This window comes from Dermacentor variabilis, chromosome 2 (genome assembly GCF_050947875.1).
Source record: "Dermacentor variabilis isolate Ectoservices chromosome 2, ASM5094787v1, whole genome shotgun sequence".
Classification (NCBI taxonomy): domain Eukaryota; kingdom Metazoa; phylum Arthropoda; class Arachnida; order Ixodida; family Ixodidae; genus Dermacentor; species Dermacentor variabilis.
This window is the reverse complement of record NC_134569.1, coordinates 45,927,734-46,046,973: the sequence shown is the minus strand read 5'-3', so window position 1 is coordinate 46,046,973 and position 119,240 is coordinate 45,927,734. Positions and strand designations below refer to the sequence as shown.

At 47.3% G+C, this 119,240-nt stretch overlaps 1 protein-coding gene across 2 annotated transcripts; it reads right to left on the bottom strand.

Annotated features, from left to right (window-relative positions):
• Positions 1 to 24,678: 24,678 nt before the first annotated feature.
• LOC142571756 (choline/ethanolamine transporter flvcr2b-like) lies at positions 24,679 to 115,009 on the bottom strand. 2 transcript variants are annotated; one of them, XM_075680334.1, is made up of 10 exons: positions 114,795 to 115,009; positions 58,991 to 59,056; positions 51,654 to 51,859; positions 47,743 to 47,907; positions 46,828 to 46,992; positions 45,871 to 46,024; positions 42,687 to 42,821; positions 33,757 to 34,039; positions 29,035 to 29,252; positions 24,679 to 25,969 (listed from the first exon to the last, which is right to left on the bottom strand). In XM_075680334.1, exons 2-10 carry the CDS (start codon positions 59,019 to 59,021, stop codon positions 25,896 to 25,898), a joined length of 1,431 nt encoding a protein of 476 aa, XP_075536449.1. In that variant the 5' UTR covers positions 59,022 to 59,056; positions 114,795 to 115,009; the 3' UTR covers positions 24,679 to 25,895. The 2 variants fall into 2 exon arrangements, with proteins under 2 accessions (XP_075536449.1, XP_075536448.1); XM_075680333.1 differs by lacking the exon at positions 114,795 to 115,009 and adding an exon at positions 67,651 to 67,997.
• Positions 115,010 to 119,240: the final 4,231 nt, after the last annotated feature.

Genomic DNA, 119,240 nt, shown 5'->3' with positions numbered 1-119,240 from the left:
GGTAGAGGTGGCCGTTTGTTTACGCGATGTTAAATCGTAGCCGATGATAGAGAGTCCCGTTAGATACGGACCTTTTTCCTGACATCACTCGAGTTAACCAGACCACATCCAATCGCCGTCGCTCCCAATTAAGGTGCGCAGAAGCGCGTCTAGCACGTTCCCGAGGCGCAGCGCGTCCAGGCAAGTTGGCGACACCCTCCTCGTGCGCCGCACGTGGAGCTATTGTCCCATGTTGGGAACTCAGCGCTGACGCCCGTTGTTGCACCTGGGTCGCAAGCCCCAAGGGTAGCGTTGGCCTGGCGGCCTGGGGCACAACTGGAAGCATCCGAAGGTCCCGGCAAAGCATGAGTCGACTGGTAACAGAACAACTTGTTTATTCAAGCATAGCATAAGAGCGGGTGGTCAGGTCGACCGAAGTAGAGAGACGGGAGAGCACGTTACTCAACAGAAGAAATCGGAGCCTCTTTTGGCGTCCGGGGGCAGCTGCTTTTATACTCTCGCAGTTGAGGGCAAGAAGGAAGCGCAGCCGTCGGGCCGGCGCCGCTCGGGAACGTTGGGATGAGAAGGTGGCGCAGCCGTCGGGCCGGCGCCGCTCGGGCACGTTGGGATGAGTAGGTGACGCATCCGCCGGGCCGGCGCCGGTCAGACCTCCTCGCTTCACAGTTGGGGGAGCTCCTCTCCCCGGCTGCCGCGCTTCGACAAGCGTGGGCACCAACATGCACATACACACACACACGCACACGAAGACACGTGGCATTGGAACATGCCTGGACGCGCTTGGCGGGGAGGCGTAGCGGCGGCGCCGAACGGGCCAAAATGTTTGCCGCTTTGAACGAAGCCCCAGCGTCCGTTGCATCCGCGCCGGCTATACCGCGCGTCGTAGGCGAAACGTAACAGACCGCCCCGCCGGGGGAAGGAGATCCCGATGGTCAGGGGACTGCATCCGCTGTCCGGAGGGATGTCGCTCGATGATGCTCATAACCGAAGTCGGGCGTCTCTCGACGTTTCTTGAGCGCAGCGCACAGAGAAGGCCTCGTTCTCTCGTTCAGGTTCGCACAGGACACTGCAAAGTGACTTCGGGAGAGTTCACATTTTTGTTCTCGTTCCCGGCAAGCGTTAGAACTACGCTGAAACTCAACCGCTCAGTCAGCAAGCACGGCACAACCCTCACTAAGCCCTGCCAGGCTCTTTCCCCTTTTATACCACTGCCTAGTTCCTTACAGTAGTCTAGCAGCACTCAGAACGCGTCCACAAATTGGAAAATTGCACTAGAAAGCACATCATCACTTTGAAACACTACACAAAAGCAATATGTTAAAAATCCTGCCTCAGGAAGAAAAACATCAGTAACAAACAATTTTGAGGCTGATTCCTACGTTAGGGGCTTCGACTTAAGCCATCGGCGTTACCGTTGAGACTCCCCTTTTTGTAACGCACCTCAAAGGAATATTGTTGCAAAGCGAGGCTCCAGCGCAGGAGGCGGCCATTTTTGGGAGAGATGGTCTGCAGCCATTGGAGAGGGCAGTGATCCGTCTCAATGATAAACCTCGAGCCGGCTAGATAGCATGACAATTTCTGAACGGCCCACACGAGACACGCACACTCTTTCTCGGTGGCGCTGTACGCCTGCTCACGACTGGTCAGCTTACGACCAGCATACAGGACGGGGTGTTCTACTTCTCCATTTTCCCGTTGGCACAGCACAACGCCCATGCCTCGCTCACTAGCATCGCACTGAACAACGAACACTTTTGTATAGTCTGGCGATCGTAGCACAGGCTGGCCTGTTAGGGCACTCTTTAGGGCGCTAAAAGCTCTTTCCTTTGTCTCGTCCCAGACGACTGTTTGCGGCTCGGTCTTTCTTAGAGCATCCGTCAGGGGAGCCGCGATATCGGAGTACCTGGGGATGTACCTCTGATAGTAGCCGGCGACACCTAAGAACGACCGAATATCGGTCTTCGTGCGCGGTTGCGGGAAGTCTCGCACAGCGGCCACCTTTATTTCAGAGGGGCGGCGACGACCCTGACCAATCACGTGACCGAGGTAGACAACCTCGGCCTGTGCTAACTGGCACTTGGGAGCCTTTACTGTCAAGCCCGCATCGCGCAGGCGGGTTAGCACTGCCCGCAAGTGGGCCATATGCTCAGACCAGGATGCGGAGAATATCGCTACGTCGTCTAGATACGGTAAAGCGAATTCTTGCTGTCCCCGCAACACTTTATCCATGAGGCTTGAAAAGCAGTATGGCGCGTTCTTCAAACCAAAACTCAACACTTTAGGACGGAATGTTCCCATTGGTGAAATGAACGCCGCATACCTACTAGCCTCTTCTGTAAGTGGAACCTGCCAATAACCCCTGACAAGATCTAGGGTGGAAATAAACTGAGCGCTACTAACTTTCTCAAGGCGCTCCTCGATGTTAGGGATCGGATAAACTTGATCCTTAGTGATGGAATTAAGCCTGCGGTAGTCGACGCAAGGACGAGGTTCCTTGCCCGGTACCTCAACTAAAATCAAAGGGGAGGTATAATCACTCTCACCTGCCTCAATAACACCGAGCTGTAGCATTTTCTTTACCTCAGCCTCCATAATATCGCCCTGGCGGGGTGACACCCGATATGCCTTGGATCGTACTGGCTCTGGGGAGGTAAGTTCTATATCATGAGTAAGGACAGAAGTCCTACCAGGCCTCTCAGAGAACAGACCTTGAAACTCTTGTAAGAGCTGGTGTAGTTCGGTTTTCTGCTCACGCGACAGCGGTGCTTTACTGATAAGGTCACTAATGACTTGACCGGTGTCTTCCCTGTTCGTCACTGAGCCTAGTCCCGGAAGCTCGACCGGAAGCTCTTCAGGAGCGTTTACCATCATGCACACCACTGCTTCCCGTTGTTTATAGGGTTTGAGCAGATTACAGTGGTAAACTTGCTGTGCTTTCCGCTTTCCTGGCAGACTCACCACGTAGTTGACGTCCGACAGTTTTTGAACAATTCGTGCTGGGCCCTCCCACTGCACGTCGAGTTTGTTTTTTAGCGATGTGCGCAATATCATGACCTCATCGCCCACCTCAAAACGACGGGCCCTGGCTGTCCGATCATAATAAACCTTGGCCCTCTGCTGGGCCTTTGCCATTGCTTCACCTGACCACTCCTGTGCCCTTCTTAAGCGTTCCAGGAGCTTAAGCACGTACTCCACCACGACTGGGTCGTCGCCCCTGCCTTCCCACGATTCTCGAAGCATGCGAAGCGGAGATCGCAGCGAGCGACCGTACACCAGCTCAGCTGGCGAAAACCCCGTAGCCGCATGCGGCGCGGTCCGTAATGCAAACATCACCCCAGGCAGACACAGCTCCCAGTCAGTTTGATGTTCAAAGCACAATGCTCTCAACACGCGCTTCATGACGGAGTGGAGCTTCTCAACGGAATTCGATTGTGGGTGGTACACTGAGCTGTGTAACAGCTTTACCCCACACCTTTCGAGAAAAGTCGTCGTCAAAGCGCTAGTAAACACTGTGCCCTGATCTGATTGGATTTCCGCAGGAAAACCAACTCGCGCAAATATGGACAGTAGTGCATTGACTATCTCAACTGAGCTGAGTTCTTTAAGCGGTACTGCTTCAGGGAACTTTGCCGTTGGGCAGATCACAGTCAAAATGTGTCTGTACCCCGTGGCTGTTACCGGCAGAGGTCCCACTGTATCAATAACGAGCCGTCTAAAAGGCTCCGTAATGATAGGTACCAACTTCAACGGCGCCCTCGATTTGTCCCCTGGTTTGCCCACCCGCTGACAGGTGTCACATGACCTCACGAAGTGGTCTGCGTCCCGAAAACACCCTGGCCAATAGTACTCTTGCAAGAGACGGTCCTTAGTTTTCTTAACTCCTAGGTGTCCGGACCACGAACCCCCGTGCGACAAGCGCAACAGATCCTGACGATAGCATTGAGGCACGATCAGCTGATCGAACTCCACTCCCCTGCGGTCTAGATACTTCCGGTACAGGACCCCACCTCTTTCCACAAAGCGAGCATTTTTCTTGGCGATACCTTCCTTGACAATGCAGCGTATGTTTTCTAGGCTGCCATCCTTCTTTTGCTCGGCTATCAAAGCCGACCGGCTGACTTTTAGCAACCTATTAAGTCCGTCTGACGTAGGCGCGATGAGCAAATCTGCAGATAGCTCTTCTAACTTTCCCGCATCGGGAATTTCCTCTCCAGTATCTGGTGCCTTTAACGTTACAGACTCAATTTTATTCAGTTCGGGCGTGCTCTGAATATCAGCTTGCTGCGCCTCTGACCCTTTTTCATTGTTTGACAACGTCGGCCCCGCAACTACCGCCTTTGCAGCGAGCTCCCGAACCTTCGATCTGGTTAAGGCCTGAACGCTAGCCTCACCAAACAAAAGCCCCTTCTCGCGCAGGAGGTGATCGGACCTGTTCGAAAATAGGTACGGGTACTGGGGGGGGCAGCATAGATGACACTGCGGCCTCCGTCTCAAGCGCTCCGAAAGGTCCTTCAATAAGCACTTTTGCTACGGGCAGACACACGCTATGAGCTTCCACGGCTTGCTTGATCCGTGCGCACTCGCCCGTGAACATATGGGGTTCTACGTAAGACGGGTGAACTACATCCATCGTAGCTGCGGAATCGCGAAGCACTCGGCACTCTTTCCCGTTCACGAGGAGGTCTCGCATGTAAGGCTCGAGAAGCTTCATGTTCTCGTCAGTGCTGCATAATGACAAAAACACAACTTTTGGTTTTGTTTCCGGACACTGCGCCGAAAAGTGACCCGGCTTCTGGCACGTATAACAAACGCGCGCTTGCCTCGTCTCGAACCGCTTTCTGCGTTCGGCTTCGGCTGCCGCCGTCTCCTTAGGTTCGGTCGCACTGCTTTCACTCGCATCCGCACTACGTGTGTTCCCCTTTGATCTCATGGGTGTGAACTTCGGCCTCTCAAACTTCGAGCCAAATTCACCCTTTTGACCGTCCTTAGCTCCGCGAGCCCGACGCGTCACAAACTCCTCGGCTAGCTCAGCGGCTTTAGCCACCGTACAAACGTCTGGCCTATCCAAGACCCAGTACCGCACGTTCTCAGGTAACCGACTATAAAACTGTTCCAGCCCGAAGCACTGCAGAACTTTATCGTGGTCACCAAACGCTTTCTCTTCTTTGAGCCACTCCTGCATGTTTGACATAAGCCTGTACGCAAACTCTGTGTATGACTCACTTCTGCCTTTCTCATTTTCCCGAAACTTCCGACGGAACGCCTCCGCTGACAGCCTGTACTTTTTTAGCAGACTCGATTTCACTTTGTCGAAATCCTCTGCCTCCTCTCTATTCAAGCGAGCGACTACGTCGGCCGCCTCGCCGGGTAACAAAGTGAGCAAGCGTTGTGGCCACGTTTCCCGAGAGAACCCCTGCTTCTCGCACGTTCGCTCAAAGTTAACCAGGAACAAACCAATGTCCTCTCCAAGCTTAAACGGCCGCATCAGGTCAGTCATTTTGAACAATACGCGTTCTCCTGCACCGTGTGCCTGACTTCCATTACGAGCGCGTTCCATCTCTAACTCGAGACGCTTCATTTCCAAAGCGTGTTGACGGTCACGCTCTTGTTGCTCTCGCTCTATCTGTTCTTTACGTTCACGCTCTTCTTTTTCTTTCTGTTCTTTAATTTCGCGCTCCTGTCTTTTTGCCGTCTCCCTCTCCTCAATGGTCTCAAGGCATTCCGACAGCTCGTCATCCTCAGCTTCTAACTCAAGAATAGCCCTTAGCAGTTCTGGTTTTCTGAGTTTGTCCGAGACATCCAGACCCAACTCTCTTGCAAGCTCCAGCAATTTCGGTTTGCGCAACGACTTCAAATCCATGGCTGCTCTGAATGCTGCTTTCTCTACTGCCTATTATTGTCTTGCCGCAAACTAACCCGGCAGCAACGACAACCACAATTACCAGCTCTGTTTCTGACACTAACAAAAGCCTGGCAAAACTCAGAAGAAGAAAGTCCCGCACTCACCAAACCTCGCAGCCAAGAATTCAGCGCAGTCGTTCCGCTGCAGGCAACCAGTCATCACACAGGGCTCGTTGCACTGCTCCCGGATGGTCGTTGAGCTGCTCAGCATACAGTCAACTGCATATCTTCGCTGCTGGCCTCCGTTGTCGCGATCTCACCGCTGGCAGACAGTTGTTGGGAACTCAGCGCTGACGCCCGTTGTTGCACCTGGGTCGCAAGCCCCAAGGGTAGCGTTGGCCTGGCGGCCTGGGGCACAACTGGAAGCATCCGAAGGTCCCGGCAAAGCATGAGTCGACTGGTAACAGAACAACTTGTTTATTCAAGCATAGAATAAGAGCGGGTGGTCAGGTCGACCGAAGTAGAGAGACGGGAGAGCACGTTACTCAACAGAAGAAATCGGAGCCTCTTTTGGCGTCCGGGGGCAGCTGCTTTTATACTCTCGCAGTTGAGGGCAAGAAGGAAGCGCAGCCGTCGGGCCGGCGCCGCTCGGGCACGTTGGGATGAGAAGGTGGCGCAGCCGTCGGGCCGGCGCCGCTCGGGCACGTTGGGATGAGTAGGTGACGCATCCGCCGGGCCGGCGCCGGTCAGACCTCCTCGCTTCACAGTTGGGGGAGCTCCTCTCCCCGGCTGCCGCGCTTCGACAAGCGTGGGCACCAACATGCACATACACACACACACGCACACGAAGACACGTGGCATTGGAACATGCCTGGACGCGCTTGGCGGGGAGGCGTAGCGGCGGCGCCGAACGGGCCAAAATGTCTGCCGCTTTGAACGAAGCCCCAGCGTCCGTTGCATCCGCGCCGGCTATACCGCGCGTCTTAGGCGAAAGGAAACACCCACTGCTTGACTCTTCCCGAAAGGGCAACGGGAGCCTGTCACTGTTCTTTGCCAAGGAAACGTGGTGATAAACTTGACAAACGTATAATGACGAATCCCGAGACAAACGCCAAGAACGTATGCACGTCATACATGCCCCCTTAACAGCTATCACTGTAACGACACACCGGCTTACTCAACAGAGCAGATTGACAATTCCTCATGACCTCACAAATGCGTGGGCGCTATAGGTGTGGCTGGCACCTTCTAAAGAGCACTGATCGATCACTTGAACGTGGCAGACTCGCGGATTTGAACGCCTCTCTTGGAAGTCCGCATCTCAGCTTTTCTCCCTAAACAATAAAATTATCTCTTTCCTTCCTGCAAGCGCTGTTAAGCGGCCTTCATAGGCGGCAAGAGCTGATGCTCAGTTCTTCGTTTAGTGTATGGTCTATAACTACACATACGTGACCCACATACACCCATTTCGGCAAGTGTAACATATGAACTGCATTTTTATGGCTGAATAATACGCAGCTGAACTGTAAATTGCCGTTACATATTCGGCCATCTTTTCGAAGGACGTAAATCAAAACGGCGCTTCTATGGCTCCGACACCGATGGCCAATTCGGACGCTGATGCCAGGGAATCACCTATGTGCGTTTTTATAATTATTTATTTTTGCGCTGGCCTAATCGGGAGCGTATTCCCCTAGTCCCCGCAACAATGAAGCGCTGCGCTTCATAAGACCCAGACGCAAGCATCGCGGCATTGAGTAACCAGAATCTTGTGTGTAATGTGTTCATTGTTCACAACACTGCCCTTCCCTCCAGCGCGCAAGTCGAGCAGCCGAGCGAGTTTCCATTGTCGCTTCCCTAATGTCTTCACAAGAAATAACGACGGTAGACGACAGACGAAAATTCTGAAAAGCAATTGTTAGCGAAGGTAGACAACAGGGTGCTTTAGATGCGCTGAAAACAGCCAGGCCATTTTGTTCTGTTAACTGAATTTGTGCAATGTTAATAAAAGTTGGGAGGAAATTAAAGTAACAGTAACCGATTACTTTTCAGTAACTGCTCAATTACTTTCGTGGGCAATAATTGGTCAATGCAATCGATGACAATTTTGAATGAATTGTAATTGGTTACATTTTTTCTTAATGTGTGCAGGTCTTGTGTAGATGTATATAGCACAGTTATCCGCTTTGTTACTTCGTTTTATTATTGTACTCAGGGTGTAACCGCAATAACTGCACATTTGCCTCTGGTCTGGCTGTCCTTTACTGTTGGTTCATCACGAGAGATGTTCTTCTCTTCAGCAACCGCAGAACTTCCCGCCGATCACGGTGCCTGTAACCTTCGGGCACCGACAGCGATGACGCAGTAACCGGCTCTCTAGATATCTGTTTTGCACAGGCGGCTGAGCTTAATTTCGTATGCATACCGCGCGCGGCTTAGTCTCGCGATGCAAGGCTCTTCTCACAAGCAACAACAGCAGCAGCAGCAGCAACAGCAGCAGCAGCGCTAGTGGAAAGGAACACTCCCCGTTACCAACCTACAAACTGCAAAATTATCATTCCTCAACATCATGGCGCGTTCGTGAAAGTGTTCAAACAATGCTCGTCTCTTTTTCCTGTGTGCTAGGATTATACACCTTTCTGAGGTTCTCGGTTCCTATAGAGCAGATATTCCGCATATTTTCCGCCCTCCTGACAAAAACCTCCACCTCGGCGCTTTTGCAATGGAAGCCCTTGACGCATGGTCATAAGTCGACGGTTAGCAGAGACACGTGCATGCGTGCGGGCAAATTTGACCTTCCGGAATTTACATCGCCCAGGCGCTGCCTTTCGAGAGCTGTGCATTCAATTAGTTTTCTTTCATATGTTTGCGGAAGCGTTTTCTAGAAGCATAGTGGGAATTTTTGTTGTTTTTCGGCATATTTACTCGTTTGTGACTGTTATGTAGCTGAAAATGTGATAGAACCCTTTAGGATATTCACGTGCGTGTAGATTCATTAATGTATACAAAGAAGACTCCCTGAACTCATGTGCCTAACATCTTTTGCTAGATGAAAAAGGAACTGACGATTGCTTCGAGGAGTTTGGCCTAGAATATCAAGAACACAGCGCGAACTGCGACTTAGAACAGGAGGTCTCAGCCCCCGTGATAAGTTTTATTTGGTACAGTTATATCTTTTGTTTGAACATTACAAGAGCCAACATAAGGTTCGACGGAAATAAAATCAAACTTTTTCAGCACCTGCAATATAACGTATAATATATTAATGAATCTGTACGTTTTTCAAAGAATACGCCACATGTTTATTCACAACCTGCGAGCTCTGGTGGCGTCATTTGACACCATATCCGTAACATTGCTAAAGATTGCTAAAGATCATGCTGAGAGCTTTTTCGTACTAAATATGTCAAGCAAAAAAAAATCTACGCTAAAGGAAAAAATTCAGGGCCGATCGAAAGGGTTAGATTAGGATAGCGTTGCATATCTCTAGCTGTTCTGGCTCATAACGTAGAAGCAGCACTCACCTTCTTTGGTCGAGGCATGAGTCGAGGCATGTTTGCAGTCCGAGAGCAGGAGCAGCGGTGGAGAGTGGCGAGCGTCGCCCGGTGTCCCATCATTGCACCGATGAGCGCGCGCCTCCGTGCCATGCAGGCGCGCGCCATTTGCGCGGTGGGCTGCGACTCTCGCGCGTAACGTGGGCCGAGCTCCCAGCTTTGTTGCAGGTGATGTGGCCTTCGTGCCCATAGAGCCCAGGAGCACCCCCCCCCCTCGAATTATCGTGTGGTCACGTGACTTACCTTTATTGGACCCTTACTGCGCAGATAATAGAGATTGCCTATTTTCAAACTCCCGCGTTACCTTACCACTTCCCGCTCCTCACAAAACCAAGAAAGAGATTTTTACATTAAATTTAATTAATGAAACACTGCACATATCCTCATGTGTTTTGAATATTGTAGACATTTTTAGGTCTACTTCAAGAGTGAAGCATAATTTTGTCGAATGTATAAGCGGAAAATTGATTTTTTTAAAGATGAAACCAAAAATTAAAAATGACTCGTATGACCCAATCGCTTATGCTTCGCATTAAAATGTATTTGACTATAGCAGGACAAGACCTCTCTTTTGGAATATTGTCATGTTGGATGGAAATGAATAAGCAATTATTATGGAGCGCAACTATATGTGGCACGTGTGAGTCAGAACAGCACCACTACATGCCCGTTCCCTCGAGAAACTTGAGCTGCTATCGAGTCAAATAGATTCTCGGCTCTCACGCGCGCATTCATGGAATTTCGTCTTGCAGGTTTTGGTTGAGAGCTTCGCGATGAATGCAGCGCGAAGTCTCGCCAATTCCAAACCACACCCTACCATCTCCGTGCTGTGCAGCGAAGGGTTCGTGTCAGCCAATCAGCAACAAGAGCCGGCTGTGTGTTTCAGATAAGGAAAGGAAAATCGCCCACGTGAATGAGTGAGCGAATGAGTGAGTGCGTCTCCATAAACAGTAAAATTGTTAAGCTATCAAAGGATGATAACACGAGGTGGCAGGAAAAACGTTCCGGCAATAAAGGCCATTTCATTCCTCGTGTGCTATGAACCCTCCCGTGAAGCTTAAGTCATTGAGTCGGAGTCGCGAGGACGGCGATCAACGGTTAGCAGTGAGTGAGTGAGTGAGTGAGTGAGAAAACTTTATTTCAAACAGAACGATTCGCATCCGGCGAATGAATGGGCTGGGGCACCCGCCGAGTTTACGGCCAAGAGGTCTTGCCTTCCGGCGGCTTCCTTGGCCCTCTGGACTGCCCCTAGAGTTGGTCTTCCAGGTTCGAGCTGAGTACGCGGCATGCCATCGCGCGCGGAGGCTGTCGGTGGGGGTCTTGCTCTCATTGTCGTGTATTAGTCCCTGGCATTCCCATACATAGCATGTGTTCTGGCGTGGCTCTGGTGCCACACACTTTGCATCTATCTTCTGTGTATATTTCTGGATAAATAGCGTGCATTAGTGTCGGACTCTTGTATGGCTTCGTTTGTAGTTGTCGCCACTGGACAGCTTGCGATCTATATAGTTGTGGATGGCGTGGTGAATAAGGGCATCTTTGCAACTTGTAATGGTTGGTGGTGTCGTTGAACCTGGTCATTCGGTCTTCCCATTCCGATACATCGGAGGGTCCTGTCGAGGGGTCTGCGTTCGTCGCAGCTCGGAAAGCGTGACATCGAGCTACGTTGTATGGTTGTCCTCTCCCGTTGAGCCTGGTGTGCTGGTATCCATAAGATTTGGACGCATATCTTTCTTCCCTTGTTATTTTGCCTTTTCTGAGTGTGTTTAGCACCTCAGGTGAGATCCGGCCGTTCGCGAAGTTGCGTATACTGCCGTTTGCGATCGCTGATTATGTAGCATGCGTTGATTTGTGCTATGGCTATAACGCTATATAGCCGCTTCCACCGCAGTTTCTATGCGTGTCGTGTTTATAGTCAAGCTTGTGTAGAATTGCCTATTGTGGTTAAAGGGACACTAAAGGTTACCAGAAAGTCAAGTTAAAGTGGTAGAGCAATATTCTAGAACGTCTAAGGCGTCAATATAATCGCGAACAGAATTTTAGTTACCGAGAAATTGAGGCAAATTCATGACACGATTTGAGACCCTCCAGCGACATTCCGGTACTAGCCCGATGACGAAAGCACTCCTCATAATTTGTGTTACTAATACTCAACTACTCGTATTAAAAATATAATTTCATTCGATTATAAGACGGAAGAAAATGCTACTTGACTACGTCTATTTGATTCTAAGAAAAAGTAACATTTTGACATTACCCTTCAGTAGTGTGGGTGGTCGAAAGGTTTCGTTTTCGCTCGACTCTGCGCCGCGCACGCTTTGGAGTTTCAGTAGTTTCGTTATTGCGTCGTGCTGTGCGGGTTCTGCTGGCTCGCGAAACTTTCATTTGGAACAAGCAGCGAGAATGCGACGTCCACGTGATGTCGTGGGAAGCCCTCGTTGCTTTCCCGCTCCGGAGAGCCGGTGTAGAGGCCGCCATCGTAGTACGCTACGACGCCGGCAGCGCGAGCCCTCAGCAGCAGGTCGCGCTCGTCAGTGCGCAAATCGCTGGATTTGAGCCCAGCATCGCGAGCCAATCTGTCGTTGTCAGGGTCCACTGCGACGAGCGTCGAAGTTTGCGTCATAGAATGAAGTAGGCATTCTAGCCACCCTAATGAAGTACCAGCTTATGGTCGCGCGATTCTCCTTCCGCTAACCACCATACTCCCGCTTTCGCTCTGCTGTCGGCTCTGGCTTGGCTCTGTCTCTGGCCGCGCGTTGTCGTTTTGCGCAGAAAAGCCGTAGCGCCGTCTGTGGACGCCGTTTTACTCACCGACGGCGCAACGTCACTATGAGACCATGATGTCAGTACTCCTCGATCGGAGGGCGGGCGATTTGAACTGAATGAATGAAGTAACTTTATTTTGGTCCAGAGAAGACGCAGGGGAGATCCCGCGCCACCCGGCTAGTCCCACGTAGGGACCGCCAAGCCGAGCTTGACGGCCCGATCGCGGGCACTCTGGACTGCCAGGGTTTGGTCGTTGAGTTCGGGGCTGCCCAAGAGCGCAGCCCACCTATCCTCGCTGAAGGAGGAGCCGATGGCTTCACACTCCCACAACACATGGTCCAATGTTGCCCTTAGTCCACAGGCAGGGCAGTCCGCACTGGGATATCTTTCGGGGTATATGGCATGAAAAACCGCGAGGTTAGGGTACGCACGGGCTTGTAAAAGTCGAAGGGTAACCGCCCGCGCCCTACATAAGGCGGGGTGCGGGAGGGGGAAGACCCGTCTTGACAGGTAGTAGTGCGTAGTGATCTCATTAAACGTAAGCAAGGGTTCCCCGCGGGGCTGAGGGACTGCTGAGGCGGCGCGGTCAGTGAGTCCTCGCGCGGCCTCGTGTGCGCCCTCGTTAGGGTTAGAGGGAGAACCCTCAATCGACCCCAAGTGAGCGGGAAACCAAAATAAAGAATGCGGAGAGATACTCTTGGCGCTTTGGAGAATGCGGAGGGCCTGGGGGGAGACCATGCCGGTTTGGTAGGCCTTAATGGCTGCCTTGGAATCACTATATATTGCCTCTCTGCGACCATCGAGCACAGCCAGCGCGATTGCAACCTGTTCGGCTACCACGGGCCTTGAAGTGCGTACCGTAGCGCAGCAAGTGAGCCTTGAATTGGAGTCTACGATGGAGACGGCGAATGCCTCTTGTTGGACATATGCCGCGGCATCCACGAAGCTTGCCTCAATGTGGTTATTGCGGACATGCTCGAGTAGAGCTCTACCCCTGGCCCGACGTCTGCCGACGTTGTTTGCGGGGTGCATATTGCGGGGCAGGGGCGCGATGTGCAGTTGAGACCTGATGTCGCTGGGAATCCGCATGGCGTCAGGGCACTGGTCGACAGGATTGAGGCCCATCTCGTCGAGTATCTTGCGGCCCGTCGGGGTGCCGGATAGCCTGAGCAGCTGTGAGTGCTCTTGTGCCTCGATAATCTCTTCGAGCGTGTTGTGGACTCCGAGCTTCAACAGGTTTTCGGTTTGGGTGCTTGCAGGCAAGCCGAGGGCAAGCTTAAAAACCTTTCTGATGAGTGAATTGAGCTTGTTCCTCTCAGCCACATGCCAATTATGCATGGCCGCCGAGTATGAAAGGTGGCAGAGAACAAAAGCATGTATAATGCGGATGAGATTTTCTTCCTTGATTCCCCGGTGCCTGTTGGCGATCCTCCGAATGAGGCCGAGAGCACTCTCCGTCTTGGCGGTGATCTTTCTGAGTGCGGTTCCATTGGAACCGTTAGACTCGATATACATCCCCAATATTCGGGGTGAGTCCACTCTAGGCACCGGAGACCCGTCACCAGTGAAAAGCCGTATTTCGCTTTCGGACGCCGGTTTCCAATCACGATGGCCGCCACCTCTGGGTCTTTTCTTGTAGAGAAGTAGCTCAGATTTTGATGGAGAACATCTGAGCCCAGTGGGGCGGAGGAAGCGCTCGGTCGCATCGATGGCGCTCTGCATGGCGGCTTCAACTTGGCCGTCGCTCCCGCCGACGCACCAGATGGTGATGTCATCTGCGTAGATAGTATGGTTGATTCCTTGAATCTTCGCGAGCTCCTTAGAAAGCCCGACCATTGCGATGTTAAATAATGTTGGCGAGATGACTGAGCCCTGAGGCGTGCCGCGTGAACCGAGGGTGATCTCTTGCGAAAGGTATCCTTCGATCTTGAGCTTGGCAGTTCTCTGGCTAAGGAAGGATCGGACGAAGTCGTAGACCCTCTTCCCGAGCCCGAGGCCGGCAATAGACTGGAGAATGAACTCGTGTGAAATATTGTCGAATGCCTTCTGCAGGTCTAGTCCAAGGATGGCTCTGGTATCTCCCGTGCTCCGGTCGATGATCTGATGCTTTATCAGCTTCATGGCGTCCTGTGTCGAGAGGCCGGCTCTGAAACCAATCATATTGTGGGTGTACATGTCATTGGCCTCGATGTGCACCTTGAGCCGGTTGAGCAGGGCATGCTCTGCAACCTTACCAACGCAGGACGTCAGGGAAATTGGTCTTAGATTCTCTATTCCTGGTGCTTTACCGGGTTTGGGGATGAGTACCGTGCAGGCCGCCTTCCACTGTGTGGGGACCTGTCCACTGCGCCAGACTTCATTAATTCTTTCAGTGAGGAAGTCGATCGACTCATCATCGAGATTCCTCAGCATCCTGTTAGTGACGCCATCTGGACCAGGGGCAGATTTGACGTTGAGTGAGAAGAGGACATCTCGGATCTCGGCCGCGGTAAAGTCCCGGTCCAACTCCGGCACCGCACACCCCGCGTAGTCCGGGAACTGGGTAGGTGCAGAGCTATCCGCGACCGGCAGGTACTTGTCTATGAGCCTGTCGACAATCGACACGTCCGGGGTAGAGTCCGTAGCGAGGTGGATGGCTCGCGCGAGGGATCGTCTCTGGCTGGATCTGGTGCTGCCCTCATCGAGAAGGTGTTTGAGCAGACCCCAGCTCTTGCCTGATCTGAGCTGACCCTCGACGGATTCGCAGAGCTCATCCCATTGTTGCTTACACAGGTTCTTGCAGTGATGTTCGATCTGCCTGTTAACTTCCGAAACCTTCTTGCGGAGCCGCCTGTTATGCTTCTGCCCCTTCCATCTCGTGAGGAGGGCTTGCTTGGCTTCCAGCAGGTGCGCCAATCTGCTATCCATCTTGTCAACGTCGAGCTCAGTGACGACCTCCTTGGTTGCCGCCGCGGCGTCATCCCTGATCCCTTTGCACCAACCTTCAAAATCTGTCTCCGCCATCGGCGCGCGCTCGGCTCTGATCTTGCGGAAAACGTCCCAGTCGATCAGCTTGAATTTCCTCGTCTTATAGCGGGCTATCGGGAGGGAGACTTCGATGACGTAGTGGTCACTTCCGAGGTCTAGAGCCGTGTTGACCCACTTGACCTCCCCTACGTTCTTGACAAAAGAGAGGTCTGGGGTAGTGTCCCGGCATGCGGAGTTGCCTCTCCTAGTGGGGAAGTCCTTATCGGTGATAAGGGTCAAGTCCAGTTCCATCGCAGTCTGCCACAGTTCGCGTCCCTTGGGCGTGTCATGGGTGTACCCCCACACCCTATGTGGAGCGTTGAAATCCCCGACGATGACAAGGGGGTGCCCACCGGCCAGGCTGACGGCCCTCTTGAGGAGAGAGTTCGCCCTCGCCCTGCGGTAGCTGGGGCTGCAGTATACGTTGAGGATATAAAGGCTGTTTCTTCTGAGGCCCTTTCTGGGTGGGTTCATGAGGATTTCAGTCATGACGTACTCGATGCCATCACCAACTGGGCCGAGGTCGCGAGAGAGGCAATTGTACCTTTTGCTGACAAGGGTAGCAACTCCCCTACCTTCTGAATGTGAGGATACTACCAGATAACCTGCGAGTTTGATAGGAGTACTAGTTGCAACTTCCTGAATAGCGATGATTTGGGGCTTAACCGTGAGAGTTCTTAAATATTGCTGCAGAAGCGGCTTCTTGTTGGGAAACCCTCCGCAGTTCCATTGCCAAATACTAAAGTTCTCGTCCGCACTATCCATGGCTAGGCTGAGAGGAGGCTTGAACGGCCCTGAGAATCGCGCCCTCCGTCGGTGGTGCTAGTACATGACGTCGTGCTGCGACTTGCGAAGGAGCGGGGCTGGGTTCTCTCCTGGCATCGACCTCCTCTAATTTGCTTATCCGTTCACTGAGTGCACCTAAGCCCATTTTTGGGTGCGATATAGCTTCCTGGACCTTTGCTAAGCTAGCCTGCATGCTGGCGAAAGCATTCTTGAGTTCTGAGAGCAATTTTGTAGTCTCGTCTTCCTCTCTGTTCTCTACCGCTCGACGCTTGGGCGCGCGCGCCGCGTGGGATGTTTCGGATGTATCCATGGCGACCGGGGCCAAAGGGGGTTGCGGCGAGGAGGGTGAAAGCGCGAGTTTCCTAATCTCCGCCATCTCCGCAGCTAGCCTGCACATTTCTTGTCTAACCTGCGCGTTTTCTTTCCTCAACTGCTCGTTAACTCGTCGCAACTCCTCGAGCTCGTGTGCGTGGTGCGAATCGCGAGGCGGGTCGTCACCTCTTGGACCCTCACGTCCCCCTCGAACCTTGTCGGCCCAGGAGAGCGTGAACTTGCTTCACGCTCTCCTGGGCCGACGAGACGTCGAGACGTGACGAGACGTCGAGACGAGACGTCGGGCGGGACCTGGTCCGCCTCGACGTCTCGCGCCCCGGCCTGGAGCTGGAGCGAGTCCGCTGCTACGTGGCGAGCCCGGCGATTTGAACTGCGCTAGAGGTACGCGGACGCTTCAGAACGCATTTTAATCTTAAAATAAGTCTCTCCTTGGCACGAAACAAGCGTTTCGAGGTTTCTGGGATGGTATTTCAACAGTCCACGTTGACTTAATAGTGACCTTTAGTGTCTCTTTAAGTACTGCTGCGACAAAGCTGCGTTTGCGTTTGTAACGTGCAGCGCCCACATAAATCGCGTCATTGTCTCTTCCGTAGTCCTTCGCCATGTTCTTTGCCCTGCTTCTTCCTGCCCTCGTGATGTACAGGATGCATAATCTTGGGTAATAGGGGTGCCGTCAGTTTGGCCCTTATTTTTTGGGGTATGTCCCGTTTGTCTCCGTGTTGTGTGAGGTAGCGGATGCCTAGTTTATCTAGGATGTCTGCCCGCCGTCGCCTAGGGGAGGCGTTCGTATTGTACGATACGTTGCGCTTCTATTAGCTCCTCTAGCATGTTGTGCAGCCAGAGCTCTAGGAGCTTCTCCGTTCTCGTGCTTAGCGTGAGTACAATCCCTTGTTTATGTACCTTCCTAATTAGGCCATCTAGCTTACTCCTTTCTTCGGCGTACCATCTGTGGTATGACGCCACATACGTGATATGGTTTATGACGAATTCCTGGATGATTCTCATAACGCTTGCTTCTTTCATGCCCACGTGCCTGTTGGTGATTGCTCAATCGCATCGTCTGAAAAACTTTGGCTTCGATTTTGCGAATTGTTTCTGTTGGTGCCCTTGGCTTCTGTGATCATTCCCAACACCTTTATCTTCTCGACTTTTGGTATGGGTTGTCCATCTTGGGTCTTGAGTTGTATGTCTGTGTAGGTTTATATGTTGTGGTTCTTGGGAGGTCTCCCCTTTAGCTTTAGTCTGTATAGCAACAGCTCAGATTTTTTGGCCGAGCATGTTAATAATAATAATATTTGGGGTTTTACGTGCCAAAACCACTTTCTGATTATGAGGCACGCCGTAGTGGAGGACTTCGGAAATTTTGACCACCTGGGGTTCTTTAACGTGCACCTAAATCTAAGCACACGGGTGTTTTCGCATTTCGCCCCCATTGAAATGCGGCCGCCGTGGCCGGGATTCGATCCCGCGACCTCGTGCTCAGCAGCCCAACACCATAGCCACTGAGCAACCACGGCGGGTGGCCGAGCATGTTAGACCTGTGCCTTCTAGATATTTCTCGACGGTTTCGACTGCTTCTTGTAGTCTCTGTTCAATCGATTCATCACTGCCATTGTTCATCCATAGCGCGATGTCGTCTGCATACACTGTGCGGTTGCGTCCTTAAATGATTTGCAATTTGCTAGGAAGACCAATCAGAGCCAGGTAAAAGAGCACAGGCGATATCACCGATCCCTGTGGTGTGCTTGCACTGCCAATAAGCACATTCTCGGACGTGAGGTCTCCTACCGTGACTTTGGTTCTCTCTCCGTTAAGAAGTTTGGGATATAATTGTACGTCCGCTCGCCCAAGCCAAGGTTGCTGAGTTGGTTCAGTATGGCTTGATGTGCGACATTGTCGAATGCCTTTTTGAGATCTAGCCCGACGATGGATCGAGTCGATCTGCCTGTTCGTCTATTACTTGGCACTTCAGTTGCAGCATGGCATCTTGCGTAGACCGGTTTCTTCGGAATCCTATCATCGTGTTAGGGAGTAAGTCACTGTCTTCTATGTAGTTGGTGAGTCTGGCGAGTAAGGCATGCTCCAATAGTTTGCCCATGCAGGAAGTTAACGATATGGCTCTTAGATTCCAGAGTTGTAGTTGTTTGCCAGGTTTTGGTATCAGGATGACTTGTGCCGTATTCCACTGATGCGGTATATTTCCTTGTTTCCAGCACTCGTTGATATATTCTGTTAGTTTGCCAATGGACGCGTCATCCCGGTTTCTGAGTGTCTTGTTTGTAATGGCGTTTGGGCCCGGTGCCGATTTGGTGTTGAGTTTGTGCAGGACTGCTGTTATTTCTGGTTCACTAAACTCTTCATGGAGGTCGGAGTTCTGTACTCCCTCGTATTCGAGATGAATACACGGCGATGCCCGTGATATGTATTTGAGTTCGACCTCGTTCAAGAATTCTTGCTCTGTTCCTTTATATGCGTATATGATCTTGTGCACGTTTTGCCAGTGCACCGTTTTTGTTTCCTCTGGGTTAAGGACACATTTGAGCAACCTTCACGTCTTGCTCGTGCTCAGTTGCTCATCCATCTCCGTACATAATACATGCGGCTTCTCGCATGTGCGAGAGCCTGCTGTCTATCGCTTCTAGGTGAACCTCTTGCGGGATCATCTGAGTTGACTTGGAGATGTCTTCCTTTAGGTTGGCTGTCCACTGATCAATGCCTGCAATGGTTCCTATGTTCCTCTTTCTCTTATTTTCCTGAATTTCACCCTATCAACTCATTTGAGTTGATTACCCCTGCGTTTGTCGGGGCCTCCATTGAGGTGGATTTCGATTATGGAGTGGTCTTCCCAGGTCTTCTGCGTATTTAGCCGTCTTATCTACTGTATATTCTTAGCGGAGGTGAGCTCAGGTGTGGAGTGGTCACAGACGCTGTTGCCTTGTCTTGTGGACGTTGCTGGGTCTGGGACGACGGTTAGACCTTCCTGTTGGGAGTCGAGCCAAAGATCTTTGCCTTTGGTGTAGACGTACTTGTACCCCCCCTCCCCCTTGGTGTGGGCGGCGTTAAAGTCTCTTCCTATTATCACCTTCCGGCCACCCGCTATGTTGAGTGTGCGCTTGAATAGTGTTAAGAATCTGTCTCTCTTGAACGTTGTACTGTTGTATACGTTTAGAATGAATATACTATTTGTCTTCCTTAGTTTCAATTAGTATGTTGTCTGTGTCCGTGACTCGTGTATCATGTTGTACAACCGTATGAATTCTCCTCACTAGGGTGGTAGGGGTTTTGGTTTCTCCTACGGCATTGCCTATGGGTTGGTACCCTGATATTCTGGTAAGGCCATTCGTTTCTTGTAAATTATTACGTCCGACTTGTCTTTCGGTTTTAGGTATTGATAGAGATTCGCCTTTTTTTATTTCCGAAACTTCTGCAATTCCATTGCCATACGGTATGTTTATTTTTCCTTTGCTTGGCCATGGCTTGCCGTGAGGCTGTCGGGTCTATAGTATCGACCGCTTGAGCAGTAAGGGAGACTTGGGAGTCGCCTGGACTGTTTCTATTTCCTTTGCAGGGGCTACAGCGTCCATTCTTTCTCCTAACCTCGTTACTCTTGCGTTTATATTTTCAAGCTTTTGCTGTACGGGTTGTAGCTGTTGTACAACTATCCTGACCATGACCGCCTTACTCAATTCTTCTATCTGGTTCATGCGCTCTTCTTTTACTCAAGTCTGGGTTCAAATTCTTCTAGACGTTCCTCTCTTATGCTAGCAGTTATAGTTTTCTTGGCTTTGACCCCGTCATCCTCAATAATCTCTACGGTCTTGCGTTTAAGTTGAGGAGTCAACTCACTCACTCAATACTACCATTTGTTGTTTCATTGCTGCCACGACTTGTTTTATCTGTGCCAGCTCTTCTAATTTGTGATTAGCTACAGCCTCCGCCTCCGCGCGCTTGCCCGTGACCGCACTTTGCGCTTGCCCAGCTCACCGTTGGTGTTGCCACGGTGTCTCCAAAACTCCGGGGTTCCTTGACATTGGACCTGGCTCTGCTCCTCGATCTGCTCGACCTGGCACTGCTCCTGGACCTGGATCTGCTACGCTCTTCTTTCGAAGGTTTCGAAGGGAGTTCCGGCCGATTCTTCAAGATGCTGAGGCATTGCGGCTCATCTTGCGTCGTGTAGTTTTCTTCTTTCTTTCTTGTTTAATTCTTTCCCAGCGATGTTTCTTCACCAGGAAGGGGATCTTGTATGTTGTCTTGCATTCTCAATCTTCCGTAGGGTGATCCGTATAACATAGATGATACTTAGCCTTGCATTCATGGTTTTCGGGAGGGTCCGCCCAACCCGCATCTTCAGCAAATCTTGCCATCAAGATTAGGACACACGTCCGCTGTGTTCTAATCGCCCACATTGGTAGCACATGCCCATCCAGTTGTTTCTTGTATAGCGTACACCGTGGAAAGCCCGCACCGTATCTCACGTACGTAGCTTCGAACCTTGTATACGTCGAACAGTAGAATCACGCTTGTTGTGCTGCCCATTCGCTTGGGGGCGATTGCTGCAGGATTTCTTGGAGTTATTACTTTTCTCACGATGTCTTGTGCGCTGTCTTCCAGTCCTATTTCTCGGATCACTCCTTTGGATGTATACTGACCGGGGCCGCTTCGTAAGCGCTGGCTTCGTATTCCTGTGTATACGTCCTGATGTAGACGACCTTCTTGTATTTGTCGGCGTGTTCTTCTGTGGGAGTACTAATCACTACTATGTTCTGTTGATAGTTGATACATATCGTGTGTTGCTCTTGTGCCTCTTCGGGTAGGCTGGCCGCTTTGACGATGCTTTGGACAATGTGAGTGCTCGTGTAGTCGGAGACTCGAAAATTCCATCTTGGTCTTACTATTATCTTGTATTCCTCCTTGGGTAGATGCGGCATTCTGGTCGCATTGGTAATCTCACGCATGCGCCGCTCTATTTCTTTCTTGCCTTCTCCCGTCGACTGGGGTGGCACGTGTTGTCACTGTGGCGTTGATTCCTTGGCTTTGCGTCGTGTAATCGGATGCCAGCCTGCACTATCCTCGTAGTCTTCCTGCGTAACGTTTTCTCCCTCCACCGATACTTCCATCTTGCTAAAATTCCTGCCCGCTAAGCGCGCGGCAAGCCACATCGCCGCAGGTGCGGCGAAGCCGCCCACGGCATCTGTGCAGGCATAATGTGGTCAAAAATCGGTCCTTCCACCTTAATTTGGTGTCAGGACGATCGTGGTGACTTGCTGCGTCGATCCGTGGTGTTTCTTTTTTGACGAATTTGGTGATTTTCCGCCAAGAATCACTCGATAAACACGGAGCCGACGTGGGGTGCTGATGATGAACCTCTGTCGTGGCTCGCACCCACTAAGGGGGATAGGCCAAGAATCGGGCGGCAGGAAATAGCTAAGGAAATTATTATTTGAGGACGATAAACGCAAAGTAAAAGAAATAAAAAAAAGGACATGATGCAATAACTAAACTAGTATGCGTCCACTCACCGTTATTGTCTTCTTCTGCTTCCTCTTTATTCCATGTACGATGCTCCTTGACAAACTTAACTGCCTATACGTCGCGACTCAAATACTTTTCGCTGCCGTTGCCGAGCGGAAAGTGTAGGCCTCGTTGTTTGCACTTGACGAATGTTCTATCCATGTAGTCCTGGGCTGGTGTTGCCGTAGCTGTTCTCCGTCTGAAGGAGCAAGCAAGCCTTGCAGCGGTGAGGGCAGTGTTCCTTCTCAGCCTTCCGAAAATCTAGACCGCAAGGCCGAAGCCACGAACTGGGGAGACAGGGTACGGATCGCGCAGTGCGACCTTCCATTCTTCCCTTTGTCTAGCTTATTAAACGCTCATCGTCGGTATAGATCGCCCAGTTCTTCGTCGAGACACGGCACACTATCACTAGGCTCACAGCACGGGCTGGAACTAACTTGAGCGCCATGCCAGGACGTGCGAACGACGCTGCTGTGCAAGGACTAGCCGTTTAGCGTTACGACACGTACATATTTCAGGGACGAGATATTCGCTCCACGCGAGCCAAACATCCAGAGGCCTTATTCACTACTCGAGAGCGCTGACGAGCATACCAGAAAAGCAGTGTTAAGCGAAGAAACGGGGTTTCTAGGACCGATGAAGAGTTGTCGAACGGGTTTAGGCGAAGCGCTTAACGAGTTTGACCGCATGACCCTGCCGCATATGCGGCCATTATATTGTATTCGTATTATAGCCATTCACCGACATGCAGTCGGGCTCTGTGCTTCGTCTAACAGCTCACGTATAGTTCACTTCTCTAACGCACTACAAGAAAGACCGCCTGATTTCTCTCGCCCTCACTTGGGCGATATTCGAGGCTGAAAGGAAGAGCAACAACCCACATTGGAACTGTCCGTTATCCATCTATCCATACAGTAGAAGTCGTCGAGGTCGGGAAAATTTTTCGCGATATCAGTGTCTTCGCGATAGCCGTAGTTCATTATAATGCCTTTCTGCAACAAAAACAAATTTTTCATATGCGCAGTTAATTGGTTGATTCACATTCAAAAGTGCGCATATCTGTTCTATATACCCCTTTCAGGAGCCAAATAATTATGTTGATTTAAAACTTAATTTCACCGCATTTCTTACTTCTCCAGAATCGTAAAAAGCACACAGTTGCAGAATAGAATAAGAATTCTCATTTCTTTCGAGTTTTGTCAAGTTTACAGAATGCAAACTCAATGTAAGAACTCACCACAGGAACATCAGATACGAGAACATTAACTATTTCATGTCTAGCAGGCTTAAAAAGCACCTATTCATTTTGTAGCTGCAAATAAAACTACAAAAACCAACAATTTAATTGAGACGAAATGAATTCACCTAGTGGCATTACAATTGCATATTAAAATAACACTTCTGGACGCATACTCCCTAAGCGAGTCATGCAAGTATCATAATGTAGTTACCATAATATAAAGTGTATGGCTTGATATGATATTAGTGCATGCTTCCGAATATTTTTTCTACTACTGAGTGATGCTCACACCACCTCGTTCATGTTTTGTCATATCACAGATTGAGGAGTGTTAAACACATTGTGACAAGTAACTAAAACGTGGCAGGTCTGTCTTCATGTCACTGCTGCCACTTCATTTGTTTGAATGAGAAAAATGCTTTTTTGTGATGTGCTCGAAACACAAAGTGATAATAAAATTGCCATGAGTGCGGTGAGCGGAGTGAAAATCGCACATCGGCGCTCGACATGAGCAGCCACTGATCTTACTGCTCTGCAACGACGACAGCAAAAGGCTAAATGCTAGTGCACATTCTCAAAAACTGCAGATTAGCATTTAAGACTGCTACAAATATGGAAGAAGCGTTTTTTCAAGATATTCACAACACATACATGCACATCTAAACACACAGCACCTTCAGATGATGCACCGTGCAATCCACACTGTTTGTGGTTGAGCCAGTGCCCGACAGGGAGTGACTCTGCTCGATCTCGCGGCCAATTGTAACGCAAACTTGAAGGTATTTCCAAAAGTGATGATCCAAGAATACGGCACACCTTTCTTTGGCCACTTGTAGTTAATGATGTCACTTATTTTTTGGTTAATCCGCTATTTGAGCGCCTCTGTCGAGTCCGAATTACCAGTTGGCAATCGTGCTGCAGCACCCTGCGCTTCATGAACTGTACCTGCGACATAACGTTGCTGTCCCATCGAGCACATCTTTTGAGCACCTTTTCAGTATAGGGAGTCATAAGATCAGAGGCAAGCTCTCCAACGAATTCGTCATCGTAATTAATCTTATATCTTAATAATATATTAGTTAATAGTCGGTGCCATGTCATCGTTTTTACCTTCCTTTTGTCCGTGTTTTGCGTTTCACTGTTATGAACCTTACAATGAATCCTAGCCAACTGGCCCAACTTGCAGTCTTGATGCAGTAAAAAAATGCTTTTTATGGGTATTTAGCATTATACTCGAACACTTTTCTGATTAAGTATACTGTACTATACTCAAATACAATTTTGTGCAATACTCAGTAACTTATCCTAAATACATTTTTGAAGAATCTTGTACAAGTCTGATATGACCTTTAATAGGAGTGCCAAAATTGCTTGCTAAAGGCATAAAGTAAGGTTGCATTAAGATTATAAGGAGCACATATAAATTTGCTCAGAATTATTTGATACGAGTCATAGCTGGGGCACATGACAGAACATACCATGATGATCAAAAAAAAATGTACCGTCTCCTACACTGGGTCAATCACACAAATTTAGTGTAGCAGTGATGTTCTACACCATCTTTTTGTACTGGTACTGAGTCGTACCAAGGAGCATGTAATGGATGCATTAACACAGTTCAATTAAAGACACACAGAGAGGACACAGATTAAGCCAATCATTTATATAAAGCCATCAGTACAATGCATCAAATCCTGCTGCAGCATAAACGGAAGCACTTCAAATAGCAGCTATTACCTGAAAGCACATGGTTGTGGAAGCACCTGAAGATTTTTGTTCATTCTTTGTTACCCGAAGTAATGACACCAGAGATCGTGCAGAACGTAATCTGTGAACACAGTTTGCTGTAAATATGAAAGACAAGTACAGCTCTGCAATACCCTGAATGTGTCTTTTGGCTGCTCACAAGCTTACAGGGTGGTCTCTAGACTAGAACGCTTGAAGTAGCGGAACGCGGTTGCACCCTGCTATGGTCACGTTTAAAGTTTTAACAACATTAATGACACATACTGGTTCTATACATGCTACAGGAAAATGGAAGATATCAACGATGTCTTAATTACATCTTCAGCTACAGCTAATATGTAAGCAACTTTCATGCTAGCATAGTGAGCAACATACTCAAAAATATAGCTGTGCACATAGAATCTCTCATTTTTCCATGTCCTGCTCCACACGCTTTTAAACATTAACACTAGTATGCCACCTTTAAACTGTTCTAACATGCTGAAGGAAGGTAGATCACATAAATATGTCTTGTCCAGGGTTACACTGCTGTACCCTAAACATGAAATTTCAAATATTTGTTGCCACAGGGAAGACATCACGATAGCTTTCGAACAAATCACGAGTTTGTTTGCAATCAAGGCATTTCTTTCAGAGCTTCCATTCTGTATAGCTAGCCTAAAAGAGTCACAATATTTTAAAAACTAATGTAACAATAACAGAACAAACATACATGCCTAGCCGCACAGTTTTCAATGCTCACAAATAAGTCAAAGGTCTCTTGAGTAAATGATAGCACAGCGGGAGAGTCAGCAGGCGAAAGGCAATTGTCGTCATGCTTGACCTGTAACTGCATCTCAACTCCAATTTTGTAAGGTAATTTCTCTTTCGCTGTGATGTTGTTTACTGAAGCAGTGTGCCCACCAGCGGAGCACCATTCCTCATGACACAAGTCAATGCAGTCTCTGGCTGCGCACTCCTGGTGTGCCTGAGAGGAGATGGTAGTAGCAGTTGCAGCACAGGTATGGAAAGTTTGTGATGCCCACACTGCTGCTAGTGCTCCAGCTGTTGGTATAAGTGATGGGGCTGCTGGCCTACAAAAGGTCGATGCTGTCGAGGTCATCAAGTCGCAACAGTCATGTGGACACGATGGCTGATGGTTCAGACTGCAGTTGAGCATGACGTCTCCTCAAGTCTGAGCGAATCAGAGCTGTAAATGAGAAACAGTGTGTTTCAGAGCCATATTTAAATATATACAGTAGAACCTCGTTGATACATTCCCGTTACGTACGTTTTCCCAGCGCCAACGTTCGCAATCGAGAAAAAAAAAAAATGACCCAATAGAGATGCTCATTTTTTTGCTGGTTCATACGTTCCCCCAAAACACAATTTTCCGGTACCAGCGTTCAGCACGTCGCCAAACTGCGATCGTATGATACGTTTTCCGGCCACTAGATCCCATGTGAACAAGAAAATACGCGAGGCGCGCACGATCGAGAACAGTATATAGCTGCCCGCCGCGACAGCTTCACCGCAATACTCGCCTGCCCATCCCACGCGAAAACGCAGGCGCGCACTCAGTTTCTTATTTCGTTACCAGCTGCAAATCTTCTCCGGGGTCGTCGCATTCAGCTACCACCGCCAATCCTATTGCGATAAGCAGCTTTGCCTATCTGTTTGACAGCGTGTGATGCCGTCGGAAGCGTAACGCACGCTTTTAATAATAGGCGATAACCGAAACGCGCCGTCGTTCCCGGCTGCAGACTGCGACTGCATACGCTACGCAGCCGCTAGATCCCTCGTGAACAAAAGGCGCGAGGCGCGCGCGATCGAGAACAGTCCCGACTCACGTGAAAACGACTGCGCGCAGTTTCTTATTCCGGTACCAGCGAATCTCCGCCCGGGTCGTCGCACGCCGCATTCACAGCTATCGCCGCCAAACCTATTGCAATATGTATTTTCATCTATCTGTTTTACAGTGCGTAGTGCGTACTGCGTGCTTTTATTAGGCGATAATCCAAACGCGCCACCGTTCCCTGCTGCAGGCGACGCGATGTGGGCATCACGTTTCGCTTCGGCGGCATCCGGCGTCGCCCACCAGCCCGATTTCGTTTCGGTTTCCCGTCGCTCTCTTGAAACATCGTGCAATGGGAAAACAAAACGTCCCTCGGGCCGCTGGAGCACCACCAGCTCGACGCGCGCCGGAGTCGTGCCGCAGCGATCAGCGCGACGCTTCGCATTACGTAGACGTCAACAATAGTTAAGTCCGTCAAATTTTTTTAGTTAATTCGGATTGTAAGTTTTCGCGGTTAGTGCGTTTTTTCTCGCGGTTTCTTCCAAAACGTATGAACGAGGTTCTACTGTATAGAACACGAAGATGCACCTATGTAATACGTTCGCTAAAGGTATATTAGCATGTGCACTAAATTCCCACTTGTATGATTCGCCAGGTGTGTGTGTGTGTGCATGTACACTTAACTGTAAAAGCTTTAATACCGTGTCAAAGGATGAATAGGCTTTTACCTCATATTGAGAGCCTCTTTTTGAAGTGATCTAAGTTATGCAACTTATGTTGAAACTTTTTTTTTGCTGCATTTAGAATTGATTTTATCCCATGTTTTTGTGTTCACAATCCATTTGCCAAAAGTGTAAGCATGCCAGAGTGAATTTTCTGAAACTGCCGTCATTCGTGCAACAAAGGATTATATTGCTTAAATGATATTGCACGACAAAAAAAACGACATGGACGTGAGAGAAGATGACACACCAAGCGCAAACTTTCAACTAAGTTTATTGTGCCACTGCGTCAATTTTATACATGGCAGGCAGCATAGACCGTGCATGCGCTTAAAAGAAAGTGAAGTGCGAATTCATGTAACATAGTTACGAGTCATGTGATGCCGCATCCAAGAAACTTCATTCTTTTTCTGTGCGAGCCAGAGACGGGAAGCTAACACACGTATCACCCAATTTCGTGATCATCTGCGCTTCAGATATTTCACGAATGAGCTGCGTGCTGCCACGGGAAACAATCATGCATTGATACTCAAGAGGTTTGCGTCCATGATCGCGACAGTGGATCGCCAAAAAACCACCAGAGCCGTTTTTTACATTGTTCCTGTGTTCGCGGAGCCGATCATTGAGGCAACACCCAGTTTGTCCAATATATTTCTTTCCACATGAAAGCGGGAGGTTGTACACCACCCGGTGGACACACTCGACAAACTTTTTGCGGTGATGCTTTCTGCACTTATCGGAAGGGACGGCATTTGGATCCGTCAACCTGCAAAGCCTGCCAAGCTTGTTGGGAGCAGAAAACTATGTTACATGAATTCGCACTTCACTTTCTTGTAAGCGCATGCGCGGTCTATGCTGCCTGCCATGTATAGAATCAATGTAGTGGCACAATAAACTTAGTTGAAAGTTTGCGCTTGGTGTGTTGTCTTCTCTCACGTCCGTGTCATTTTTTTGTAGCGCAATACCATTTAAGCAATGGATTACCAACTTGCCCGGAATGGTGCTCTCATAAAGGATTACAGTGCGCAGAGATCAATGGTGCTCAGGATTGGACAAAACCTCAACATTTAGAAGAATGACTAAACAGAATGGTTCGTGCTTAAATGAGCACCACAAATAGTTAATGGGAAGGCGCCGTTACCTGTCGCACATTACAGAAATTTTTTTCTTGTGTCAGGAGAAAGTGCCAGATGTATCAAGAGAATTAGGGGTTGCCCCCACTGCCTCTGTGGCTGGCCCCCAGGTTTATGTGCAAAAGCAGGAAGAATTCTTAGCATGCAAACGTTTTGAAATACGATTAAAATTTACATCTGGAACAGAAACTTGTTCTTCCAGAGCACTGGCATGTATCCCGGGACATGGCCAAACAATTTTTTGTTGATATTCACCTATATAGTCAAATAAAGTATTCTTGGGCAGCAACCTGACATGCCAACCAAGGAATGCTGAATGCCATTACAATGCTTAACACACTACAATCAATTAAAGATAATAATATGTTATAACACGTCAAAGTCTAAAAGAGAAATGTGCTTATTTCACAGATAATGTACTTTATGACAAAGCACTACACAATAGGTGGCCCTGGCTATACACAGGCTCCTTCTCATGATCCTGCACTTGGAACGAAATGAACAAGCAGTTAACGAATATGAATAACAGGCGAGTTATTGAATATGAATAACAGGTGAGGAGCAAGTTAGTTTACCTGAAGGATGGCTTGAGCATGCATGCTGTACAGCGCCCAAATGCACTTACCTGTGAGTACAGAACCAACAAGCAGAGCACCCGATAGTGCAAGGTTTGTTGTGCGATCCCCGTATACGACAAGCATTTGGCCAGCAGCCATGGTAAAGAGGATGCCGAAAACCTGTGCTGAGGCATTAAGGAGGCCCGATGACGTTCCCTCGGGCTCTGGAAAGGTTACCTCAGCTGCAAACTCAAATCCCAGTGGAAGATAGCCTGTCATGAAGAACCTGCAACATGCAATACACAGGTGCAAACATGGGTTGTTTTATTTGCACTTGCAAACTATGATTAGTCGTCAGTCATTGAGAAAAAAGGAACAACTTCCAACTGCACTGCAAGTTCCCAGTGCAAGCCCGACCCCTGCACATAGGTCAGCAGCTGTGGGGAGTGGCAAAATGGGTAGAGACAGGTTCAGGGGGTGGAGGGTAAAGTTTGCAGAACAAAAGAAAAATTGCAGATTATATGCAAATGCGAGCAACTCCTAACAAAGCTGTACAACCAAGTTTCTCACACCCTTTGGAATCCTATGGGTACAGACTGCCACTGCCCAAAACATACCCAAGCCTTTGCAGATGCTTCATTATATCTGGTGCATTTCATTCTAAAAACCTGAGTAAGCCTTTTAAAAGATTTCACTAATCCAAGCTTTGTACTTCTATACTCTGTGCTATACCCAACGCTTGTTTCCACTTTCTCAATGGCACAGACACGCGAGAGATACGTCACGTTTCTCTCGCATGCATGCACATGCATGAGTTGCGAGAGAAAAACGTGCAGTCTGCACCTTGGTACTGTGGACAAGGACATGTTTTTGCCTGTTTGTCCGTAGCTGAGCTGCACTCAGAGACCATGGGTAAATACTCCGGAATAAGCTCTTCCTCCATTTGTCTTTTGTGGCATAGAAGTCGCAACACCATGCTCGTGATTAAGAGGTCCATAGTTAGAATGTGTGTTTTTTCTTCCTTTCTTTCTTTTTCAACCTGCATTATATCATTTCCTCCTTTCACTTCTGCAGTAGTTGTTTTTTACCTATATTTCACCACCAGCACTGACACGAGGGGTTCCTGCTAAGGGGAGCGTAATGGGCAATGTTGTCGTATGCAGCCTGGCAGCTCTGCGGATGCCAGCATCCAGTTACACGTTCTGATGGCCTAGTCATATGGCTGCTATAGCACTGCGATGCAGGCCATGTTGCTGGCTACTCATAGAGATAATTCATCACCGATGCCAGCATTTAGCTGTGCAATCTCACCAACATCCCGGTCATACAGCCACTTTGAAGCAACAACACAGGCTTTGTTGATGACTGTTTTCTGGCTGACATTTGATACTGACTGTGCCACCACTACCACTTCTAGAAAACTGCTTAAGAGGAAGCTTTAGCTTGCATCTGTGTATTTAGCATCTAAATACACGTAAAAGGAGAATTCGTTTATCTCGGCAACTACTGCACCAAATTTGGCGAGGTTTGTTGCATTTAAAACAAAAACGCAAAATCTAGCGATTGCTGGTTTCGAATTTTTTTATTTAGGTCGTCAATTTGTTTATTAAAAATTGGAAAGCGAGAATTTTCAGGAAATGAAACTATCGAGTTTACAACTCTGAAACTCAGCAAGAAAGAAACGATATCACAATTCTGTGAATCTAAATCACACAGAATTGATATGTTACACATGAATCTCAATACAGCTTTTGCAGAACCCTTGTACACAATGTAACAAATTCATGCAAGATATAGAATGACAAATCGAATTTGTCTGCTTTGAATGATCTAATGGATGCCGCTTACAGAACCGCGATACTTGTTCTTGATGCAGAGCTATTAACTTGTAAACTTCATGTGTCTATTTTTTTTAGCCTTTTGAATTTTTGAAGGTCTTTTTAACAAAATTCAGGTTCTAAATCGAAATTCTGCTTCCAACAGTTACTAGAATTTAACTTTCTCTTTCATATGCAACAAATTTCATTAAAGGTCCAGGGGATATCTTAGAAAAAAGTTTTTGCGTTTTACATGTATTTGAATAGGCCGTGTCGGAGTTGGGCCCGGGCTAAAGCTTCCTTTTAACTCTTTCCCTTAACAGTTTCGCTGTAAAAACACAGCGAAAGTGTCAGCAGAATGGGCTGTGTGTGGTTGTGAAATTGTGATCACACAATGTTTGTGAAAGGAAGAAGTTCTATGAAGGTATAAGTAAGAGAAGACTGTGCAGAGCTGCTGGCTGATGAAGGCCATCTGCAAAGTGCAGCTTGTGTTCTATCTGAGAAGTGAGGCAACGTGGTGGCAGATCAGCAATCTCCACCTTATGAAGTGATGACAACCATTCAGGAGACATCAGTAACTGCAGTTGATAAGCATTCACACTTGACATTTAAAGTGAATGTAAGTGGTAGTTAAGGTATAATTAACTGTATCTGCCATCTGAACACAGAAAAATAAATGCTAGCACAAGAGATACAGGGCTTGAAAAATTTTCAGAATAAAGAGCTGAGATTTGCCTCTGTCTTGATCATCCTAACTTATATGCACTGCAGACTAAAGGCCTCTCCAAGTGATCTCTATTTACCTCTGTCTTGCATCAGTCACCTCTGCCCTATACCTGTGCATTTCCTAGTCTCCTTACATCACCTAATTGTCTGCCATCCTAAATTGCGCTTCTCTTGTCTTGGCACTGATTCTCTTGCGCCATAACTGCCACACTGACATTTTTCCACAAAGGGGTAGTTATAAATGCAATGTAGAGCAAATATCAACTTTCCATATTCATTTCCTTGGTGCAGCTTGCATGCGAAACGCTCAGTAAGTTTTTGAACGCTTAGACAACTTTTCCATGTCACTGATAAGCAGACGCTCATACTCCACTTTGTGCGCAATACAATTATAACAGTGAACCAACAGCACTATGTAAAAATGGCTAGTGCCTGGCGCATGGTGGTAGAATAGGAAAGGTGGTTAAATGGCACCACTTTGATAATGCTCCAAGCGCTTCGTAACTGCTCTCAAGTTGCCGCCACTTTGCACAAGGTGGCAGCATAGTCCGGGCCCATTTCGCCACATGTGAAAGCATGTAAACGTGGTTGTCATGTGCAGTCAAACTGTATTTTTCCATCTCAGCAATATATGAAAGAGCTGCACATCATCGTGCAACAGAATAGAGACATGTTAAATGACGCTGAATAGTTTCTCTCGCTTATAGTAGACTGCTATCACGTGTTAGCACATGCTGAATTACCAACGCATTGTTTGCTCCTTGCTAATTTGCTTATTTATTTTGCTGAACATAGGTTGGTTCTGAGGGCTAAACTGCGCCATTGTTAAAGGGCCGACGGTTGAAACAAATAACTTTTTATATGTTCACTATCAAGTACATCCTTGATGTTAATGACAACAATCACTTTGTTAAGCTTACATGTGAAAACAAATTTAACTGGTTTTGGAAAACTTACTGTTCATGTGTTAATTGCATTATTAATATTATTATTATTACAATGATTAATGTTGTTTTTGAAGTGGCTTCTTGTGTTCCTTAGAGCGCAAGAAGAATATAAAGCCTGTCATTTGCAATGCTGGGTGCAAGTGAGCACGGCGACATCCATCCACAGTTCATTTTCGTGCCAGCATAGCGCTTCCAACTTGCAAGAAAGAATGGCAGGACTATGTGCTAAATTTCGGCCACAAAATTCAAGACCTCCATCTTCAATGCTGTCGTTTATATGGGGCAACCAGTAATGCCAATTCTACTTTACTTCTGCTGTGGGAACCATATGTATAAATGATGTCTAGAAAATACAAGGAAACAACCATGGCTAACCTGCTACACTATTACGTGTCAATGAAAATGCGCCAGAATGCAAAAGGAAAGAAAAACAAAACCACAAAGAACTAAACTAAAAAAACTTAGGAAGCTGTAAAAACTGCTGTAAACTAGTGCTCCACATCAATAGGCGTAGGAGAGCTTGTGCTAACATACTTTTCTACACTGAATCGCAGTGTCGCTATTTCGGTGGCACTTGTTCTCATTGTGCAATGCAACCTTAAATAGTTATTCACTTCCTAGCGCATTCTAAGTGTAGTCACAAGTGAAGTACCCCGTCGCCAATAAAGTTGTTTGGTTTCTATTTTTTCAGCTGATTTTTCTTCTGTTGTTTAGAAAGCTCAACAATAATTAAACAATTGCTGACCGTGCAACCGAGCAATTCACTTGCAGCTCTTACATTCTTGCTGCACACAGTGATGTGTAAGCGAAATTTTTTTTACACTGTACACAAACAGTAGGAATTTTCACACTTCCAGAAAAATAAAATAGACATGCATCGCTCATGATTGGCGACCTGTGTCAGGCCTGTAAAGATCGCCTGTGCTTACATATTTGTAATTTTTTTAAGCTCCATATCAGCTGGTACACTAATTCTTGTGGGCAAGGCTGGCCAAAAGCCTCCGCCTGCTATAAGGCAATTAAACAAACTCTTTACACAAGAAAAATTTAGAGGATCAACCTTTTACAGTGCAGCAAAAGCTTGCGAATCGCATCTTTAGGCCCATAATACTACATTGCCATCTGGCGATTTCCAAAGAAACTCGAAGAGGTGCCGACACATGCTCGCGGCACTCGTTTTGCCACTTCTATCCTACCACTCAGGTGCTAATACGTAATTAAAAGACTGCAATACTCTGGTAGTTGCCTTTTAATCAATTGAAGATTAAGTAGATAGTGCATTACAACAGCTGGTTCTTACCCAAGTAAGCACGTGACGAAGAACACAGGCCACAGGGTGCCCGTATCCAGCACGAATGTGTAGGCCACCATGCCTGCCAAGGAGAACACGTAGACAAGAAGTGTGGTCTCCTTGTAGCGGTGCGTCTTGTCGAGTACAATGCCACAGAGGACCGACCCAACCATGCCAGATATAACAAGGGACAATCCCAGCCAGCCAGCGGTTGTCTCTTGGTTCTCGAAATAAGACAGAAAAACCTGGTTGAGCAGCGTTGAGATGGCGTAGAAGGTGCCTACATTGATGCCTGCACAACAGAAAAATGAAAGGACGAAGTTATGCTCTGATAGACGAACACAATGAGAAACAACATCTTTTGTTATGCGCCCATGACAACAATGTGTCTCTGATATCTGAGGTAATGGATCCTTTCAATAATTTATTAGAGAGCTTTAGCATAGCAGAGACATATTAGCTTGATGTATAAGAGGATACAAAAAGGCACAGACCTTAGGAACAGTGCTGTTGGTGACATAAAGTGACACATTGTATAACGAAGTGTGCAGAACTTTCACTGAAATTAGTCACTGCATTCCACTTATCTTCTGGCATAAGCATGTTGGCAGCAACATGATCGTCATGAAAGTATTTTGGTGCACTTAAAGGGACACTAAAGGCACTGAGTCGACATGGACTGTTTGGATACCATTCCAGAAACCTCGCAACGCTTGTTTTGTGCCAAGAAATGACTAAGTTTACGAGAAAGTTGCATCTGAAGGCCACAAATGCCTTTTTCAAAATTCAAATCTCCCGCTACCCAACCGGGGGAGTGGTGAACGTTGCACACGCCATCACCACCCTTTGTTGCCATCGGTGAGTAAAACCGCGCCCAACAGACAGCGCTACTGAGCCAAGACAGGGTGCTGGATTCGCCGCTGCGGCTCCTTTTTGGTCAAGTGGCGCAGACCGCTCGGGCATACCACATCATCACATGGCAGTTGAATTCTCTGCTACATGCAGTTTGCACATTTCACGAGCCAGCAAAACCAGCGCAGCACTATGTGAAATGAAAATAGTGAAACACGATAGCATGGGCGGCACGAAGTCGAATGAATATGTGGCGCCGAGCGACCACGTAGACCGTTAAAGTCTCGGGTTCTCGCAGGAGAGGAAGAACCGACAGTCCGTCTCTTAGCGTAGCATTCTTTTTAATCTTCTCCTTCGGAACGCTAGCCCGTGCCGGAGCGCCAGCCGCTCGAGCCTCGTGTAGACGCGAGCGTCTACGTCATCCCTCGTGCGACGCCGATGCTGCTGCCGCTACAGAGGGCTCCCCCCCTAGAGAGGAGGAAAGTTCGACGAACGATGGAAAGTCCACGTGACGCGGCGTGTCTTGGCGTTGGTCTTGGGTGTCACGTGCACTGGCGGCGGCGAAGGATGCAGCAGGGTCGCGTCGCATACTGGTGGAGCTGATGGCATGGGTGCTTCTATGTAGGCGGGTTTGAGACGTTCCAGGGCAATTGTGTCTGATCGGCCGTTGACATTCACAACAAACGTCGTCGGACGACGCTCTAGAACACAATATGGCCCGGAGTAGTGTGGTTGCAAAGGCTTCCGCACAGCACAGTTACGCACGAAAACGTGGGTAGCAGAGCTGAGTGCGGGAGAAACGTACGGGGACCTTGCTTCTTGTGAACGTGTAGGCACGGGGCGCATCTGGCTGAAGAAAGCTTGCAGTTCGGCAACGTAGTCGGCAGGTGATGGCATAGGCGTTTGGGGGGTGGCGACAAAGAAATCGCACGGAAGGCGTAAGTGGGTGCCGTAGACTAGCTGAGCACAGGAGCAACCTAGGTCACTCTTGAGTGCGGCTCTGATGCCAAGTAAGACAAGGGGCAAATGTAGGACCCACTTCTCCGGCGATTCATGTGCCATAAGGGAGGCCTTGAGATGCCGGTGAAAACGTTCAACTAGTCCATTGGACTGAGGGTGGTAAGCAGTTGTGCGAAAACGTGTCGTTCCGAGTAGTTTGAGTAGCTCGTTGAAAAGTGCTGAGTCAAACTGCCGACCCCGATCTGTGATTATTGTGGATGGGCAGCCGAACCTTGCGATCCATGTAGACATGAAAGCTGCTGCAACAGTGGGCGCTGAGATGTCAGATATAGGTGTAGCTTCTGGCCACCGTGTATAACGGTCGATGCATGTCAGTATGTAGCAGTAGCCTTTCGAGGGTGGGAGAGGGCCGACGAGGTCCAGGTGTATGGTGTCAAAACGAGCATCCGGTGGAAGAAAAGACTTGGCAGGCGGAATGGGGTGACGCTGGATCTTCGAACGTTGACACGACAAACAGCAGCGAACCCAGTCGCGAACGTGGGCGTTTAGCCGAGGCCAAACGAAACGACTGGAAAGGAGCTTCTGTGTCGCGCGTATGCCAGGGTGCGACAGGTTGTGCACGGTTTCGAATAGGCGTCTGCGAAGGGATGCCGGAATGTATGGTCTAGGTGTGTCGTTAGAAGTGTCGCAGACAACGGATATACCATCTGGGGTCACAACGACGTCTTCCAATTTCAGGGACGTTGAAGAATTCCGGAGTGTACGAAGTTCAGTGTCGTCACGCTGTTGACTGGCGAGTAAGTCGGCCTCGATGATGGACGGTTCCGATGTCAACGTGGAAACGACATTGACACGACTGAGGACGTCGGCTGGAACGTTGTCGGTGCCCTTGATGTGGCGGAACGTTGTTGTAAACTCGGAAATGTAGGAAAGGTGTCGAACCTCGCGGGGCGAGTAACAGGACGCCGAACGATTCATTGCGTGCACAAGGGGCTTGTGGTCCGTCAAGACAGTGAATGCACGGCCTTCGAGAAAATGGCGAAAATGCTTGATAGCCAGGTAAACAGCGAGTAATTCACGGCCGAACACGCTGTAGCGGGACTGCGCAGGCTTCAGTTTCTTGGAGAAAAAAGCGAGTGGATGCCACGCATTGTCGATGAATTGCTGCAGAACGGCACCAACGGCGTTGTTTGAAGCGTCGGTCATGATGGCAGTGGGTGCGTCTGGCTTTGGGTGTCTAAGCAGCGTGGCGTCGGCGAGGGCAGACTTGACTCTTGTGAAAGCGTCGGTGGCCTCTTCAGTCCACTGAAGCACTTGTTTGCGTTTGTTTACCAGGAGGGCGTCTAGCGGAGCCATAAGTCGTGCGCACTCGGGAATGAATCGGCGGTAGAAATTGACGAAACCGAGAAATTGGCGAAGCTTGGTGAGTGTGGTCGGTCGGGGAAGGTTTTCGATGACGCGAATCTTGGAAGGCAGTGGTCGAATGCCGTTAGCATCGACGATATGACCGAGGAACTTGAGTTCAGGTTGACCGAATTCACTCTTGGCGGCGTTGATGACAATTCCTTTACTGGCAAGGCGTGAAAACAACAACCGCAAGTGGTGAAGATGTTCTTCTGCCGAAGAGCTTGCGACGAGAAGGTCGTCAATGTATGCAAAAACGAAAGGCAAACCTCGGGTGACGGAATCGATGAAACGCTGAAAGGATTGGCCCGCGTTCCGTAAACCGAAAGGCATGCGGAGAAATTCGAAAAGACCGAAGGGTGTGGTGATGGCGGTCTTGGGAATGTCTTCTTCAGCGACCGGTAGTTGATGGTAGGTGCGAACGAGATCGATCTTAGAAAAGATCGTCGCACCGTGCAACGCTACCGTGAAGTCCTGAATGTTCGGTAGAGGGTAGCGATCAGGAACGGTGACGTTGTTTAGTGCCCGGTAATCACCGCATGGGCGCCAGTCTCCCGTCTTCTTAGGCACCATGTGAAGTGGTGATGCCCAGTTACTGGAGAAAGGGCGGATGATGCCAAGTTGCAGCATGTGTTCGAACTCCGCGCGAGCGATCTTGAGTTTCTCCGGGGACAATCGCCGGGGTCGGAAGTAGACCGGTGGGCCGGAGGTGACGATGTGGTGGCACACGTCATGTTGTACCGGTTGCGTCCAGTCCGGCAGGCGCGTCAAAGTGGGAAACTCGCGTAGGAGCGCGGCGAAAGGTTCGTCCAACATGGCAGAAATAGGCGCTATGGGCGATGTGCCTGATGATGGGACGCCGGGAACGGATAGCTGGGTCACGGAGTCGATGAGACGGCGTCGTTGGATGTCCACAAGGAGTCCGTAGTTATGCAAGAAGTCTGCTCCAATGACTGCATGACGGACGTCTGCAACCAGGAAGATCCAGCGGAATGCTCGTCGAAGGCCAAGGTTTAGCATGATGGAGCGTGACGAGAAAACTGGAATCCTGGTGCCGTTGACGGCTTGCAAAAACGACACAGGAGTCGCTTTTCGGTCGAAGCGCTGGGCGGGGAGAATGCTGACGTCAGCACCTGTGTCGACTAAGAATCGTTGTCCCGTAACTCTGTCCGTCACGTAGAAAAGGCGACTTGTGTGCTGGGCCGGACCACTCGTCGCCGTTAGAGGTCGGCCGGCCTGTTTCCCTGCCAAGCGCAGGGACGCCGACAGTGACGAGCGTCGTTTTCAAAACGGCGGTGGTAGTAGCAAACGCCAGGCGCTGTAGTTGAGGTTTCATTTTGGGTGCCCGTGCGTCTTGATCTGCTGGAACTATGGCTGCGTGGGCGACGAGATGCGCGGCGATGTTCCGCTCCACAGATGATGCGTTCCAAGCGCTCACACAAGGAGTCGAGCGGAGATTGCACTGCGGAAGAGCAGGGAAGAGTTTGCAGAGCGGTTGTATTGTCACCCGGAGACGGTGCCGTGGCTGCGATGGTTGGGGTGGCTACTTCCATGACTTTGTCGGCCCAAGCGGCAAGTCCGGTAAGGTCCATGGTAGAGGCTGTCGCCAGGACCATCTGCACATTAGCCGGGAGTCGTTGCAAAAACAGTTCGCGCAACAGCGTGTCGTCGATGGATCTCGCGTTGTTTCCGAGCAGCTGGCTCATTCGGCGAAGAAGTTGACTAGGGCGTCGGTCGCCGAGTTCTTCAGCGGACAGAAGCTGCTGGATGCGAGAACGTTGTGAGGCTGCTGTGCGCTGTAGCAGTGCTGCCTTGAGATCGTCATAGGCGGCGGCAGACAATGGGGAGTTCAGCAAATCTGCCACCTCGTCAATGGCGGCGGGCGAGAGCGCTGCGACGGCGTAATGGAACTTCGAGGCTTGAGAGCGGATACCAGCGACTTGAAATTGCGCTTCGGCCTGAAGAAACCACGCCGAAGGATGCTGGTCCCAGTACTGCGGGAGGCGGACAGCGATGGCGGAACAGGAGGGCTCACCGCGTTCTTCGGAAGGGTTCTGGCCTTGAGCTCTCGTAGCGTCGGTCTGGTCCATGGTCGTCTCTACCACAGGAGCGTATGGCAGTATCACGTCCGGAGTCACCAAACTGTGGCGACGAGCGACCACGTAGACCGTTAAAGTCTCGGGTTCTCGCAGGAGAGGAAGAACCGACAGTCCGTCTCTTAGCGTAGCATTCTTTTTAATCTTCTCCTTCGGAACGCTAGCCCGTGCCGGAGCGCCAGCCGCTCGAGCCTCGTGTAGACGCGAGCGTCTACGTCAACCCTCGTGCGACGCCGATGCTGCTGCCGCTACAAATATGAAACCTTTCGACCGCTTGCACTGTTGTCAAGGGTAATTTTACTGAGTTCCTTTTTCCAATACATGATAGAAAACTGGACAAGTAGCATTTTATTTCGTCCTATCATACAATACACAGATATTTTTTGCAATGAATGGCTCAGTACTAGTGACAGAATTTAACTGAGGAGTGCTTTCGTCATTGGGCAAGTGCTTGAATGACCCGGGGGAGTCTCTAACCATGTCCTGCATTTACCTCAATTTCTCGATTATTAAGGCTTTGTTCACTATAATACTGACGCCTTAGAAATTCTCGAGCACTAATCTATCACTTTAGCTTGATTTAATATTTGCCTTTAGTGTCCCTTTAAATAAAACAGTTGAGCAGCCTCAGCATCAAGTGAAAATGAAACCTTTCGACTGCCATTGTCTTTGTCAGGGGTAATGTCAATTAGTTCTTTTTTTCTAAAAATGAAATAGAACTAGACAAGGAACATTTTCTTTCATCTTACAATTTAATGCAATAAACCAGAAGAAAAAGAGTTAACCGAGTTGTCTGATTTTTATTAGTCATATTGTAAGAAGCCAACAAACACCGACACCAAGGACTACATAAGGGGAATTACTTGCGCTTAATAAATGAAATAATGAACCGATAAAGTAATGGAAATGAAAGTGGATGAAAGTTGTTCTTGTTAGTTGTTTTTCATCCACTTTCATTTTCATTAATTTATCATTTCTTTATTTCATTTATTAAGCACAAGTAATTCCCCCTACGTTGTCCTTGGTGTCAGTGTTTGTTGGTTTCTTACGATATGACTAATAAATATTTGGCCCGTCGGTTAACCCCCTTTCTTCTCGTTCATTACTAAAGGAGGGTCTCGAATCTGGCAACATTGATGTCTTCAGGTAGCATGTGTGGGTTTATTGATCAGTTGCCTTCATTCAAAACCTCAAGCTCTCGTGACGCATGCGGCAGAAAGGATGTTCCACGTCTGCCGCCAAGGTTTGTGAGTGGTGGCGCTGGCTAACGCTCCCAGGCTTCTACAAGGAAACATAAATACCCAAGAAAGCGGATGGGGAAACGGCGCTGCAGTAGCTCGATTGGTAGAGCATCGCACACGTAATACAAAGGTTGTGGAACCTTTCCCCGCCTGCGGCAAGTTGTTTTCTCATCCACTTTAATCTCATTAATGTAGTGTTTCTTTATTTCATTTATTAAGCACAAGTAATTTCTCCTATGTTTTCCTTGGTGTCAGTGTTTGTTGGCTTCTTAGAATAATGTAATACAGTGATGTTTTTATAATGAATGGTTGAATACCAGTGACAGAATTTAAATGAGGTATGCCTTCGTCATTGGGCAAGTACTTGAATGTCTCAGGGGAGTCTCTTATCATGTCCTGCATTTACCTCAATTTCTTGATTACTCAAGCTCTTTTCGTGAGCTTATATAATATTGATGCCTTAGAGATTCTCAAGCACTAATCTATCACTTTAGCTTGACTTAATATTTGCCTTTAGTGTCTCTTTAAGCTTCCATCCAAATAGGATCATAGCAGACAACAGAGAGTCTATAATGGTGAATTGTCAGCTTCTTGCCGTCAATGGTTGGCGCAATGTCAGGCGCATATAACGTAAGGTTTGCAGCTTTGCAGTCTGCCTTTCACACTCTGCCAGTGCCAGGGCCGTCGATTACGGGAGGAGTACATGTCATACAGCTACGCTCTGCGTATGCGTCGCATATAACCGGCAAATTATTATTTTATAATAAATCGAATTCGTAGCCACGCACCAGTGTTCATTGGTCTGCAGCCACTAAAGCAGCATCTACCTACGAATTCTGGGGAAAAAAAACCTCACTTTATATTTGAATAAGTAGAGTACATATGCTAGTAAGCAAGCTCAGGCAGAGATGAAGATGCATGACTACATTTGATGTACAGAGCTGCACAGCAAAAATGGATGTAAAGCCAAATGTCCTGTGAGATCTGCATTAATATGAACACTCTAGGCTTATAGAACATGTTGCCACATGGGTTAGATACTTCCTTGGGTAAGCAAAGCTATCAAAGCCAAAACTAATACAGAGGATTGGGCACAAGTATGTGTTATCAGTTGCATGTTGCAAACTTGCAAGCTTTCACTCCCACACACGTCTGCTAAATTTGAGAAAGCAAGGTTCAGTAAAGTGACACTATGGACTCTCAAAACAAAATTACAGTCAAATCCCGTTACAACAAAGTTGCATTCAATACAAATAATAATTAAATATACCCAATATTCAATATTAGCGTACATGTCAATATCGATGAAAAGAAGAAAACGCGGTTGGGTCCATGCAAAAGAAACGCAAGCGTCATGCCTGTGGCAGGCCCACATTCAAGGTTCTCCTATCGATTTTGATTACCCATTGGTAGCTTGCCATGTGGTTACATGGTATATGAACAATGCTAAAATACAAATGCATTCTGCACCATCGTTAATATGCAACCGTTCGATAGGTGTGGTCCCACATGATTGGCATGTTGGCTTCCTTGCTGTTAGCTAGCCAAGTCAAGCCATTGCCCAAATGCATGTGCGTCCAGAATTTGCCATATAGTTCCTCTTGCTAACAAATTATACATGCTACAGCTGCAAGTGAAGAAACATTTGCAAAAGTGCAGCCAATATTGCTTCGAATCTGTCATTTTCTGTTTTGTTATAACAGTAGGATACTCATTGAAGAAAAGCACGACGAACCAAATTTTAGACTTGATTCGTCATATGCAATAACTCATTATATGAGTTTGTTATGTAGAAGTTTTCTCATATTAACCTACAGCCTAGCACCGTACTTGACTATGGTGTTGGCTACATTTCTACACAAAGAAAATAAAGCCAAGCTTTTGCAATGTGAATGATGAAGAAACAAAATGTGACGTTAAAAACATCTTGAAGCTACACAGTGGGCTATGATGGATACTGTAATAGAGGGCTCCGGATTAATTTTAACACCTAGAGTTTATTAAGGGGCACTGAAAGCACGGTAAATGAATGTTTTTGCATTCCAGCTCCATCGGAATGTGTCTGCAGCGAATGGAAAATGAACCTGTGAACTCGTACTCACAGCGCAACACCATAGCCACTGGGCCATTGCAGGAGGTGTGATTGGCAAAATATCGTAATGTGTCGCAACAAAACGACATACTAATGGTCCATGAATGCTGACTGCCTCTAAGTGCACCGTCATACACAAGCAAAGCATGAAGCATATTATGCACTTGCTGCATTTGGGCACAACTCAGAATGCGCAAAACATTCTTTTTAAGTGTAAGACTTTATTCGCCCCATTTTAATATGTAAGTATTACAGCCCTCCTAAATGATTTATAAAGTAACTTGGCATACTGACCATACGTGACCAGCAACAGCATGTAGTTGAAATTACGTAGCAGGTTCTGCATGGAGTGCCAGTACCCTGTTGGATCAGCCTGTTCTCTGGATACTTGTGCCCTGCTTGGTGGACGAGGTGGTTTATCACGGAAACCTGAAGAAAAAAGAAAAAAGGGGGATTGGCACACATCAGGATTGGCACCCACAGTCACTGAACCCCTGCATAAAGAAGCAAGTGAAGAAAATGGTTTTTTAAAAGGACTCTAAGAGGTTATGGCAATAATGCAAACCTGTTCTGCAATAGCTAGCACAGTATAGACCCTTTTCATAAGCTAACTTTCCTGCAAGGCAGTTTGCTGAATTAATGGCAGCGTAGTCCTTTTTTTGCAAACAGCGAGCACATGCATAGTTTGCTCATATTAAGACATAAGAGGCATAGACGTGACTCTCATGATGAAACCATGCACAAGAGACAAACCACAGCACGCGCAGCTAGTACTTGTTTCGCCAGTTGTACACGCTTCGGTTGAATGTCGATTGGCGCCGCCATTAGTCTGGCAAATGTGCAGTGCAGAAAAGTAGACTTGCAAATCAGGAAAATGTCTATTATGCATAGCAAGTCTTTCAGTTTCATGCAGTATCAAGTGGAGTAAACATGTGGAGATATTCGGAAGCAATTTCCTTTCAAGAAGACGAAAACTTCATTCAGTGACGAATCTAGCTCAATGATGATGATTTATTGACATCACCTTTGAAACAGGGTGGTGACAAATAATCACCTAGCCTGCTTGATCTAATCAGGTATGGTATACATCCGTTTCATTCTATCATTTTTGTAACCATCTCTATAATATATTATTTTTTCTTCCTCTAAGCTTCTCTATTTGCCTTGTACCGCTACCTATGCTATAACAGATCTGGTCATATCAATCTCTTCCCTGCTTGTTTTTCCACCAATACCCCATGTGTGTCTTGCTTATCTCGACTGCTGATCGGCTGATGTTTCTGTCCACTTTAAATCCAAGCACTTCTGGAAAGTGTACATTGCATACGGGTCTCACAGGACAATGGCGAAAGGCTTTGTTTTTCAAGCACAGCTCTTGGGCACCCGCTCTTGTAGCAAGCATCGGTGTCGTGCCTTGGCGTCCTCATAAACGAGTTAACGAGCACAGCAAAGGATGAAAGAGCGAGCGCGTATGAAAGACGGCAACAACGAATAGAGCGTGAGGAGGAAAGCAGAGGAGGAGGGTGCAGCAAAACTACGAGGTGGAAAGCGGAGGAGGAAGGTATGGTGAAAGTGTGGGAAGAAAAGTGTAGTGCCGTGCAAGATGGACTTTGTGGCAATGATGGCTACGAGATGGCACCAGAGTAGCCCACGCTGTCTGTTCACCTATGATGCCACCGATACTATATATGAAAACAAAGCACTGCATGAGTGGTGGTCTGTCTGCAGTGGCTGCTGTGAATCACGCCTATGCGTTACCCACCTGCTGCCTCTCATGATCTCCCAATTAGCAAGGCAGTTGTGCCACACTTCACTCCATTTGCAGCATGCCGCACAAGACAGACTGTCGTCCATGCCAGTTATTATATATCACAAAATGAAAACACATATACAGCTGTGCTCAAATTTTGCATTAGGAAGTATCATAATCATCAGAGAATTTGGTTAGAAAGTCACAGGCCTGCGCAGCACACGCAGCACAATCACAGCGTAAGCTGGAGGAGCGGCTGCATAGGAGCTCCATTTTCAGCACACCACACAGGGTACTCGCGGCGAAGTATCTCAGCGTCATTTTCAGGAGAATGATCTGAAGTCTTCATCCGGCATCGACGGCGAGCTGCAGCTTCTGCTGGGGCTTGTCTTGCCCTCTGCACAGCGGTCTGCTGAGTCCGATGTTGCGTGGCTTCAGCCATGTGCGTAGCTCTACGATTCGCATCTTCATCAGTGGTTCATACCTTGCGAAGAGGATCCATAATGTGTACTGAACAGTAAACACAGGTATCCGACCATATTGCACACATGTCATATCCCCTCACTCATGCACAATACATTGCTGTTGATTATGATAATGATGATGACAGTTTATTGGCATCCCTTCAAAATGGGATGTTGACAAATAGTCACCTGGCCTGCTTGAGTTAACCAGGACCAGCTACATGCAGCATGCAAATGCTACATGTCAGGACACCTGGTGGAATAGAATGAAACTGCAATGCAATGTTTGTACGTATCAACGCTACGTGGTGCGCATGTCAAACAGCACGATATGATGGTAATGATGATTTGATGGCATTCTCTTTGAAACGGGATGGAGAAACACAGTGCCCTATCCTGCTTGAATTAATCAGGTGTGCCATACATGTTTCATTACAGAAATATTTATACATCTCCATAATCTTTTCCTTCCTCAAGACTTCTCTAGCTACCTTGTACCGCTACCTATGCAACTGCTACATGGTGTGCCACCTGGTGTAATAATATGCAACTACAATGCAAAGGGCACATGACGGACGCTACACGGCGCGCATCTCCCCTCGCAAGGCAAATGGCATGATACAATGTTAATGATGATGATGATGATGATTTATTGGCATCCCCTTTGAATTGTGGCAGTGACATAGTCACCTAGCCAGCTTGATTTAATCAGGTACACAATGCATATTTTTTCAACCATTCTTGTACACATCTCCTTAAGCTTCTTTCTCTACCTCAAACATTATTTAACTGCCTTGTACCGCTACCCTGTGCATCTGCTACATAGCATTCTACTTGGTGTAATAATATGCAACTGCAAGCAAAACGTGTACTTATTGACGCTATGCGCTGCACATGTCACATCACATTTCTGCTCGCACACTAGGGCAAACTTATAGAGCATTCTTCTGCGGCATGCTAGCAAGCACTGGCGTGGCTCAGTGATAGAGTAGCTGACTCCCATGCAGCGGGCCCGGGTGTGATCCCTGCAGGAACTGGGCATTCCTTATTTCTCATTCCCGGCAACAGCTATTGCGGACACTGCACACAAGCAGCAGTGTCGGCGGCGGACACCATCGCCACCCAGAGTGGCTGTTCGAATGAACCCATAACAGCTTACGCTGTAAAACTTGGTGCATGACAGTTGGAGCACCCTGTGGGCGTGGGAATATGTAATATCTATGCAGCAGCAACAAGTGCTGCTTTACAACAAAGCTTGACTTACCAACCAGGATGCCAACAAGCACTATGCTGCTGAAGATGGCCACCCCGTAGCATAGGATGCTCAAGCCATGGCCAATCTCCTCCAAGCCTTCAGCAGTTTTTGGAGACCCAGTTACCACTTGGGGAGGAATTAAAAATCCCAAGGCAATCCCCAACTGTAATGAGCAAACAGCAAAAGGCAACAAATTGGAACTATTGCATTCACACACTTTCATATATGAACTGCCAGTAAGTCAGTGCCTATTATAAGTTTCTCACAGCTTTTAAAGTAATGCTATTTATTTCATCAAAACAAGCTACAGTGTGGAAGAAATGTCTAAAATGAGCGTCAAGTATGTCCTGCATGTGGACTATGTACTAGCATGTTAAAGGGACACCAAAGAGAAACACTAAACTTTATACTGACGAAGTATTCTTTAAAAACTCTTATTGTTGTTAATTTCACAGTACTAGGCTGACTACTGCAGAAGAAAATTTAAAATCAAATGTCTTTATTATATGAACACTCCAGGTGCACTCCTGCAATCATTGTCACTGTGATGTTCAGTATAAAGTATAAGGGCATTAACATCACTGTCGCACGCCATATGCTGTATGGGCAAGTTCTCAATCTCACATGCGCAAGTGAGGAAAGCGGGGAGGAAGCGGGCCACCTTCCGTTGCATGCAAGGCACCGGGGAGAGGGGTGGGGGTACGTACTACTCCGGTGGTTGCTGCATATGGCACGGCCATGCAGGTCCTATCTTGAAAGCGATCTTCGGCCACACGCAAGGTGCCGGGGGGAGGTAGGGGGGTTCTACTCCAATTCTCTATGTACGGACTGAGCATAGATACCGCGACAGCACAACGGTAGCATGAACGTACCTCGAGCATAAGTATAACTGCTATCACAAATAAAACCATCCTAATGATGTTCAACGTTCTTGTCCAGCGCCCTGAGACATGAGCTACGACATACCTGGTTGCCGAAGACCCCAAAGGAGCATGCCCGAGACACCTCCTGTGCACTGAACCAGACGGCCGCAAGGCGCGGTGGTATGCTCAGGATGAAGATTTGTGACACGGCCACCACCGTCTGGCCCACCAGGCACACCGCAAACCGGTCACGCTCCACACTCAGCACCTGCAGGCATGTTGGTCACTGGTCAAGTGAAGTGTGACCAAAGGCAAGCCGAGTGAATTCTGTATGGTGCAACTCAAGCAGGATTGCAAGCTTAGAAATGTGGTGGACGTTCATCTTCAAAGCAAAGATACAGTGACTGCGCAACTTGGAAAGGAGGAGCTGAATTCATTTTCTTTCAATGTTTCATCCTCTTCTGTCTTTTTCACCCTTCGAAGGTGCACAACTAGAGTTTTCACAAGATGACCTTAGCGTCTATTGTGCCATAAAATGTTAATTACACACAACTGAAGACCAGGAATGTGAGCAACATGCCATTTGTTGAGTGGCAAATGTGGGTGTGCAAGCTGTTGAAACATAGAGCTATGATGCTAAATTGTGCCCTCCAATAATGGCAATGTGCATGGTATATTACCTTTTTTAAGTGAGATCATAATCACTAAGAAGACATTCAGTGCTTTTCCCTAACATTGTGAGTGTTTTGGAAAAGTAACCAATTAATCAACATGTTTCCGGCTCTTCTAACAGAGAGTTAAACTGGATGCTGGCCAACTAATGACAAACACTCCAAAAAATTTAATGAATTCACTTGTTTCCTTGTCTTCACCCTTTCTTCCTCAGGTGGCAGTTGTCGGTTAATAGAGGTATCAGTGGAGTGAATTATTAATTCAAAGCTCATCTAAAAGAAAACATGTATTCCAAACCAAAAACAATATGATATAGTAAACATGTGAAGCCATGCTGAAACCAGACCTTGATCCATGAGCCAGCACAAGTCCCAAGTGCTCCTAGGATAACAACAAATCGAAGCCCTCGTCGCTCAAGCAGCCAGGAAGCTGGGAAGATGAGTGGTACATAGGTCACCATGTACACCACAGCAGTCCAGTTCACCGAGATTTCATCTATGCCATAGTAGTCCTGCATACAACACACATTAATCTAGGTAAAACCACTTCTCCGAAGTGACAATGTAACATCAGTAACTGTAATAGATGAAAATAAATAAAAGTAAAGAGCCCATGATTGCGGCAGCTAGTATAAGCAAAATGCCACCGGTGTAATTCGTCAGACGTTTTGAATTTTAATCAATGTTACTGAGCGTCTTAAGCAAGAGATAGAAAACGAGACCTGCTGTCCGAGTGCTGGTTAAAAGTTGCAGCAATGTTACTTCATGCATTCTTGCATTTTAAAGGAAACATTTATTTACTGTACACAATGCTTCATAATACAAATCACATTAAATAAAGCAAGATGACAAAAATAGTCAGCTCTACCTATTAAGAATGCAACTCGAAACAAGTTAACTTGAAAATGAGCACTAATCTCTCAAGCCCAGAATCTATGTTTTAACAATACATTACTTACTACCCTTTGCACTGTACAAGTGTTCAAGTCATGAATAGGGTTGCCAACTCTTGACTGAACCAAGTCGCATCGGTGAAGGGAAAGACGGTGAGGGGCTGTGTCAACAGTCGACCTTGTTATTGCCAGAGGCCACCAGTTGGAGTCTGTATGGGCAACAAAGTTGCACATGTTTTCTTTTCTTTTTTCTTTTTTTTTTTTTTTTTTAGTTCTACGATACTGCAATTTACAACATGAAAGGTGCAGTAGATGCCTGGCCAGCATAGCCACTGATATACAGATAGAGGTACTGTGAACAGTTAGGGCTAGGGCCTACAACAGAACTAGAATCGTGACAAAAACAAAAATGCCTTTATGTTTTAAAAAAAATTATGCGATTTAACATGCCGAAATCACGATCTGATTATGAGGCACGCCATAGTAGAGCACTCCATATTGATATTGACCTACTGAGGTTCCTTAATGTGCACCCAACGCACGGCACCACGGGCGTTCTTGCATTTTGCCTCTATCAATATGCGGCTGCAGCGGCCAGGATTTGATACTGCACCTTTGGGCTTAGCAGCGCAACTCCAAAGCCCAAATGCCACAATGGCAGGTCTTTATGTTTATGACAATGAAACAGGAGACAAAAAAGAAGACAGTGCAAGTGAGCTATCAGGCGTTTTAAAAAGAACATCTTGTTTTTGATTGTAATTCCACGAAAAAATATGCTAAGGTCAGGACACTTAGCGATCCAGACAGGGTCAAATCGGGACTTGGGACCTTCACTCAAAAGCCGGGATGGTCCCGCAAAATTCAGGACAGCTGGCAACCCTTGTCATTGATGACCCCTTTTTACTAGCAGTAGACAACGACTATAACAGGGCAAATAGAATGAAATAAAACACTAATTAAATTAGAAGAGGGCGTCTGATATGATTGCAATCAGAAAAAGCATAAAAAATAACAGAATTTCAATATTTCTTTCTCTTTTTTTTCCTGCAGTGTCCCAACTATGACAGATTTTGCATGAATATTAAGTGACCAAACTTTCTTTGATCCTTGAGGCTCTTGCAGAGTTGAAATGAAACGCAAAAGGAGAATCCTTCATTTTTCAAATGCAACTGCAACAAATGAAAGTGTTCTTTATTATGCCAACACAGACATTGCATTCTCGTCATGCGCAGCATAACTTTGGCCCATGGCTGGCAGTTTTTTTTACATGAAACATCTTTCATATTGTTCAGCATAGGGGACGCTTGCTAAAGCCATATGTAACAAAATGTAGCGAAAAGACGTAACACTAATCACTTACATCTTTGTAACTGTATACCCACATGCCTTGCTTTGGTATCTTTGTGTAAAGGAAAAAAGTCATTACTCAATCATGCACATGTTTCATGCACAGATTGCACCATTGTCACGTGGTGCATGACATAATCAAAGCTAAATTTAGCCTCCCACTCAGCTATATGAGGCGTAGCTCGGCAGTACATTTGTCAATTCGAGCAGGAGTGGTTGCGTATCAGAGAGCTTAGTCTGCCATGGTAGACATATTCCACCAAAGTCAAGCTCGTGCTCATTGGAAGTTATAAGGCTTACAAGTGTGCAATCTGTTGAAAAAATTTGACGGTTGTTCAGGTATGGCACCCCTGCATTCGACACACGATTCCAAAGACGGCGTGAAGAGACTCGGCCAGCAAGACAGAGAGATGTCAATCTGCGCCCATCTACTTTGGTTACAAGGGGCCCACTACATATACGGAGCAAGCACAACTGCAAGATTAGACCATTGGACCCCCGCTAAATGTGTCACACGTTAAGCATGTAAGCTTTGAAATACGTGAATAAATATCACTTGGGTATTTGTTAACAATTTCTGTATGCTAATGCCCATACAACCTCAGCAGCATGCACAAGACGTTTCCATACTCCACTGCGGCTGTGTGTCTGATACAGCTCACCCGAATTTAAACTTTTTTTCTCTCCACCTCCCTCTGTAATGGCATCGCAAAAAAAAAGTGCTGCTTATGTTATTACCAATGGCAAATACCTTTCAGTGTAGATGACCTCTTACAATGCATTCACCATGACTATATTGACCATGAAAGAAAGTTGGTACAAAATGTACCTCAGAAGAAGCATTGTTAAACTGCACACTAGTAGCCGAAAGTAAGGGTGAATGGTTTATATCATACCGGGTGTTCAAAATTAAGCTTTATGGTTTTCTTAAAATTTCTGTAATTGTCGTTCGCATGATTATGCATGCAAGAGAGTGAGGATCAGCACAAAGCTCGTCCCTGATGAGACGTGACTGCGGCGTGCGGCGTTTAGTCTGACAACAGGGCAGAGACATAGGCAAAGACGATAACTGTTCCCTTTTTTTTCTTGGCTGGCGAAATCAAGATATGACAGCATGGTGTGCTGTGCAATTGTTGCTCTTGATTTAAAAAAACTCACAATACTTGGAAATCAGAAGTCACTTTATTTGCGTAGCCCAGGCAAGGACGATGCCCGCTCGTCTAGTCACCATTACACACGAGCACTGCCCTCTGGCTTCTCCGCTCGTGCCATTATCTCGGCATGGCAGCTGTCACCATCATTACAGGCTGCGTGGTCACGTGTTACGACAGCAGTTCCCTGGTTCTTCGATTTTAATTTTGCCAGCTGAGAGGGGAAGGGGAACAGTTATCATCTTTGCGAATACCTTCACCCTGTTGTCATATTAAATGCCGCACGCAACAGCGGCGTCACGTCAGGGACGAGCTTTGCACCGATTCTAACTCTCCTGCATGCGTAGTCATGCGAGCTACAATTAAGATTTGGAGTCGGATATCTCGGAGCACAGACATGCTAGAAGAATTCTTCTAACTGATACTGCGTAGAAACACGACTGCCTCTAACTTTTCAATACAAACATACCGACTTACTGCAGTCAACAAAAATTATTCAATTTTAGTTAATTGGGCTGCTGACAGCGATAATTATCATCTCACTTTATGTCCCCCTGGACACATAACTTACAGGTGGTCTTCGCGTGCGTCCCAGTGCCTAATCTTATGAAAACCACGAAGCTTAATTTTGAACACCTTGTATACGATACTCCTAACCAGCTGTTTATCAGAGCAACTGCTAGAATGGCTGTCAAGGAAAGGGAAACATAGTTGAGGGTGGCACAGGATTGGAGTGACTATTAAAAGAATTCACAGTGAACAGGCAAGTTTGCTGATGCAACATAGAAGTAATTGGAGATTCTTGGTTCCAGTAAACCGAACATATGATGATGATGATGATGATGATGATGAAAGGAGTTCACACACCTTGACGAGGTTGGTGATGATGGAGTACTCGATCCACTGGAAGGCGTTCGTCATGGAGTAGAGTATGAACAGGGTCAGCTGTACGAACCGCCAGGCGTAGACGCGCGTCATCATGTCACCCATGTCCGTCGACGAGGCGGCGCCGCTGCTACCGGCCGCCACCGGAGACAGAGGCGAGGACGCCGCCGAACCGTCGTTGCCGCCACCTGCCACGCGAGGCAATAAGAGGCGTCGTTAACACCACCGGAAACGGTACAGTACTTCACACAAGCCGGTTCCGGCGAGATGCAAACGGAGACCGCGCGGTCATTCTCGAGAGACCGTGGATCGACTCACAGGAGGGTGAAGTCGCATCAATGGGACACACATCAACGGGACGCTTCTAGGCAATGTGCCGCCGCCGATTCGTTGCCCTGTACACGACAGTGGAAGACGATGCCTTCAAAAATTCCGCTGCGCGTAGCCAGCCGACAGCACTGACGGCTACAGAGGCATGCCCAGGTGAGAGACAAGCACCTCGTCGAACTTAAGTGACGCATACAGCGGGGCTGGGACAACGGGAGCAGCCGAAGAACTATCTTCTCCGATTTACGGCTGAGCGTGCGTAATTAAACTCCAGAAATTTTCCACAGCGGCGCTCTGGATCTTTTGAAACTACTGTCACTCGCGGCCGCCCTCTATCTCCTGACGGCCAGGCATGCGCACGGCCGGTTCCGTCGTTCAGAGCGCGTCCCCGCAGCCCACGCCGAGGCCTGCCGCCGGCTGGGCGATAATCAACGGCGCCAAGCGAATCCCGCATCGCCGAAAGCCGCGCGTTCACTGGCCCTTTCCGTAAAGTGTGCACAGTGTCCACATAACCGGCGACGGAGCCACTGCGGCCCGGCGTCGCACGGATAGACGCGGCGCGGGGGTGGACGGAGTCCCGACGACCATCGGGCGAGCACGACGCGTGCGTTCGCCGAGTGGCTCGCGGCGCCTGCCACGCGCGTACCACTTCCGCGTTGCCTTGGAAGCGTATCGCACGCTCAGATACCGCGCGCCTCCGACAGCTTGCGCATCGCTGGATGGCAGCATGGGTGGCCGTTTGCCTCCTACGATTAGTGAAATCAGCTACAGACGCCAAGATGGTCGAATGATGTTCGCTCCGCAAGTAATACAATAATTGTTCCCCTGGAAAACAATTTAAATTACATTCTGGGCCATGAGGCACGCCGTGGTAGCGGAGGACTGGATCATTATTCTTGGCCTCAGTTCACTTCGGCAAGAACAAAGTAAAGCTTGGCTTACGAAACTTTTTGTGAATATTCTTTCTGTGTCTGAGTGCGTTGCTTTACAAAAACAAAAATTAAGTTAGCAGGCCACAGTGACATGTCCACGATCCACGTTGTGACTGGTTTCCCGTCCTTGCCGCATGTGCGTTTTCGCGGAGAAGTTCAGCATTGCGAACATCGAAAAATCGCGCGCACGAAGGGTCCGACCGCCCATTTTCCGCGACTGAGAATTCGCAAGTGCGAAAACGCAGTCGAGTTCGCACCATGTGAAAAAGACTCTGCACTATCTCCGGGACCGACCCACTTTGCCCAGTGATCGCCAAAGTTAATCAGGTTTTAACATTTATTATTGCGATAGCAATTACATGAATAGTCCAGGCGCATTTCTGCCGTCGCCGTCGCCGTGATGTTCCGTGTGAGTGAAAACGTGCGAGGGTGAGCCGGCGAACGCGGTTCAATCTTATTTTGTATACCATGTTTTGCGATGTTATTGCCATGTTGTTGCCTTCCTTATTTTTCCTCGTTCTTTTTAATTATTGACGTCCACGTATTTAGCTTTGACGCTTTCTTCGAAAGTTTTTGCTTCTTTGTACTTATAATTCTTCTATATTTTTTTCTGTAATCAACCATTGTGTGATTTGCCTCTGTATTTACCTTGCTCCTCCCCTCTTTAATGTACAACCGTACCTTGAGGGTACAATAAATAAATAAATAAATAAACCTCGTGTGCGCGAGCGGGGAACGCCGCCCAGATACGTGGCCTCTCCTGTGGCGCGCGAGGCAGAAGGTTCAGGCGAGGGAGAAAGGGCGTTTTAACGCGATAGCGTTAAGGAGCTCGTGTCGCAGAAAAGCCGGTGTCGTCGGTGTCGGCGTCCGCGGCGTTGGCCGTGAGCGATAAATCACGGCAGGCACTTCATAAATAAAAAGCAACTTCCAAGATGGGCTGGGTGGGAATCGAACCAGGGTCTCCGGAGTGTGAGACGGAGACGCTACCACTCAGCCACGAGTTCTTTTTTTTTCATTATTGCCCGATTTTCAGTACACAACTATTTACAAGGGGAAAAAATCACCGAAACAAAAAACAAAATACAACATACATTTGCTGTTGGGCACGTATTCAACCAGTATCGTACTGGCTGAGTCTAATCAAAATTCGCGCAAATTAACCAACGGCTATACTCTTGGGAGCCACTCAGGTGGTTCCTCTGTCGCCTTATGGAGAGCGACAAACCAGTGCATCTGTTCCCTGAAATACATTCGTGCAGGCCGCGCATCTCTATTTCCACTAGACGCGTATGGCATTCGTTACTTAAGCATAGATAACGAGGACGGGGTGCTTTTTGACCTAATTATGCTCTTGGGCCTCCACTGTATTTGGCGCGCGAGAATGGCGTGCACAGCCACGAGTTCGACGCTTGAAAGCGGTACAAACGCGCTTCTAGTGAACGCGGTGTTGCCTTAAAAACGTGCCGTAGAAAGTTATACTGCGGTGTATATCGGTAATTATGAGCATGTAACTTACAGAAGTCGCATTTACACGAGTAGCGAAGTAAGTTTCCGCTACATTTCTTCTGCGCTTACCGCACACGCTGAGCCATCTTGCGGCAAACACAGAAGACCCCCTCCTCTCAATGTACGGCGCTGCCCCGACAGGTGGCGCGCCATGCGCGCATTGGGGCTGTGCGCGGACCGGTGCCAGGCGCGTCGCGGCTCCGACTCCCTCTCCCCTGACGACGCTTCGCCGTGCGCCCACGCGGGTTGCAGAATCAAGCGCCGTTCCTTTCTTTAGATCACTATCTATCTATCTCTCTGCCCGTGCCGATCACGACATTTGGCTGGCGTAGATCGTTTCCCCCTCCGAGACACCGAGTTCTTTGGTTCGTTCCGTTTGCTCAGGCACACGTTTCGTTGCCGCGCCGAACGCTGCGTTGCTCGACGCTCTCCGTGTGATAGGTGGCCGCAAAGTCCGATGCGGGGCGCGTCGTAAGTGATCCCTGCGCCGTAGCGCATTGTCTTACACCCCTTGGCGGGTCGATGGGAACGCTGTCGCGTTCCACTCTCGAAGGCGAAGCTTAAGCGTCCTCCAATTTTTTCTCCGGCGGCTGCTACGGTGCCTCGCCAAAGCCACCTAGGCCTCGCCCGCCGCTCCGTACAGAGTGGACACAACCGCGGCGTCCACTATGGCGTTGGTCACGCGAATCGCGGATGCCGTAGTAGACGCCGTAGGGACGCATTGCCGGCGCTCGTGTGTCTTGAAAGCGATCTGCGACGCGGCCAAAGTGCGCGCCCGCGATGTCCTCATCTTCAAAGCGATCTGCGATGTTCGCAGAGCGCACGTAGTGCCAGTAGCTTCGTATGCGCTGTGCTTTCGACGTTTCATTCGCGTTGAAGCGACAGATACACGGAGGTCAATTGGCTCACGGCGGCTGCCGCGATTCCTAACTCCAGCGTTTTCACAGACAGTTTCCGCTGTCATCGAGCGAGATGTGTTCATGTTTACCGGTGCGCGCATGACGCCGTGCTGGTTAATTTAGTTAAAACACGATGACGGGGTAGTTGCTTTGAATCCATGGTATAATGTGTAAGCGTAACTGAACAAGGACGTAGAAAGAAGCAGACAAACAGAGACAGTGCTGTCTCTGTGTGTCTGTTTTTTATTCGAAGCATATTAACGTAGGTTTCGGGCCTTCGCGCGACGCCCGGCGGTGGCCACCATTGACCCTGAAGTGGGGTCACGTGACATGACGTCACGTGATGACGTCACACAGGCTGCAGATGGGGCCTCATATCGCGCCGTCGGTCGCCTCCCGGCGGTGGCCACCATTGACCTTCAAGTGACCTTCAAGTAGGTCACGTGACATGACGTCACGTGATGACGTCACACCGGCTGCAGATGGGGCCTCATATCGCGCCGTCGGTCGCCTCCCGGCGGTAGCCACCATTGACCCTGAAGTGAGATCACATGATGTGACGTCACGTGATGACGTCACACCGGCTGCAGATGGGGCCTCATATCGCGCCGTCGGACGTCGCCCGGCGGAGGCCTCCACGCTTCGGTTCGCGCCTAAAGCTTCTGGAATGTGGGTATTCCCTACAGGTCTTGATGGGTGAATATCTATGCATTCCATTAGATGTGCCTGGTCGTTTCCGGACTTTCTTCTTCCTTGTAATTCTTTTTGCAGCACAGACATGCCTCATCCTGTGGCACATATTTGCTCCGGTATGTTCTTGTCTTCAGACAGCCGGCTCGAATCTCAAATAGCAAGACACCTCCCCCACCCCACCCCTTGCGTTATCAACAGGAACTTACAGGGACACATTGGTCCACCTGGTATCGTTCTGCGGAAGCCGAAACAATGCTGGATAGCCAGGTGCGTGTGAAATGCTTCGCATAACACAGATTCCCACAGTGCGTGAAAGCTGCTCTCTCTCTCTCTCTCTCTCTCTCTCTCTCTCCATTTCGCTCCCCATCGAAATGCGGCCGCTGCGACCGGGATTGAACAGCCGCTAAGCTATGTCGCGGCGGGTTCCCGGGAAAACGGAGCGTAATTCACGGGGCCACGCTGAGGGCACAAATGCTGTATCCCGCGTACTCACCTACAAAAGAAACGTAAACATTTTTCGTCAAACGTAAGCGGTACAGGTGTCGCGTGGCTCGGTGAAGACGTACGGCATCGAGGTGGGACACCTCGCGACGCCAGCATATATACCTACGTACAGGACGAAGTGGACAGCCCCTCCCTGGCATAGATATCCCTCTCTGTACGCAGCCAGGCGCGACAAGGGGTAGCAAATAAGATAAGCCCGAGATAAACCACAAGATTTGCACGTGTGTGCAGGTCCACATAGTCAGTCATAAGTTGCGCCGTCTGCTCTCGCTGCAAACGTGAGGTACGAAGGCAAGGGTATACCGTCATGTTTTTTTCTGCTTTTAATTCGGCGTCTTTTTTGTTATCTTTTAATGCTGTTCTGTCCGTCTCGGCTGCTTTAGACTCGGCGTGGATTTCGTGCGGCACCCACACTTCGCCATTGTGAGCGACATGCGTGGGAAACAATTAAGCGAATAAAGATGAGAATGAAAGAGATGTAAGGATAATGAAAGAAAGTGAGGAAATTATATTGGAGGAAGCCAACACTAACTGAAACTTTTCCTGAAGGCCAATGCAAGAAAGATAAGCGAACACTAAGAGATACACGGGTTGCCAAGAATTCGCAGTTTATTGACTATGTGCCCAAAAGACGCTAAACAGCTCTTGTTAAAGTTAAATTGTGGGGCTTTACGTGCCAAAACCACACTCTAATTATCAGGCACGCCGTAGTGGGGGACTCCGGAAATTTCGACCATCTGGGGTCCTTTAACGTGCACCTAAATCTAAGTAACACGGGTGTTTTCGCATTTCGCCCCCATCAAAATGCGGCCGCCGTGGCCGGGATTCGATCCCGCGACCTCGTGCTCAGCAGCCTAGCACCATAGCCACTGAGCAACCACGGCGGGTAAACAGCTCTTGTTGATGAGGCGTCAATTTCAGACCGGCAACTCACTGCTGCGCTGTGATTACCAACAGGAGTTCAAATTTACCGACTGTTTGGAGTAGATATTTATTTAGGCCATCACTTTTCTTTCTTTCTTTCTTTTCTCCTTTACTGAAATCGTTCAAAATCGCAAAATGTAATTGCTTGAATCAAGCTTACTATTATGCAATCAGAAGATTAAAAAAATTCGGCGGAGATACTTAAGACTGCTTACGTGTGGGAATGCGAAATTATTGTAGTCGCTTTAGCGAAATGTTTTCGCTTAGGTAGTCATCCGCATGTCGTCGTGCACGTTGCAAACTTGCACGGCGTTCATTTTGAGACATGTGCACACCTCATTTTATACACTTATCGTCTGACATCGAGTGTGTTGTGCCCTGTCACGTGTGTGGCTCCTACCCGTTGCGGGGTATTGGCCAAGAAATGGACACGCGGAGCGCAGCGGTGACATTTTGTATTGAAGGATCGTTAGCACGTAATAGAAGACGACGACGATGACCCGCCCACCATCCACAGTGTTGCGTGAGCTTTTGCGTGCAGGGAAGACACGATGCCGGGTTGTGTAAGACACCGAGAAATTTGACTTCAATCCGAGCATTTGTTGACGTGCTTTTGCTCGCGGCACCGTCGGCCATTTTTGGCTCCTTGTTCTGGTCACGCCGCCACCGGATGTTCGCGAAATGGGGCATAACATGCTTTCGAATTAAAAAAAAACGATATCACAGTTCTGTAAACTGAACTACACACGTTGCGACATCTAAAGCGGAAAACCTGACTGTACACCACTCCGAAATATGCCACTAATTCGTGACTAGGACTTCTGCAAAACCCTCCTAAACACCGTAACAATTTCACGTAACCTATTAATTCAAATATCACATTTGTCCACTTCAGATACTCTAACAGATGCACTTTACAGAACTGGACATCTGTTTTTGGTGCAGAGTTAGGGGCATGTAAACCCTGTGCTTCAAGTTCCCTTAAACAACAATTTTAGGCAACCTTTACGTACAAAAATTTGAGATCCTAACTAGAACTTCTACTCTCAACGGTCGACGGAATTCAGCTTTCTCACTCAAATGCAAAATTTAATTCAAATCGATTTAGCGGTTGGCTATAACGCAAACGTATCTGCATTCCTTATGCATTTGAATGTGCAAATTGGATTTCGCACAGAGCTAAAGCCTCCTCTTAAAGATATACACCCCCCCCCCCCATCCCAACGCTCGCCTCACTATAACAAGTCTCTCAAATAAAAACTCACGCAGAGCTAAAAATTTTTCGGACAACCATCCCACGCTAAGTTTTAAAGCAGTTCCAATTTTCCTTTTCTTGCCAGCTTCCTTTTCTTGCCACAATGGGCCGGCCCTCCTCCTTTGTCTGCTTGACAAGAACACTACATAACCTTCGCTGCACAGCACGGAACTTGGCGAGTACTTCAGAAGCTGCTGCGGTAACGCTCTTTAGCGAAGCAGCCTCTCAACAACGAAGACGGTGAAACCGCGCTGTTGGCGAAATGCTCCGGAAACTCACCGTGTGCTTTCAGCTGGCCGTTCTTCTCCATGTCGCTGCGAGGCACCGCCTTGGCTCCGGTGGCACCTGCGGCACAGCAAGCGTGAGACGCGCGCGCCACCGCTTAGTACGTATGTAAATAACGAACACGCGGCGCACGCGCGCCGTGTCACGTGCTGTATGCTGAATGGAGCGTGTCGACAGCCCCGCGCGCGGAACGGCGAAAGAAGCCTCGCAGCAGTCTCTCGCAGTCGCGATTTAATAGAGAGTTTTTAGTTTAGGGGGCCGCAAGCGGCTTGCGTACGCAAGAACTATGGGCCACAGCACTGCGCATGCGCAGTAACGTCGCCCCTAGTTCTTGCGTACGCAAGCTGCTTGCGTCCCCCTAAACTAAAAACTCTCTAACGTCGCTCTTGTCTACACTCGCGCGTACCCGTTGAGAAAACGGGCGCTGCCGGGGTGTGCCGGAACCTCTCCGCTAAACGACGCTGTGTAGCTGCGCATGCAGACGCTACAAGTTGAACTGCTTAACGGCGGGTATAGTATGACGTGTGGCGTTTTCACAATTACAAGGACACAACGCAATTATAGCTTTGCTGCGGAGCTGGCGTCCATTTTGTCTCCGTTTATTCCAACTTCGTCCTCCTTATTTTTCTCTCCTAGTCTCTAGACTCTTTCGCTTCACCATAAAACAAGGAACACGAAGGCTGAACACCACAACGCACAACGTATCTCTTTCTTTTTTCGGCGGATTCGATAACTCGAAATTCCGGTTTAAGCGATGCGAACTTCACGAAAGCGCATATGCGGGATAACGTCTTGGCACACTGGAGTAGTTTCCAGTTGTAGATAGCACAGAAACGCTAGAGCTAAGTAATTAATTACAAATTAATTAATTAATGCTCACTATTACTTTCCTTGGTTATGTATGAATGTACTCTCCATGGCCAGAAATACTACTAACAGGTTCTGTGAATTTTATTTAATGAGGAATGGTCTTTGGGCTTTGTGGGATTAACATAAAGAAACGTAAACATACGCGCATTTTAAGAACACCGTGTTTCCCCGATTTACAACGTCAGCAACACATATTTAAGAAACCACGTGTTTTCATACACATTCACGTTACATCTAACCTCTCTTGGGTGGGCCACATTTAGTATATAATCAGCAATGCTAATCGAATCTCGGGATACCTCCTCCATCGTGATTTCGCGCAACGACGTTCACAATTAAAATTACCGATTTTCAATCTACAACGTGGGTCCAATCAGTGATAGTTCAATGCACCCTATAGAAATAGTTCAGAATAACTCTGTTCGTTTTATTCTTACGACAGAACTGCGAGTACATCTGCCATGAAATCAAGCATAACCTATCGTCCTTAGCATACCGCCGTAAGTTATTTTGTTTGAGCACTTTTCGCACAACGTGTCATCGGCATATTAACCTCCGCACTAAGTTTACATCGCCTCCGCAACATGCCTCATCTCGCTTTGGTTCATGAAAATAAAGTTAGCATTTATTTATGCAAAACTTATGTTTTATTCTTTCTTCCTTATTTTTCTGCCATTCTTACCACGGAAACCAGAATAGCGGAATCACTGCCCTACAGAAATAACCATCAATGACTAATCACCTGTGCACGGACGTCAAGGCTAAAAAAAATGTTTAAATGGAATGTTTAGTGTTCATGTTTGCTGCTTTAGATTTTTCTCGATAGCTTTTCTCTCTTTTTTTTTCGATTGGCTTTGCTCTCTATAGCGCGTACTGGTTCTAAGGGCACGTCAAAGCAATAGTGCGTGTGTGTGCGTGTGTGTGTGTTTCCTTTATTTCTGTAATTTCCCTCTCTTTCTGTGTGTGTGCATTTTTCTTTATCTTTCTGTCTCCCCTTCTCCCTTTCCCAGTGCAAGGTAGAAAACTGGATATCTATGTCTCGGTTAACCTCCCTGCCTTTCGTATTTCATTTATCTCTCTCTCTTTAAATCAATAAAAATTAATCTCATTTAAATGTAAGCGCGTACGGTGCAGGTGGCTTCTCTAATTTTCATTATCGTGAGCTTACTTTAATGACGAAGAAGACACGTCAGAGTCTGAAATAACTATGCACATGTCGCTGAAGTAGGAACTTTTTTTTTTTAAAGAAAAGCAAAAGCTTGCACAATTTGCGAAATGCAGACGGTCAGAAGGCTCGGTGCGGGAAATGTTAGTCGTTAAAATGAGGACAGTCAATGAGTTGTGTAAATCCTCTCAGAAGACGAAGTCACCTGTTCTATTGCGAAACATGCATTAGGAACCGGATTAAGTACACCCTGAGCAAAAGATTCAAATACGAACACGCCAGACGGTTTTCAACAGTTTGGCTTTCAAAACTTTGGCGCAGAAGCGGATTCAGCTATAATGCGCCATGAGCAAGTTTACAGGCGAAGGAAATTCGCCGAATGTGAGATATGCTAAGGATTTTATGTTACAGTTCCGGTAAAACATCTGCAGATTGCATGTAATGAACGAGAATAAAGGATACAGGGGGGGGGGAGGGGGGAGGAGGCAATTTTTGTTAGTCGCCACCATATGAAGCCAACAAACAATGAAGCCAAGGAAAGCATAAGGGAAGTCACTTGTTGACTTCAACTGAAGTGCATAAGTGATAAAGGAAACGAAAACGAAAGTGGACGAAAAAAAAAAAGTACGACTTGCCGCCGGCGGGAGCCGAAACCACAACCTCGGTATATTAGAAGAACAGAGGCTCCGTATTACGCGCGCGATGCTCTTACCAAATGAGCTACGGCGACGACTGTTACTACGTTTATGCACGTGTCGAAAATCCGACCCTGAAGGTGTTAGTCAGCGCCAATCATGGTCATTTAGGTGCTTGCATTTTTTTTTTATAAATGCAGCAAATTGTTAAACGTTTCCTGTATGATAGCATGTACCGAGGAGCTTGAGTTGCTTGTGCAAAAGCTAACAGCCGAGTACTGAGAAGTACTAGGCTGTATGTATGTATGTTTCGCAATTGAACAGGTGACTTACTCTTCTGAGAGGATTTACATGACTCACTGACTGTCCCCATTCTAACGACGAAAAGTTTCCGCACCGCAAGCTCCGTACTAAGAAGTATTCGGCATTTGTAAAATGCGACAAAGAGTTTCGACTTTTAGTTTTCGTATTTTGGGTAGGAAACCAAAACTGCTAAATCTGTAAGCGTTCTCGATCTGAAAATGAAACTTGCTAATTGTCTGCTTGTCCCTATTTTTAACATAAACAATCGTTTATAAGATCATGACCGGTGGAATCACGAATGATTTGCTTTCCGCATTTCATGCTTCATTCGCAATGCCTGATACGCTTTTCTTTTTTTTTCAGCGAATGAAATAATATACTATAATCTAAAATATAATCACCAGCCGGTGTCGATGACATTGCTTCATAGCTCCTAAAAGATACAAATCACGTTCCTGCTGCACATTTAACGTTGCTATTACCGCACTCTTTACCCTCAGGAAGCATGCCACAGACACAAAAACTGGGGAAGGTCTTCTCAGCCTAAAAGTCAGGTAACAAAGATGCACCATTGAACTCCGGCCCAATAGCGCCCCTTGTAAAACCATGGATCATGTCATTTTCTCACAGATCATGAACGTTGCACAGCAACTACTTCTTCCATTCATCCCAGCACGAATTTTGAAAGGCACTTTCTAGTGAAAACCTAACAGTCATGCTTCTTCATGACATCGATTTAAAGTTCGATAAGAACATACATACAGATCGAGGTGCTCTTCTTTCATGGCGCAAGGTTGATAAAGTTGCCAATAAACACTTAATTCTCAAACTTTACCAGTTGAGCTGGCGCCTTGACGTCATAACATGGATAAGAGAATTGCTCACTAATCGCTCGCAGCGTGCGTATTTTAGTTCCAACCCGCTTCTTGTAACCTCAGGTTTCTCACAATGTGGCATACTATGCCCTCTTGCTTTCTCAATACATATTAATGACCTACCTCTGCATGCGTCCTGTAAAATTCATACGTTTGCCGACGACTACGTTATCACTATCGGCCAGTTGCTCACGTTAATGACCAGATCTCGTTACAGGACGACGTAGACAATATTTAGAACTGGTGTAGCCGTTGACTAACGGTTCTAGCCCCAACAAATGCAAAGCGGTGTCAACTTCACGCCGTCATAAGCCCCTCGTCTTTTCCAACATAGTCGCTGGCATGCCTATGGGAGCCATTAACAGCCACAAGTACCAGACGCGACAGTTTCTTCGGACCTTGACTATTTTCCCCATGTGACTAACACCATCTCATCCACAAACGGAGCTTTAGTGTTTTCGAAACGTCAGTTGCGTAACGTCCCTCGTCACGAGAAGTTCTCGACTTAGAAGTCATTACCGCGCCCAAAGTCGAGTACTCAGCAGCCATCTGGAACCGTTGATACACGTACTTCATAAACGCTATTGAATCGGTACAAAATCGAGCCGCTAGGTTTATCCCCTCATCGCGCTGATACGATGTCTACGAGTCGTCACTAAAGGTAAAATCAAACTTGCGAACTGTTTCACGTTGCCGTCGTATTGCAAGCCTGTCGTTAATTTCATGTTTTTCTCGTGCATTTCCCGTTGCCGTCAGTAGCCGCCGTTCGCGCCGCTTAAATTCAAGCCCGAAAGGCTTCGCAGCTGCTGACGGACCGCAAGGAGTAAAAGCATGGGACGACTCTCGTACACTGGCCTGTCGCGAAAAAAACTGCGGCCCCCTCCGATCGCTCCCACTTGCGTCGTGGACACAGGCGGGCGCATACGTGCGCCTCTGTTTTGCTGTTGCGTCTAGGCCGCGTAAGCCGTCGCATACGGTGGACATCAAAATTTCACGACAGCGGCTGCGTCGGTGGAGTAACGAACGTCTCGTTAGCCGAACGGCCGGTTCACGGCAGTGTAGCTTTTGCGGACGCACGCAATTACGTGGAGTAGTGCAGGGCGCTGACCACTTGGCCATTACGTGCAACTCATATGGCTATAACACAAATGCGTCTACTCTTCTGCGTGTACGGAGCCTGCTTGGTGAGCGGGCGCATGCATTACAGCTCGCGCTGAGGCAGTTGGGTGCGCACCTTCCGTCGTCATTATTTATTTATTTATTTATTTATTTATTTATTTATTTATTTATTTATTTATTGATGATTCCCGCCACGTGGAAGCAATTATACAAGAAAGCAAAATTACTGAAAGAAAGAAACAAAGCTTAAAGGTCACGAATAGAGAAAAATCAACGGCGATTAGAAGCTAAACGGATCGAAAGAAAAAGCCAGAAGCCAACAAAAAGCGTGACCGCATTTTCCACATATATGTCACCCGCGGTGAAATTATTTGCCCTTGAAACAGATATAGGATGTCTACCGTTCGACACACATACCTCAGCCGCTGCTCGCTTTGCAGATGCTGCAAGCTAGTGCATCAGAGCAAAAAGAAATAACAATTAAAATAACACACACACACAAAGACTCATGACGCATGCTATCGTACTCGGCAACCTAAATTTTTAGCATAAAACGCACGCGTTAACGACACTGTCCATTCCTTTAATAGGCGTTGTTACACCGATCAACGCCGAAGGCATCACTATACAAAGTGGCGCGATTAAGCATGCGGAACAACCGTGAAATATACGTGACAAGTTATCTTTAATTATATAAAGGCGCAGTGCAGGCGATTAGACGCCATAAAACGGCGGAATCAAGAGCAAGGATGCCGGCTCAAAGAGCTTCAGGAGCCTGTCGAGTCGTGCCTTATTGCGCGCCTTGAAAGTTGTGAGCCCGCGCGAACAGGTGCAGAACAATGGACACTTTGGAGCGCCTTCCTCCTGTTCCTTCACGCTTACTACACTCCAAGAAGCACGTGTGCCAACGTACAAATGCAAACTACGCTAATGCGTTTAGTTATTACAAGAGTCGTATATATATATATATATATATATATATATATATATATATATATATATATATATATATATATATGCGCCAATGTTAGGCAAATTACATGCCAGAATGATGTTATATACGACGAAGGCAAGTTCACCTTGTCGAGCGTTGGGGATTCGCGTGTCCGGAAAGTGTTGATTACTCCGCGATTCCATTTTCCCGTGACCCGTTTATGTAATTTGGTCCTAACAGAGGCAGCTTCAGTCACTAAGATCGTTCCTCGCAAATGCGAACCACGTGGTGTTCGCGTTTCGCAAGCACCACGTGGTTTCGAAAGAGCAGACGTGTCAACAATGTTGCATCGCTTTCTCTTTCACAGAACACCGTCAGCGGTGTCACGCGTTCGAACAGCAAAAGTGAGTTGCTTTGTTAGCCCCCCCCTCTCTCTCTCTCTCTCTCTCTGATTCTCCCCTCTCTCTTCTGCAGTGATGCCCGTACGTCACGCATCCGAGGGGAAAAAACGTTTTTCTGAGGTAAACCCTGGACCGATTTTAAAGAAATTTGTTGCATTTAAGATAGAAAGTTAAATTGTAGTGACTGTTGGAAGCGGAATTTCGATTTAGGGCCTGAATTTTGTTAAAAAGATTTTCAAAAATTCGAAAGTTTGAAAAATGTAGAAGCACGAAGTTTACAAATTAATAGCTCTGCATCAAGAACAGACATCGCGTCGCGGTTCTGTAAACGGCATCCATTAGATTATTGAAAGCGGACAAAATTGACATGCCATTTTATTTCTTACGTGAATTTTTCACGTTGGGTACGAGGGCGCCGCAATATTAAAAGCTGTATTTCCATGTTACTAAATTTTCTTTAGATTCATGTGTAACATGTCAATTTTTCCGCTTTAGATATGTACTGTTAGACGGAATTCACATAATTGTGATGTCATTTTTCATTGCCGAGTTAGAGTTGTAAACTTGATAGTTTTGTTTTCTGAAAATTTTCAGTTTTCGCCACTTTCTAATAAAAAAACTGACAACCTAAACCGAAAATTCGAAACTAACAGTCACCAGAGCAAGAAACCCCGCCAAATTTGGTGCAGTGGTTGCCGTGAAAAACGAGTTCTCATTTTACATGTATTCAGATAGGAGCACCCGTTTCGCAGAAAATCCGGCGTCGGCGTCCCGCGTCGACCGTCTTCACGCGAAAACTCATTCCGCACCACTCATATTCTATACGGTACGAAAGTTGTTCTTCTGTCACTAATGTTGCTCAAACATTGTCTTACGTTCTTTACAATGTTATTCCTTGGAATTTCGAGAATGGCAGCCTACAAACAAATGTCGTGAAGCAAAACACCGACAGCGCATCCCTTTTATGTTAAATCTCTCAGACTTAAATATCAATAGGGCGAAACAGTAACAGAAGATCGCCCACGTGAGAGGCCGCGTTTCTACCAGAAATTGCGCCTTTGTGCATAAATTTCGCCGCTAGCGTTTCGCAGTAAAACATTACGGTTACTTAAGCTGCTATTCCCCGGAAGCGTGAGAAGCAGTCAATGATCTTTGAATGCTATCGCGTTCCGCTCTTAAAGGCGAAGCTTAAGCGTCCTCCAAATTTTGTGACGTGTCCATATAATGCTTGGACTGGCAACGTCGCGTCGTATATCGTTTCTGGTCAGGAAACGCTATCAGAGCAACAGGTGGCTCACGGACATTGCGATGAAACAGCGATCGCTGTCCTAAGCTGACGCACAACAAATGGTTTCCAGCTGGTCTCTTCCAGCGCCTCTCGATTACTGTTTTTGATTCCTTCGTTTCTTTTTGTTCGTTTAGTTTTTAATGAAGACGCTTGATCACTCGTTCCTTCCGTGATCGGACAAAAAAAAGAGAGCGTAAATTTTACAGCGATCGTCAGAACGCGCCTCCGCCGGCACCAGCTGTAGGACATGTGCGCGGCAACCATGAACTGAATGCACTGTCACCACGCAGAAATGTCGAGAACACACCACAAAAGCAGCACGTCGTACAAGGTTAGTTGGTCGATACGCGCTTATACAGAAATATACGGAGACAAGAAACGCACACTATAGACAAAATTCACGACACGTGAATTACTTACTCTGCTAGGGAAAGGCCACTTCAAAGGAAGAGTATATATAACGAAGTTCCGGCAAAAATTCACAATCGTATGACGCGTAGTCGAGGGCACTCCTCCATGCATACTCGCATGCGTTCGTGAATGTCAGCTAACGGACTTAGCTAACCCAAGTTTGAGCGCGACCAGCAACAGTAGCTGATTAGCGAGCGCCAATCCGAACCGCGAAACACTGGACAAAATGAATCCGAAGTCTCTCACAGTCGAACTCTCTATACGACGTCTCTCGCAGACCGCGCGTTTCTTTCGGACTTTGTTAAATCCCACAATCTGGCTTGGTTTGATTCATCTTCAGCTACGTAAGTGCATACATGCATATATCCAGAGGAACGCGACGAATCACGGTATAGCATAAAAATGGGAAACAGCTTCGAAAGAAAACCCTGCTCCCCGTGTGCACAGGTGTACGTATCAGATAAGATAAGCTCGGTGCCCCGCTGGTATTTGTCTGCTGTTTGTTCTCAATCAACACGCCTTCGGCGAACACCTTATGGAGGGAGGTTAGCCGTTCCTGAGCGGCAAATGTATATGCACATGTGACCGCTTTTGTAGAGGCGCAGCAGCGCCTCTCGGGTATACGCGAAAAGAATTTCCAACCATGTGTTCACCTGTTCCGAAGGCGAGACAGAGCAGCGGCCACAGGAAGTCCCAGACGACGGCGCGCAGCGAGCTGGGCAGACGGAGCGGCGGAAGCGCAGCGCCGCCAGTACTGGACACCAGCTGACCACTGCCTGCGCCATTACTACCCGCGCCTCCGCCACCTGCAGCAACTCCACTACCACCGCCACTGCCACTACAGAGGGCCGAACGCCAGTTCTTTCCGGGAAACATCTCAGCTACTTGCCACGTTCAGCAGAACTACATTTTAAGCAGCGCTCGATGGACCACGTCTGAAGTGGGCGCCGCGAGAGGAACGGCCAACGACCAACTGCCGCTTGCTGTAAACCGAATCGCGAGACGTACAAACAAGGCTTCACCGCGACGTCGCAGCGTTTCGGACGACCGGCGGCTCCGCAACGCGTCGGAGACCCTGCGGCCGACGTGGCACATTCCGCGGTCTCGTATCCGGTACTCACGGAAAGGCTGCACAGCTATCGCGCCGGCAGAGCGCGAGGAGTGGATGCCTGGCCGTATTCCAGAGGCTCGTGCTCGCGACCGCACTCTTTTACGACGCTTAATGTTTGTGCACAGGCGCAATACGAGACAATGTGCCTCCCATAAAGCATCGGTGCAGTCAAGTTTCCAAGTGGGTGAATAGCGCCGCGGGAGGGGGGGGGGGGAGGGGGGGCGCGTCCGCAGTGGCACACCGTCGACGCGCATGCGCGCGACACAGTAATGTGTTTGCCGTTCGAAACCCACGGATACGGGTGCACTCGGATAAAAGTGCTAAAAAATATATTTCTGGGGTTTTACGTGCCACAACCACGACGTGATCACGAGGCATGCACGCCGTAGTGGGAGGCCCCGGATTAATTTAGACCAGCTGGCGTTCTTTAACGTGCACCCAATGCACGGTACACAGGCGTTCTTTGCATTTCGCCCCAATCGTCATGCATCCGCCACGGCAGGAACTCGATACCGCGACCTCGTACTTAGCTGCGCAACGCCAAAGCCACTAAGGAACCACGGCGGGTAAGAAACTAGCGCAGTGTCATCGAGGTGCTGTAAAAGCTTGCAGTATCGCGAGCCCTGTTAATTAAAGCGGGCGGTTAGAAATGGCATAGCCAACATTTTGAAAGATTGCGCAGAGGGGATAACGATGTCTTAACCCTCGGCAACGCATCACTGTGTCTTTACACAAATACTTTACAAAGTATTTTTTTTTTTCGGTTTATTACTTCACATCGCTTGTTACAACTGGAAATTAAAGCCGGTCAGGGCTTGAGGACCGGATCCACTCGGGAATTTTGAAACCACATGTAGCGCTAGTTTCGAGATATATCCGCCCTCTAAAGCTTGACTCGCCTTAGCTGAAATACTCCCTAAAGGGGAATTAAATATCCATTAGAGTACGGAGCTCCTCGCGGATTCGCGGTCCACGATCCCAAGATTATTAGCCGTTAATTCGAGGCATAGGTTTGCTGTAATTGAACAAATAAGACGAGCCATCTCGCGCCGAATCGACCAAGCAAACGAAAGCGCGTGCTCGCGTATACGGAGCAAACATGAAAACGAAATTCTCCTTGGGTCTCGCATGCAAGTCGGCAGCCTTCAGTTCAGCAAGCCCGAACCGTGGCGTAGCCTGTTCTCGAAACGGACGCGAAACGAATTCAATTTCAGGAGGCTTTGTAAAGTCCACCCTTGTATGCAGCAACGATTCCACTTCAGCCCGGCTTTAGAACAAAAACGGCCATTGCGGGCTCTGAGATGAATCGTTCCAACCGCTGTCACAGCTGTTGTGTAAAGGCCGAATTTCATTCAATGGTTTGATCCTGTTGTTCAATGGTTTGATCAATGGCCATCCTGTTCCTCCCTACTCCCCGCCTTCCGAAGAGAAAACTAAATGTGTGTATCAGATGCGTCTCTCTGGCATCTATCGCTGAGAAAAACACGCTTTTGGAGGAAAGATCCCACGCTCTTTCAGTGGCAACCCAAAGAAAGGGAGAGAGAAGGATAAATAAAAGCAAAGGAGTCAATGCGCAGGAACCACTGCCACGCGGAATCTGGAAATGTATATTGCATTGGGACACCAGTGAGGATGACCGTTTTACAAATGATTATCATGATGCACTGCTTGCGAATGTTGACACACAGCTTTTTATGTGCTACACAAGCACGTACCCCTGGGGAGGCCCGGGGGGAGGGGGGCAAATTAAGCGGCATACCCCCCTCCCCGTCCACGCCACCACTCCTCACACACATTCTCAAATCGCCGACAAATCAATCTATTCGGCGGTCAACATTTTGCTGCCTTTTACAGCGAAAGCTGTATATGAATAACCGTTCGTAGTTTTTTCGGCGTCCATCAACAGAAAAAAATCATCATTTGGGCCGATCCTGGCGATAGTGCAGAAAGGGTCCATGCTCAATGGCACATACCCCTGTGGGCTCGGGAACCTGTAACGCGCGCTTCGAAATCTTCGGGATGGGCCCACGTATGGGGAGTGCTTAACGCCTGCTTCACCTCCGCTGCGGGTCGGCCCGGCATTGCACTAGCTTCGGGATGGACCCACGTATGGGGAGTGCCTAACGCATGCTTCACCTTTGCCGCGGGTCGGCTCGGCATTGTATACCGTCGGGCCGATCCGTGGCGGGGGTGAAGCACTTTGCTTTTCGTGTGAGAGCTTTGACTGTCGTCAGCTCTCGCTGCAATTCCATCTTCACAGAGTGGAATGGTAGTCAATTTTCTCACTCTTTTTGGATGGCGGTAGTTATCGGCATCTCCTGGGTTTTGAAGGCCACTTTTCTCATCGATTCGGTGCCCGCGCGATTAACTCCAGATGAGTTCAATTGTCACCATCTATTGCAACGGTCACGCGCATCGCTGTTGCTTCGTTAGTCCAACCTTCTTTGTTTAGACTGATCCAGGGACCAGGAAAGGGATTCGGTTCGTAGTCAGCTGGTCTGTATGCTCGTGGGACGAGTTGCGGCCGGAGAAAACGCCAGTTGCGCTTAACTTTTTTTTTTTTTTGCTTCATTATATTTCCTCGAGTGACGGCTCGCCGCGACGCTGGCAGATCCTCGGAACCATATACCCGCGATATGGGTTAGATAAGGTGGAAAATAAAGTAATGCGAAACAGCGTCCATCATCAGACACTGCAATAACCCTTAAGCCCAGAAGCAATATGACTGTCACCCGTTACCTCGTCTGGCTTTTCCCCAACTGTGCAGCACTTTTCACGCAAAATTGACAACTGGAAACAAGAGTCGCAAGGAATTGAGAAATTAAGCGGTCTACTAAGAGAAACAGCCAAGGCAACAGCCAAACAGGAAGGAAAAGCGAAAATTAACAAATTTAACCGTTGTTTGTGAAAATATTTATCGATCAACATCTTCTTTTTTAAAAAAAAGATAGAGAAAACGCGGCCGGAAGTGGAGAATAATTCCATGTGTTTTGAATGACGCTTCTACAGTTATCAGTCGAGCCGCCTGACGTAACCACTTCTCTGCTGTGTTAACGTGGGTGTCTTTCTAACCTTCCGCGGTGGGCACAGCATGTCTACATATGCAGCGTCCTGTGCTCTACGCAGATGTACCACGCATGGTTACGCAACTTCCCGATTAACAACACGAGTCGGTTTTGACTACGACCGGCTTTATTACTAATAAAGTAATATTAGTAATAAAGCCGGTCGTGGTTTTGACACTTGGTACAGCAGTAAACGAGGGATCCGAAAGAACTGTGGTTGTTCCGCATATATATATATATATATATATATATATATATATATATATATATATATAATTCTTCCAGAGCTAATTAAAAATACGCTACTAGAAATCTTTATTCTACACTTTCGCTTGTTTACTTGTTCTTGTTTACTTGCCATGCGCGAGTACGTTTGATGCGGGTCCCTTTTTTATTTCTTGAAATGAATATTAGGAGAGGTTGGCGCCTTTATGGTGGCACCGGCTACTCCTTGTCACTGGGCAAAGGAAACAAATTTGCGTAAAAAAGGAGAATAGTGACACAAAATATGACACTGGGTAGAGCACCGAATGAATAAAAAATGTACAGTCCAACAGTGCATGAATCGCAAAGTGTTGTGCGTGAGTTCAGTACACATACACATATATAAAGTCAGATATTTTGAACAAAAATTAAATTATGGGGTTTTACGTGCCCGAACCACTTTGTAATTGTGAGGCCCGCTGTAGTGGGGGACTCCGGAAATTTCGACCACCTGGGGTTCTTTAACTTGCACCTAAATCTAAGTACACGGGTGTTTTCGCATTTCGCCGCCATCGAAATGCGGCATCCATGGCCGGGATTCGATCCCGCGACCTCGTGCTCAGTAGCCTAACACCATAGCCACTGAGCAACCACGGCGGGTATATTTTGAACCGGCAAAACACACAACACATGTAATACACTGCAAGTGCAGAACATAATTAGAGATAATGCGTAAAAATTGCAATCACCACATAAATCAATTATGAACCCAGAACATTTATGTTACTCATTTAGCGTATTAGGATCATCTGAAACAATATTTTCCCAAAATGTTGGTGTCCTCTAAAAACTTTTTCATAGGAAGAAGTGCTCTTTTCTGAAGATCCACAGTTGGCCATGGGCCATGTATCTTTTTTAGAGTGAATGATCTTCTGTCTAATAGCAACAAGTCTGTTTGCAGTTCCCTTCTTTGTGGATCGCATTTCGTGCACTAGAGGAGGAGATGATGCACATCTTCGTCCGGATGGCCACCAGAACACTGCGGACTAGAGACACGTTTTATCTTGTACAAGAAGTGCCTCGTAAATGCAGTACCAAGACGCAGCCGGTGCACCAATGTTTCAAATTTTCTGTTGTACGTCTCTTAGATTTTCCGGCATTGATAGATTTATACATGGGTCTATAAAGTATAACTTCGAGTTCTTAGTTTGCTGATCAAACCAGGTAGTTTTGCTGAGACGACCGGAAATGTGCCACGGGATCAGAAAGACTTCACTACGCAATAGGGGAAGATTGGTTGTCTGCGTTATTGTGCGCCCGATTCGTAGCTGCGTGCGCTGCAATATTACCAGGAATATTGCAGTGCCCGCTGTTAGGATCGGCCTGCACGGGTAATGCTCTGCAAAACTATCTCAGCCCGCTGCAGGTGCTTCGATCGACCCGCGGTGGTGGCGCCCTTCAGAGAACCAGCGAGGACGACCGCGCTAACTGACCATGAGCTTCCTTCGGAGAACTGGAGACTACGGCAGCAGGGCTGGCCACGTTTGGCCGACTTGCATGCGAGACCCAAGGAGAATTTCGTTTTCACGTTTGCTCCGTATACGTGAGCACGCGCTTTCGTTTGCTTGGTCGATTCGGCGCGAGATGGCTCGTCTTTTTGTTCAATTACAGCAAACGTATGCCTCGAATTAACGGCTAATAATCTTGGGATCGTGGACCGCGAATCCGCGAGAAGCTCCGTACTCTAATGGATATTTAATTCCCTTTTAGAGAGTATTTCAGCTAAGGCGAGTCAAGCTTTAGAGGACGGATATATCTCGAAACTAGCGCTATATGTGGTTTCAAAATTCCCGAGTGGATCCGGGCCTCAAGCCCTGACCGGCTTCAATTTCCAGTTGTAACAAGCGATGTGAAGTAATAAACCGAAAAAATACTTTGTAAATTATTTGTGTAAAGACACAGTGATGCGTTGCCGAGGGTTAAAGGGACCCTGAAACGCCTTTGACGATTTTCTACAAACGTACTGAGTCGTTAGAGTAGGTCCTTCTGAACATTAATTGACACATCTAAGTGCTCTGCGTAAAGCGTGTAATTTGTTATAAGGTTTTGAAAATGCACATCGCTGCCGATCGCAGCGCACTGCTCGGCGGAATTTTAAGCCGCCCCTACCCATATGACCGAAATCACCCATATGACGTCAGTGGGGCGAGCTATCCGATTGGCTGACCAGGGCGCGTGATCGATAATTTTTCCAACTTTATGGTAAACAAATGATCTTCGTAATAGTTGGAATGTTAGTTAATTTGTTTTTATAGAAAGAAAGTAGCATAAAGAGAATGCACAAGAACAATTTTTTAGTACACTTAAGCACTTCCGGCACACAGCAAGTGTCGTCTGCTTGTGTTACAACGTACTCCATTTTGACGAGAGCTCCGCGGTCAGAGTTGGTCTGTCTTTTCGCGAGCACTATGATTCGACTTTGTTGCCTTGTGGACTGCAAACGTAGCGACTGGCAATATGTCAAGCTGCGAATCGTGTCCCTCTGCAAGGCAGCGTACGAGCGAACTGGCTGCTGCGCATCGGACTGCCGCTATACGATCGGCGCCAGGATTTGCGCGTTTGTGGCCGTCACTTTACACCGGAAGATTACTAACGCAATAGCGTTTCGCGAGTCCCGTATTAGGGCAAACATAAGCGCAAGGGGACAGGGTACACATACGCATATATAAAGTCAGATATTTTGAACAAAAATTAAATTATGGGGTTTTACGTGCCCGAACCACTTTCTAATTGTGAGGCACGCCGTAGTGGGGGACTCCGGAAATTTCGACCACCTGGGGTTCTTTAACTTGCACCTAAATCTAAGTACACGGGTGTTTTCGCATTTCGCCGCCATCGAAATGCGGCATCCATGGCCGGGATTCGATCCCGCGACCTCGTGCTCAGTAGCCTAACACCATAGCCACTGAGCAACCACGGCGGGTATATTTTGAACAGGCAAAACACACAACACATGTAATACACTGCAAGTACAGAACATAAGTAGAGATAATGCGTAAAAATTGCAATCACCACATAAATCAATTATGAACCCAGAACATTTATGTTACTCATTTAGCGTATTAGGATCATCTGAAACAATATTTTCCCAAAATGTTGGTGTCCTCTAAAAACTTTTTCATAGGAAGAAGTGCTCTTTTCTGAAGATGCGCAGTTGGCCATGGGCCATGTATCTTTTTTAGAGTGAATGATCTTCTGTCTAATAGCAACAAGTTTGTTTGCAGTTCCCTTCTTTGTGGATCGCATTTCGTGCACTAGAGGAGGAGATGATTCACATCTTCGTCCGGATGGCCACCAGAACACTGCGGACTAGAGACACGTTTTATCCTGTACAAGAAGTGCCTCGTAAATGCAGTACCAAGACGCAGCCGGTGTACCAATGTTTCAAATTTTCTGTTGTACGTCTCTTAGATTTTCCGGCATTGATAGATTTATACATGGGTCTATAAAGTATAACTTCGAGTTCTTAGTTTGCTGATCAAACCAGGTAGTTTTGCTGAGACCACCGGAAATGTGCCACAGGATCAGACAGACTTCACTACGCAATAGGGGAAGATTGGTTGTCTGCGTTATTGTGCGCCCGATTCATAGCTGCGTGCGCTGCAGTATTACCAGGAATATTGCAGTGCCCACTGTTAGGATTGGCCTGCAGGGGTAATGCTCTGCAAAACTATCTCAGCCCGCTGCAGGTGCTTCGATCTACCCGCGGTGGTGGCGCCCTTCAGAGAACCAGCGAGGACGACCGCGCTCACCGACCATGAACTTCCTTCCGAGAACTGGAGACTACGGCAGCAGGGCTGGCCACGTTTGGCGCCCTGTGTATTGTTGATTGATTTGCCGGGTCTTCATGGTCTCTCTGCAGCAAGAAAAGCTTCCCTAACAAAAAGGTGCTTTGCGGTACGTGGGCCCCCGGATTCATCACAGTCTGCTGACACTCGTGGCGACTACAGGAGAAAGGCAGCTCTGGAATTTAGAGGCGCAAGACAATGGAGAACCGGCGGCCACGTTGCGGGGGTCAGCTCGGGGAATAAGAGGCGCCTTTCAAGACGTAAGCACCGAGTTCTGCGAAGCACGTCTCACCTCGGAGGAGGCAGTGAAACCTGTGCGGAATGTGCGTGTAAACCCCCTCCCCCCTTCCCTCAAAGGCGGGCCAGCTACGATGACTCGAACGTATCTCTCACCTAGGGATCTAGGGAACACGGAGTGTTTATAAGCAGCTGTTTGTCGCTGCTAGTGTGTGCTCTGTGATCGTGCTCGTGAGCTGTGTGCTCGCATGCTGTATGCTTCGTCTTGCGGGCTCCATTTGGGAGCCACGCCAGACTGTCGAATGTATTTCTTGTTCTAATGTAAATATCTGTAAATAAACCCTGTACGCCTAGTTCCTCCCAAGTTCCTCTCTACGATCTCCAACCCTTACAAATGGTGGGAACGGCGAGATCGTCCGACAACTCCGACACCACGTATCCACTGAAATGCAATTACGTGGTTCATTGCGCTTGTTTTTGTAAGTTATTTGAGCGTCTCATACAATAGCAAAGTGTTCAAAGAATTTTTCTTATTGCTCTGTAGTAATGTGAGAGCGGCTTGCGAATCGCTAATGATAACCCATTTTTGCGAATGCTTTTCTGGTGTTATGAAACGCAAAGCACACAGGATTGCAAACACTTCCGCCACGGTGGAAGATGTCTCTCGGGTTAATTTAAATGTTTGCTCTAGCGCTAAATGCGGAATGACGAATGCTGAAGTCGAGGAATGTTTATGACACAAACCATCTGTGTACACGTGGACGTACTGGGAATATGATGAGTAAATTTGGAAGAGTGCCAGTTGCTGGTGCGGCTACCGTGAACATGTCTCTCTTAGATATAATCCCGTCGGCCGATAATTTTATTTTATGACATGTTAACGTCCAGAGAGGGTAACTGACATCCACTTTGCATTATTCAAATCTTGGTAATAATGCTTTATGTTCTCGAACAACATCGTGAATTTTGCTTTTGTTTCTTTCGGTAAGCGAGAGGTCTAATGGATGCTTCTCGCGTTGGGTTAAGATGCGATAAATATGGTGGCATGTTTCAACCGTTTGTATGACTGGAAATGGTGGATGACGAGCTTCAGCAATTACTAAAGAACTCGAGGTAGCCTGCGGAACCAAAAGACACACTCGCAGCCCCCTTGCCAGTAAACGTTGAATACGTTCCTCAGAAGTTTGCGATAAACCACGGAGAATAGGTGCCGAGTAAGCAATTTTTTGTTTTATGAGTGCGCTATGAACTTGTAATAGTAAAGTGACTGATACCCCCCCCCCCCCCACGTTGTGCCAGCGAATCGCCAAAGTACGTTTTTACAACATTGGTTTGCTTTTCAATTGCGCGGATGTGTGATGCTCACGTCAGCCGGCGGTAAAGAATAACTCCAAGAAATGTATGCTCTTTCACGAACATCAAAGTTTGCCCATTAAGCGTAAGTTGGAAATTATTCAGCTGCCGTCTAGTGAAAGGAAGTACGGCTGTCTTTGCGTACGAAAGACTCATGCCTCTTTCTTTTAAAAAGGTGTTGATACTATCAAGACCCTGTTGCAGCGTTGTTTGAATATCTTGTATACGAGATCCAGATGCCCATATGCAGATGTCATCTGCGTACAGAGAATACTGTAGACAAGACGGGAGTTTTTGTGGTAAGGCTGCCATGACACAGTTGAATAAAAACGGACTGAGAACACTGCCCTGCGGAACGCACTGCGTGATGCTGTGATAATTCACTCCTTCGATTGTTGCCATAAATATTTTTTCTTTCAAGAAATTTGATACCCATCACAGTGTTATCATGTAGGCCAAGCTCTAACATACCAGGAAGGGCGTGTATGTGACTTACAGTGTCGAACGCTCTTTGAATGTCTAAGAACACTGCTACTGTCACATTTCCTCAGATTCGTTCATGTTCGACGCATGTGGCAATGTCTAATACTGCATCCATTGTTCACCGATTTTGTCGAAAACCGGTCATGCAGTTGGAAAACACATTTGTGTGTTCACACCCCCATTGCAGTCGACTGTCTACCATCTTCTCCATTAGTTTGGAAATAAAGCTTGTGAGACTGACGGGTCGGTAGGAGTCTAGACAAAGGGGAGTCTTTCCTGGTTTCAGAACTGGAATTACCCGAGCTCATTTCCATTAATCTGGAAGAGTCTCTCTTATCCAGATTCATGGAAATGAGCTCTTATCCAGATATCATTAAATATCTCCAAAAGAGCCATTCTTCCTGCTGGACCAAGGTTCTTTAACATCACGTAAGTAACACCAACTGGGCCTGCGGTTGTCCCTGTACGGCATGACGAAAGAGCACATTTCAATTCATTTAAACTAAACTCACAGTCAAGTTGAGGATGGTGCGACATAAAGCAAGCACGAACCTTCTGTTCTGCTAGTGTCGTCGAACTTGTAAATTTTAGGCAAGTAAACGGAATTCCTGGTCTGGATATAAGTTGACAGAAATTGTCTGCAACAGATGTTTCCGGGGTGCTTTGAGCTACGGTAAGGGCTCGGAAAGGATGGCTCTGGGTAACTGGACCCCTAAAATATCGGACAACTGACCATATTCTGGAAACTGGAGTAAACGGAGACAACGAAGCGCAATATTCTCGCCATCTTCTCGTACCTCATTTTTGTAAGCATCTGCGCGAACTTCACTGAACTTTCTGTGCCATCTTGTAGTCATCCAGTTTTCCACTGCGGCGGTAAACACGTTCTGCGCGTCTTCTAATTGCTCTTAGACATTCATATTCCCCGTCAACCGCAGCGTATTCATTGGGAACAATGACTTGTTTTGTGCAGATCTTGTAAGACTAACACAATATATTTGCAAAACTTTGAAAGTTCGGATTTTCGCCCAATGAGCTGCTTAAATACTCATGAAAACTTTGCAAATTAGTACATCTTGAGTAGCGCCGGGTCCCTTCACTCCGCATGAGACGATGTTTTAACAGGATCGGAAAGTGATCACTACCGTGCGTTTCTATGTCCGTTGACCATTCAACGCCATCAAGATGGTCTTGTGAGCAGAGCGTAACATCTATACAGCTTGAGTAACGAAACCCCCGCAAGAACGCTGGAGAGCTGTCATTTAACACGATCAGATTACTTTTTTTTTTGCAGCAGACTCTATAATGATTCCGCGGGAATCATTATATTCCCTGCCCCAGATGACGTTATGTGCGTTGAAGTCCCCACAAACCAGCACATGTGAGTTTGCGATACCAAACACATTCACCAAGCTGTCTATTGATATTTTGCTTGAACATTGTACATAAAGACTGAGCACTGTGACGCTTGTATTTCTAAAAGATATCTTAATTGCATGCTACGAACTCCGGTATATCTAAGTCGCTCGACTGTATTAATAGGACGGCAGGTTTTTTCTCACGCACAACATCGCTCTGCTACTTCCAGCGATGCGCGATGATTTATATATAACATAGTTTGAAAGACGAAAGTCATCTCGTACGTCTGCCTCCTGTATACATAAAACAGGAAAGTTCTGTTGAGCTAGCAGTTTGCGAAAATCAGCTGACTTTTTTCGAAGGCTATTAGCATTCCACTGAAATATGAGAACATTGTTGTAACGATTATTCATTGTAAGCCTGCCGTGGAGCTGTTGGTGGTTGTGGAAGTACCAACAATTCCACAGAATGCAGTGCTTTTACCTCTGGTAGGTTGTTTGCGTGTGGAATGGCACTGAGAATTGCACGCACAGCTCTGAATAGCATAGGCAGGATCATCTGTGCCACAGATAAAGACGCGCAATCACCAAACGACGCTGAAGCTCGAAGCTCCACGTGTGATCGAAGCAGGTCGCTGAAGAACTGATTGAGATGGTCGCTGGGATGACTGTTGTGGTTGAGGCGAATGCTGAGGTAGTCGCTCAGATGTTAGATGAGGTTGCTGTGTCAATGGCAGAGGGCGTTGCTGAGAAGGTCGGCAAATTTTACTCGATGCCTGGGCAAGATGAGTAGTACTCGCTGAAGATGGATCGTGTCGCTCGCTGTCAGAACGTTGTCGACCTGAGTGCTTTAGAGCTGCAGAATAGTTCAAATTGACCCCTTGCTCTTTGTTGGGAGTTGGAGGCGCGTATCTTACAGTTTCAAGGTTGGGTGGGGGCGCATTACGAGGAGGCAGCCTTCCGTATTTCAACTCATGTCTATGTAACTTTGAGGCAGCTCTGCTCTGAGGGCACCCGGAGTAGGAAGCTGTGTGGTTTCCGCCACAGTTCGCACACTTTAGCTGATACACAGACTTGCACTCTGAATGGTTGTGGTCTTCTGAGCATATCTTGCGGCGACGTGGACTGCGGCAGTTCTTCGATAAATATCCAAATATCTGGCAGTTGTAGCATCTCAGAGCAGGACCATGGTATTCTTCTACGGGGTGACTCGTGAAACCTAAATGCACTCATTGCGGCATTGGTTTGTCTTCTCTGAAACGGAGAATGACGGTTCTAGGAGGGCGTGATTCTTTCGCTCCGTCTTCTTGGTGATTGTAGCGCGCCTGACGGCGGGCAGATGTCACGCCAATATCCTTCAGGAATTCAACTAGTTGTTCTTCCGTATACTCAACTGGCACATGGCATATCTTGCCAACATTCTTGGTATAAGATGCCGGAATGAATGGCTCGACTCCCAAACCAGCCACTTCACTCATCGACAGTAGATATCTTGCATATGAGACTGAAGTAACGTTGACAGAGGAACTTCCATTTCTATGTGGCTCCTTGTTTGTCAAGTAAAGGAGAGGTGTATCTCACAGGCGTACCTGTGAGGTACACCTTACTTCAATTCTCTCATGCGGGTTTACGCGTCTTTATGGCGAATGGTGGGCATTATTCACATTTGTACTATTAAACGTACCTCACCCGCCGCCTCATTTGCATATAAATGTTACTTTGAGTTGGGCTGCCCCCCCCCTTCCCGAAAGAAAATCCTGGGTACGTGCCTGGTGCTACATATACCGCATGTTATTACGTTCTTGCTGTCTGACCTCAACTTTTCAGTGTTGCACGGCTTAAGTGAAATAGTCTAAGGTAGAAATTTTCAATTGCCGAATTATGTGTAATTATTGTACTGTTCCATCAACCAGGAGTTCACTGTTGATGTTTTGCACTTCTTAAACGCGTTTCTACATGAACTACGCCTATTTTCGTCAATCTTAGTTCTTTTAGCTGGCTTCAACGCACCGTGCATCTCATGGCTTCCTTCCGCGGTCTCCGGTGTTAACTATGAATAGTGCACAGCGCGAGTGCTGCAGGACATGTGCGACTGTGCTCCGTGGGTATCGCACTCTGTGAGTATTGAACACCGTGAATATTGAGTGATTGATTGATGGTTTGTGGTGCAAAGGCATCTGAGACCATAGAGCGCTATGACTAATACACTGTGAGTAATGAAGAGCATGAAAAGGACCCTGAAGCAAATTTGACGATTTGACGATTTAAGTCGTTAGGGTAGGTCCTTCTGATCATGAAGTGACCCATTTAAGCCCTCCGCCTAAAGAATGTAGTTTATTATAAGGTTTTAAAAATGTACATCGCTACCGATCGCAGCGGCGCCGCCCACCTGAGTTTTCAGCGGCCGCGTCACCGTTTATGTAACGGGCGCGCGTGGCTTCTGTTGGGCGAGCTATACCCGATTGGCTGTCCACGTTGCGTGTTCGAGAACTTTTCCAACTCAATGTGAACAAATGTTGCTCGTAATATTTGGGAAGATTGTTAACTTGTTTATACAGAAAAGGTAACAGAAATAGAACACACAACAACACTTTATCGCTCACTCAAACACTTTCGGCACGCAGTAAGTGTCGTCTGCCTGTGTTACAACGTGTTCCCTGTTGACGCGAGCTGCGCGGTCAGTGTTGATCTCGTGGTTTCTTTTCGCAAGGACCATAAATCACCCTTGTTGCATTGCGTTGTGGGCTGCAAGTGGAGCGATTGGCCGCATGTCAAGCTGCGACATCGCGTCCCTCTCCAAGGCAGCTGTCGAGAGGAGTGACTGCAGCGCATCAGACTGTGGGTATACGATCGGCGCCATGATCTACGCGTTTGCGGCCGTCACTTCACGCCGTAGGATTACTACCACAATACAAAGTTTTGGTATGTCCGATATTCCGGTAAATGCAAGAGGACAGGGCGTTTTGCCGGGTGGGCGGAGGCACAAGCGTGTTCGGCCTGAAGGATACGTGCAACCACATGGTCCCGCAGAACTCAACTAGACAAACAGAGAGCTAATACAGCAGTAACCATGTGTATACTACTTTTCTGCTGGTGAAAATTTTAGGCAACAGCGTAATCGTGAACAGGTCTTTTTAATGTCTAAAATGTTTTGCACACAGTTACAGCAATATTAGTTCTGTGTTTTAGTGGCTGAGCTCTGCGGCACCAGGTGGCTGCACCGTGCAAGCCGCTCAAGTTTACGCTGAGCCCCCTCATTACAGCGGTAGCGTTTTAGTTGAGCGTCTTTCCGGTACGCTCAGCTCCGAGTGGCCCCGCTAAGCCAAAACGGAGCGGCAGGCGATTTTCGCGCTTTAATTATACGTTTAGCGTAGCGGAGCAGACGATGGATGGATGTTATGAGCGTCCCCTTTGGACCGGGGCGGTGGGTTGCGCCACCAAGCTCTTGCTATTATACTGGCCAATGTCCTACCTAGGCTAAACAATAAAAAAAGAAAAAAAAACACTATGAACTCCCACAACCAAATTTTCTGATCCCCTATTGCGAACTGTGCTTTTGTACGTCTCCGTTTTTTGTCGTTTCCCTATTTTTATTCCACCAATCCTCCAATTGCCTCTTAGTAATCCCTATTGCGGGCATGTTTACTTTTCCACTGTTCTCGCTGAACCCAAGGGTGAAGAGGAAGCCAGTGGTGCCTAAATCGACCGCTGGGTAGACGTCTTCACATTCTAATAAAACATGCTCCGTCGTTCCCTAGCTTTACCGCAGCAAGCACATGCTTCTTCTTCCTTCTTATATCTCGCTTTATAGGTGCATGTTCTAAGGCATCCCGATCTCGCTTCGAAAAGTAATGAGCTTCCCTTTGAGTTATCATACATTTTTTCTTTCCTGATTTCGTTCTTTTCCTCTTAAGTAGGTACTCATGGCAGGTTTCTTTTCCATTGACGCCACCCATGAGATTATTTCGGCCTCTCTGAATTTCCGCTTGACGCTCTTTGTTGCTCTGTTGCCCACCCTACAGACCGCATACTTCCTGGTAAGCTTCCTAGTCCGTTCCCTCCACTGTGAATCAATGCTTTTCCTGTACAGATACCTCAACACTCCCCCAGCCCATTTACTTTCTTCCGTATTCCGCAGTCGTTCTTCATACTCAATTTTACTGCGAGCTTCCCTCACTTCAAAACTAGTCCAGCCCATATCACCCTGCACAGCTTCATTTGTAGTCATCCCGTGAGCGCCCAATGCGAGGCGACCCGCTGTCCTTTGGTTGACATCGAGTCCTGATTGTACCCCTGATTTAAATCCACATACGTCGGAGCACCTCGTACCTATTGTATCCCCATAGCGCTCTGTGCTTCATTATGGCTGCATTTCTCTTCCCCTTCGGATGGATATTATAAGCGTCCCCTTTGGAACGGGGCGGTGGGTTGCGCCACCAAGCTCTTGCTACTATACTGCCTAATATCCTTCCTTTCGTAGTTGCAGCGCCCTCTGGCCAAATTCAGGGTAATTCAAGAAAATAGAAACACCTATTGATCACTACTATACACTAATATGCATATATATATATATTACTTGCGCACGCCACTGTTCTGCATGTAGGTCCGGTCATTAAAAGATACAAAAGCCGATTTTGGGTTTGTCAAGAAAGTTTGTCAAAGCGTCCGAGTTCCTTATTAAAATAGGGTAGGCCCTATTTTAATGAGGAACTCGGACGCTTTGACAAACAGTGGTGTGTGCATTGCCTGATGCCTGGCCCCTGTCCTAAGTGACGTGTACCTTGCTCATCATGACCGGCTGCTATTGAGCATGCTAGATAAGAGAAGTGTCGTCAAAGTGTGCCGTTTTATAGATGATTTTTTGGTCTTTGTAGATTGCGACAACACTGGCCCACATCCGATGAAGTCATGAAAACCTTGGAACAATTGCTTTCATCCGCTTGTGTTCACCCATGAGATGCCTACTGACAACAGCCTACGAATTTTAGACCTCAATTTACTTCTTTCACGTGACCATGTATGCTCGATGTACGAACCAAGAAGCGGAAAACCTCTTTTATCGTTTGACTCAGCCCATTTTAAGCTGTTTAAGCGAATCATCATTAATCTTCGTCTTACTAATGCCCTCAGGAAATCCTGTCATCATGCCATGCAGCGCATTGTTGCAGGTCAAGTTGATCGACTTTTGTGTGCCGGATACCCGGCTGCACTACTGTCAGCTATAGCTGAAAAGCTATTAAAGCACATAAAGGACAGTGACACAGAAGCCCAACAAAGAAATAATGAACGAAAGAGGCCGGCAGTCGTACCATAATTGCATAACGTCTCTCACAGGTAAAAAAAAAAATATGGCCGCAAGGTTAACGTGGAAGTAGTGTTTTCCGCGCCGGATACGCTACGCAGGCTCTTTACGGTCGTAAATCCGTTCCATCCGCGCACTACTGTCAGTTCGACCATGCACAAAAATCGTTTCGGGTCTTGCGTTGTTGGGGTTATGTATCCTATTCCACTATCATGCGGGAAGAGATACACGGGCCAAACTGGTCGCTGCCTTAATGAAAGGCTAAAAGAACACGATCACAACGTGCGCCGAGCTATACAGGGACACTAAGGAATTCACTGTCGCGACTGTGGATGTAAGCCGAACTTTTATCGGTGTGAAGTGCTAGAAAAGCACCGATCACAACTTACGCGGGAGATTATTGAAGCTGATCTCATAGCAAGGGCTGGCAGCACGAGTGTTAGCGCGCCATCTTTGTGCCCATCTTCACGGGAAGTAAGATGTCTTGGTCAGTTTAAGCGTGCATGACAGAATTGCGCGTTCCGTGACTTATGATGGTGCAGTCTTCTATCGGTGTGACGTTTTGTGAAGTATGTCTGACGACATGTCTTGATGCTTTCTTGTAGCTGTATATTTCGTGCAACTTGCCAATAAGCCAGTTGGAAGTCAGCGCTCTGTTCTTTCAGCTGGCCGACTCGACTTGTTTCTTCCTTTCTATGTTGCGCTGTACCAGTTTCAGAACGCAATACCAACTCGCCCAATCCATAACTCTAGTAAAATAGATAAAAAGAAATCACGGTCAATTTGATTCATTGAGTTTTAAGATCATGCAGTGGACGATGAAATTGCGCGCAAACGCAATTGTCAGCTCAGTTTTCATGTAACACTACTGTGACACGGATGCAGAATAACAAACCCTTTTTGCCAAACCTTGTAGCACCGACGGTTGCAAATGCTCTCAGAAGAAAGAAAGCTTGAGTAACTCAGCGGTAGTTAATGGTTGTGACATAGCTTCTTCTCAAAGAGACCACAGAAAACGGCTAGAATGTCTAGTGTTAGTTGCGACATTCTGGCACGTATGTTCACTTTATGTGTATTATCGAGTTCTGAGTGAGAACTGACTCTGTATTTTGACATTTTCATCTTTCTTCGATTCACCTCACAGTACAAAATGTGTGAATGAAAACCAAAACGTTCTACTTTAAAATGTGTGCACCTTTGACAGATTGAGAAATGACAGATCTTTAGTTGCTCCACATTTATATGCACCATGCTACACGGATGAAGGCGCAACGAAATGTTTTTTTTTTGTTTTTTTGTTGGCACAACCATACTAAAGCAGGAACACGAAAGGAAAAAAAAAAAGAAGTTCACAAGACACGGCGTTTTGTTCATGCGTTCCTGACGGGCGCGTAGGCCAACGCTAGAACAAACCACGCCAGCGCCTCGTGGAAAGGGCCCGCTTGCGAGCATACCCTTCTGCACCCTCCTTTTGGACACGAATGCATTGTTTTGTTTCGTTTGTTTGTTTTAGTAGGACGCCCGGCAATCGCCACCGTTGAAAGCGGCGCCGGCGTAGCGCGTAGTAATGCGACCAGTGGGCACTTTAAACGTCCAACAGGAGGTATAGGGAGTTTCCGCGCCCCGCTCAGAGCGCTCCGACTTTCGGTCACGTAAGCACAAGAGACTGGGCTTGCAACCTGCGGGTACGTTACACGTTTCGCGGCCGAAGCAAACACCTCGCGGGCCCGCTGCAGAGACAGATAAGAGCAGCGCGCGAGCGAGCGCGGGCTAATGGACAACGCGAAAACAAGGTGAGATAACAAACGTCGCCTCCAGCTGAACGCGTGGCGTTAGACAAACTACGACACACGCGACGTTGTCGCTCGATTTTATCTACTCGGATTTCAAATGTAACAGTAGAGGCGTGGTCCTCCTTATCGACCAAAGCGGTATGCCGAAAAACGGCCCGGAAGCTCTGCAGTGCGCGGAAAATTCCGTTGCATCACGTTGAGGCAGGTATATATCAGTATCTACTTACCGACTTTTTCTGCGGAGACTTTAGTATTTAAAAATATCCGTTTTAAAATAAAATGACGCTTCCTTCAGAGACGTGCCGTCAGTGGTGGCGACCATTAAAAAATTAAATTATGGGGTTTTACGTGCCAAAACCACTTTCTGGTTATGAGGCACGCCGTAGTGGAGGACTACGGAAATTTCGACCACCTGGGGTTCTTTAACGTGCACCTAAATCTAAGTACACGGGTGTTTTCGCTCATTAGGGACTAATTACTCCGTATCACCCGCCACTCCGTGGTCGCCACATGTAGCTGACGGCATGTCCGCGTAGGAACCGTTATTTTATTTCAAAACGGCTATATTTAAATATTACTTAAAGTCTTCGTACAAACACTCTGTATAGGCAAGCATCAAATTTAGGGACGCACTTCAAGGTGATTTGCCATTTTCCTATAAACGCTCACGCAGGTGTCTTTAGAAACTACTGCTAGGTAAGTGGGCTTTTCCCTACTGATTGCGAAATAAGTGCCGTGAAATCTAGCATATTATGTTTTTTTCTCGTATATGTAGGCCCGTACAATTTGCGCACGGTATTCTGGCGCCAACGTTTTCAAGGGGTCGAAGTTTCTTCTCGGTTCTCAAGGCGATCGAAGCTTTAAATCGCTTTTCCCCTTACTTTGCGCGAACGCCTATCTGGCCAAGTAAACTGGGGCGATTGCGGAGGCAAGCGCAGTCAAAGGTGGTGCATGGTGTGCCGAACCAAACGCCAGTGCACGACATATATTTCGCGAGGGTTTTAATGTGGTTTGTAACGTGGGCTGATCTTGGAGGCAGTGCAGCGTCACAACACCCACACACCTCATAACATGATCCAATTGAGCTAACCAATAAATAATGTTAGTCAATCGCTTGACTAGCAGCCACCTTCTAATAGTCTCTGCCAGGTATCGCGTGACTCACAACTTCCTTTTTTTTTTTTCGGTAAATGACAAGAGCAGAGTGTTCTAGTGGTATTCAACACAAATCTCTGCGCCTCCCCCCCTCCTCCTCCGTTTATTTTTCTACCCACCAATTTCGATATTACCGCTCGTTTTCCAGTCGAACGCCTTTATAACGAAGCGGTCGGGACCTCCAAGGTATTTCGTTATACGTGGTCGCTTCGTTGTAAAGCTCAATCACCGTAGCACTACCGATAGAGCAGGCTAAGCACGCGCCGCAGAACAACATATTTAATTAACATCAATTCGAAATATACTTAGTAAAGGAAGCACGACCCTCCTGTCATTGAGGTTCACGCCCGACAAAACCCGGAGCGATGCAAGGTGTAGCCGCTGAGCGCCGAATGTCGCTATTTCCATCACTGGTCGCCGACAACATTTTTGTACGTTTTCAAAAGCTTCATCATTATTACCTTTGTCGACCTTCGCCTCTTTCCCGTCCTTGCTGGCTTGGACAACATCGTCGGTCGTCAGTTCCGAGAGGCTCGCATCATCGTCGATTTCGACGTATCGTTCAGCGGTAACAACCGTTGATACATGTTGTAACGAGCGACGTACGAGTTTAGTTCAGCGATTCCTGGAGCTGCGCATCAGCACTAAAATAGCCGCTGCGATTGTCGTGCACGTGGCTCGTTCTGGCGCTGACCGAGCCTCAGTGGTGGCTGGGGGAGGGCACCGCCAGGTACTACATTCATTGTAAAGCAACAAGTCATCCGTCGGGGCACGCCTAAATGGTTTCGTGGTAGAGGTAAACATGTTGTAGCGGTCTTCGCTCTACACTCTGAGTGCCCCTTCTGCCACACAACGATAATCGTCATCTGCCTTGATGCGCTTCCTTCCTTTAACGCTGCGAGCCCGGTACTTTTCAGTAACGAACGGCACGAGCGTTATCAGCACGATAGCATTGCCGACAGGAAATGCTGTCATGCTGATAACGCGCGTGCTGGGGAGAGAGGGGAGGGGGAGGTAACGTGATAGCAAAGTAGAAATAAAGAAAGAAAGGAGCATAGACATACAATCACAGTCAAATACTGTCACCGTATAGCGTCACCACATAGCACAGTAGCACTTGCAGCACTATAAACATATGTTCAGGCTACAGCCGCTTTTCTAATTATGTTGCCCTTAAAAAGTGCAACAGTGCCCTCGTCGCCCTCCACTGCGATGGTTTGTGATTTCGGCATTCTAAAATAAGTTCCTTTGTTAGAGGTCCTTGGTCGAATCGCGCTATCGCGATTTCGAGCGACCGTCTCTGTAAATTGTAGCAAGGACAATCACAGAGAAGGTGTTGAGTCTCCTCGCTACCACAGTCATCACACGAGGCGTCGTCGGCCCATCCGATTCGGAATGCAAAGCACTTGGTGAAGGCCACCCCTAGCCATATTCGACAAAGCAGGGTAGCTTCGCGACGGCAGAGGCCAGCTGGAATGCAAAGGCGTAGAGACGAGTCTAGGTTGTGCAGCCGGTTGTTTTGAAAACTTCCTGAGTTCCACAAGGATAACGTGATATCACGGGTGAGCATTCGAAGTTTTCTAGCGGAATCTGTCCTTGATAACGGTATCGGCTCCTTTTCTTCGCCTTGAAGATCCAACCGAGCAGCGTTATTGGCGTGTTCGTTCCCTATGACACCGCAGTCACTTGGAAGCCACTGAAATGTCACGTGGTGTCCTTTCTCAGTCAAGGTATGGATTAGTTCTCTAATCTCGAATACCAGTTGTTTGTGTGGTCCACGCCGCAGGGCTGATAGCAAAGACTGCAGTGCTACCTTCGAGTCACTGACTATTGACCATCTTCGAAGTTGTTCTTGGCTGCACAAAACGAAGTGCAGCGCGAAGAGCTGCAAGTTCCGCAGCCGTCCGTGTCGTTGGGTGACACGTCTTCAAACTGATGGTGGTGGCTTTCGCTGGGAAAACAACGGCTCCAGAGGAACACTAGGGAGTTGCCGATCCATCATGTATAAATATGTATGTATGTAGTCGGCGTACCTGTAGTCGCCGTAGCAGAGTTAGTTGTTTAAGAGCAGGTGATGACAGCTCAGATTTTTTTCCTGGTTCCTGGCGCAGTGAGGTGCACAGCAGATCGAGCCAAACACCATGGAGGAATCGATGGCTTAGTTGCGGCGGTGAAGCCTGATGCAAGGCGGGTTTAATAATCCGAAATTATAGCACAAAATGATGCCTGCGGCCTCTGTGACCGTAGTGTCGCTAGATGAGGGGAACGGCCGGGCACGGACAAAGTGCATAACGTGCACTCTCAACACTTCCACCGCAAGGTGCGTTTGTATGGGTTGCTCCCGGGCGATCGCCATAGTCGCTACTGTCGACGTGCATTATGGCAAACCAAGACAAACCCTGAGAGCCCGAGCTTGAATAGCCTGTAGAGCACGAAGATTTGTCTGCCAAGTGCTGGCCAGTACGGGTAAACTGTATCTCAGGAAGCCCAGAAAAAGATCCCTGTACAATTCCAACATTGCATGAACTGACATTCCCCAAGTATTTCCGCCCGAAAAGCTGGGAGATTGCTGTCAGACGCTGTTTCAAGTAGGTCACGCGCGGGCTCAATGAGATATCTCTGTCAATGATGATGCCAAGAAATATGTGAGTCTTCTCATAAGAAATTATCTGGCCATTTATCGAGATGGTGTAGGGTGTCATTGGTTTGCGAGTGAATGCCATCAGTGCACATTTGTCTGACGAGATTTCAAGACCTTGGTTGCGGAGGTATATGGCTGTCAGATTGGCAGCTTTTTGAAGTCTTGCACGTATGTGAGGACGTGTCACACCTGAAAAAAAATTAAATTATGGGGTTTTGCGTGCCAAAACCACTTTCTGATTATGAGGCACGCAGTAGTGGAGGACACCGGAAATTTCGACCACCTGGGGTTCTTTAACTTGCACCTAAATCTAAGTACACGGGTGTTTTCGCATTTCGCCCCCATCGAAATGTGGCCGCTGTGGCCGGGATTCGATCCCGCGACCTCGTGCTCGGCAGCCCAACACCATAGCCACTGAGCAACCACAGCGGGTCGTGTCACACCTGAAGTCCATATACATATGTCGTCTGCGTACATTGATATCTTGATCGCTGCCGGCAGATGTTCTACGAGACCGAGTGTGAGGTCGATTAGGGTGGGATCACCGCCTTGAGGAACACCTCGGTAGGTATAGTCGTGCGGTTTGACCATCGCCGGTACACACAAAGAACGATCTCATAAAAAGGTAACGAGAAATCCACTGAAAAACTCGACCACCTAAGCCAACCATCTCAAGAGCATCGCGAATAGCCTAGTGAGATAGGTTATCGTATGCCCCCTTGACATCCAAGAACAAAGCTGCAGATAATCTTTTGCATACTTTTGATGCTGGACATACGTAGCGAGATCAACAACACTGTCTACTGATGAGCGATATCGACGAAAACCAGCCAAGCAATTTGGGAACATGTTGTAGTGTTCCAGGTCCCACTCCAAGCGGGCAAGGATCATCTTTTCCGTTATCTTTCCCACACAGCTGGCCAGCGCTATTGGGCGTTATGTGGTGACTTCAAGTGGGGACTTGCCTTGCTTCGGGAGAGGAACCAAGCGCCTTGTCTTCTATTATTATTATTATTATTATTATTATTATTATTATTATTATTATTATTATTATTATTATTGTTGTTGTTGTTGTTGTTGTTGTTGTTGTTGTTGTTGTTGTTGTTGTTGTTGTTGTTGTTGTTGTTGTTGTTGTTGTTGTTGTTGTTGTTGTTGTTGTTGTTGTTGTTGCCTCCACTTATCTCTACTTTAAGGGGCACATCAGCGGTTGCCTCTGAGCAAAGCTCGGCCCTCGAAAGGCTGAACAAAAGCTCTCGCACGGCTACGCGTGACGTTGTCCGCATGACTGCACACCGCGTGAATGGTGCCCGCATTCATCTCTCGCCTTCTGACGTTTCGCAGGTGGATATAAAGAAAAGCCCTACCAACAGGTGCGCCCCGTCCTTCGCCCGATCGCCGTAATTGGACGGACACGCGTATATACGTTTCGGCACGGAGGCTGTACATGGCACAGCGCGCCTCTCGAACTTTGACGCGTTTTTCTCTCGAGAAGCTCGCCACTTCGCTCCCATTCAAAGGGTATCCGACGCAAGCCAGTGGGCGATTTTTTTTTATAGAAGCCTATACATACATACTCGAGCGATAACCCCGCGAGATCACGTTATCGCCGACCACGCGCTGACTCCTTCCCGAGTCCCGTGCACAAGCAGTTGGGGGGGAGGGGGGGGGGGGGGAGGGGGTAGTGGCAGTGCATGCAACAAAAGTGTCTAGGGCTTTGACGTTAGAAATCTGGACAAGGTTACGAGGACACCGTATAATGAGTCTGACAGCCTGGGGTTTGCGAACGCGCGAGAGTGTCTGTGCTCTGCCTCCGCCGTAATGCGGCTGCAGCAGTTGGGGTTTGATAACGCCATATATGACGACGATCATCATTACTACAATGTTTAACGGCATTCCCTTTGATATAGAGCGGGTACAAATAGTTCATTAGCCTTCTCGAGCCGAGCAAGTTTTAATGGATGCTTTGCAATAAAGCATTTTGCCCGCACCTTTATGTATACCGGGTGTTTCAGCGAACACTTTCAGAAGTTTTTATAAATTGTCTGTGGCAGATAGCGCAATTCTAGTCAATGAGCAGGTCTACTCGAAAAGGCGGGCATTATTTGAGCAAGAAAAAAAAATGAAATGCACAATCCACTAATTTTAAAAATTCACGAATTAAGATTTTATCTAATTTACTTGCGGCCACATATTGCCATTTACAAATTCTCGCCGGGGAGATCGCAAGGCGGATCCACTTGGAACGAATTCTCAGGATGGCATACGCAGTTTTGATATTTTAATTCCCGAACTTTGCGGAGAAATGTATTCTCGTTCCAGTTACTTTTGTGCTTCAATGCATAAACGACGCTTTGTTATGAAAGTAAGCGGAACGACAGCGCATTTCTGCAGCACGTTTGACAGCGCATACCTCGCAAACAGTGTCATCCGCACAATTATATTCAAGTGAATACGCCTTGCAGTCTCACCGGCTTGAATTGCAATATTCTTAGATTGCAATATGTTCCACAACGTAATTAGTCAAACACTTCATTAGTCAATCTTTGTTAATTAGTCGACTACGCATTTCAATTTCTCGGGCAAGTACTGTCCACCTCTTCGAGTAGGCCAGCTGTCGGACTAGAATTGTGATATCCGCCACAGGCAATTTAAATTTTTTTTTTCTTAAAGTGTTCGCTGAAACACCCTTTATATTGTACAGGTATATACATATATGCCTTTATTTGTAACAACCCCTGCTCTATCTCTTCCCGGCTTTCTTTTCTTTCTCTCTTCTTTTTTAACCAATACTTTAAACGTGTCTTTCTCATATATATCATAGGTCGGTAATTTTGAACTCCAACGCTACTTCATGGAAGTTGAACCTTCCTATGACAATGTGCTTCGTTGTCTCCGTATTTTCCCTTCTTTTTTTTTTTAAGCAGCAAACACATGCCCTAATCCTGTTGCGAATATTTTCTCCTGCATGCTTTTGTTCTCAGTCAGCCAGGTCCGGCCTCAAATATAGCAAGAAACTGGCATTTGCGCCGTCGTACGAACTGTCTCTTTCTGTACTTGGTTACCAACTTTATTGACCGCTTCCTCCTTTCCGGCCGTGCCCACGCTCTTGAAGTACAGACATTTGTGCACTTTAGCCACCCTTTTCTTGATTGTCTTATTGGCGCAAGAAAGACAACGACAAAACAGAAAAACGTATTCACCGAGCTAATATAAGGCAATCACGCAAAAGTACAAACTCGCCAAAATTTTTAGTTCCTTTGCGCCCGTTTCTATTTATCCGTGTTTCTGAGTCCTTCTTCGTACTAATTTTGCCCTGCCCTTCCCTGACGTCAAAAGAGGCCCAACCCATGTCACCCTGTGTTGCATCAATTGTTGTTTTACCGTAGCGCCCCCTTCACCCCTTCCCCAAGGGCAATCGGCCCACGGACTTTTTGTTAACTTCCAATCCCGACAAGATCTCCGATTTTAAGTACACAATGACGTTTGAGAACGTTGGCGCTGCCAGCGTTACTTCTTTCTAAATCGATCGCATATAAAATCATAGGTTCAGTGACAGGGCGCCACTAAGCTATCACGGCAGGTCGTAGCTAAAGGTTCAGGTGGTGCGATCGTGGCCGGTCTCGGCAACGTCGGCTACGTTCACACTTGGTCTCGGAGCAGGCGGAAGCGGAAAAAACTTGAAAAAATCCGCCCGCCTATATAGGAGGAAAAACGGGCGGAAAACCAGGCGGCGAAAAAGTCGGGTCTCGGACCGATTTTTTTCGCCACGGCGAAGCGGAAAGCGGTTCCGCTTCACCGGAAGCTGCACTAGCATGTAAATATCCGGTCGTAAAATTTAACATTTTCCGTTGTTAATTGTCTACTTTTAGGAAAAAGCAACTAGCTAAAATTATCGAAACTATGTCTTTTTTATCTTTCACGGTAGACGAAAGTTGAAAACGACACGCGCAGTTGCGCGAAATGATAGGTTTTAGTAACTGATGGGTCAATGAATGAACGCATGTCTTGAAATAGTGTGATGAACAGCGCCACCACGCGGACAAACGTACGCAAACTAGATTGATGTGGGCGAAAGCGGCAGTGGTTTCCGCCGCAGTGGCTAAAGAAATGTGAACATCTTGTACATGCGCGGAAAAGATTTTCCGGCCGCTTTGGCTTTTCCGCCCGCTTGCCGTTTCCCAAGTGTGAACGTAGCCGAACTGTGGTTCACATCTCCCGACCTCCCTGCTAAGAGGGCCGCGCGAAGCCGAACTGCTCGCCGCGAAGCTTTCAATGGCGCCACTGAGACTGGCGCTGTTGTGGTCGCCATGGAATAACTGCAGCCTCCGTGCTAGAGCCAATTTTTCACTGCGACCCAATCTTTCGTTAGCTTGCGGGACACAATGCAGCACCGTTGGCAACCAAAGTTGAGCGTTGGGCTATAGTTGGCGCGGCATAATCGATGTGTTCCCAGCGCATTGGAAACTGACGACAGAATAGAAACTCAGAGCGCTGAACTAACAAAGGAACTTTATTTTCCTAAGCACAGGTTTAAATGCGTTTTGCTTCTTTTTTTTTCTCTCTTTTTGATCAAGCGACGTGCAATCGCAACAGGAAAAGATACAACTACAAGCGAAATCATAGAAGCACAAGAAATCTTGAAAAAGGGAAAGCATCGATTTCCTATCCCTAAATATGGGACACGTGCGGCAGGATGTTTTCTGTAGATTTTTTTTTCTTTTTTCCCCTCACTTTCAGTTGTTCTTTTTTCTGTTCTCCTGTACAGATCGCCTTTATACCTGCATTCAGGGAAATACTGTATGAATTGTAAGTTCAACGCTGCGCGTGTACATTTTGTTGTCAGTGTCAAATGCGCTGGGAAAACGTGGGTTGACAACCCTCTCGCCGATAACAGTGTCCAATGTGCTCATGCTGAAGCGCCGCGGTTACTCCTTAAAACATTATCAAGAGTGAACGTTGAATGCTCATTAAAACTCCGACCATCGCTTCGATTTGTCAATTACAGCTGGAACCAAATATGTCACGCTGCAAAACAACACTGCTGTGTCAGCTGAGGGTCGGAGTAAAGCCTTCACTAATTCATAAACCTCATGGCACAGGAAGGCACGCATACAAAACAAGCACCCAAGAAGAACGAGAAAGACAACACAAATGCCGACACTGAAAGGTGGCGCAGTGGGGAACAAAGAAACAAGACGCACAACCTATTTCCGTATCCTATAAGGGAAGGCAGTGCCAGCACTTCAATTACGGACACGCGCGGTCATCTCTCGAAAGATAACGGTTAAGCATGACAAGTAATTTTTATGCAAGATAATCGAGGGTCGATTTAAGCACACGCATGCTATCGCCATTACTGACATGTCACGTCGTAAGGCGCGCTTCCTTTTACCTATGTCTGCATATAACTGTCTGCAAATCTTGGAGTACACTTCCATTGCAGGCATGCATCGAAAGGTTAAACGGCCTTCCACCAGTCAAGAGTCGTTTGTGCTCAATTAGTCTGCGGTTGATGAAACGGCCTGTAGCGATCGCAGCTAAAACAAACTTAATAAACTACTTTTCTACACCATTCTACAAGCATGATATCATGTGTTTCGTAATCACCTGTCAGGTCTCCTTTTGGAGCTCAACTGCTCTCTCCCTCTGCACAGCGGCACAATCTTTCTTAACTCATTGCCAGACGTAAACACAAAGTTGATCCCGTATTTACTATACCTACTTTCTAAGTATATGCGTGACGGAGCGAATGTAAGGTATACCTAAGACGCTCTTCTTTTAATGCAATGGAATGGGAGACTAAGTTACGTACGCTAAGTGCAGATACGAAGAGACTATCGATCACCTCACTGCCACTGTGACCGCCTAAAGGAACAACGCGACTTTCCGGTGTAACGCGCCGCGCCGAGTAGCGGCAACTTCGAGGATGACGTAGGCCCTCGTCGGGGCGCGCGAGCGCCCAACTGCAGGCATGAATGAAGTTGTCTCCAATCCAATTCAATCCAATCCGGTGTACGTTGAACAGACTGGACGTGCGGCCTTTTGGCGAAGCTAACGCCCTGGGAGCCTGCTCACCGCTGATTAGTCCAGAAAGGCGTATGAGCGCTTGGTCAGTGTATCTGAAGGCAAGAGACTTGAGTGGGCCGACTCTATATACATGTTGTGCCTCTAGTACACATGATTAATAGAAATTTTTGTCTTTTCTCTCTCTCTCTCTCTTTCACTCCCCACGTGTGAGGGTGAACGTCCAGTAAACCTCCCTGCCTTCCATTACCTCTCTCTTCGTCACGACTGAAGGAAAACACTCTGTCTTTGAGACATTTCGCAAGTAAAGCAATCGAGACGACGCTCAACTTCGAAAGGCACACGTACGTTGCACAAAAGAAAAAAAAGTACGATTACCACATCGCTCCGGCACGCATTAACCTAGATTTGCTGTCATACCAAGAGGCCATTTAATTACAATCCTCTTCAATATTTTAGTCGATCTACCGACCATGCCATCCATCAGTTTGGGGCATTTTCTTTTTTCGTGCTAAGACAAGGCAAGAGGGAAAGCCTATAGCGTTTTCTGAACACTGCCGGGATTATACAAACATTTCATGTCGGGTCGGGTCGGCCCCCTGGAGTCGCGGTGTGGCAGAAAACAAATGTTCAAATCATTCATTCAGGCCGTAACATTCGCATCTTGGTGTAGCGCACCGTCAAAAATGTATAATAAGGACCGTTTATTTAATCATTGCTTCGTTCATTCGTCCATTTTTATGGGTCAACGCATCGTCGTGTGGCGCCGTCCCTAAGAATATGAAAGGAAGACTTGCTGAGGCAATGCAGTGGCGAATTGCGAAGCCACCCAGCAGCCAAGTGCTTTTCCCTCCGCCTTCGACCTCACCCCTGTAAAAGAGAGCGCAGAAGCGATACGCCAGGCCACGGCCGGGCTGGAGCACACGGTACGCTTCTTCCCAAGAGCGCGAACGCGTACCCCATGCCGACAGTGGCGAGGAGCGCGGTCATGACCTTATCGGCCATATCGCCGCTAAAATCGCCATCTCTGTCGCGCGACGCCGCGCGGTACGGCGATAGCGAGGCGCCATTCAAGTTCCCCCAAAGAACGCTCAGTATCTGCTTGCTCCTCTCAGGATGCTGCCGGTTGCCTGAGGTCACGCGAGTTACGTCCCCGTCACACCAGCGAACCACACCAGCGCTCACCGCTAGCTTTCCCAGGCGGTTCTCCTGTAACATAAATATAGCCTCATGTATCTTCTTGCGCCATTTCTTCCAATATTAATTTTATTTTAATGCTAATAGCATTCTTTGCGTATACTTCAGCTGTTTTGAACCCATCTATCTATCTATCAATCTATCTATCTATCTATCTATCTATCTATCTATCTATCTATCTATCTATCTATCTATCTATCTATCTATCTATATATCTATCTAACGCCGATCCAGTGGCCCAAGCTGTCTACCTGCTTGGGCCACTATAGGTACTGGCCGTGATGCTGTCGTGCTATTTCCGCTGTCGTCATTCGATCTTCGAGATATATTACTTTCGTCATGCCGTCGCCGTCACGCCTTCTACCCCGACCCAGTGGCCCTATTTGTTTAATAACTTGGGCCACTAGGGATGCGCCCATGGTTTCGATGCCGTTGTGGTCGTCGCATCGCGGCCATTCGAGCTTTGTCGTCATGCCATCGTCGTCATACAGTTGTCATGCAACTCAATTCACCATTCGTTGTCACACGTCAGCTTCATTTCAGCTCCGTCATCTGACTTTCGTCATGCTGTCGTTGTCATGCCTTCAACTGCGACCCAGTGGTCCAAGTTATCTAATAGCTTGGGTCATAGGTGTGCGTTCGGGGTCGTCATGCCGTCATGGTCGCTGCATCGTCGCCCTTCCGCTGACATCACCCAATCGTCGTCGTCACGTGACAGTGACAGTGACAATAACTTTATTATAGTGTCCTGAGGAACTCGATTGGGGGAACCGAAAGCTCCCCGATCAAGTTGGTGGCTCCGCCCACGACGGGACAGGGAGGTGGTGACTCTCCGCGACGTCGCGGGCCCTCTGGACGGCCTGTAGTTGGTTTGTGAAATCCGAGCTCTTCAGCAAGGCGCCCCACTTGGACTTGTTATGAAAGTCGGAGCCCGCGTTGTACGGGCACAGCCAGAGCATGTGGTCGAAGGAGCAGCACGCGTGACCGCATTTGGAACACGATTGCGGGAAGTTCGGGTCTATTCAACTAAGCGCTCTCGGGGTGAGGTAGGATCTAGTCTGTAAAAGCCTGAAAGTAACAGCCTGAGCCCTGTTCAGTTTCGGGCTGGGGGGAGGGAATTTTCTCCTGCTGTGTCTGTAATGTGATGTAATTTCATGAAAGGTCGTAAGATTATCTTTGAAGGGGCAATCCTGCGGGAGAGCCGGACCGTTAGCTCGGGCGCGGTTCATGAATTCACGCGCCATGCAGTTGGCCCGCTCGTTGGGGTTGCAACCCACTTGGTTAGTTACATCGTTCATGTGCGCCGGGAACCACGCTAATGTATGACCTCCAATGTCTTCTCGCGTAGTAATACGAAAGGATCTGTTGACGATGTCGGCTGCGTGTTTACAAACTAGAGCGAACGAGAAAGCCCTGACCGCCGTGCGCGAGTCGGAGAAAATGGTCGCCGGGCCTTTTGCGGCTTGAAGAGCCAAGGCTATCGCGGTTTCCTCCGCCTCGTTCGCGTGTTTAGCGTAAATTGATGCGGCGCTGATGAGTGTGCCGCGCGCGTCAACGACCGTGATTGCAAACCTGTCTTCGCTGCCATATTTGGCGGCGTCGACGAAGAATGCATCTGCCCCGTAAGGATCGATTCGTCGAAGGATGGTTCTAGCCCGCGCTCTTCTGCGACCTTCGTTATATATTGGGTGGATGTCCCTCGGCACGGGCTCAACCTTTATACCTTCACGGGCTAATTTAGACAGGGGGGTGTCTGTCGAGCGGTGCCTGTATAGGGAGTTGACCAGCTTCATCGAGAATTTTGATTCCCGGCTTAGTTGACGAAAGCCTGGAGATCTGTGCAATAAACTGCGCTTCAATTAATTCGTCTGTGGTATTGTGAATTCCGAGTTGAAGTAGTTTTACTGTGCTAGCGGATTGTGGAATACCGAGTATTCTTTTGATGCCGGACCTGATGAGCGTGTCGAGTTTGTTCTTTTCAATTTTGCTCCATTTGAGGTACGGTGCCGTGTAAGTAATGTGACTGATGAAGAAAGCTTGGAAGACCCTGAGTAGGTTGTCCTCCTTGAGTCCCCCCCTTTTGCTTGTGATTCTACTTATGAGCCTTAATATGTTTTTCGTCTGCGCACCCAGCTTGTTTAGAGCTTCTGCATTACAGCCTTTGGCGTTGATTAGAAGTCCTAAAATTTTGATGGAGTTCACCTTCGGAATGCGGTGCCCTTCTCGTGTTGTAATCATTGCCTTCACTTCAGTAACGTCATCCCGTTGTCGTCATACCACCTTAGTCTTTCCATCGCCGTCAATCTTTATTCGTCGTTGTACTGTAATCATACCGTCATCATTCAATCGTGATTATGCTGCCCTTGTCATGCCGTCATCGTCAGGCAGTCACTGTCATGCGTCCATTGTCAAACCACCGTCGTAATGCCGTCTTAGTCGTGCCATCGTCGTCACTCTGGCTACATCATGCGACTCTCGTCACGCCATCGTCGTCATACAGGTTTCGTGACAGTCATAGTCACGCCGTTGATATCACACACTAGTCATCATTCCATTGTCATGCCATCGTCGTCACAGTCATCGTTATGCATTTGTCGTCATACCGTCGTCGTCATACCATCGTCACCATGCCGTCTTCGTCATACCACCTTCGTCGGTCCATCGACGTCATTCTTTATTTGTCCTTCCATCGCAATCATGCTGTCGTCATTCACTCGCGATTATGCCACTGTTGTCGTGCAATCGTCGCCGTTGGGTCGTTGTCACACAAACGCTCTCAGGCATTCACTTTCATAGTGTCGTTGTCATGCCATCTTCGTGATCTCACAGTCCTCACGTCTCCGTCGTCACGCTGTTTGCGTTCCACCATCGTCATGATTTAAGGAATCGCTCTCTCTGTCGTCGTCTTTACACCACCTCTGTAATCATTTTGATACCATTCCTTCATTCCATCGCCACTGCGTCGACGTCACACATTCGTCGTCATGCCTCTATGCTCATGAGCTACCTTGGCAGGCGAGTGGCATAGCAAAGTGGGACGATATCGCGGTATGTGGCATATCTCTGTTGCAAGGAAAGTATCAGAATTACCACTACACGTGCTCAATAAACGTTACTCCAGGAATATGGTTTGTCACATTATGTCTATACGCATTACTGTCGACAGTCATCGTGAGATAACTGTCGACTGGCATATTTGTGTGTGTGTGTGTGTGTGTACGTGTGTGTACGTGTGTGTGTGTGTGTGTGTGTGTGTGTGTGTGTGTGTGTGTGTGTGTGTGTGTGTGTGTGTGTGTGTGTGTGTGTGTGTGTGTGTGTGTGTGTGTGTGTGTGTGTGTGTGTGTGTGTGTGTGTGTGTGTGTGTTTGCCATTTAATCCTACGTTTTCATAATTCTCTCCAATCTATATATCCTAACCTGCCAATTGTACAACTAATTTTTTATTCCTAAATCTTCCATCTTTTTTTACCTACTCTGTCCTTAGCCGATGCCCCCAAATTAAAGGGTATCGACATCTACAAATGAACCCGTAACAACTAGGCAACAAAGTCTCCTATTTTACTATAGAATGAAATCAGGCACGAACATATACGGGGGCTGCAGGCATATGTCAGTTCAGTCGGTATGAAAATTACTTTTTTTTTTTAATGCGACAGTAAATGCCTCCGGGTATACAGGGGTATGGGATGGGGGTGAAAATTACTTGTAGTACATTGATTTGCCTAAGTTTCGTCCTTCCGGTTTCAAACAGCTTTGTGACATAGAAAATTTGTCATTTTAACAAAATATTACGTTGTAAATGCAAAAAAAAAAAAAAGAAATTATCCATGTATGTGAATGCGCGTAGAGACTGATTACCTTCACGTGTTTAGCAAAAAATCCTAAATGTTTATATCACCCTAAAACGTAACTAGTACATTCTAAATAAATACGTACGTCCTTATTAATAAATACGTTCTTGCGTGACTTCACGCAAGAACGTGTGAAGTCACACACGAACGTGTGAAGTCACAAGCACGAAGGTTACGCAAATCCATGTACGAGTGGTATCATTCACCAGCTACCACCATTACGATGGTAGTTGAACGATCGCGCCAGCGTTCGATCTAGCAATTTTCTGTGGGAAGCTCTACGCCGAGCAAAACGCACTGCCGCGGTTCTCGGGCACGGATATATCGACAGCGCTGCTCGAACCACCGAGGGACGGGTTGTCGTACGGGACGCCCGTGCTGGGCGGAGTGTCAGGTGTCGGGAGCGATCATCGAACGACGCAGGCGGAGGTGTGGTGGTGGCAAAGTGCGCGCGCGCGGACGCAGCGGACCAATCGGCCGGGAGGACATCCTCATCAGGCAGCAGACAATGGCGGCGGCGGAGGAGGGGGAAGAGGAGGAGGAGGAGAGTGGTGTCCATATGGGCACTGCCCTCACACACTGCTGCAGACACTGACAGAGACGCCAGCGAGGCTGCGTTTCAGCCCCATTCGCCACACGAGAACATTTACGATTTACGCCACATCAGGCGTCACTGCAGCGACCGTATGTAAAATAAAGTTGATTCTCTGCCGCTCTCACTCGCTCTCTTGTCATTTGGGCGACTCGTCTTGCTGACCATTCTTCGGGTGTCGGCAGCGTTCTGAAGAGATCAAACGGGATCAAACGCCGGCAGCAGCAGCCGCATTTCAATTGGGCGCGAAATGCAACAACGCCCGAGTGCATGTCAGGCGCTGTTTGAGTGCACGTTAGAGATCCCCAGGCGGTCAAAATTATCCCAAAATCCCGCACTACGGCATCCCCCATAATTAGATTGTGGTTATGGCACGTAAAACCCTAGAGTTTAATTTTCCTTCAACGTTCGCGGCGTCAGCTGGCTTTCAACTTTCCTTGCAGCTATTGTCATCCACCTATATATATATATATATATATATATATATATATATATATATATATATATATATATATATATGTGTGTGTGTGTGTGTGTGTGTGTGTGTGTGTGTGTGTGTGTGTGTGTGTGTGTGTGTGTGTGTTTGTGTGTGTGTGTGTGTAAGAAGTCAAGAAACAATGACACCAAGGACAATACAGGGAAAATAACTTGTACTTACTAAGTCAATTAATGGAAATGAAAGTGGATGAAATAAACACGGCTGAGCACACGATAAAAAATCTGGCCAAGCCTTCTTCTACCGGAAAATAGGGGTAAGTGAAGCTACTCCAGCGAGCACCTGACATTCGTCACGGTTAAGTAACCCACAGACCGGATTGCTTCGGTCTCCCGCTCCATCAGCTAGGGATCTTCTCGTTGCTGTCGGATTGTCTGGGCTCGCTAACGGCTGGATCAGCGCGACGACGGCAAGTCCTTTCACGGACGAGTTTTCGCCGCCGCTCGTCGAACGCTGCCCGTTCCTTGGGGGAAAGCACAACGCTCGGCCGTCCTATCCGTTTTCAGAGACTGAGCTTAATGGTAACGAAGCCGACGCAGCGCGCGCGATACCCTTTCCTGCCCTTTCCCTCACCGGCGGAAGCGAAACGGCCCTGATTGGTTGCCCGCGTGGAGTGAGCGCGCGCCCATGCAGCTGGAATCCTTGCTAATGACACATGCTCCGGCGCCGGCGGAGCTGTCAACTCATCAAACCGCTCTTTCCCGCAGCTGCACTGCTATTGGAGCAACTGGGTTTTTGCGTGACCACAACAACGCCACTTGCGCGTTAATACAAGCTTCGCTTGAAAAATAATTCAATTCCGGGTTTTTACGTGCAAAAAACCACTATCTCATTATGAGGCACGCCTGGGGGATCTTTAACGTGAACCAATGCACGAGGCACAGCCTTTTTTTTTCTTCTTTTTTGCATTTCGCTACCATCGAAATGCAGCCGCCCCGCAGCCGGGATCATGATCGCGCGACCTCCCGTTGAGCAGCGCAAGGCCACAGCCGCAAAGTCACCACAGCGGGTGTCACGCGATAGATGCAGCTGCTATTCGGTCTGCAGGTTTATCTACGAGGCGCTATAACACACAGACCACCTCACACACCCTGCGTTTCTGCGTATCAAGCGGTACGTATGTGTATTTTTATGACACTGCGCAAATATATCGGCGCAAAGCCACACGTTCTACAATGGCTGCTTAATGTCGTCTGCAGGGCAATCTCTTTAGAAGGTTGAGTGCGTGCGCACAGCCTGTATACAGCGATGTATTGTCACCCGTCTGCTGAGCAAAGCGCCCGCCGCACGAAACGAGGAAAACGCTCCCCAGTTTCACCAGCGCCGGGAGCCACTCGAAGCGTCAGCGAATGCCTGTGCATGGATTGCGCACTCTGCGCATGTACAGCGTATCGGATGTCACGAGATTCTGCACGTCACCGCGACGAAACTCGTGACGGCTACAGGGAGCCGAGGCTGCAGATATAGAGTTGTAGTTGTAGACAGGGAAAATACCTTTATCGCTTGGATCCGTTAGCATCTCACACAGAAGTCGCAATGTTATCACTTTTGCGTGTAAAGAATTAGGAATTTGTAGCGATATACTGTCATCTCTGCGAGTTTACCAGTTATTAGCAAAGCGTGTGTGAGTGTCTATAAAAAAAAATAAAATACGCAGAATCATCCTCCATGGTGCCAGGTTTCGCTAAGCGTTGTAATGTGGAATGCAATACTGCGAGAACTATGAAGGTCGTGTATTTTATCAGCCTTCTTGAACAGAGCACGAGCATAGCATGAGAAATGGTGGTTTCCTTCTTTAAAAAAATATATTTAAAGCTGAGATATAAGAAAGAAGCGCATGCCTCTGGCTGCTCCAAGTCGTTCGAGCTCGCAGTATGATACTGTTTTCGTACTTACGTGCAGTGGCGCACCCAAAGATATATAGGGTGTCCCAAAATTCACGCAAAATGTAATTGTGATAGAAAATTCGTAAAATTTACATTGATTCATAAAGCACATGGCATAACATATCGGGTAAACGGCCTCCACGGCTTTGCTAGCACATACGCACTCTTCCGATAAATTTTCTGTGACCGTTTTGCAAAAGTTTGGCTGAATTTCATTGCTACCGCGCTCAATTTCCTTCTTCAAGGTGTGGGTGGTCGTGGGCTTGTTGACATAAACCGTAGACTTCAAAAAACCCCAAAGAAAGAAGTCCAATGGCGTAAAATCGCATCATCTGGGCAGCCCGTTCTGATCACCAAAACGGTAAATCTGCCAAAACGCATTGTTCTTTCGTGTAGCGCTCCATTCTTAATAACCCTGAAGTGTCAGCAGTCACGCTAACCTTCATTCTTTCTTTTTTCATTGACAATACTTTAACGCACAAATGGCGCAAAAATCAAATCTTGCGTGAATTTTTGGACGCCCTATATATATATATATATATATATATATATATATATATATATATACAACAATTTCATTTTAGGCTTTCGGAATATAGCCTGTGTTCGAGGAGACGTTTCCTTTCCGGGCCCAATGACTCTGTGTCGTAAATGTGCCTGAACTCATAGAATCCAAATACGGCGATTCGGGCGAATAAGGCCAAGCAACGGCATACACTCAAACAATACTGATTTTTAAACGACGAAAAGTACTAAGTACTAGGCGGAGGGGCATCAGTTCCGTAAATAATAGTATGGTAAAGGAGTACGATTACTTCTCGACGCAGTGGAGCGACGAGGTCGTTCGCAGAAAGGGCGGGTAATAATATGGCGGGAGTCAAATACAGCAAGAATATAGGAATGTAAAGCGCGCCTTCTCCGGTCGGCTTCAAGCGCGGGTACCAGCGTACCATTTCTTCCAGGGTACCGGAGCGGTACCCCGGAAAATATAGGCTCCCTATAATTTTCGTCGTTATATCCATCAAATTCTCATAAGCATCAACTGCGGTATTTATTTGATTTCTATACAGGAGTTTCGCGAGTGCTGCTAGCAGTCCACGATCCGTGACTCGTTAGATTTCGTTGGGCTTTCCGTGTGATCACAACGTAGTCTTACGTCAACATTTTGCTGTGCATATAAGCGCTTGTTTTCTTCTACAAGTGTTTTCCCATCAGCTACCACTTCGCCGAACTTGCATCAGTGTACTTGAGATTAGTTTTTATTGTCTGAACTCGCTACAAATTATCGTTCCAGGGAATCATTGTAATTCTCGAGCTCGGCCCCGATTTCCATCGCTCTTCAAGGTCACTTCCTAGTTCTTACTTTTGCCTCTGAGAGAGCGATATGGCAGCAGTGGCGTAGCGCGACTACAATTAACTGCGATAAAAAAAAAAAAGACTAAGAAAGGAAGAAAAAACAGCACCAACCTGCAGCAAAACGATTGAGCAGGCAGTCCAGTCAACGCTGCGCACGCCACCACTGCCACTTAGGCTTTGGATATTTGAAGTCTCGATGACGCCAGGACGTCTCAGCAGACCAGCAGCCAGCGAGAGACCGCGCGTGACGCCTTTGGGTGAGCGCTACCCTCGGATTTAAAACGAAAACCGCCGGGACAGCTGCGTCACGCTTTGAGAATTTCGCTGAGTTGCCGCGTGATTCTTGACAAGTTGCCACGTGTCATTCCCGACCAGACATCAGCGAGAGCAATGTGTGTGACTCATTACGATTAATGTTGGGAGACAAGATAATAGATAGATAGATAGATAGATAGATAGATAGATAGATAGATAGATAGATAGATAGATAGATAGATAGATAGATAGATAGATAGATAGATAGATAGATAGATAGATAGATAGATAGAGATAGATAGATAGATAGATAGATAGATAGATAGATAGATAGATAGATAGATAGATAGATAGATAGATAGATAGATAGATAGATAGATAGATAGGCAGCAGTAGTAATTGGATGACACGAGCACGGCTTCCAGGCGTCACGTACTCGTGACGCCTGCAGCAGAAAGGATGTTCCACATCCGCCACCAAGGTTTGTGAGTTGTGGCGCTGGCTAACACTCCCAATGTTAGTTCTAGTAGTAACACATAAAAATACCCAAGAAAGTGGATGGGGAAACCGCGCCGCGGTAGCTCAATTGGTTAGAGCATATCGCACGCGTAATGCGAAGACGTGGGATCGTTCCCGACCTGCGGCAAGTTGTTTTTTCGTCCACTTTCATTGCCATTAATTTATCATTTCTTTAATTCACTTAGCAAGTACAAGTAATTTGCCCTGTGTTTTCCTTGCTGCCTTTGTTTGTTGACTTCTCATGATACGAGAACAGCTCGTTGTCTGTAGCAGAGAGAAGTATACGACACATCTAAATGCTTTCAGGATTTCATGCCACGTGTGTCGTTATCGGTAGCACATTCGTTCTGGGGGATTCGCCACCAATTGGCGCTGGCGCAAATCCAGTTGCAAAAACCCACTATCGAAGTTGTCAGTCCTGCGACGCTATTATTTATCAGCCCAGCGTCACCGACACTGGCCGCTATAGAGGTGCGAAGAAAATGAGATGACATTCCAAACGCCAACGACCCATACACTTCGCTTGTCTTTGTGTTACACACCGAGCTTGGCCGAGCTCTAGCACTGTTCGCGCTTCTAATCGCGAGCATTGCCCAAGACATGTGCAGTATTGCGCACTTCGACATTCTAGGCCTCGGACACTCTTGCTTCGCGATAAAAGATCGGACGTGTCGCTGCGAACGTGCGTCGCGTCTCTCCTGATCTGATTCCGATCGCTATAGGCTTTGTGTTCTGTGCCCGTGTGCCCGAACTAACGTTAGCTAGTATTTTAAACAAAAATAAAAGAAAGGAAACTGTTCGGTCGTCAGCGTTCCGACAACTGAACACCTAGGGCTTAATCTCGTATCTTGCACCCTGCTTTCTTTTTTAATCATGTTTCTCGTAGAACAGCTTGACTAACGTTAGCTAGGACACCCCATATGTAGCGCAACTGCCAAATGTGGCCTGTAGAAAGCTCCAGCGCAAGACGCCCATGCTAACTTCAACGGCGCGTTTGTAGACGCCGTTTTGCACCTCAGTAGTATACCGCCTGCCGGAAAACAGCATATCAGCCAAAAACCAATGGGCTGACAGAACATCTGAATAAGACTGGTGGATATGTATACGTCAACGATGACAACGAGAACTGGGAACGAAATTGCGCTCTATGTTGCATTTCGAATACAACTAGGCACAATGATGGATGCGATGTCGCCGCACTAGCGCGGCGGCGACGAGAAGGGGCTGAGGACTGTATACAACTAGCCAAGATTAAAGCCAGGCAGCTTTTGCACGTGCGAATCGGAGAACAATTCAGCACTACGATGCCACACACTATTTTTTGGCAAAGACCTATGAATTACAACGTGGCAACAAGGTGTGGGTCTGGATATACCCATCGGTCGGCGGGGGCTCTCTGGGAAGCTCCTCCGCAGATTCGTTGGACCGTAAAGTGCGGCACCGCATCGGTGACGTTAAGTGCTAAGTTGTTTCAGACAGCACTCACTGCTCTAAACACCAGTGGCACCTGCCCGAGGTTCTGGACGTGCTTTGTACGAAGCCGTACGTATTTCCGACTTGCTGTGATGCTGCAGTCCATTCGGCTTTCGCGCACTGCCTCTGATGCTTCGGGCATCGGGACGATGCCCTGTAAAAGGAGGCGGATAATGCTGCCGTGGAGTTTCGTACAGTTATATTGTAGGAAACGCTATGAATGCCCCGGTCCATATCACGCCAAGCCACGAAGGCCGTGATGACGAAGCAGTGATGAGGCGGGACGAGAAGATGGCGGTGTCGTGTTTCGTCCTTGCTAAACACCTATTTGTGCCGCGCGCCGAGCTTCCCTTGTTTAGTGACAATATGAAACGCGAAAGTGGTCTCAACAGACAATCAGATTCCAACGCGACGTATGCGCGCGTGCGTGCGCGCGTGTGTGTGTGGCATATAACCTTTTATTTAGCCGCCTCTCCGGCAGCTAGTGGGCTAGTTTCGGCGTCTCTGCTCTCTCGCCGCTCAAGCTATCGCCTGCGCACGCCCGGCTTATCAAAACGCGCGCCCTCCAATCTCGAGCAGGAAATAACGCGCCTGGAGTGTACAAACCATGCACAAACTTTCGATTCGTTCTTGCCAGCGCGTGGTACATGCCTGCAGGCAAGTTGGGCAACCGTCAACGTCCGTATATATGAAGCCACGCGAGCGGCTACAAAATCTGACTGGCGTCGATAGGTCCGCAATCGGAGACACGCGGCGGATCGATGCACCGAACGTGCTTCTGTTCTCTCTCTCGCCGCAGTCAAGGCCAAATTCTGGACTCGCGCGCATTAAAAAATGGCGGCATTCAAATAAGTGTCGGGGCTGCCCATGCAATGCGACTCGTGTTCTACGGTGCGTGACAGCGAGCGTATTCGGACAACAGCTGAAGGACCAAAGGGGATGCATCCTCGGACGATCACTTTCGGGGTTACTTTCAGTTTAGTGATAATTATCGGGGCTATAGCGCTGGATTCTACGAGCAACCGCATTCATAACGCAGTGACAATCACGCTGTCTGTTAGCGTATAGAGTCTCAGGAACGCTGTCGCTAGTAGACGACGACGCGCCCGGTGTTATAGTCGCGCGAAATCTCGCGAAAGCGATCGTACGAGGCTAGCGACCCGTGTCGTCTCGTAATGTTTACTCGCTCTCCCCTACACTCTTTCCTGACATCTTTCATTCATATCTAATATCCCTCCCACGCTGCCGTCACTACGTATTCACATAATGCTCTCTTCCATATATTGAGCCGCAGGGATGTTTCCGATGCCCGCAAAGCAGCGAGGCAGTATTCAAGCGCAATAGATTGTGCGTGAATCATCAATAAACGAATTAATCGATAAGCAGGGTTGCCGGATAGGTAGACGATTTCTTTACTTAATGAATTAGATAACTTCGTGGAGAGAGAGAGAGAGAGAGAGAGAAACTTTATTTGGTTCCTTCAAGGATTTAGCGTCTCGAGGTCTCGGTCGTCTTGGGCGCCGGCGACTTGGAGCCTCTTCCGGCTTGCAAGGGTGGGCCCCTATTCCAGGGCTCCACTGAGCCTAGCTACCTCACTAGCGTGCTGCACTGGAAGAAATTTCCACGGCCGCTACCGTGTAATGTGCTACTGCTTTTTTTTCTTTTTTTTAGACACGCGATGTGTCGAGTGGCCGACCCCAGTGATAACAGCGGAGCCGTGGCGTCTGAGCCAATGACAAAGAGTGAACAAAAAAAAAACGAAGTGGTTGGTAATGCGGCGCTAGACTGGCCGGTTGAAACGTAACCATACGCTGCTCAATTAATTATTAACGAAAACTTTCAGAATAATGCAACTGATAGCTACAGTAGCCGATTGACTACTGAAAAAGAAAGTAACTGAATTACATTGCTACCATCGCTACATTGCTAATGCTGCAGTCGATCAACCACATAATTACAAAAAAAAATGCGATTGGTTACAAGGAATCATTTGCATAGCCAGTTACGTACGCAGTCTGACTAAGGGAGCTTTCCTTTCAGCGCCATTCATTCCGTCTAGCGGTGACTATATCGAGAAACCAGCGACTCAAAGCATATGCAACATCGGCGGAAGTTCCTCTACAGCCGCGGCTAGCAGATGAACCGTTATCACAGTCCGGCAGACCACGCGATGATGGCTGCGCGCCATGTGACACTGCGGATTGAGCAATCATCCTAAAGAGTGCCAAGTTTGACAAGAGCCATCTCCATGGAACGCAAGCTTTTCACTGAGAGTCTAGCTTTTTTTTTTTTTTTTTCTGGACAATCTCCGTTTTCGAAATGACGATGCGAGCATTCGCACTCGGCTTCGTAAAGCTCCGCGTGAATTCGGCTTTCCTATCCCCAAGCGCGGAAACCCAAACGAACGCTCGTGTAGAACTGCAAGTGCCGCCTTTAGTTCCACCAGATGTTTTCCGCGCAGATTTTGTATGATTACCATGTACAGTGCAGCATAGATCCAGGAGAAGGTATCGGCAACGTATAATTCGCACCGGCGAACGTCCATGATTAATGTACTGTCATAAACTGATTGGTGGGTTCACTGTGCACGCGCTCGCTGATCAGATATGCACGAGATACTAAAAGAAAGTATCCAAGATAAGATGCTAAATACTATGGGGGGAAATGCCTTAATTTGGCAAGCTTAATTGGTTAAGCACCGCCCGCGGCAAGTTATCGTTTTCTCCAGTTTTTTCCAACCTTATTATTCCTACATTTAAATTTAGCGTGACAATTAATTTACCATAAAGTTAGAGCATAGTTAATTATTAATTTACTACGCTCTCACAGGCTTCTTTTTTTTTCTTCGTATGGTTAGAACTAAATACTGTTTTGCAAAAGTACTTGTAAAACGCCAAAATGATCACAAAGGTATTTAAAATACAGTACGTCATATATGTAAAGTCTGTTACAACATTCGCTCAAAGGTAAGACGCTAAGCATACGACTTGCTGCCTATATATATATATATATATATATATATATATATATATATATATATATATATATATATATATATACGCGCTGATCAGGTATCGCCTGCTGCAGATCACATGATTCTAGCGCTTGAGCCGCATTATTCTGAGAGGCGGACATTACTTGCACGAGAACTCGAAACACGTGCATATTCAACTAATTAACAATAATTCGTTAACTCATTAATCACCTTACGGCACACACTGCAATTCACGAATTGCAGCCGGTGAGCTTGCAAGGCGTATACACCTGGTGTAAATTTTCATAACGACACCGGTTTGGAGATATGCGCCAAGGTCGGTCCAAATGGGTCCCGAAGCTTCTGGCGAAAAGCGGTTGAGAACAAATTGTCGCCGACACCAGCATGGGTGGTGATGGGAGCAGCGATCGAAGCACGACTGTGTTTCGAGGGAACAAACATCGGGAACGAAAAAAGCGCTTTTCAACAGCGGAACTGGAATTATGCTAATGCTTTTTAACAGCGGAGCTGTCGGCTAGTTCCCAGCGTATCGTGATGCGCGTACGCAAAAAGCGATGGCGGCGTCTATAGAGCTAGAATAGCTTAAGCATAAGGCATAATGTGGCATAAGCAGGCATAAGCAAAGGCATAAGCATAATGTGTCCCAGCTGCGTCTGAGGCCAAATGTGTGAAAACCGGTGATGGATGACGGATGATGGTTTGGTGCGGCGCGATCTATGCAAACGACAGCGCGGCCGTTACCGACGACGGGCGAGAGCCTTGCCGTTGGATGTGTCGACGTGTGCGCCGTACGGACTATACGGTCGGAATCGTTGTCGCCACCGTATACGTTCATCCCGGAGCGTCAAAGCAGGACCTCGAAGACTTTATGACCGACACATTTGGGTGCATCCTCTCGTTGTACCGCAGTTCCATCGTCATTGTGGGTGACTAACGTCGATGTGTCTCGTCCCAACGGAAAGTGGTTCTTGGCGTTTCTCTTGGAAAGGTTCGGCCTTCAATGTTACACCGAGACCAGTATGTCTCCACGACGCGCCATCGGTCGTGCATAGTAGACCTAACGTTCGCTAAGAAAATCTCCGGTGTCGTCACAGAGCCCGTACCCGTCTATCATAGCGACCCCAAAGCCATAATTACTGTGGTCGCGAGATAAACGTAAATACAAATAAACACAACAACCTGGATATTTGCTTTATATTGTTTTGTTGTTTCATTATGCAAAATAGAAGTGAGGCGTGCAGACAGGACACAAGAGTAGAGAAGTGGACAACACGAACGCCGACTATCCTACTCCACTTCTCTACTCTTGTGTCCTGTCTGCACGCCTCACTTCTATTTTGCATAACGAATCCTTACCAACTAGCTCAGCTTTCTGCCGTTCTAAGCTTCATTTGTTGTTTCATTTTAATTTCTTCATAGTTATATACAGCTCCGCTGGTCATCCACTTTCACAAAGTGGAATGGCTCCGATTTTTAAAAAAGAAATTAAAATGAGACATAGATTCATTCAACGAAAATAAAATTCCTGATCAATTTTCTATATGCGTGACGAGTAAAGAAAAGACAAGCCTATTTTATTTTATAATTATCAATAAGTACCTTTTTTCAGCGCCCGTAATTGCTTTGACGCCGCTATCACTTGCAATGCAATACAGTACTTGAAGTGTGCAGAAAGGCGCGCTCGCAAAGTTCACCTATAACAATACGCCCTCTCACACGTTGTGCTGTTTTACTTGCCGAAGTTTATTTCGTGACTCGGGTAGCTTCATCGTTTCTTAACGTGTTCCGTCTAAAGTAGTGAGTTACGACAACTTGTTTATTTTAGATGTTTTCGTGTGATAGCGATGGCCAACGGGCTTGGCTTTCGACGATAGGACCAGAACACTACACCCAAGGGTTTCGTCGGCCTCCAAAGAAACTATGTTCTGAGCAGGGGTGCGATTTCGACACCTGTACGGCTGACCTTTTCCAGCATCGCTTTCCGCGCTGAAAGCATGAAACACCCATCAAATCAAATGGCGGGACATATGAATATACAGCTCTAATGGCAGGCCATCAAAACAAATTTCGCGCCTTTGAGAACAAAATGACGTCGCTTCTGTTTTTAACGGATATGGCGTCACATTATGTTTTCCCGCCAGAAGTGTTCCCTCTTCACACTGATGGCGCCAAGCCCCATGAACCACGTTCTGATCTCCCACAACCATGATTTCGGTTGTGAGAGTTCACCGTTTTTTGTTGTTTTTTTTAACCTGGGTAGGACATTAGGCAGCATAATAGCAAGAGCTTGGTGGCGCAACCCAACGCCCTGTTCCAAAGGGGACACTCATAACATCCATCCATCCATCCATCCACTCACCCACCCATGAACCGCTATGTTTTGAACGCATGGGTATAGTATGGGTACGTATGGGCTCCTATGGAAGCTTTTTTGCAATGGGACGCACTTGAGAGCGCGGCTCTGAGCCCCGCACTCACTTTTTTTCCCCCTTGCCACGTTCGTCCTGTCTTTCTCTCCTTCATTTTTTTTCCCTTTCCCCCCGTCCCCGTGCAGTGCTGTTGAGGTGTCCTCCTGTGAGAGACAGTTAGGGCGCTGCACTCATCTCTTCCGTTTCCTTTTCTAAAAATCACTTCACACACACACACGCTTCGCTACCAGGTATATTTACCTTGATGCGCCATCAAATTCGCCATAAAAATGCACTGTTGTTCCACTTACTTTTTTAAGAAAATGCTCTTTTGTGCAATGAAGCACAAAAGTAACTGGAACGTCCATGTATTTCGTCCCACTCTTTGGGAAATATCTCGAAACTGGTTTCACCCTAGGGATTCACTTAAAATGGTTACGTCTTGCAAACTCGCAGGATACAATTCGTAAATTGCAATTTGTGCCGTATAGTAATTAATAAATATTTTTGTGAATTAACTTATACCTGTTTCGATTTTCTATGCTAGCAATGTACGCCTCTTCGAATAATCCAGCTCAATTAAGGACAATAATTATTTGCTATCGGCTACAGACGTATTTAAATATTCCGGAAAATTTAAAAATGATCACCCTGTATATGGCGTCAGCTTCGAGAAATATGCGCACAGTACACAAAATATGCTGCGAATTATGTCGTTGTATCGGTTTCCATTTTGCCGTTCTAGAGAATAATATAGCAATGCATCTTAGTAAATAAAGGGATGGGGGGACAGAGGGTGCGGAACGAAAGAATTAAAGGAACAACGTCTGTGTCAAATTCGTTCCGAGAACTTCGACTTACTGCTGAAGAGTGTTACCGGACGGATTCCAATAGTTGCATTGTGTGTTTCACGCACAAATAATGTCAGCTGTTGGTGGCTAGTTGGTTAGGTCGACAATGGAAAATTTCCACTCGCCAGACAGCGACAAGGTACAAAGAATGTAAGCGGGAGTTGAACTTCGAGCACTACGCATTCGATACGTTGGACATGAGGTTTCTGTTTTCGGTTGGTTTGTGCAAACTCTATCTTTCTTTGATTACACCCGCCACCTTGCAGCTTCTATAGAGTGGTGTTTAGACGTGCTGAGCCATGACCTAACGATATCACGGACGGTGAGCGTAAACTGCAAAGGTTAATCTGCCGCAAGGCGGAAGAGGGATGACCCTGCTACCTGCTGCTATTTCTCAGATACGTAATAGAAGCGCTCTGGTTACGGGGACCCTAGTTTCGCCATATACGTATCACGCCTTACAGAGCAGGCGCAGAAGCTACATCTGCGACAGCATTGAATGAAGCACTATACGATCAGCCTGTTAGAATGTTGAGGGCATCGAACAATACGAAAACTAGCTCCCATAGCTCCCACCCCCCACGAAAAAGAAGAAACGTCGCGGTTCTTTTTCTTTCTTTTTTTTTAACCGACATAATTATGCATTTCGCGAAAACCTAAAAGAAGAAATCGTGCGAGCCTCGTGAAGGCGTTTCAGTTAAACGCAGTCTTCTTTCAATCTCACAGTAACATGTGAACAAGAAACAAATCAATAGTAGGTGAAGCTAGGTACACTTTACTGCTGACGTTCGGCAATTTCTATTTGCACGGTATGTGTAAACGCCAAAGCGGACACGAGTGCAGTGGTATCAAGATTGTCTACGAGATGAGAACATCGGCTGATCGGTGATCAAACAGACATCGATCACTTTCAGACGCGACAAGTAAATCGCGGAAAAGCAGCTCAACGGCCAGTAACGAGAAAGAAAAAGAAAAAAACTGTACACTAAGCGCACGGAACTGATAGTGGCAAATGTGATGAACCAATGCAGTCACGTAGAAAGGAAGAGGGAGAAAAAAGGAGAGAAAAAAGGAGAGAAAAAAAATGGTCAACGAATGGCTGAAACCAACGCAGAAACTATACCAACACGTGCGCAGCGGCATGGGAATGGATGCGGCACAAATGCTAGAACTTCGTAACGTCGGTCCACGCGTGATTTAACAATGGAGTATTCAAATTTCGCGGAAGTGAGAAGTCGATCGTGCGATGATAGACTCGCGCGCCGCTTCCTTCATTTCTGCTCCGCGCGTACTCGATCCAGCGTGCCGCGAAGCACGTGAACGGAGATACCTGTCGCATACTCACTACTGACGTTGTCCGCTCTGCTCTACCACCAGAGTCCCCGCCTTCGTCGGACGCAGACGGCTATCCAAGATCACCACCGTCAGTTGCCACGGGCCGCTGCGTGTGCTCATACCACGCAGCTGTGAATGTACACGCGGAAACCACGCAAACCACCGTGAGAGATGTTTTCGCGATCAACGCTCCATCTTGCTTGAGCGCCGCGAAGGAACAGAGGGATGCTAGAGTGTTGCCAGACGGCAAAGCCGAATCCCGCACACAATGACGGCGCGTGCTCGCACAGCCAATGGCACAACGTGGCCCGTCGTGGTACACCAGTGCGTGGTTCATACACAGGGCGACCTTGCATAATACAACGAGCTCTTGATTGCTTATTTACTAGAACGCGGCTGAAATACCATTGTCGTGTACGATGAATAAAAATAAAATTGAAATCATCGGGAAAATATCGTCTGGATTGCACAAGTACGACAGAGAAGGTGTAAAAACGGCGGGACAAGCGCTATTTAGCGAACAGCTATTGTATTTGCTGTTCTCTTTTTTTTTTTTTTCTGTCACAGCACTAAGCTACAGAACACCTATACAGAGACTAAGCTTCTTTGTCTATGAACAACTGACTTATGAAAGAAACATACCAGAGTGCGTGATTCGAAAAATTGCGTGGCTTGAGAAATTAAACTATTGGTCGCTTCTTCACGCAAATGACAGCCAGTCACTTGCGCAACGCACGCATAGGCGGACACGTTTCTCGCTCCGAATTGAGTCCAGTTTGCCGCACTAATTATTATAGTTATAACGGCTAGCGAAAAGTTAATTTATACAAAAACGTAATTGTAAGTGTTCTGTTTAGTGTGGTTCGTTAATATTTCATAATTTAGCACAGTATCTTGCTGGGCGGGAATACTGCAACAATCTTCCCCCCTTTCTTTAATGCCTCAGCGTTCTTTGTTGAGCACCCCAGCAAAATGTGTCTTTAGCCTTGAAATTTTCATGGATAGCTTTTGCTATTGTCGAACTTTGCAATGCGCGTCTTCAGAAAAAAGCCATATACCATAGTGCAACAAACTGGAATGGAGATATACAAAGACAATCAAAACAAGTTTCCTTGATAAGGAAATGTTTGTTTAGTGCAAGTAGATGGGGAAGGAGTGTACAGACAAAGCGCTACTGGCCACGCTACTCTCTCCCATACGGCGGCGTAACACACGCTAGTGAACTTCAGTGAGGAAGTCGATTGCATGCTTGACATTGTTGTGGAAAAGCAATGTAAAGTAGTTGGTTTTTTTAGGAAGTACTTCTACATAGTGGTCAAGATGTGGAATCGTACTGTCGAAAGGTACACTGCCAGTGAACTGCAGTATAATAGCGATTAATTCTGGTACTGGGTGCAAATTATAAACCCCAACATAAAAACTGATTTGACCTAGACATCCGAGTCTTTACTTAACATTTTTTGCCCTAGTTGCGGCAGATAACAATGATACCCTCACCTTACAGCATACTTTTTGCAGTATGGGGCTTATGATGTGAAAGGAACTGTTGAGCCAATGGTGTTCCGACGCACGCATGCCCACGACTGGCCTCTCCTTTCATGTTGTGTACTGCATCTCCTAGCATTTCCAGTACCAAAGGTGAATGTCGAAGCCGCATTTGCTATATTCGGCGTTGTGAACAAGAACAAGTGTGCCACAGTTCCTGGTGCAAACATGGGAAAGTATGCTTGTATATAAAGAAAGGGGGGTCAGACAAGGAGACACAATCTCTCCAATGCTATTCACTGCGTGCTTAGAAGTATTCAAGCTATTAAACTGGAAAGGTTTAGGAGTAAGGATCGATGGCAAATACCTGAGCAACCTTAGGTTTGCCAATGACATTGTTCTATTCAGCAACACTGCGGATGAGTTCCAACAAATGATTGACAACCTTAACAGGGAGAGTGTAAGACTGGGGCTGAAGATTAATATGCAGATGACAAAGATAATGATAAATAACCGGGCAAAGGAACAAGAGTTCAGGATCGCAAGTCAGCCTCTATCTGTGACAGGACAGGAATCTGTGAAGGAGTACATTTACCTAGGTCAACTAATCACAGGGAACCCTGACTATGAGAAGGAAATTTACGGAATAAAAATGGGTTGGATCGTATGTGGCAGACATCCGTCAGCTCCTGACTGGGAGCTTACCGTTATCATTGAAAAAGGAAGTATACAATCAGTGCATTTTACCGGTGCTGACATATGGGGCACAGACTTGGAGACTGACAAAGAAACTTGAGAACAAGCTAAGGACCGCACAAAGAGCAATGGAACGAACAATGCTAGGTATAACTTTAGAGACAGAAAGAAAGCGGTTCGGATCAGAGAGCAAAGGCATATAGATGATATTCTAATAGACATCAAGAGAAAAAAATGGTGCTGGGCAGGTCATGTAATGTGCAGATTATATAACCGTTGGACCACTAGGGTGACAGAATGGGTACCAAGAGAAGGGAAACGCAGTCGACGACGGCAGAAGACAAGGTGGAGCGATGAAATGAAGAAATTCACGGGCGCTAGTTGGAATCGGTTGGCGCAGGACAGGGGTAATTAGAGATCACAGGGCCTTCATCCTGCAGTGGACGTAAATAGGCTGATGATGATATATTATAACTTGTAACCAGTGACAATATTTCTGGTAGGTGTTACTCAATGAAGCTTTTTTACTATTAACAGTGTCTTCTTGTATTTTGGAATAAAATGCAAAAAACTCGAAATTTGAGGCATGTAATTTTATGTTAAATTCAAACACACCAAAAGAAGGTCAATATAAAAAATAAACTCAAAAAGACACCCTTCGAATCTGCCCAAAAATAAATTCCGAGAACTGAGAACCTTACTTATAGGTTACTAAACACACCATTTCGTAAACTGATCGCTCGACCATTTTATCATGTGAAAATTCCCTTAGTGTTAGAGGAAATCCGGGGACAAACACTAGAGGAACAATAGGATTTTGCAAGTACAAATCTACTAGTAGAAATAGTACTCCATGCTGGATCACGGTGGTAGCTGTCACATACAACTGGCAAAACACAATGCACTCCGGAACTTCCACTGATGTGAAATGATCTGTCGAAAATGCGAACCTACTTTCAGTTGTGAATGACAGTTGTGAATGTGAATTCTCTGCTGCAGGAGAGAAGAGGAACTACGAGTCTGATAGACCAGCGGAATTATATATATATATAGAACACTTCACTCATCTTTATCTTTTAAAACTAAAAGCATAATTGAAATGTGAACATTATAATAATGCATAGCTCTTTCAGCCTAACTCTGTTCACTGAAAGGCTGAGTGATGAACTAGGAGTGTGAACTAATATTATTATCCAGCTTTCTGGATAATAGCATTAGCCAACTATTTAATGAAGAAGAAATGATGAATGCAGCATTGCAGCTTTCAACTTGAACACTTATACACTCAATCCACTTCTGCAGCCAGAAGGTAACTGTTTTAAAACCACTGCCTTCTTACATTAATTTTACTCCAGTGTCGGGATCCCCAAGCATTCCCACAGGCCTCTAGTGTCCCAATCTTTGAATGTTTTACATTACTACCATAACACAAGTATATTAAAGCAAAGCTTCCTTTGCCTACCTCCACGAGGTTTGACTTAGCCGGGTTTCTTGTCAAGTAAGCTGCACCCCACCTGGAGACTGTCATCAAAGGTGTTGACTTGGTAGGCTGATCCTGACAACAATGCACAATGCATGTGCATGTAAGGGTTTTAATATGGTTTGTAATGCAGGCCTATTCTGGAGGCAGTGCAGTCAATGCAATGGGTGGGTCCTAATATATTATTACTGCATCACAGACCTAGCAGATGGCCCTAGCTTCTTCTCTAGGTTTCACGTCAGTGTCCCACTCATCAGACATAGCAGCAGGTCTCTCAAACTGCTGAGGCATGAAGAACAGATTTGATATTAGCATGCAAGAGTTTTTAGAGGAAGCATACTTGCGTAGTTCCTCTGGTTTGTATGTCCTGAAAGGTATTCATATATTTCAGTGCGACCCCAAAGAACATTCAGCATTATCTTGATTGGGAGGTGCAATTGATCATGTCTTTACAAGGGGTGCAGATGTGTTAAAGGGACACTAATGCGAAACAATAAATCAGTTTAGACTAATGAAGCATTGTTTCAGAACCCTGCAGGCAGCCATTTCAAAAAGATAGTTTGATTATTAGATGAGAAAACGAAGGTGCAAGTATCAGTATTTGAATTTCGTGCCGAAACCCCAGCACCGGTACGTCAGCGTGACGTCAGGGATTCCAAAGTATGTTTTCACATTTGGGCAGCATTGGCTCAATAAAGGTTCCCGAAACTTGCCATGTTTAATATTTGGTTCCTTTAGAACACAATGTAGTCAATCTGTACCCCTATATATAAATAATAGGCCCTAGAAGATGCC

Bases quoted from the DNA above. Each gene is read 5' to 3' on its own strand.
- LOC142571756 (XM_075680333.1), bottom strand. From the start codon at position 67,873: ATGTTTCCCGGAAAGAACTGGCGTTCGGCCCTCTGTAGTGGCAGTGGC. The intron at 47,908-51,653 runs GTGTGTGAACTC...TGTTGTATGCAG, and splicing joins TCATCACCAACCTCGTCAAG to GACTACTATGGCATAGATGA. The intron at 42,822-45,870 runs GTAAGTCAAGCT...TTTTTTCTTCAG, and splicing joins GCTTGTTGGCATCCTGGTTG to GTTTCCGTGATAAACCACCT.